The sequence below is a fragment of the Lampetra fluviatilis genome, chromosome 6 (assembly GCF_964198595.1).
Source record: "Lampetra fluviatilis chromosome 6, kcLamFluv1.1, whole genome shotgun sequence".
Taxonomy (NCBI): domain Eukaryota; kingdom Metazoa; phylum Chordata; class Hyperoartia; order Petromyzontiformes; family Petromyzontidae; genus Lampetra; species Lampetra fluviatilis.
This window is the reverse complement of record NC_136280.1, coordinates 14421314-14565492: the sequence shown is the minus strand read 5'-3', so window position 1 is coordinate 14565492 and position 144179 is coordinate 14421314. Positions and strand designations below refer to the sequence as shown.

The following is a 144179-nucleotide window of genomic DNA, read 5'->3' as shown; positions in this document are numbered from 1 at the left end:
GGGCTATAGGTACTCACCCATAGCAGCTGGGCTATAGGTACTCACCCATAGCAGCTGGGCTATAGGTACTCACCTATAACAGCTGGGCTATAGGTACTCACCCATAGCAGCTGGGCTATAGGTACTCACCCATAGCAGCTGAGCTATAGGTACTCACCTATAGCAGCTGGGCTATAGGTACTCACCTATAGCAGCTGGGCTATAGGTACTCACCCATAGCAGCTGGGCTATAGGTACTCACCCATAGCAGCTGAGCTATAGGCACTCACCTATAGCAGCTGGGCTATAGGTACTCACCCATAGCAGCTGGGCTATAGGTACTCACCCATAGCAGCTGAGCTATAGGTACTCACCCATAGCAGCTGAGCTATAGGCACTCACTTATAGCAGCAGAGCTATAGGTACTCACCCATAGCAGCTGAGCTATAGGTACTCACCTATAACAGCTGGGCTATAGGTACTCACCCATAGCAGCTGGGCTATAGGCACTCATCTTTAGCAGCTGGGCTATAGGTACTCACCTATAGCAGCTGGGCTATAGGTACTCACCCATAGCAGCTGGGCTATAGGCACTCACCTATAGCAGCTGGGCTATAGGCACTCACCTATAGCAGCTGGGCTATAGGCACTCACCTATAGCAGCTGGGCTATAGGCACTCATCTTTAGCAGCTGGGCTATAGGTACTCACCCATAGCAGCTGGGAAATAGGCACTCACCTATAGCAGCTGGGAAATAGGCACTCACCCAGGTCACCCGAGTTAGATTCCCGCTCATGGCCAACACCAGTGATGGTTATCCGAACTGGTCCTGGGCCTGCCCTAGGTCGACTTGGCCTCAAATGAGTATTTGGTGTGGTGTGTAAACATTCCCACTGGAGAAGTAAAGGCAGTCGGACGTGCTGCTGGCCACCCACCCCCTCGAATGCCGTGCCGGCCTTCATAGGTGCTCACTAACAGCACTTGCCCCAACAGTCTGTTAAGGCTATACTTTGTGTCTTTGTCTTTTGGGTCGGCCATAACCACATGTGTATGTGGCGGTTACGGCCATACCCGTGCGCGTATGGTCTGGCCATACCCCCGTGTGTGTAGGGGGGGGGGCGCCCCGGCCATGCCCGCGCGTGTGTGTGTCACACCCCCAGTACTAAGCAAGGCCTGACACGGGGGGCCCCGTGTGTGTGTGTGGGTGCGCAGGTTCACCTCTGCGAGGCTGTGGGGCTACAGGAGTTTGTGGGGGAGGACTTCACCTTCGACGTCCCCAAGGGCGCGCCCGTGCTCGTGGCCGTCAAGATGCTGCGTGCGGACGCCACTAAGAATGCGAGGTGCGGATGCAAGCGCACGTCCGCACGCCCACACGCAGACACGTGTGCGTGCGCAAGCACACACACGGACACGGAGGAATCGGCGAAACGCTTCATAGGCCAGACAGATCTGCGCACAGTGATGCACTTTATCTACGAATGTGTCAAAATTTACCTTCGAATGTGTCAAAATTTACTTTCGAATGTGTCAAAATGTACAAACACCCCCCCCACCTCCCGTGTAGTCTTTATAGACTTTTGGGCAAATGCTGTTCGTGAGCACCTATTAAGGCCGGCACGGTGCAAAGGGGAAGGTGTGTCCAGCACTATGACTGGTCGATTTTGTTTTTCTCCCCATTGCTGATATTTGTTACACTTTGGAGCTGGTACTAATCTCATGGCTGTGTCGATCTAGGTTCAGTTAAGATATTGCTCTCCGCTAATGTCAGCTATGGACTGGGAATCGAACTCAGGTGTCCAGGGTGGGCAGACCCCTGGCTCAGACAAACTAAGGGAGGAGGCATCTGTCTGGGCTGGCATCACCGATGTATCATGTGCAGGGGCAGTGGTGGCTACGCACATCGCCTGTGATCCAGTACTATGGAGGCAGCGAGGGTTGGTGAATTACCGCACAGATGTAGACGTTGAGGTTATATACCTTGGCTTGCCAGGATATTTCAGGACTGCAAAAATGCAAACTCCACCTGTTCCATTCTGTACGGGATAGAGTCCCCCCCCCCCCCCTCGCACGCGTGGGGTTCCCCCGGGCGCTCTGGTTTCCTCCCACAGGTAAGCCCTCATTAATTGGCTGATAACACCTTCACATGTAGAGGATGGCAGAGCTCGGGTAATTGTTGGTGCCAGCTCGCTGCGTGGCTGCCCTCCTGCTTGTCTGTGGTTCCTCCTCGCATCTCTGAGTTATTCTCTCCTTCGAGAGAGAGCGACGACTGTGGCGGCACGTTGCGAGTTTAAATCGTCATCAGGGCGCGCGCATCTCTTGACCGCGTGCGCGTGCTTCTCTCACTCTTTCTCTCCCTCGCTGCCGCCGCTCGCTCCTCCAGGAACGACTTTCTCAAGGAGATCAAGATCATGTCTCGGCTGAAGGACCCCAACATCGTGCGGCTGCTGGGCGTGTGCATGCGGGACGACCCCTTGTCCATGATCACCGAGTACATGGTCAACGGTGACCTCAACCAGTTCCTCTCGCGGCTTCCCTCGGCCATCGGGTGAGCTGCCCCCCCACCCACGGGCACACAGCTGGCGCGGGGCCACGGGGGACCCCAAGAAAAATTCCACGCGACCACAGGGATAGGGATGACACGCAAAATCCAAATATACAGGGGTTGGGATCGAACCCATGCCCTCCTGCACACCAGGCGAGGTAGTTAACATCTCGCCACCGTGGCACCCTAGGTGACGGCCGCAGTAGTTCCACGCGCAGTAGTTCCACGACGTCAACTTCTGGCACCGTTCTCTGACAACACGGTCTTGCACCAGCTCGCTGTGAGAGGTCCGAGTGGCAATTTCTACGTCTCGTGCCTTGACACAGAAGGGACAACTTGACTTTAATGATAGGGCTCACGGGACCTGACGCTCTCAAAACTAATCTACCAACTTGCGTTATTCAAACACGGCCGGTAAGGCGAAACCTCTCGAAGCCAGCCTTGATGATGGCAGAGCGGAAAGTTCGCCTCCAGCAGAGCGCGTAGTGGTAGTGGTGCAATCGGTGACCACGTACGGTTGAATTTATTCAGATACATAAAGTACAAAAAAACTAAACGGAAGAGCAGAAGTTCATCCTCTAGCAGAGCACGTGTTGGCCTGGCGGGCGCTTCACTCCACCGCCCGCTCTGCTAGTGGCAACCCAACCCTCTCTATCATTTTCAGGTCCGAATGCACAAACGTCAAAATAATTCTTCATGTGGTTCCAAATATTTAGATTACTTTTTTTTTTGCCCAGCAACAAAAACTCATTTCTGTCCCTCCAAAGGAATATTTTGACGCACAGCCAACGAAAACAGTTGGGTCATTGCAGAGTGCGCTCACTGCCGTGCCACCCATAATTGAGTATTATGCTCGTAACTGTCGTTTTTACGGTTGCTGAACAAATACGTTATAAGGTCGCGCCCATTACACACAAAGTGATTGCCACAAATGAACCACAATACCTTGCTGATCTCGTCAAGGAGCATAAACCGTCATGCAAGCTCCGGGCATCCTCGCAGCGGCTTTTGGATAAACATCGAATGGTCACCGCATCGCGCGATTTCAGATGCGCTTCTGCGGCCGTCTGGAATGCTCTTCCTTCCGATATTAGGAAGCCACTGGAGCTATGCACTTTTAAATCATCATCTAGATTGAAAACTAATTTCTTTAGAACTGCTTTTTGTGTTTGGTTTGTTGTCCTACCCCCCCCCCTCCCCCCGATTAGCACGGTTGGCTAAGTACGGTGCGAAAGAAGTTCAACATGCATGCATTGATAAGTGACCCCCTAGTGTTGCACAGCTTCGCTCAGTCGTGTTTTTATTCTCACCAAGAGCTCCCTTGCGCGCCTCTCCCGACCGCAATGTTCACGGGAGATGTGTGGGGGTCTCCGTCTCTCGCCCTGTCTCTCCCGCGTGCCAACGCCGCCACCGCCACCACCACACCAGGCTCGACAAGCTGGTGTACATGGCCAGCCAGATCGTGTCGGGCATGGCCTACCTGTCGTCCCTCAATTTTGTGCATCGGGACCTGGCCACTCGCAACTGCCTGGTAGGGGAGCACCACACGATCAAGATCGCCGACTTCGGCATGAGCCGAAACCTGTACAGTGGGGACTACTACCGCATCCAGGGCCGTGCCGTGCTGCCCATCCGCTGGATGGCCTGGGAGAGCATCCTGCTGGTACGTGTGCCCGGCCCACACCCTAAACGCAACCAAACTTATTTTTATATTTTACCAGGTAAGCTCCATTGTAGCTATTTTTCAGAAGCGACCTGGCTATCACAAATGATAGCCCACCGAAGTGGCTTGTCATGTGGACATTTATTAAGAGCAGCCAAATAGTCGTAACTCGTGATGTTGATTCTAAATGTGGAGGGAAAAACCGGAGGACCTGGAGAAAAATCCACGCGACCACGGGGAGAACATACACACTCCAAATATACAGCAGGCGTCAGGGTCGGGATCGAACCCACGATCTCCCATATACCAGGCGAGGTAGTTAACGTCTCGCCCACCCGCTTGAGCACTGCCGTACAGCATGAGGGTATGGCGGCCAGCCAGTGATCCGCACAGCAGAGCAGAGACCAGCGCTGCTAGGTATGAAATGTGTTCTGCCTTTCGGACTTTTAAGGACAATTTCATACACATTTTTTTGGGGGGGGGGGATTTTCCGATCACTTATATTTTGGAATAATTTAACACATCTTTGGTGGCGGCGCATGCCTGTAATCCAGCACTGTGGAGGAGGCAGTGAAGGTTGGTCTATCACACAAATGTTGTGAAACTTCCCTTCCTATGGACGTTGAGGAAGCTGTTACCCCGAGCTCGCCAGGAGACAGCGGTACAGCAGAAATATGGACTCCACCTGTTCTGTCTGTATGGGATCGAGCATTTCCCCCTCACATGCGTGGGTTTTCTGCAGGCGCTCTGGTTCCCCCCGCCCCCCCACATTGTAAATGCTCACAAATTGGCCCCTAACATCTTTATATGTCGAGGACCGCAGAGCTTGGGTAATCTTTTGGGTGCCTCGCTCACCGCGTGGCTGCTGCCTCCCCGCTTGTCTGTGGTTCCTCCTCGCGCCTCTCGAGCGGTTCTCTCTCTACGAGAGCGGGCGCAGGCCGTGGTGCGTTACAGGTTGAAATTGTTATTGTCCGTGCTTTCAAAAGCGGTGTCACGCGAACACCGCTCTCGGTGGGAAGAGCACGTACGTGGCGTTAGGGAAGAGATGTCACCTCCTGCGGTGTCATGTTTTCGGATTAGTCCGAGAAACAAGCTGAACATCGGATCTTCCGACATTTTGTTTTGGATCAATTTGAATATAGGGAACACATTCCATATGAGCGGCTTTATATTCCCCTGGTTTGTATGTATGTATGCACGCGTACAGCTCTTTAGTAAATCCACTGTTTCATGAAAGCCTCGATCCGCAACGTTGGTCGTGGTGGTTTTTCGACCAAACTTCACCATGTTGGTCACCGCGGCTCGGTGCAGGCAGGGAGCATAGACACGGGAGCGTCAAAGTACAGTACAACAACGGACCTTGCAGCACTGGCCTGCGTTGACCATCACGTAGTACTGAGAGCAGCCCGATAGCATCGTTGATTGCGCACGCTAGTTGCCCATCCTCCCATGCCGTGTGGGTCATGGGAGTTATCTGACCATACTTCGCCCCATAGGTCAATGCGGGTTTTGGTTGAAAGTGGGTGGAGCATAGTGCAGACATCTGCTGGCAATGTATCAGAATCGTGATCTTTATTTAGACTGGGGGAATCCGATGGGCTATGAAGTTCTTTTTCACAGATGTCTGGTAAATGTACTCGCGCAGCTGCCTCCTGCACAACACGTGTTTCGCGCGAGGTGGTCGCCCATCCAAGCACTGACCAGGCTCGACCCCTGCTTAGTTTCCGACATCTGTCGAGATCGGGTGCATTCTGGGAGACTTTGTTCATGGGCCATTGCACTGTTCTAAGGCGGTGTTGATGGTTATAATGGCAGAATTGCTGAAGAAAACTTTTCGATGCGTAATTTCGATACGATGAAATATGTTTTCTTTCAAGTGCAGTATTGCCTTGTTATTAGTCACGAGGGATACGTTCCGGAGATGCTTGTGAATAGCAAATTTGGTGGATAATGATATTGGCCTAAGAAAACGTATATCTTTTGAATTAATTACCTTAAATTAATACATGCATACAAGAAGCTATTAAACACACGAAAATGATCATAACACAAAAATAATCGCTTATAATGAACATAAAGTAAATAAAAAAAATACATTGAAGTATAAAAACATTGTTTACAAATGAACGTAACTGAAATTATGATTCTATGCGTCATCACTTTATCTCGTGATTTTATCTCATCACTTTCTCTCTCTCTCAGTGCAGTCGTGTAGAGTTCGAGGCGCAATTCGCGGATAGCCAAAATCACGGATAGCAAGTTATTAAAGAACGAGGGAATACTCTCATACATTCGGTGTTACTGGTCGTATCTCCGAAACCGAGCTTACATTTTAAAATACAAAATTACTATTGGACTAGAGGGCACGCCATTCATTTGTCAAATCGCGATTGAATCTGAACGGGCTCTCACCTGCGAAGTAATTAATAAAGTACTGTACAAAGTGCATGAGCAGGGGTGTACAAACATAAACAAATATATTAAATTTTGTTCATTAACACTGGCTTTGTTGTGAAAAGCTTAATTCACAGAAGCATGTGTAATATGCTCGCAATTTAAGCAGTGTGTAGTCCATGAACTGCTTCAGAGCCATTAGACTGGCACGCAAGAAATTACAGCGATGCCCCCAAGCGTTGGCTCACCGCGAGGCGGTGTTCACAACAAAGGTGATGCGTTTTTACTTGTACGTAAAGTGCAACCGGGAATCGTTTGCATTGAATTGTGATTTTTAGATCAGCTTCTTGCAACAAACAGGGCTTGTTATGACGCCGCGCTAGGACAGCCTGCAGGGCACCGCATTTAGAAATGCGGCGATCGATGACGTCTCCGTGCCTCGCGTGACTCTTCGACTTGTGCAAATATTTGCGGACGGTCAGCGATTGTCTACGCTTTATGAGAAAGGCGATATTCATGACATTCCTCCTGGCCCTAGGCCATGAAATGTGAACGCTGAGTTTTGGCACCGATCAAACATTTGCGCTGTGAGCCCAAGTGGCAAGGGGGGGGGGGGGGGTGGGGCACTGCGGTGGCCAGATGTTAACCACCTCGCCAAGTATACAGGAGGTCGTGGGTTCGATCCTGCTGTATATTTGGAGTTTGCGTGTTCTCCCCATGGTTGCGTGGATTTTTCTCCGGTTTATCCCTCCGCATTTAGAAACCTGCGTTTAGATTGTTTGGCTGCTATAAATTTCCACATGATAAGCCACCTTGTTGAGCTTTTATTTGTGGCCAGGTCGCTTCTGAAAAAGAGCTATATGGCTCAGTGGGCCTTACCTGGTCAAATATAAACAGAGCGATGAAGAGGAAACAGATCAGCGGTGGGATACAATAACTGTGGCAGTGATGGTAGCAGAATCAGAGAGACGAATAGGTGACGGATCGACGATGAGAGTGGCAGTAGCCAGATCCGCGACAGGCACCCTACAGAAGGCAGGTTTAAAGCATTGCGGTTGTGGTGATAGTGGTGGTGGTAAACTCTGTCTGTGTTCCGTCTCTGTCGGCCAACAGGGGAAGTTCACGCCGGCGTCCGACGTGTGGGCGTTTGGCGTGACGCTGTGGGAGATGCTCACGCTGTGCAGGGAGCAGCCGTACGGGGCGCTTACTGATGAGCAGGTCATCGAGAACACGGGCGAGTTCTTCAGGGACCAGGGCCGACAGGTAAGCGGCGGCACGAGCGTGCGGACTTGTGCGAGGCTCGTGAAGGACGCCGCTGGGCAGTTGGAGGCAGTCGCTCTCCAGCAACAACGGAGAGCTATGGGAGGAGCGATGCTCACAACAACCAAGAGCGGAGCGCCGGGGGGCTAAAATGCAGCGAGTTGGCACAGTAGGTAGTACATAGGCCAGTCGTTTCACTCAGTCAACCCGTGGCACCACCTGGGTCTGTCCCGTGACTCTCTGTGAGCGGGGGTTTGACACTTCACGTGGCCTTAAAGTGCACCTAGCCTGGCACAAACGCCATGGGGATGTCACCGCCACTTAGTGGTGAATGGCGGCTGTTGTTGTCACATAGTCACTGTAAGATGTTTTCTTGTTCATGTTTTAGTTTTTTGTTTGTTGCCGTTGCACCCGATTCAAGAGCCGAATGGCTCACAGGGCTATACCAAATAAATGAAACTGAAACTGATGCCATACCAGCCTTCACAGGTGCTCGCTAACAGCACTTTTCCCAACACCCTGTGTAGGCTATGCAGGGGATCTCTGCCCGCGCGATCCTCTCAATTGTCCCAATTCAGGAATCCAAATTCTGTTTGAGAATTGATTCGTTCATTTGTTTACATCACGTAAAAAACTAATTGACACGCGCGACGTGAAAACAACCGATTCAGATAAGCGCGATTCGACGCATCATCGCACGCGCGAACGGATGTCAAAACACGACGAATGGCCGCTTGCTCGCGCAAACCAGGGGTCATGCAAGCAGAGGGTCGAAGAAGCAAATTTGTCATCGTGAAAATTCAAGCGAGCTGCATAAACGTAAAATATGCCATACATCCCCCCCACCCCACCGTTCACTAATCTCCAGCATTAAGGATAAAAATGACACAAGCGTGGCAGTGACTCAACACGTATTGCCATGAACTCAAACATGAATGAAATGTAAAAACCTTCTGTACGAAAAAAAAAAGTTAAAAGTGAAGGGTCACTATTTGCTCAAATGAGCAAATGGTGAGCTCCCTGAGCCAGTGGCGGAAATTCCACATTAGCATGGTGGGTGCCAGTCTATCCGTAGGTAGTTTGACCACCAATACAGGGTGCTGAATTAGTATTGACCCCAGAGCAAAAAGGGGGATTTCAACGCGCGCGGCCTTACGATCGCGAGTGGATCTCTCGCCCACCACCACATTTAGACCCCGCGGTGTTTTCCGTGCAAGCATACTTTTACAACCTTTAAAGAAAACATATTTAGAACTTAAACGAGAAGCTTCGCAAAAATACAAACAAATATTCCACTCACAGCCACAGCAGCACCAGCAGAGGTAGCAGCAGGGGGGGGGGTGCCCCAGTCGAGAAGGGCCTGGAATTTCGTGAGGAGCCACCTCACTACAGCCGCATTCCTCCTCGGCGAGCTTCACGAAAATGAAAACACCTTTGCCATTGTCCCAGCTGAGTTGTTTGCTCAGACCTGTGTGACAGGCGCGCTCGGCAGGTGTCTGCTATGACCGCGTGAGAGGTGAGGGCCACTCCCTGCTGTCCTGCCCACCCCGGCTCGACAGCTCGAGCGAGTGCTACGGGAGGGCGTGACGGCTGCGTTGATATCGCGCGCGTGTCTGTGTGCGTGCATGTTTTTGTGTTTACGAGTGGGGAGTGGTAGCGCAGTGGTTAGCGCCACTGCGCGACGAACCTGGTGACCCAAGTTCGAATTGGCCAAAGCCAGTGATGATTATCCGAACCGATCGTGCGCCTCCCCTAGGTCGACTCGGCCGCAAATGAGCACCTGGTGCGGTGTGTAAACATTGCCACTCGGGAGACAAAGGCGGCCTTGGTGTGGTGTTGGCCACCCACCTCCTTGTGTGGCGTGCCGGCCTTCGTTATTGCTACTTGCTAACAGCACTTGCCCCAACAGTCTGTTAAGGCTACATGGGGGATCTTTGTCTTTGGTTGTGTTTACGAGTGATCAGCGAGACAGCGCCAGGGCCATCTTTGACTAATGGTCTCCGATGAAACACAAGAACTCGACCACACGTTTGTCAGTGACACTGTGGTGGCCTTGATAAGTATTTTATAGGCAACGTTTCAGGGCAATGCCCCCTTCTTCACAGCGCGTTGTCATTTGTGCTTGTGCACCACTGCCAAACGCAGCGTCACCAAATAATTTGTTTGATTCTGATGAAGCGGCATGCCCGTGTGTGATGAGCTTTGGTTTTCTCGTCAGAGGAAGCCAGTCTTGACCGACTACTGGATGAATGTTTTTCCCCACGCTGAAGCGGCATTTGTGCGTGCTCATGTGCTTGTGTTTGTATTTCCGTATGCGTAAATGTTGACTCAAAAGAGTACCTGGTGCGGTGTATAAACATCGCCACTGGGGAGACAAAGGCGGCCGGGCGTGGTGCTGACAACCAAACCACCTCGTGCGCCGTGCCAGCCTTCATAGGTGCTCGCTAACAGCACTCGCCCCACCATATTGTTAAGGCTATACGTGTTGTGCCTTTGTGTGCTCCCCCCCCGAACCCACCCCTCTCACCGCCCAGACGGTGCTGCCCAGACCGGCCTTGTGCCCTGAGCCGCTGTACGAGCTGATGTGCGCGTGCTGGAGACGGGACTCGCGCGCCCGGCCCTCCTTCCCGCAGCTGCACAACGTGCTACGCGCCCTCCAGCCGTAGGCACGCGCAAGCGCGCACGGTCACTCGCGCAGTCACAATCAACACAAAGACGGAACAAAGACGAAAGAAACAGCCTGGACAGACTGTCGGGGCGAGTGCTGTTGGCGAGCACCTATGAAGGACGGCACGGCGCACAAAGGGGGTGGGTGGCCAACACCGCGCCCGGCCGCCTTTGTCTCCCCAGTGCTCATTTGAGGCCGAGTCGACCTAGGGGAGGCCCAGGACCAGTTCAAATAATCGTCACTGGTGTTGGCCATGAACGGGAATCGAACTCGGACCGGGGGGGTTCGTAGCGCAGTGCGCTAACCGCTGCACTTCCGCTCCCCACTCACACAGTCACACTCACACACACTGTCACACTACAACGAAAGCAAAAATTGCCGTTCACCACTGAGTGGCGGTGACGTTACCACGGTGCTTGAGCACATTGAGGCCACGTGAAGTGTCAAAGGTTCGTTGGCAGGAGGTCATGGGACAGATACAGGTGCCTTGGGTTGATTGAAATGACTGGCAGATGCATCAGCTGTGCTCTCCACTGTGCCAAACTTGCTGCGTTTTAGCCGCCCGGCGCTCCACTCGTTGTGAGCGTCGCTCTTCCAGCCTCCGTTGTCGTTGGAGGGTGACTGCCTATAACTCCCCAGCAGCTTCCATCATGTGCCTCCTCCACAGAGGGCAATCTTGACACTGCTGGTACCAGTCATCGGCAAGTCCAATCAGCTCCACATCTTTCTGTACCACATCAGTCCATCTCTTCTCTATCTTCTCTAACCTGTGCCGTGCCCATTTAGTCCCATCTATTTGACCAAATATAATCTGCTTGTGCATAAGGTGGCTGGGCATTCGGGCTACATGACCCAGCCAACGCAGCCTCGCCTGTTGGAGTAGCTTACCGATGGGTCTGTGTTTAGATCTTTCAAGGATCTGTTTGCTCACACAATCCAGTCTGGTTAAACCCAGGATGGATCATAGGCAGGCCAGCCTGAATGTGTCAAACCAGCGCAGATGTTCCTTTGGAGGGTTCCACGTTACACACGCATGGAGAAGGGAGAGCATAACTGTAGCCTGAGAAGACCCGAAGCTTCGTGTGGAGCGACAGACCAGGGGGCTTCCGCACAGCATTACGCAGCTGATGAAAGATAATGCCACTAGACTGATTTTGAACGAGACCTCTGGTTCCAAACCAGTGCTGGTTATAAGCACACTGACCAGGTATAGAAACTTTTCCACTCTCTCCACAACTGCCCCAGCTCTTAGTGACTCGCTCTAGGTTCAGCAGAGTCTACAACTTCTCAGAGTGAGCAGCAATCACCAGTTCATACATAACATGGTTGACCAAATGGGAGCCATCTCTTGACCACACCCGGACATTGATGAGCATACTATTGTATATTACCAGATGGAACTTCCTCTGGTATAACGATGGAAAGCTTCTCAAACTACGTGGTTGCAAAAATATGTTAAATAATGTAAGAGCCAGAGGACATCCCTGTCGCACCCTAAAGTGGACCTGACTGCTGGTCACACAGCTTTACCCGGGCCTGTCCACCATCATGAAGGTCCTCAAAATAAGTTTTACATACATACATGAAGGATAACCCAGAACCATAGCATATAGATGGTATCATAGGCCTTGGCCAGGTCAAGAAAGCAGAGATGTAGGTCCCAGTAAAATCCTGTACATATCTGTTGTATCAATCAGACAGAGAATATGGAATATGTGCAGGACCGCCTGAACCTAAAACACATTGGGGCTCCGCAAGCATCTCCTCAGCGTGCCTGGCAAGACGATGTTGAATAATCCTTACCAGGAACCTTCCCAGCACACAGAGGAGACAGATTCCTCGGTAGTTGTTGCAATCAGTACGGTCCCCATTCTTAAAGAAGGGGACCACCAGGGCATCCTTAAAATCTTGCGGAACCTGCTGGAGTCCAGACAGTTTTGACTATGTCATTTAGGCCAGTCTGCAGATCAACGCCACCCTCCCTCAACAATTCGCTTGGGAGATAATCTCTGCCTGGCACTTTTCCTGGTCTCAGACTCTGGATTGCTCTTCACACTTCTCAACAAATGGTACCTCAGCCAGCCACTCACTGTGTGTGGCTACATCTTCCAGTATTTGAGGCACTGCAGCCCCAGCAGGGTCATCCCCACCTTACTCCATGCCGTTTTCTGGGCTGAAGGATTTCTCCTCCTCCAAGACCTCAGAAATGATCGGTAATCCTGCAGATCTCTTCCTGGTAGTTGGTGTTTGGATCGCCGTTCTTTCCCTTGAGGGTGGTAATAGGTGTGGCACTTCAAGTTACTTTTTTATGGAATTAAACAGTGATTTGTGATCACGAACTACTGAGCCATTTTCCATCTCCTCAACCCATGACCACCACGCACACTTGTAGCACCGCACAGCTCTCCAAACCTCCAAGCAAAGGCTTCATTCTTCAACGTGGGATGTTATAGACTGGGAGTGGGCCTGTTGCTTTATGTCAGCAAGCCAGAACAATGCCTCTGTTAGGCAGGATCTCTGGGGAGGTCTGGACTGCATACCCAATACTGCCATTGCATCTGCACGAGCCACAGTCCTGAACCTCACCCATTTCCCCTCGGATTCAGGAGGAAGGGGGGGGGACAATGCCAAACCCAGCTGCAAGCGATTAGCTAGCTGAGACCAAGCCACTGTGGGTTTAAATGGGGTCCTGGGTAGATACCCATTACCACAGTGGACGAATGGCAGGTGCATCTTACAGATGACAAGTTCAGGTGTTTAGGACATAAACCCGCACCCGCTGTTCCATCACTATATAATCCAGCAGGTGGTATTGCTTGGACCTGGCGTGCATCTATGATGTGTAGATGCGCCAATGCTGGAAAAGCCTGTTGGTGATTACAAGTCCATGGGCTGCTCAGATGACTAGCAGCCTCCTTCCGTTATTATTAAGCTGATGTGGCCCATGCCGTCCAATCAGTCCAGCCCAGGTGTTGGTGTCATGACCCACTTGGACATTAATGTCACCCAACAGGGTGACTCTAACCTGAGGGGCCACTTTAGCTAGCAGCTGTGACAGGAGGTGATAGAAGGCATCTTCACTCATCAGCCTTGCCTGCATCCCCCCAGCTGTTCGTTTTCGATGGGAGTATAAGCCATCACCACTATTTCTCGCCTCCTATTGATGGGGAGGTGAGTCCACAACACTCTGGGACTTGCAGCTCCCAGACCTCACTGCCCTGCTCCCAGACTCCATTATTTTGCTCATAAGCAGAGCCACTGCCTTTTAAGTGGCTATTTCCTGCCCCGAGTGCAGGACTGTCCACCCCTCGTGATGAACCAGAACTAGTCCACCAGCCCTCCTGTATTCCAGAGGTCCAGGCGATACCGGTCCCAGCTCCTGACAGAGAAACGGCAGCCTCTCCCTGACAGCAGGCATTCGTACATTCCATGTGGCTACTCGCAGTGGTGTTATGCTGTTTCTGGAGGAACCCCGACGGTGGGGGTTCAGTCTCCTGGCTCCACCATGAACGCCAGTTCTCCTCTGGGCCCTCCGGCATAAGCTTATTATGATCTTTTATTCGTGGTTTTTTGGTGATTGAGTTTAAAGGTTAAGGGGTTACCAGCTCCTCGCAGCCGCCGAAGAGATGGGGGGTTGTTTTTGCCAGTCAGCTGTTGAACGTGTGCGCATTTCTTTCCAACACACCAGTTGTGCCGAAGCAGTAATATATTGGCACGCATGTTCACGTGACAACCTCATTAATTGGTTGTGTTGGGCGGAGGAGGGTTTACGACAGACATTTCATTTTCGTGATCTGACCCAAACAAAAAAACAATTATGAATCATACGTGAAAGGTGTTTACATCACGCGAACAGAAGTCAGCAGAGCATGCTGATGATCTCACCACCTGATATATTGTTTTCTCTCCAAGAAGCAACAACTGGTCTTTGTGAAATTTCACAAAGGTAAAAATAACTGCGGAGTTTGTAGGCCGAATTCACCTGCATTCAGGGTCATTATAACCTTCCCTACGGGAGCGGTGAAACCAATTTCTTAAAAATGGGAAACGTCAAATGCTGGTGGCAACGTGCGGACCTCCTGCGAGTGGCCAGCTACTGCTGCTGCTGCTGCACCACGGAGAAGTCCCTTCAGACCCATCGGTTCGGATGCTCGTGGATTAACTTGGGTCGCCGCGATGTGACGCTTCTACGATATGCAGTAACGATGTAAGGCCCACGATAACCGCGTCGTCGGTTTTGTGTCAGAAACCAAAAAAACATCGTGATCATCATTTCTGTTTTTTAAACTCTTTTCTTAAATGTGTCACATCCTGACAAAGTATTTATGAAATTTACAATCTCAATAAATAAAGGTGTAAATAAATAGCTATTATCCGTTAAATTAGCGCCTTGCGAAATGTTTTTTTTAGTTTTCTTGGAGTAATTGGCGGGGTGGCGACATCGTTGTTTTCTTGGCTGCTTGAATCATTTGCGAGGGACTGATGACGTGTCGCGTTCGCGGTTGCAGAGCCGCAATGATTAAGTGCCAGGATTGTGGGCGGGCTTACGTTGACCGAACTGCAGTCGGAAGAACTTTTGAACTTAAATCGCATACGTACTGGTTTTACAGCAAAGCACAACGCTACGATGCAAATGTGAAAATGACATTACACAGTTACGGGAAACCCGATACGGTGCCCCGACAATCGATATTATAACGAATTGTATCGTAATGAATTATATCGCGGCGAGCCTAGTGTTCGTCATGGGTGTAGTGCACCAAACCACCTAGAGAGACACATCCTCCCTGTTTGGCATTGTCAACGATAGAGGCGGACGCTATGAGCGAGCTCCTCTTGAGGCCGGCACGGTGCACAGAAAGACAGGGGGAGAGTGTGTGGTGGCCATGGCCACTGTCTCCTCGACACTGATGTTCACACGCCACACCGGCTACTCGTTTTATGCCGAGTCGCACCTATGGGTCATTGAGACCAAAGGCCAAGGTTCGGTTACCAATTGCCACTGACGTGCATCAGCCCAGGAATCGAAAGCCAGATCACCGGAGTCGTGGTGCAGAGCGCACGAACCACTATGCCATCTCACACGCACGCGAAGACGGCACGCGCACACACGCGCGCACACGCGTGCACACCACCGTGGTGCCAATACAGTATTTATGCAATCGTCTAAAAAGAGAGGCGACGCTCAGTGAAATCTTAACTCGCAATACTTTACGGGCAAAAAAAACAACAACCTCCAGCGTTGTGTAGTCACGAGTCGATCGCATTCGAGACGCGCGCTGTCAAATTCTACTCCTGTGCTCGTTGAGTCCGCTAGCAGCGCAGCGACTGTGTGCCTAGGGGGTGGGGGACTACCCTAGAGTCCCCTGTGCATCATGTCCAGACAGGGGTGGGCACTTTATAGACACCCCACTTAAACAAAAAGAAGTAATGGGGAGTAACGATAGAGGAGACATTTTTATATCAAAGCCTCTATTCTACTCTTGCCTCCCACAAATCTCAGTGCACATGTTCAAGAGATTGACACTCGCCTGGAATGCTCTATTCAGCGTAGCCGCTGTGATTTGCACTCCATGTTCAATGATGCCTTGTAAGCTGAGGTCATTGATTATGTCGCGGTTTTGTTTAATACATAAAAAATATCCCCCCGTGTCGCCCTTAACTGACTGTTGGGGCAAATGCTGTTAGCGAGCACCTATTTATGTCGGTATGGCATACACGAGTTGGTGGTTAGCACCACGCCCGGCCGCCTTTGTCTTCCCGGTGCTGATGTTTAAACACTGCACCAAGTAATAATTTGAGGCTGATTCGCCCCTAGGGGAGGCCCAATTCCGGCTCAGATAATCGTCACTATTGGTCATGACCAGTAATCGAACTTGGGTCGCCGGGTTCGTAACGCAGTGCGCTAACCACTGCGCCACCGCTCTTCACTTTTGTCGCATACACACGGTCTTTGGTGCCATGGTGGCGAGATGTTAACTACCTCCCTGGTATACAGGAGGCCGTGGGTTCGATCCCGACGCTGACGCCTGATGTATATTTGGAGTTTGCGTGTCTCTCTCTCCCCGTGGTCGCGTGGATTTTTCTCCGGGTCCTCCTGTTTTTCCCTCCACATTTATAATCAACATCACCACGCGCTTGGAGTATCTGGCTGCTATAAATGTCGACACGACGATAAGCCACTTCGTCGAGCTATCGTTTGTGATGACCAAGTCGCTTCTGAAAAAAACAGTTACATAGCTCAGTGGGCCTTACCTGCTGGTAAAATAAAATTTGAAAAAAAAAATTGTGACCCCCCACGAGAAATCCAGTGTGGGGCGAATGTAAGGGAGGGGGGGGCACGTAATTGTTCCACATCCACCCGATCCAGCTCGCGTAAAAAAAAAATCACGCACTACGCTACAACCGAGCGTCCATTGGACGTCGGTGGGGCATCTAGAGATGGATCGCTCTGTCTAGGAAGAGATACATCGGTAGGAGGGAGGAGGGGCGGATGCGACGGCAATGCATCGGTTAACATCCGACTCTTGTGGCTCCATGATGCGCGCGTGGGAATCGATGTTGTTTGATTTGTGCAAACGAGGTGCACATATTACGGTGAGCACAAACGAGACGGTATAAAAAAAAAAGAGAGAGAGTGGGGTCTCGAATTAAAATACGACCGCCAAATCACGGCAATTAATCAAATTTCTGGGGATGGTGGAATTTGGGGGGGTGGGGGTGAATAAATGACACCCCTATTTTTTTAACAAGCGCAGCAAAGCCAGTCTGTTAAGCAAGCCTCCCGCATTCAGATGTCGCTGGGTGCGGCGACAATGCACACGAGCGCGCGCGCGTGTATTCCGTCAACTGGTAGGTTGAGGGTTTTGGTAGATCACACAGAGACGGAGTCGCTGCCCATCGGACGGGGGGGGGGGGCGGGGGGGTGCTTGTACATGAAGCAGCACGGCAAGTAGGTTCGGAGATGCTATTTGTAAAGCGGAGTGTTCTCCCTTCACGTTGCCGTGGATTTCCTCCGGCATGCCAAAAAGTAATTGTAACGGGCCAAATATCCCAAGCAGGACCCTCCTGAACATGAGTCTTGAGACTCGGTGAGGCTTTCCTGGGTTAAAAAAAAGAATTTATTGTTGTTATTATTTTATATATATAATGTATGTAAGGCTGTTACAAATACATTGGCACTGCACCTTGATGAGCGCTAATCAAACTGTAAGATGATAACCGAGAGCCTTGGCAATTGCTCCGTAGTAAGCCTTAATCGCAGTTTGTACATTTTTTTTAAGTAACGCATCTTGCAACGTACAGGGGTTTTGTTTATAGTCTTTTCTGCATTACGTTGCCATTACTTTTGTGTGGGATTACGTGGTTCGGTCCCTGACCGCGTTACATCGCAAAAAAAAAAATAACTCAATACGTTCGTCAAGAAGACAGTGACCCTCAAAGAAAAAAAATGCACAGTGGGTGACGTTTCGGGCGATGGCCCTTCTTCGTAGCGGTGGGCCATGGTCCCAAACGTCACCTTTTATCTTCTTAGGTTTTTTCGGTAAAGTCACGTAGGTAAAACATCAAAATGAATGAAAATAAAATATTTTATTTTCATTCATTTTGATGAATGAAAATAAATGAAAATAAAATATTTTATTTTCATTCATTTTGATGTTTTACCTACGTGACTTTACCGAAAAAACCTAAGAAGATGATTCCTTGCAGTCACGAAAGCTTCAAATCTAGAGTCACCTTTTATTTTATATTTTGACGAATGTGTCGAGTTCTTTTATTGGCTGCGTGTGTGCACCGTGCATTATTCGTCACATTTTGTTCCACGTCAACACAGACAGAACTCAGAACACATTATTGAACGACACGTGAAACCCGCTTCAGTGCCGTGTCCAGCTTGGTCCACTAAAGAGCAAATACACTGCCATCTGTTTTGTTTGTTTGTTATAACTTCAGAGTCGTGTCTTCGTGTTCAAACAAGCACTGGGGCGCGGTGCTCATCCTGTAAGTTGGCCCCTAAGCCAGTGGGTGGAAATTCCACGTTCATATGGCAGCGGCAAGTCTACCCGACAAACCGTATTTGTTGACTCCTGGAAAAGTCTTGCAACAAAAAAATCATACGATGCCGATTGCTTTCTTTCAAATGAACGTGCGTGCGACATTCATTTGACCTTGAAAAGTCACGTGCCGCGATGCGTACTCCCATCGGCTGTCGATGTCGCGTGAACCCAACCTTGCCGACACCATCGTTTCCCACTTTGGTTTCCGTAGAATCATTTTGAAATGCTTTTAAAAGGAAAATTAAAGTCATCGTGAAAACGTAACAAACCGGTACATGCCACGCAACGATAAATTACACACTGAAAATATAAAGGTGGCTGTATGAGATTACCATGCCTGCATTTTAGTAATCCGATTACATAACTTATTGTGAGTAATCCGATCACAGTAACCCGTCGGCTTCCCGGCACTGGCCACTAACGCACCAAACTGCACTTTGGGGCCAATTCACACGCTGCTGAAATGGCGGAAACGCACGTCATCATCATCAGCAGCATCATCGCCTACGCGGCGGCGGTTCGCATCATTGTTGTTGTTGTTGTTGACGGTTGAGAAACCTGCAAAATCTTCACCGCAATCGGACAAGACGTAAAACATTCGTCAACGCACGAATCGCGAGGCACCTTGGACCTTCAAGCACCGCCGAGGCCGAGTGCGCACAGTAACGGACGACACAGAAGCACATGGCGCCTGGGGTTGTGTGCACGCGGACGCTTCTGTCGAGTTTATTTGATCATTGCAGGCTCATCCGTTAATCAGAGGTCTATCCTGCTCATCGTCTGGGCTATATCGGTTTGTTACGTGCGTGCCACCGATTTCGTAAATCCTACGTTTGGTTTTCTATTTTGTAAAATGTTTTTCAAATACAAGTTTATGGAGTTGGAGAGTGTCGTCGGTGTGAGTCATTTTAATTGTTGTTTCCGATTACTTATTTTTACACTTCACAACGAAGATTGAGATCGCATTACCTCTCATAAATGATGATCGGGTATAAATTAAAGTTTAGTATGAAATCGTGATAATTGGTTCTTTACCCTTATATCTGGCAACAAAACTGACACCTTTTTACAAGGAGTCATGTTTGCATAGACCGCAATACCTGCAGTCATAATACAAACAAAAGAACATAACTCTGATAATGTGCACTGTCCTTAAAGTTGATTGATCCACACCCGAGACAGCTTTCCTTAGAGCCTAGTCTCATATGGGTTGGACCAGATGACGCCAAAAGGCGCACAACTCAAAGACAATGCACCATCAGAGTATGAGAGCTCGGGGCAAGCATCTACACTATGGGAACCTCATTTGCCAGTAAAAATATGATAATTGGTTCTTTACCCTTCTATCTGGCAACAAAACTGACACCTTTTTGTGTGGATCAATCAACTTTAAGGACAGTGCACATTATCAGAGTTATGTTCTTTTGTTTGTATTATGACTGAAGGTATTGCGGTCTATGCAAACATGACTCCTTGTAAAAAGGTGTCAGTTTTGTTGCCAGATAGAAGGGTAAAGAACCAATTATCATATTTTTACTGGCAAATGAGGTTCCCATAGTGTAGATGCTTGCCCCGAGCTCTCATACTCTGATGGTGCATTGTCTTTGAGTTGTGCGCCTTTTGGCGTCATCTGGTCCAACCCATATGAGACTAGGCTCTAAGGAAAGCTGTCTCGGGTGTGGATCAATCAACTTTAAGGACAGTGCACATTATCAGAGTTATGTTCTTTTGTTTGTATTATGACTGCAGGTATTGCGGTCTATGCAAACATGACTCCTTGTAAAAAGGTGTCAGTTTTGTTGCCAGATAGAAGGGTAAAGAACCAATTATCATATTTTTACTGGCAAATGAGGTTCCCATAGTGTAGATGCTTGCCCCGAGCTCTCATACTCTGATGGTGCATTGTCTTTGAGTTGTGCGCCTTTTGGCGTCATCTGGTCCAACCCATATGAGACTAGGCTCTAAGGAAAGCTGTCTCGGGTGTGGATCAATCAACTTTAAGGACAGTGCACATTATCAGAGTTATGTTCTTTTGTTTGTATTATGACTGCAGGTATTGCGGTCTATGCAAACATGACTCCTTGTAAAAAGGTGTCAGTTTTGTTGCCAGATAGAAGGGTAAAGAACCAATTATCATATTTTTACTGGCAAATGAGGTTCCCATAGTGTAGATGCTTGCCCCGAGCTCTCATACTCTGATGGTGCATTGTCTTTGAGTTGTGCGCCTTTTGGCGTCATCTGGTCCAACCCATATGAGACTAGGCTCTAAGGAAAGCTGTCTCGGGTGTGGATCAATCAACTTTAAGGACAGTGCACATTATCAGAGTTATGTTCTTTTGTTTGTATTATGACTGCAGGTATTGCGGTCTATGCAAACATGACTCCTTGTAAAAAGGTGTCAGTTTTGTTGCCAGATAGAAGGGTAAAGAACCAATTATCATATTTTTACTGGCAAATGAGGTTCCCATAGAGTAGTATGAAATCGTGTTTCTATATGATGATAGTCTGGAGCAGATGACGGAAACTCCACGCTCCTATGGGGCACCGTGGTGGCGAGGAGATGTTATCTCTCTTGCCCGGTATGCAGGAGGACGGAGGTTCGATCCCAACCCAGACAATACCTGTTGGATATTTGGAATATCTCCCGGTGGTCACGTGGATGTTCCTCTGGGTCCGGTTTTGCCCTCCAAATTTAGAAACAACATGCATTTAGATTATTTGGCTGATAATATAAATGTCCGCATGATGATGATATATGAGCTATCGTGCGTGGCCAGGTTGCCTCTGAAAATAGCTCAAAGCCACGTGGGCTTCACCTGATAAAATAAAAGTTACGTCTTGTAGTTAGCCCAGTTTCTCTACACAGATAACCTACAAATTGGTATCCATTTGATCAATACAGGAGGAAAAAATTATCAACTTGAATTTCGACAAATTATTTTTCAATATAATTTTTTCCGATCCATATGTCACAGCAGGGAGTTGTGTACTGATTAAAAAAAACATTCTTCATTCGGAACATTGTCACGATACTTTTTGATTGTCACGCGGGGCTCTTGTTTTCACTTCAACAATCCGTTAAGGAGCTAAAGACCAATGTCGAGATCTGTTAGCCACGACGAGAGGGCTTCAGGAGACAAAGTTCGTGTAAGTTTTGCTATGCGTCCTCATTTGAAGGCGCACGGACTCCATTTGTTTACTACGTGGTCCATGGCTTGAGTTGCATGGCCACAATCGCGCCACTGTGGCTTGTGTCTTTAACGTTCCGTTCATAAAGGAGACGCGCATTGGCCTGTTGATGTTCTGATGCGGTTGTTGGTTACACGAGCGTCTTCGAGGAGGAATGTCAAGGCCCGGAGAGGGTGTGATGTTTGGGTCTCGAATGAGTTTATTCAGGATGTCCGCATTATCCCACTGGTCGCCACCATCAGAATCTAAATATATATTTATACTGGATGAATCCGATGAGCTATAAAGCTATTTTTCACAAATATCCAGTCGAGGCGGGTAAGAAGGTTACAACAACAATTAATTAAAAAACACAGCAGTCGTTCAAAGTACAAGAAAGGGAAACAACATAGAAAATAAAAAAAACCATTCCCATGCTACGAGGCAGCCCAGTGATGTATTAACTTATTTTACAGCTCCACAAAGTGGCTTATCAAGTGGAAATTTATAGAAGTTTTTGGGTTAGATCACGTTAATATAAACGTGTCGTTAAACCGGCCACCACCCGACAGCCAATTATTAAGGTTTGTCACGTAAACAAAACGTGTCAATTCGTTACTAGTACAGCACACCGGTGTGTTGGAGAGTAAACCCACAACATTTACAATTCGTTTTGTCAATAAGTACAACTGATGCTAGTTGGGATGTTTTGTTTACGTGGCAAACCTTACTAATTGGCTGTATTGATCTAACCCAAAAACCTTTTATGGATCATATTAGACGCGAAAGCCTATAGGTTACACTGGAAATGTATCGTAGCAAAATAATCTAAATAATTTCAATGCATGTTTCTAAATGCGGAGGGATAAACCGGCGGACCCGGATATAAAAAAAAATCCACGCAACCACGGGGACAACGTGCCAGGGTTGAGGATCGAACCCACATTCTCCTGCTTACCGGTCAAGGTAGATAACATCACACCACTGTAGCGCCCCATTAAATAAATAAATACAAGTTCAAATTCTTTGGGTCTTTCGGTGAAAAATATGAATTCCTGCAGTCACGAAAGCTTTAAGTCAAGATTTAATACAAGTTCAAATTGCACGAACAATTCCTAACCTTGGGAACGGAATTTACTGTGATGCAAGAATCCATTCTTCCAGATTCCGGGTGAAATTCCAAATAAACAACAGGCGCCAGGGTTGAGGATCGAACCCACGTTCTCCTGCATATCGGTCAAGGTAGATAACATCACACCACTGTAGCGCCCCATTAAATAAATAAATACAAGTGCAAATTCTTTGGGTCTTTCGGTGAAGAATATGAATTCCTGCAGTCACGAAAGCTTTATGTCAAGATTTCGTACAAGTTCAAATTGCACGATCAATTCCTAACATTAGGAACGGAATTGACGGTGATGCAAGAATCCATCCTTCCAGATTCGGGGTGAAATTGCAGGAGGCTGATAGCAGCGCTATTCGTTGGCGAGGTACAACTGTCGACACACACACACGCGCGCACACGCCGATTTACGGGGTTCACGGCGAGTTATCGGTCGGCTGACGTCAATGACAACTCGGCGAGCGAATAGCCAGAAGCAAGCAAATGTGTACGGACGAGTGCGTGTGAAACGTGACGAGCGTCACAGAAATGCGGGAAACAATTTGCCTTATCCCTCCACACACACCCACCCACACACGCACCTCGAGCTGAGCTGACAGTGCCGATGTTCACGCGGGGCGGGCAAATGAAGCATTTTATATTCCACGCGATCTAAGCCCCCCCCCCCCAAAAAAAAAAAACCCCTCCGTTCTTCTTGGTTCTTTCAGTAAAGTCACGTCGAATGGAAGTAATAAAATAAAACAATAAAATAATATATTATTAGGTTCTTGGTTCTTTCGGTAAAGTCACGTCGAAGGGAAGTAATAAAATAATAAAAATAAGACATAATAAAAAAATATATAATATATATAAAATAATATATATTATTTTATTATGTTTTCTTTTTAAAATAATATATATTATTTTATTATGTTTTATTTTTATTATTTTATTACTTCCCTTCTACGTGACTTTACCGAAAGAACCAAGAAGATGAATCCCTGCAGTCACGAAAGCTTTAAATCGAAATAAACCCTCCGTTGTAAATAATATTGGTCGCGAAAAGCCTACGCGTTAAATGAAAGTTAAGAGATGATTTTGGAGAATGTTGTCCTTTTGAAGGCGTTTGTTCACACGGGGGGAGAAGGTGAGGGAGGTTTTTGGGAAGGTCTTAAATATGAGTGGCGGCTCCCATTTCACTTGTGACATCAACACAACTTCTGAATGCATGATGTTTGTTTCTAAATGTGTGTGGCACATTAGGAATGGATCACTCTTTTAATTATATCCTTGTGCAGCAAGGGAGTAAAGTGTGGTTCTGTGAAAGTCCTGATGTGCTGTGCAGTGCGTCAAAGCATGTGTGTACAGCAGCATGTGATGACTTAGTCGGGCCTGTAGGTGGCTGGCAGGGTTAATGAATAACCGCACGTGTAAACCAGCCACATGGTTAATGGCGACTCGGAATAATTGCTGTGTGACACGTGCTGTTGCATTTTACAGGTAAAGGATCCAAATGTTGTTTTTGATCGTTATATAAATGTTCTAGACTTCTTCTAGACTTGCTATAGATGTTAAGCTTGGCTTTGAATTATTCGTTTGTGATATATGCAATTAGATGCGTTTTAGCACTGTGCATTGTCAGGATGACGCACTGTAATTACCTACTGTCATTGTAATTCTCTAACTCTAATACTGTTTAGTTTATAACCATGCCCATGTACCCAGAGTATGACTACTTGCAATGCTATTCAGAATAGAACACATGTAAAGTAGTAAGCTGTACAATGGTGATATACAGTACGTATACTGTACACATACAGTACATATAATGGGTGTAAGATACCGATATAAGTGGATGGTATAGATAGACATACAGCTTAGGATTAAAGGAATATTCGAATAGTGATGTGCAAATGTGATTGTCAAAGACAAAGATGGGTTATCAGTAGTAGAATTGGGTTTAAGAGAAAACTGTTAATGAATAACCGCACGGATACACCAGCCACATGGTTAATGGCGACTCGGAATAATTGCTGTGTGTGACACGTGCTGGTCCATTTTACAGAGTGACGGTGCTGTTCTTCACAAGATTAATATTAACCACAATAAATGTGCTTGCCCTCGATTTGGAGCACCTGCCCACGTCCTTCATTTCGAGTGTGCAACATGTGGAGGGGAAAAACCGGAGGACCCGGAGAAAAATCCAGGCAACTATGGAGAGAGAGAGACGGGCAAAATCCGAAAATACAAAAGGCATCATCAGGGTCCGGGATCAAACCCACGACCTCCTGCGGACCAGGCGAGGGAGATAACATCTCGCCATCACGGCGCCCCATACAAACGTGGAATTTTCACCAAATTTATGTAATTTGAGAAGGCGAATCGGTTAAGGTCATGGTGGCGATGCATTTACTGCGTGTAATCATTTTTGGTGAAAACGGTGGTTGGTGTAGAATTGTTGGTAGACAATCATTGGTCAACAATGATTGGTCTACAGAGCACACACAACCTTGGGTCGTCGACACGTGCTCCGCCTGCGATGTGGTTGCATGTTGTCATTCCAAGCTATTTAAACGCTACGGGGTAGGAGCGATCGAATGCGTCCACATCTGACGCAACTGCATTTTAATTATTATGACATTTTTTTTACAATTGCAAATGGCACGGCGACCTGTTGCCAGTGACGATTTGCGTTCAAATTACCCCCGGCACATCGTGACCTTTTCTCAGGGTTCGGTATTCGCCCAGCAGGTGTGGGGGAAGTGCCTGGCGCGGATGCCCGAGGGATGCGGCAAGACCTAATTGCGATCGCTTCTTCAACAACGCAAGGGGAGCGAACTGACGCGAACGCACGTGTCGCGTTCACGTTAGTACGCCCCACGGAGGCATCGAATTCGCCTGCAGGCTTCACCGTTGTGGCGGATTACTCGCCTACCCTTGCAGTATGGTGGCAATTTGTGTAAGAGGCTAAATGGCAATGTTGAGATCTGTCTGCCACGACACTGGCACTGCCCCGTGCTCGTAGACACTTTGGGTAGAATTTGTATGCTGCTGCTGCTGCATTGGCGGTAGTGCACAAGCACATAGAACAACTCAACACATTCACTCTAGATTTGAAGCTTTCGTGACTGCAGGAATCCATACTCTTTGGTTCTTTCGGTAAAGTCACTTAGTTAAAAGTAAAATATTTAAATAAAAAGTCACGTAGTTGAAAATAAAATATTTAACTAATAATAAATATTTAAATAATAAATATTTACATTTTTTCTTTTATTTCTAACTACGTGACTTTACTCAACACATGCATCAATAACAGTGGCCTTTTAAAGAAATAACTATATATAAAAGGCAAAATTCCGGGTAATAAACCTTCAAAAAAAAGATCGAGAGAGCGATGTTTGCTCTCCATCTCTCTGGCCTCTATGTGCTGCTGCTGCGAAGAGCCGTTGCCCGAAACGTCGCCTATCATGTACTTTTCATATTAAGTTCCACACGGTGCACGATTGAGGAATGTGTTGAGTTTATTTTGTACTGTACATATAATTGGCGAATTTTTTGGTGATGTCTCTCTTGCTCATACCAAAGCCGGCATTGCTCATGGCGAAGGGGGTGAATTATTTACAGGCTCTGTTTCATACCTGTGTCCAAGTTCCAATAAAGAATGCAGTTTCCTCTGAAGGGATGCGATTTGCTGTGGGCCATGTATGCAGTCAGTTAAGTTTACGAACCCATTTGGCAATAATTATCTCAAAAAGTCCCCCCACAAAAGAAAGCGCCAAGTAGCGCTTAACCTCCTTTGGCTGCTCTGGGTTAGAGGTGGACATTCCACGCTATTATTGTGTTCGAAATGTCTGTCTGTCTGTCAACTACTACTGTACTTCATAAACCAATGCTTGGTTCATGTATACAGTATTAGGTTGCCAGGCCAGTGGTGGCTTTTACACGTGGCATGTAACGCAGCACTGTGGAGGGAGCGAGGGTTGGTGACTCACACACCAAAGTTGTAAAACTCCCTTGCTGTGAGCGTCGAGAAGGAGTCATACCCCGGTTTGCCAGTAGGTGGCACACGCAAATATGGACTCATCTGTTCCATCTGCGCGGGATAGAGTGTTTCCCCCTCGCACGTGTGTGCGTTTTCTCCGAGTGCTCCGGTTTCCTCCCACGTGTAAACATACATTAATTGGCAGATAACACCTGCATATGTAGAGGACCACAGAGCTTAGAGGGGGAGGCTCCTGCCTTCCCACTCGTCTGCGGCTCCTCGCGCCTCTGAGTCGTCCTCTCTCTGCCAGAGGGAGCAAATACTGAGAGCGGCGCTTTACGAGTTGAACTTATTACAATGTAGGAAATACGTATCTGCCATGGTGGCAAGACTTGTACCGAAGTTAATTAACCTGCAATCCAGCTCCATGAAGCAAACGGTATGCCTGGTGTTAACATAAGGTGACTTTATGACCTTAATCCATTTAGCATTATTTGTTTACAGCTCTTTGCCAAATCTGTTGGCCATGGGGCGTTGCTTGACCATACTTCACCCCAATGCGAGTTGAAAATGGTGGGGGGAGGGGGGAGTCTGGTTCAGATATCACTCAGAATCAGAATATGTCTACTGGAGGAATCCGATGAGCTACAAAGATATTTTTTCACAGATGTCCAATCGGATGTTAGCCGTGGCCAGGGATCGAATTTAGGTCACTTGCTGCATCCCTATGTGTTTGTCCCCTTTTACAATAAATCAATTCTGGTATCACCTGAACTGGGAATTTGAGAAATATGTATTTTACACTGTTGCAATACACTAACCAGGCTCATCACAATGTATATAATATTTATAATCGGTGACGTTTTGGGCAATGGCTCTTCTGCACAGCACACAACCTATTCAGCTGCATCCCCATCTGCATTAAGTGAACACATTAGAACATCAACCGAGGCCTCCGAGTTTAGATGGTTAAATAAAGATAAACTGTACACGTATTTTTTACGTTTACATTTAGGAAAGCCTGTATAAGTGACAAATACAGTATGCATGTTTAATTATCATTAATACTTAGTTTATTTTCGGGTTCGATTGTCGTGTGGGTATGAACGTCAATGCGCTGAACGATAGCCCTCCAACCGAGCGACAAAACCAATCAAATCAAGTTATCACGTCGTCGAAAAATGTGCCCATTGACTTGGTTTATCAGCGAAACCGGAGGAATGTTGAAAAACAAGGGCGATGTTGACAGTAGTTGTTTATTCTATGACGTTTTGGGGGGGGGGGCATTTATAAAGAAATTCGTTTTCAATCTAGATGATAGCTCCCTGTGGCTACCTAATATGGGAAGGAAGAACGTTCCAGACGGCCGCAGAAGGGCATCTGAAAGCGTCGCTTGACGCGGTGACCGTCTTTGTTCGATGGTTAGCCTAAAGCTACTGCGTGGATGACCAGAGGTTTTCATGACGAGATGAAAACCATCATCATCATTAGGATGATGGGTTTTATTAGGATGATGATGGTTTTCAATATTTCCATATTTCACCCACATTTTCTGAATTTAAAAAAAAATTCCACACGTACCACCAGAGAGCGTGTAAACCCCCCACAATGTCAGACATTGAGCACGCAAACTCCCCACAATGTCAGACATGGGGGCCGTCTTTCCCTCCCGCCACTTACGGGGGGCAGCCACTCCACTGCCATAGCATACGTGGACGCTCACGTGAAACGTGGCTCCATCTTGAGCGTGATCCACCAACCCCCACCGCCCGAGTGAGTGGGCAGCAGAGACCAGCCGTTCATTGGCCCCATTAATCGCGCACGGGACGTTAAAAAAATCAACCTTTGATCGCTCTCTTCACACAGCCACGACGTTTTTATTTGTTGTATCGTACAGCCTCAACCTCAGTTGTGAAATGTTACAGATAAGAGGTGGGGTGGGTTGGGAGGTGACCCTGGCTGACCACAGACGAACCGGCGCTCTATAAGAGGGACGGCTGGGGGGTTGTTGGGATCCAAGGACACGCGGAGTCAGTGTCGAGACGACTTGAGAGAGAGAGAGAGAAGGAGGAGGATGGACGCCCGCAAGTCGCTGCGTCTCAAGGTCCTCAGCTTGCTCCTCTTCCTTGCGGCGGCCGCCTGCCTCGGCGGAAGCCTCTACCTGATGCACAGCGCGCTGCGCTCCAACTCGGGTTATGGAGTGGAGAGCTGCAGCCACGAGGACGTGACGGAGGAGGGCGACGGAGGAGGAGGCCGTGGCGGCGCTCACCATAACGACAACTGTCGTGAACAACAACAACAAAAGCAGCAGCAGCAGCAGCATGAACGTCCTGGAGGAGACCCTGGAGGAGACCGTGGAGGATCTGTCCAAAGTCCGGCGGGGGCTAGGTCCCGGAACGACGACGACGACGACAATGAAGACGACGACGTCGATGAGGATGACTACTCCAAGGTGTTCCTTTCCAGGAATCAAGGGGCCATCGCCCTGCTGATGGTGTCCGCGGCCCTCTTGGTGGGGTCCATCGCCGCGCTCGTCCTCGGCTGCCGGGCACAGCGGCGCCCCCCAGCCGTGGGCCTCGCCGTGGATCTCGCCGTGGGCGGCAAGGAGAAGGAGGCCTCGGCCCCGAACGTCTACGTGGTGATGGAGGAGCCGGCCCTGGACGAGAAGCAGTGGGGTCTGCCGCCTCCACTGCCGCCGGCGGGGGCCGTCGGCGGACCGTGGGCCCAGCCCGTGGCGCTGCCCTCGTACAGCGAGGTGTGCGGCGTGCCCGAGGGCGCGGGGCAAGCGGCGCCTTGAGGGGCAGCAGCTAGGGGGGGGGGGGGGGGCAGCAGCAAGGAGGGCAGCACCGTACGTAGCCAACCATGCTTCATCGGAGGTGCGGGGAGGGAAGGACAACAAACTAAACGCACAAGCAGTTCCGAAGCAATGAGCTTTGTCAGTCCTCGATGATTTAAAAGTGCCATGGCTCCCGGGGGCTTCCGAAGGAAGAGCGTTCCAGACGGCCGCAGGAGCGCGCATCTGAAAGCGCGCGTGGTTCATTGTCGGATCATCATCGGTGGCGCATGGTCAGTCCACTGCTGGACGAAGACCCCGCGGCCCCCAATATTCCACCTCTCACCTCTCCGCCTGCGATGTCATTGACATTGTGTGGGCATCGCTGCTCTCGTTCCCGTTCGTCTTTTCTCGCAAGAGACCCCGCAAAGAAACAAGGGCGCGATGAGACATTCTCTGGACGTCTGGACGCGTCTCGTCGCCAGCCGATCTCAACGCATCTCGCCAATTGCGCGAACAAGTGGGGGTGGGTGAGGTGGATTTTCTTGCAGCGAGGAATGTGTGTGGCCAACCATCCATCCGCCTTTGCCACAATATTCAACCACTCGTCGTGAGATACACTATGGAGGGGGGACCCGACAGAAGTTGTGGCATTGCGACTCGTGAAATGGGGTTTTGTACAGAAATTATGGGGAGCGGTGGTGCAGCGGTTAGCGCTACGCTGCGGCCAACACCCAGTGACGATTATCTGAACCGGTCCTGGGCCTCCCCTAGGTCGACTCGGCCTCGAATGAGTACCTGGTGTGGTGTGTAACATCGCCACTGGAGAGACAAAGGCGGTCGGGCGTGGTGCTGGCCACCCACCCCTTCGTGTACCGTTCCAGCCTTCATAGATGCTCGCTAACAGCACTTGCCTCTTCAGTCTACTAAGGCTATACGGGAGATCTTTGTATTTCTTCACATGGCATCGCGGCTCTTGAAATGTTGGGTTTTGTATAGAATTCGAAAAAAAAAATTCTCTTCTCGTTATTTTGGTTTCCGACCCCTAATTTGGAGTAGAGCTCAGACATTGGGCAGTGAAAATTCAGGCAAATCGCATTTTTATTCACGCTTCGGGAATGCTGCAGTGAAAAGATGCCCCCCCCCCCCCACGTCTATTTTCGTGAATAGCTCAATGGTTTACTGGTGTGCAGTGTATTGCAAACCACTCTTGCTGCACGCAGGCCGACACACAGGGACAGATTAAGGCTTTCACGCCTGAGAGATTTGTACAACGTTGACTAAATGCCGGGCCATGGTGGCTACGAACCTCGCCTAAATTGCAAACTAGTTTGTTTAGAACTCCTTTTTGTGTTGAGTGTGTTGTCCCCAGCCCACCCCCGCACCTCCTATTAGCACGGTTGGCTACGTACGCTGCGTAAAAAGTTCAACATACAGACAGACGCCTGCAATCCAGCACTGGAGGCAGCCAGAGTTGGTGGGTCACACACAGACACAAATGTCGTGAAACTCTCTTCCCCGTGGGCGTCGAGGAGGTTGCTGTAGCCTGGCCCGCGGGGAGAAGGCGGTGGAGGAAATGCAGACGAATCGCCATCTATGCCATCTGTATGGGATAGAGTTTCGCCGCCTAAAACAACGTGCGTTTTCTCCGGGTGCTCCGGTTTCCTCTCGCATGTTTAAACACTCATTAATTGGCTGAAAACATCTTAATATGTAGGGAACCGCAGATCTTGGGCAATTGTTGTTAGCCGTGCGGCTCACCGTCTTGGCTGCTGCCTTCTCGTCTGGTTCCTCCCAGCACTTCTTGAGTCATTCTCTCGCCGTCGTCGAGAGTGAGCGAATGTTGTGCGGCGCGCTTTTAGCTAAAATGTATCGATATATGTTTATTCATGAACCAAAGATGATGAAACATTTGAAAAAATGGTCAGAATCGTGACTCAACTGATTTTTTTCCTTTGATTTTATATACACGAAAAAATGACACGGCATATAACCGGGTGAACATATTTTGAACGCTGTAGTCATACTGTACTTTCAAATCGTTGTTATTTTCCCGCATGTGTAAAAGGCGTGAGGGTGGGGAAAGAGTTTCTTGGATTGAAGAAAGAAGAACTCTTGAAGGTGGAAAATTAAGGACGCTCACCAAATCGGCCGGTCCTAAAAAAACGTGTCGATGTTATAACATTTGTTGTTTCCGGATCGGGGGGGGGGATATGAAATCAAAAGGAACCCATGTATATTGAGAAATCACTGAAAAACGATAATTGCTCAGTACACATTCAAAGGTTGGGCCAAATTTGGCATGCGGCTGGAACCGTTGATCCAACGGCGGCCCCAACGTTTGATGCTCGCTGGGTAGGCGGGGAGGCAAATACATTGGCAATACTGCCTATGCACAAAGTATCACCAATGTTTATACCAGTGCTAAAACGGTGATAGCAATTGCACTTCATCAGGATTTGTTGTTGTTGTTAACTGGCTGCAATTAGTTCGGGAAATTTGGGCAAAGTGTGTGACCGTGTCATGATTGAGAGAAACAAGAACGAGTATTTCGCGTTATTATTTTTCTCGCTGAATCTCATTCGTGTCGCCTGCCTCGTGCGTTGCGTCTCGTTGTTAACTCCCATAAGCAACACAATGATTTATCAACATTGAATTATTTAATACATGCACAGTCTGTACGTTTATTGATTGCAATCGATTAATCATTAAATACCTATTACAAGTCTCGCTCGGTCTCGACCAGTGTTCAGGAGGGTCCTACCTTACATGTTTCGCTCGCTTTTGAATATATAAATGTTTTGTGTTGCACCCTGGACAAAACCACACTCGCATACGAGGACAGCGGTCAACCCCCTTGCACATAAATGTCGGCAGCCTACTTGCTGTACTACCTTCTTGCGGAGACGTCAATACCCTGGATGTTCGTCTTTCAGACACGTAATTTGTGCGATTCACCTGCAATTTACTCAAATTGCACATACACATTTGTTCTTAAACGGAGTTTCATTCCTTAATTACATTTTTTTTGCGATGGGATGTTTCATTTTACGTGGTGGTGTTACCATGAGCGTTTACGCTTTTATGAGGTTGTTACTGTTTTATCGTTTAATTTTGTTTAATGCTTTTAGCTCTGTACAACACCGTATTGCCTCCGGGTGAATATTGCTGTTAACGTGTAAATTAAAATTACGGTATTAAAGCTCGGGGTGACGTGTGAACATGCTTAACATTCCTGGCTGAGTTGAAAGTGCAATCAATCCACAACACGTTCATTCTTTTCTGATCTTCCAGATATTTTGTATCAAGTACCAGTACGGATTCTCAAAATGATCAGATCATTCTGATGATTGGGAGCACTTCCCAAATAGCCACGGAGAAAACAGCACTTGATATAAAAAGGCGGTACACGACTCCCAATAATCTCAACGCGACGCTGATGTCATCTTTATCTCTCTCTGGGAGATATTGATCCATCACTGATTGCAGTGTTTAGCTGCTGAGAAGAGAGATAGGGGGCATTTGCTCACCTCTCTGTTTTCACTCGCGGTACAATCCGCAAACACATCGCAGAGCCATATGATGAGCACGGTTGGCTATGTACGGCGCGAAAGAAGTTCCACGAAGTGTGAGCCCTCCCTGTCCACGAGGGTTACATTCTTGAAAACGCTCGCGAATGCAGAAACCTTGTTCCAATGGGGGGGAAAAAATGGGGTTACGCTCCATAATATTTTTCTAGGTTCGCGGGGCGTTCTTACAAAACGACCGTTCTCTGAATCCAATACGGTATTTAATCTCGCCACATGACAGCAATGCAGAATGATAATTTCAACTTGGCACTTGCGCCGCACAGAGGAGCGAGGAGGGACCAAAGGATGAGCGGAAAAGAGAAGCCACGTGATGAGCCGACACCAATTTCCCCCTCCCAAGCTCTGTGGTCCTCTATATACGAAGGTGTTATCGGACAATTAATGAGCGTTTTCAAAAGTGGGAGGAAAAACCGGAGCACTCGGAGGTAACCCACGCGTGCGAGGGGGGCAACCTTCGGGCCAGCCCAGGGTATAGCGCTTCTTCGACACACACGGGAAGGGAGTTTACCAACATTTGCGTGGTGACCTACCAACCCTCGCTGCCTCCACAGTGCTGGATTGCAGACATGCACAGTCACCAGCTCCCGCCCGGCTGTGGTGATGCTGAGATGTTGTGACATTATACTGGTGGGAACTTCCTGGTTACACCAGCCCACATGGGATTATTGTGTCCGTCGTGCAGGGAGGGGCTGGGTGGGGAGGGTGGGGCTTGGGTGGGGTGGGGCTGGGTGGGGAGGGGCTGGGTGGGGAGGGTGGGGAGGGTGAGCTGGGTGGGGGGTGGGAGGGGTGGGGCTGGGTGGGGAGGGGCTGGTCACCCCGTGGTGCCCTTCTAAAACTCAACGTTTAACCTACTCACGCCGGCTTGTGCCCGCCCTCACAGTCGGCCATATTTGCGGAATACACCACGCCACCGTTGACCCTGGCCATTGACTGAGCAACCCGACGTTCCTACCAGCTCCCTCCGCAGGAATGTGTTATAGGAGTGCGTGGGCTATTATCATCGCATGCGAAATGTGGAATTGGCACCGCTGGCTCATGGCAGTTCGTGGGGATTATATTATCACCGACTCGCACACATTTGAACAAGGAAATGTTTTGGCTGCGAGTCAAAGGTATTTCAACAAAATATAGGCCACACACACGCCTCTTATTGCCACGACTGCACGGTGACTCAATGTCCTCTTAAAATATGATAAAAACGTACAGCCCTTTGCCAATCGACAGCTGGATGAAGACCTCCGCATGCCATGTCGGTTATGAGGGTTGTTTGACCATACTTCACCACGCTGGTCAGTTGAGGTTGGAGCCCCGGACCTGTTCGCATAACACTCGCTACTGATGTTAGCCGTGGCTGGGAATCGAACTCGGCAAAACCGGGTCTGGAGTGCTGCGTGCCAACCGCTCTGCCATTCATCTTTATTTGCATACCACCAGGACCGAGACGTGGCCATTATGAGCTCACCGAGGTTATCAACCCGCCGGATTTTATGATTTCCTTATCGCGAGAACGCTCGGTTACTTGAGACTTTTGCGAAATCATAAGCACCAGGAAATGGAACAGGCGTTGGACTTGGGGGGGGGGGCGGGGGGGTGAAAAAGGTGAATGTCTCCTACCACGAAGGGACGAACTGTGCCTCTGTGCCTTCCAATCGGTCATCGGTGCGATTGCAAAACGGTAGAACTCCTCTTACCACGGCGATGTTGGAGTCGACGATTGTGGATCCTGTTACAGCGCGAGTTTGCTCCGGTTGTCGGTGAAACAAAACAATTACAGCTAATCAGGCTTGGGAGTGGGGGGACTAACCAAATAATCGTGGATAATGGGAAAAAATAGAGGCACGAATAACAGGAAGTGTTGTGGACTCCACGGCTGCTGCTGCAGATGAGTCGCATGGAATAGGGTCGCGGAAAAGATTAATTTGACTATTTTATTCTGCGCATCCATTTTAAGTGGAGCCGCCTTGCATCGCCGACGAACAGAACGGCGTTTAAGGAAACCATTGTTACCTTTTTACAAATCGACGAGACTTGTGTTTTCAGATATTTTGACAACAATAAAAACACATTCCTTTTAGTCAGTAAACCTTCAAGTCTTTAAAAGGTTACCTTTCATTGAAGTTCTGGCATGGGATGTTCTTTGACTGTTTATGCTTTACAACGAAGCTTGAAAGCATTTACGAATCTCAGATTTCCAAAACCACCCCAACCTTCAAATAATTGACCAATGTATGTGTTGTGTTGTAAAGAACGGACTTCTAAACTTATTCATGGCACACACTGTTTATTATCTTAACACACAGTCTCCTGACCCTGCACAGCTCACACTCACTCTTCGCTCCTATTCTACGAAGGTACAGCCTTCGGACTAGCTGTCTATCTGATCTTCCCGCTAGCCTAGCGTCCTCCGGCTGGGACCTAGGGGTGGCACACCGACCCGCCGCTGGCCCGGCGGGTCCCCGACCTCTGGTCGCTCAGGACCTTCGCCCTCACAAGGGCGGGAAGGCTGGGAGCCAGGGTCCTATCCAGGACCCATCTCCCCTGACCACTGGTGACACTGAGCCCCAGCCCTCACAAGGGCGGGAAGGCGGGGAGCCAGGGTCCTATCCAGGACCTATCTCCCCTGACCACTGGTTACACTGAGCCCGAGCCCTGACAAGGGCTGGAAGGCTTGGTCCAGGGTCCTAGCTGTCTTCAGCCAACTTGGGTCTTCGTGTAGCAAAACCTCTCGGAGCTCTCAGCGCTCTGGCTTTTATACCTGTTCGTGGCCGGGTTGTCCAATCCCCGGCCACCTTGTGGGACCCTCCGATTGGTCCTTCCCAATCTGGCATTTGGATCCTACCTCACCCCCTTTGACCCTGACCGTTTTATTTTTTTACTTTTATTAATTTTAATTTAATTTTTTTACCTACGTGGCTTTACCGAAAAAAAACCTAAGAATACGGGAAAACCTTGTTTACGATCCGCCCTCTCAGTTTGTGAACAGCGAGTAGTTAACGCCACTACATATGCATACTCTGTTATGGTTCCGATTTGTGTCCACAATATGCGATCACATATCACCGTGAGGGTGGGGTAATGCATGTTTCATTAACTTAGCCCACTCACTCATTCAAACGCACAAAAGTGTAACACAATCCATGTGCATGCATGGGCATGCACATGGATTTATTTATTCGTTTGCCAATCACCTGGCACTGTGGTCGGCACACTCCGCTCACCATCGGGCTCAAATTCCGCCCGAGGGCCTGCTCGGATATTTTATCCATCAGTCCAGCCAGGGTTGATAAATTGAGTACCATTTTTGTGAGGCGTCGACAAGTGCTCGTCCTGTGGGAACTCAGATCCGCCAAAGGAATGTGGAATTGCCACCTACTGTCGTGGTTCAGGATCGTGAACAGCGATGAGCGCTGCCGAATGAGCAATCGAGCAGGGCGCCACTTTTGACCATTTTATCTGAAGATGTTCATTTAAAAGCAACGCAGGAAAAATGTGAATGTTAGTATTCGTAACTACCAAAGAGTTCTTACCGAGTTATTAATTACTATGATCAACTCATCGACCGTACAGATTTACAGACCCTATGTACTACTTTTATTTTACCAGGTAAAGCCCACTGAGCTGTGCAGCTCTTTTTCAGAAGCGGCCTAGCCACAAATGATAGCTCAACGAAGTGGCCTATCACGTGGCAAATGTATCGTAGCCCAATACTCTAAACGCATGTTTATAAATGTGAAAGGAAAAATTGGAAGATGCGGATAAAAATCCATGCGACGATGGAGAAAACACGCAAACTCCAAATATAGAGCAGGCAAGAGGGTCGGAATCGAACCCACGACTTCCTGAACACCAGGCGAGATCGTTAACATCTCGTCACCGTGGCAACCCTATGACCGTGTGTGCGTGTCATTTTATGTTCGTGACCTTGTTATTGCTCCACCACTCGGGCAATATAACTAAGGGCCCTCCTTGCGGCACGTTTTACATGACTCGCCACACACTCCCCATCGATCTCACAACCAGTGTCGCAGACGACCGACCTGCCCACGGACCCACACAATCTCACCGCACAGCCCGAGTCCACGCGACGAGTTATCAGCGGCGTCCAAATTCCATTGCCACGTGGGCTTTTGCGGACAAAGTGGTTGTCGAAACAGGGCGGTCGGCGCTACTCCCTTTAATTGCAGATTAAAACGTATTACCTTGTGCAATACCCCCCCCCCCCCCCCATGCAAACCACGTAGCCACAGGTTACCAGAATTGGGTACTGGTGATCATCGTCATCATCCAAGTCCAGTCATTAAACATGTCCGTTCTTTAACTGAGAATGATATCGCGTGCCCGCGAGCAGTCAACCGTGGCGCCGCTGACCCGGCCATTTGTCAATCCACTGACCGGATGAGGGCCACTTATGTGGTTTTGTGGGCCGCTTTTTGACCGCGCCCACTCTGGTCAGCATGGGGTGGTGAAGGGCAGGTGGCCCATGACCACCGGTTCGGACTCATAGATTTTGCTGTGGCCAGGGGAGTCAAGATCGTGGGGGCCATAGCGCAGTGTTATGGACCACCGGGCCACCGCTGCCCCACCCCAGCATTTTTTCGCTGCCGCAAGATGCGCGTGGAGGATGCCGGGGGCCTTCGTGGAAGGTAGTTAGGTGCAAGCGATATGGAAGTTCAGAAGAAGGGCGTTGTGTCGATGCAATCGGGGAGAGAGGAGGCTGAGAAGGGTGGAACCTGTGTATCAGGGGAGCGGTGCGACGCAGTGGTGAGCGCACTGCACCACGAACCAGGCCCCCCCCCTCCCGAGTTCGATTCCCGCTCACGACCAACACCTTTGACGGTTATCTGGAACGGTCCTGGGCCTCAACTCAGCCTCAGATGAGTACCTGGTGCGATGTGTAAACATCGCCATTGGGGAGACAAAGACGGCCGGGCGTGGTGTTGGCCACCCAACCCCCTCGTATGCCGTGCCGGCCTTCGTAGGTGCTACTCGCTAACAGCACTTGCCCCTACAGTTTAAGGCTACACGGAGGGGGGGGGGGTCTTTGTCTTTGTTTGAAGGGCAGGCCACAGAAATGAGATCAGAGGCTCTCCAACATCATCGGCAAATAAAATAAATATCAACATACAGCACCAATTGTATTCTGATCGTATTGCCCCTCCACCATCGCCCCCCCCCCCTGGATCCACCAGTGGGAGTGGCGCGGCACAACGGATGTCAACAGGACGGGAAGAGCTGTGACGTCAGTTGACAAATAACAATGTGAACGTCGGTCCAACGTTGGCACGCTGTTCACTGGGTGGCGAGATACTGAGAGAGCAGACCTTTAAGAACCTTGTAAACGCCTTATCGTTGCATAATCTTATTACAGACCAATTCAGACCTCGACTTAAAGCTGTCGTGACTGCAGGAATACATATTCTATGGGTCTTTCGGTAAAGCCACGTAGATAGAAAAATAATTTACAAAAATATCACGACGTTTCGATCGCAACACAAGCAATCGTCTTCAGGTGAGGGTGCTTGTGTTGCGATCGAAACGCCGCGATATTTTTTAATTATTATTTTTCGATCTACGTGGCTTTACCGAAAGACCCACAGAAAACAATTCACCCCGTGCCCCTTATACATCTCAACGTTCATCCTGCAAAGTCCCAACACAATGGAGAAGCACGAACGACCGCACCCATCCTGCGCACTGCCCTTGGGCACAGCTCGGGGGGGTAAGGGGCCGTCCATAAATGACGTCACGCGATTTTGGACGATTTTGGACGATTTTTGACCCCCCCCCCTTCGTCACAAAAAGTCAGACACCATCTCCCCCTCAAATATGACGTCACAAAGCTCTGCCCCCCCCCCCCCCCCAAAAAAAACATGCTTCAAATCGCTTTAAACTATTGTCATTATAGTGCGTATTTAATGTGGCGCTGCACTCTGATGTTGTAGGAGAAAACGTTTATTTAAAAGTCTATTTAATTAAGTAGAACGTGTTGTCTATATTTATTTAAAGTTGTGCATTTTGATGTGACGTCACATTTCTCAACACCCCCCCCCCCTCCCCTAGGTGCGTCACGTCATTTATGGATGGCCCCAAACGCTGCTGCCCATAGTCGCCGGTGCTGTGGCGTGGCTTGTGTGTTTGGGAAATCCTTAATTCCCGATCAAATGTGTCGGCTGCTGCGGGGATCGCCGCCACTCTCCAGAGTTAAAAAACGAAAATCTGTTCCACAACTCTTTTTTTATTTGGCCGTATAAATGTTTTGTTGTTGCTCTTAGGTTTTTTCGGTAAAGTCACGTAGGTAAAAAATAAAAATAAAAAATACCTACGTGACTTTACCGAAAAAAAAACTAAGAGTATGAATCCTTGCAGTCACGAAAGCTTCAAATCTAGAATTTTTTGTTGTTGCCCGCATTGAAACGGCTGTATGCCACACTCAATTGCCCTGTAAAAGGATGCGGGGTAAACCGCATGGGTTGACAGCTGTGGCAACGGCAATGTGTGTGGGGGGAGGGGAAACCCCTCCCGCGTTACTGCGCAAAACTTCACGAGAGATGACGTCGGTATTTGCATAGCAGCTGGACTCGGCGCTACTCGTCATCAGCGCGATGACGATGTGGCGGCTTCAGAACGCCGGGTGGATTTCGATTTCGCGATTCACGTTCGAACCACAACGAGCGTCTTTGAAGGAAGTTTTATTGGTCTCAGGGAGCGGGGGGGAAGAAGGCACTTGCAAGGAAGTGGTCGGCGAGTCCCACAATACAAATATTTGTTTTCTTCAAATTATATTACATCCGATGCTTATGACACGTTACAACGCAAGTCCTGGCCACTGAATCGTTTATTTGAAAAAAATGTGTCAATTTCAAACCGGGTGGAGGAGTGCCATTGCTTTTATATATACAAAGATAAAAGAACCCCTCCTCCTGTAAAGCCTTTACAGACTGTTGGGGCAAGTGCCGTTCGCGAGTAGCGCCTGCGAAGGCCGGCACTGTGGCACACGAGGGGGGGGGGGCAGCAACACGCCCCAGCCGCCTTTGCCTCCCCCAGTGGATATCTTTCGCACAGGGCACCAGGTACTCGTTTGAGGCTGAGTCGACCTAGAGGAGGCCCAGGATCGCACAAGAGCCGTGCTTCAAATCCGGTGGCTACAAACGATGCCGAGATCGTCCACCACCTTTGCATTGGCCAGCGTGGAACAAACCCCCGGAACGGAGTGAAAAGGCATTCAAAACGCTCTCCAGTCTCGTCCAGATGCAACGCAATTCATAGGGCAAGGGCCGTTTCAAACCAGCGATGTTGCTTAACTATCTAATGATGCGCGTGTGCGCTCTTCGATTATAAAGTAATCCCACCGACGATGAGATAAAGGGTCCTCATGTGGTGGATCGTTTCCTATAGTAGGGTTCCGTGCATCATCTCCTCTCGGGCATGGGCATTTTAAAAACCATATACATTTACAAACGCGTGACACCATAGGTTTTGGGATTCGTTTTAAAATGTGACGTAAAACTGATTTGTGATACGCACACAGTGGATTGGACGTCAGTTTGTGGGTCAGTGCCAAAAGTGGATTTAAAAAAAATCACGGTGCCTAGCAAAGGGGAAACACATTGGCCGATATCGCCTGTGCCCTGACCACGAGAACGATCACGGCCACGTTGACGCCAATAAAACTTTGCATGGGCAACTACAGTCCTCGAACACCTTGCCCAACATCCGGCATCGTGACGCAGCCAACGAACCGGATCATCGTGGCAGAGCAAACGTTGCGCCTGCCCATCTGTTTTGTAGACGAGACGGGTTGCCATCCGTCACCGGCAGCGCGTTATCTACGGAAGGTCAACTTCTTGCGCCACCGGTACGTGGCCAACCGTGCTGAGCGGGGCTACGGGGTTCTGGAGGTGCGAATTCCTAGCTGGCAAGTGCCGCAAAAGACACACAAAGACAAAGATGCCCCATATAGCCTTAACAGACTAGAGGGGCAAGTGTTTAGCCAGCACCTATGAAGGCCGGAACGGTACACGAGGGGGTGGGTGGCCAGCACCACGCCCGACCGCCTTTGTCTCCCCAGTGGCGATGTTTACACATCACACCAGGTACACATTTGAGGCCGAGTCGACCCAGGGGAGGCCGAGGACCGGTTCAGATAATCGTCACTGGTGTTGTCCGAGAGCGGGAATCGAACTCCGGTCGTCGGGTTCGTAGTGCAGCGCACTAACCGCTACACCACCGCTCCCCACGCACACGCGCTCGATCGATCCAGGTGAGAACTTCGCCAGATCGCCGTAGCAGGTGCAGCGGGGAAGGCCTCTCGTCGCACTGCGATGCCGAACATCATCAGCACTCGGCCGGACGAGCGGCAGGCCACCTCCGTAGGTCCGAAAACCGCTCCTCGGCAACTTCTCTCGGATTCCCTCCCGATCGTCTCGAGTTCGTGTAACGTCGCTCTCAATTCTCTGGGCTTTTGGTAGGCGGCGGCATCCGTGACAAAGGAAGATCTCGGACGGGTGCACCGTTTTGACGTGCTCTGCCGTGCAGAGTCTGACCACCCAACACCGCCAGTGCCGGCGTGCGAACAGCTCAGGTGCTGCGGTGGCTCAACAATGTTGTGGTTTGCCCCTGAGCTCCCCACCCCTCACCCCCAAACTTTCAACATCGTCTTGTCCACACGCAATCCCTCTAACCGTACCATGACAGGCCGATACCAGGACCCGACAAAGCAGTCTCGCTCCCACCAAGTGGGGAGAGACTCGCAGGCCAGAGAGGACGAAGAATGAGAATCCAACCCCCCACCTTCCTCGTCCAGGGACGTGACACGACAGTTACTCGGAATCATTGTTACTGCTCGGCTTTCCCTTCCGTGGTGCTTTTGATTTAATAAGATATCGTTACGCGCGCAACACACATTAATGACGTGATGATCTCAATGGGCTCTCATCCGATTTGATTAAGGTCAGCGATTGTGTAGTCAGGGGAAAGGGTTGAACCTCCCGACGTCAAGGTCGGGACATGGAAACTAAACTATTTAAACGAAAAACTATTTAGTATTTTACCAGGTATGGCCCACTGAGCTGTATAGCTCTTTTGTAAAGCGACCTGGCCACAAATGATAGCTCAACGAAGTTGGCTTTTCATGCGGAAATGTATTGCAGCCAAATACTCTAAACGCACGTTGATTCTAAATGTGGAGGGAAAAGCCAGAAGACCCCGAAGAAAAATGAACACGTGACCATGGGAAGAACATGCAAACAAATAAACTGGCGTTAGGGTCGGGATCGAGCCCACGACCTCCTGTATACCAGGCGAGGTAGTTAACATCTCGCCACTGCTGCGCTACGGCTCGTCTATAATATACTGTACACAACATGCAGTGGTATTCCCTCGTGTTTTAATCAACTGGTCACAGGAAGTGTATGCATAACCTGCCCCCTACTGGACATCATTCATAGCTCATCGGATTCCTCCAGTCTAAATACAGATTCTGATCCTAGGATGTAGTTCATGAGCCCAGATCAGATATTTCACTGGTCACTACGCACCTGAGGTGGGATCCAGTTTCTTCACGTGGCCAAAGACAGACTGAATTACGTGCTAACCACTTGAAATGACCGAGTTATCAAATAATTCACTCTTGTTGGCCGTACATATAATAAATCGGTGCTACGAAAGCTTCTCGAGCAAAGTTGGTACCAATTTATGCTCTGATCCATGGACGAATGTGGCCCACCAAAGCCAAGGCTAAAGACTGCAACAATTGGTCAACCGTGGAATTTTCTCAGACCGTGGCTCCTTCGACTCGTGGCCTCTCGAGTGGCCTGGGAGATACGGCTCGCCGAGACATCAAGAGGCACGGATCAGCGAGATGAGACAGAGAGGTGCACGAGAGACATAAATGAGTAGCGAGTAAAAGCGAGGTAAGGAGATCCGGGGTGCGGAGGCATGGAAAAGCGGTCACGTGCGCAGACTTCTAACGACGTCACAAAACCCACGTGACGTAAAGAGGCCGTGGCGATGTCACTTGGCCTGCCGGCATACGTGCCAAAAGGGTCGAGAAACCAACGAAAGTAACGGTAGCGGTGCGTGAGAATCCAGCGCTGCTGGTGAAGTTCACACCGCAAGTTTTGGGCCCTACGCTGTGAAACCCGGCGAATACGACCCAACTCTCGTGAGGGTTATCGTGCGACCAGTTCTGGTTAGAAATGCTCCTTGAGATTCCAGGGCAATGCCTCGGTAACAAAGCAGACGTCACCCCCCCCCCCCCCCCCCCGTTCCAGCACCACATAACACTCTCCCGGTCGTCAAAGATGCTCTCCTGGAGTTTACACGCTTGTGGATGCATATTCAGAGCGCTAGTGACAAAAATATTTACACTGTCAGGGCACATTCAAGGACCCACAATCAGAAGAGTGGCCTCTACTGTGACTTAACGGTGATTGGTACTACACTTTATCCACCCTGGAGGGATGATGGGCCGCTGAGTCGACCCCATGACTGGGATTTCGACTTGGCGAACGTTGGCATTGTGAGTCGAACATTCAGGACAACAGTGCCAGCTGTTCAGTTGGTGAATATATATTATATGTATTATTTATTATTTATTTGTGTACCTCACTACAATTGTATGGTCATGAGCTCAACTGGTGAAGGGGGGGGTCGCTTCAGCCCCCCGCCCCCCCATGGATCTCTCCGCGGTTTATGAAAATAAATTAGCACCAACCAATTCGTCAGAAGTCAACAACAGTGGCCGTCATACCGAGAGACTGGCCTCGGCCATAGGAACTTGGAAGTTTCACCGCCGGCTCAGGACCACCAATGGACACTCATGAGCACCGCCCCACCGCCCCCCCCCCCGCCCGATGCTCGCTCGGTGAGAACTTTGTTGTGGGCTGGCCACGCGCTCGTGGTGGCTCTCACAGCAGCAGGTAGGTGGTGGGCACGTAGCCCTGGGCCGGGCCCGTCTGCCTCTTCACCAGCGTCCAGCCCTGCCCCGTGTCGGCCTCCACCACCCACAGCACCTCGCCCTCCGCCACAGCTATGGTCCCGTCCGAATCGCCTGCACGCACACACCCACCACCACCCACGATACACCACCCACAATCACCACAAGAACAAAAACTGCCATTCGCCACCAAGTGGCAGTGACGTCACCACAGTGCTTGTGCCAGGCTATGTGCACGTTAAGGTCACGTGAAGTGTCGAACGCCCGTCGGCAGGAGGTCACGGGGCAGACCCAGGTGCTATGGGTCAACTGACTGAGATGACTGGGCGATGCACCACCTGTGCCCCCTATTGTGCCAACTTCACCACACACACCACAACACACCATCCACCACCATCCTCCCCCGAATCACCACCACCATACACAACCACCACACACCACCACCACCCACCCACCACCGCAATCCCACACAGGCATCCATCAGCATACACAGGGAGGGATAATCTCTCCATCGCTAGAATGTGTCCCGATAGTGTAAATATATTTCTCTAGCGCTCTGAATATGCATCCACAAGCGCGTAAACTCCAGGAGCAATACGGATAATGATGCCAATGCTGAGGATGCTGGCTGTTGCTGCTGATATTAATGATGATAACAGAATTGATGCAACAAGGTTAGCAATAGACATTTTGGGCCAACATTGGCCCAACGGGTTCCAACAAAGATGGCAACGTTGGCCCAACATTGGCATGTTTCCTGGGTTGTTGCGGCCGCTGATAATGATGCCGCTGATGCTGCTGCGAGTGCACGTCTGCGCGTTTACCAGGGAAGGCGTAGGCGGCTCGACACTGCTTGAACGGTTCCTTCTGGGGCTCCGCCTCGTAAATATCATCGTCGTCATCAAACTCGTCGTCAAACGATTCGGACGAGGTGGGCTGCGAGGGGCGGCACGTGGGCGTGGGGCTGCCGGGACAGAAAGACAGGAGACGGAATGGGACAGTGTGGGGAGGTCAGAGAGAGAGAGAGGGACTGTGAAAAAAAAAATAGCCGGCTTGATCCACAGACGACGAGGCCCTGATTCTCATCAATTCAACTCAGAAATCGCACTCAGCCTGGGGGCCTACAGCGGTCAGTGGACCGCGGCCAAAAGCACCACAGGGAGGGGGGGGGGGGACCCGTTTCGATCCCTACTGCAGCAGAGCTGGTGGTCACTTTCACCCAAATCATGTTGCGCGCTGTGGTCACAGTGCAAATCCCATTGTGATGTATGGAAGTGAATCTCTAAATGTATTAGTCTGCGTGTGGCTGCAGCTATCCCAATGAGAGGCAGGATGAGTAGCTAGTTAAGTCGAATGGCTGACTAAAAATTGTAATCGCCTACTTCCTTTATGATCGAGTATGAAGCTTCCTAGACAATGGCCGCCGGCCCGATATCCTGAAGGCAGGAAACCCCCACACAAGCCACGCCCAAACGTGATGCAGGCAATGTTGCCGATGACATTACCAAGCCCCGCCAATCGATTCTCATCCAACGGCACACGTTCGAGTAACCGAAATAACAATCGGGAGAGTGTTCGATGATTTAAATAATCCAAGGGAGCAGCTCTCATCTACACCACGCCGGGGAAAGGTCAGGGAGGCCAAGGTTACGAATCTCACGCGCTGGATTATTCGCTTATGGCACGAATGCACTCACCCACCCGAAAAGCAGCCTTAGAGCCAGGCTGCAATGTACGTGTTTATGTATGTATGTATTTTGAACTTCTTTCACACCGTACGTAGCCAACTGTGCTAATCAGAAGTGTGAGGGAAGGACAACATGTATATGCACGTGTGTGTGTGTGTGCATGCACGTGTTATGGGTAGCGGTGGCGTAGCGGTTAGCACATTGCGCTACAAGCCCGGTGACCCGAGCTCGATTCCCTTCAGAGCCAACACCAGTGACGATTATCTGAACCGCTCTTGGGCCTCCCTAAGGGTGACTCAGCCTCAAAAGAGTACCTGGTTCTACTGGTGAAACAAAGGCGGCCGGGCGTGGTGTTGGCCATCTATTCCCTCGTGTTGACATTGCTGGCCTTCAAAGGTGCTCACTAACCGCACTTGCCACAACAGTCTGTTAAGGCTGCATGGAGGATCTTTGTGTTTGTGTGCCCATCTGTGTGTGGCGAGTAGGGGGGGGGGGGGGTGTGGTAGTGTAGCGGTTAGCGCACCAAACTACAAACCCAGCGACCAGAGTTCAGTTCCCGCTCACGACCAATAACTTTTGTGAATATTTGAACCGTTCCTCTAGGTCGACTCAGCATTTAGTGAATACGTGGTGCGGTGTGTAAACATCAGCACTGGGGAAACAAAGGCGGTCGGGCATGGTGCTGGTCACCCACCCCATCGTGTGTCATGCCAACCTTCATAAGTGCTCGCTTATAGTACTTGCCCAAAAAGTCTGTGAAGGTTATACGGGGATCTTTGTCTTTGTGGAGAGTTTTGGTGATAACTGAACCCCATCCTGGGCCTCTCTATGTGTTGACCCAACCTGAATTAAGTGCAAACATCATTACTGGGCAAGGGAAATGTGGCCAAAGATGGCGCTGGTCACACGAGTGCCTTGTGGGGCACGTTCAGCCTCAACAGGTGTGGCCCATGCACAGCACGAGCCCCAACAGTCTATACACGCTGTACCAGAGGGCGGTGGTGGGGGGGCTCTTCATTGATCTGTGTGCGTATGGGAGTGTCATGTGCCTCGGGGTGCTGACTGTTGATAAGTGAATTCCATTCACACACGATGGCATCGCACCTCTCCGGCGGTCCCTGAGAGACTCGGTAGGAGCTCGTGCGAGAGGAGATGGAACGCGACAGGGGTTTTCCATCCACCTCCACCATCCAGATCTGCACGCGCGTGCACACACACACACACAAAGACAACGATCACCGATATAGCCTGTAGTAGACCGATGGAGCAAGTGCTGCGAGTGAGCACCTAAGAAGGCCAGCATGGCGCACGAGGTGGTGGGTGGCCAACAACACACCCGGCCGCCTTTGTCTCCCGAGTGCTGGTGTTCTACACACCGCACCAGGTACTCGACCTAGGGGAGGCTCAGGAGCGATTCAATTATTTGCCACCGTTATTGGTCTTGAGCGGGAATAAAACTCAGGTCACCTTGGTTATAGCGCAGTGTGCTAACGACAATACTGCCGCTCCCCACACCCCTGCACAGGCATGCAGTAAAATGCACACACATTGTGTACAGCCCTTTGTCAATCCGCTGCTGGATGAAGGCCTCCCAAAGCCACATCGGTCGTTGAGGTTGTGTTCTCATACTTCACCATGTTAGTCAGTGTCTCACAAACTGTCTCGCAGTGTCTCACCAACTGCCTCGTACTGTCTCACCAACTGCCTCGCACTGTCCCACCAACCGCCTCGCACTGTCCCACCACCTGCCTCGTACTGTCCCACCAACTGCCTCGTACTGTCCCACCAACCGCCTCGTACTGTCCCACAACTGATCAGATTATTTCCTCTCCCCTTCTGTTTTCCATTTTCAAAACCATCTCCGTCATATCTCCAGCTGATCCTTTTGGGATACAAGAAAATAAACATGCAGACAATACGTCGCCTTTACATATCCGTCTCTCCACATGAAATTTTAAGTATTTGTTATATAATCCATCGGCCGCAGAGCCCTCTTCCAGGAGGGCATCTTCTCAGGAGCATTAATTCAAATACCAGCACTGGTTTTTCGACATACCAGTGTCTCGTCAGCAGAGTCAGGCTCAATGCTAGAAAACTGCCGAGCTTACAGGCAAGGTACGCCTCTTCAAGATATTGGTAAACATTCGTTAGTTGGCCAATAACACCTTAATATAGAGTGGACTGCAGAGCTTGGACAACTGCAATGTTGGCGCAGCCTCGTCACGTGGTCGCTCGCACTTCGAAGTAGTTTTTTTATTTTGCATTCCTGAAGAACACCGCATAATGGAAAAATGGCATGAAAAAATCATAACATGCGGTGAAGCACAGTCCGCAATAACGGCGTGAGATGCGCACGCAGGATGAACAAAGACTGAGGCGCTTGGGTAGCATCTAGAAGCATCCAGCAGCATCCCGCTGGGTGTGATGATGCTACGCTGAGGCAGCCGTACAACCGCTTATTCCAACTTGCACGACATACTTCAATACATTCATCGCGTAATATCCAATTTGCTTCACGGAGAACAAACTTCGTCACGGGATATAGACGATCACCGTCACGGGATACAGCGCAGCGCTCCGACCGCGGCACTACCGCTCCATTACCTCGTACTTGTGCAGCTCCTGTTTGAGCTTATCGAGTCGCAGCTTGTTCTCTTGGATCTGCGGGTCGAGGATGGCCGTGTCCCCCAGCTGCGGGTTCTTAGTGTACACGTCGCGCATCTTTTGCAGCGCCACGCTGCGACCCAGGCAGGACACATGCACGCACACGGAGCACAAATGCCCAGAAACAAAGACAACGATCCCCCACGTAGCCTTAACAGACTGTAGGAGCAAGTGCTGTTAGCGAGCACCTATTAAAGGCAAGCAAGTGGGTAAAGACACACACAGCTTCCTCGTAGCCTTACACGCTCGCCAGGGGCAAGGGTTGTTAGCGAGCACGTATGAAGGCAAGCACGTCACTCGTAGGGGATATTTGGCCAGCACCATGCCCGGCCACCTTTGTGGCACTAATTTAAGGCAAAGTCTACCTATGGCAGGCCCAAAACCGGTTCAGATATTCGTCAAAGATGTTGGCCATGAGCGGTAATCGAACTCGGGTCGCCGGATTCGTTGCGCTGCCTCCTGGCGAGTGCTTGCGAACCAACAATGGCGGTGCAGCACAAAAGTATTGGGCAGGTAATGACTCATCCACTCAGACGTTCGATTAATCGCCGCGATTCGATGAAATAATCGATTCTTTCGTCTCAATCTTAATCATCTCATTTAATTTGGTTATGGTTGGTTTTTTTGGCCTCTTCATCCTGTTTTGTTTACACCATGAGCGTAAATGTCACATTTGCATATAAAAAAAAAACTTTTCATAATCCGATGAATGCATCTCGAAATTATCCCTTTCCCACTCATTGGAACAGAATAGGAAGTAATAAGCCACGCGGGAAGGCGTGTGGCGTAGTTTGGCACCAGCTATCATCGAGTATGATCATGTCGCTATGGTTCGCTGTGGTAAGTACAATGTCTTTAAAATAACGGCGCTAAGCTTCTCTCACTAAAATTAACGCCAAACACTTGCGCGTTCCGAGATTCCGTGGTGAACGGGACCCACCCTATAACTTGCAGACATCTCGGAACGGGAAAGCGTTAAAAATCCGTTTTTATTGATGGATCAATACTTGCTTACAAAGCTTTACTGGAATTTCCATGAATGGCTCATGGCCACCTACAGAGTAAAGTGCTGGCCCCATGCTCCGTTGAGTATGGGGGCATTCTTTAGCTTGATTCAGTACGCACTGTGGTGGCTTCTATAGAGTTCTAAATGCCAATGTTGAGTTCCTGCTAGTAGCCACGAGAGGGCTTCAGGAGAGAGAGTTCGTGTCGTTTAACTATTCCTCCTCCACTGTATGAGCATAGACTACAGTGGCTCACGACACGGTCCAAAGTTTGGGTTGCATGGCCGCAGTCGCACTGCTGTGGCTTATGGCTTTAATTTTCCCTTCATGAAGGAGATGTGTGTATTTGCCTTTTGATGGTTACAGGGGTGTCTTTGAGAAATATCCAAGTCAGGAGGTGCTTTTTTGGGTCTTGAAATTAGGTGTTTATTCCGCTGTTCGTCAGAGTTTTTCTGGAGCTGGGTGAGATTCTAGGATGGTGACTGCACGATCCCACAAGGGGGGAATCAGGACTTGAGCAGCAGCGAGATACATCGTTGAGGTCTTGGGTTGATGGGTACGGATGTTGTTGGCAAGAAAACGTGTAAATCGTGTGAAATAGCACGTGTGCGAACGAGACCGTACAATAGTTTCCATTCACCGCACATGGACACGCACCTCTGGTCCGACTCCTTGGCGATGTCACGGTTTAATTCATCCATCTTGTGCTGCAGCTTCTTGCGCCTTTGTTCGGGGGGCAGGTGGCTGAAGTCTTCGGCTGGGGGGCCCTAGACACGTGCACACACACACACTCAATATGGTTGGCGCAATATGGCAATTACATATTTAAAACCATTCAACTAAATGATGAAACTTTTTTTATTGTACCAGGTAAGGCCCACTGAGCTACGTAGCTCTTTTTCAGCAGAGACCTGGCCACAAATGACAGCTCAACAAAAACTGGCTTGTCACGTGGACATTTATAGCAGCCAAATACCCAAAATCACTTGGCTGAAAATCAAACTCAGGTGACTGGGTTCATAATGCCGTGCATGAATCACGACGCAAACAATGTTCCACACTGACCAACAGAGTGTTGAGGCAAGTGCTGTTAGCGAGCCGCACAGATGAAGGCCGGCACGGCACACGAGCGAGTGGGTGGCCAGCACCACGCTCGGCCCCCCTTTGTGGTACTCATGTAATGCCCGGCTCGTAGTGGTCAAAACGTGCCGATAGACACGGAGCTAAAATTTTAATAAAAAATGCGCAGTGTTATTGTGATTGGCAAAACACCAACAATGCTGAATAATAGCCTGCAGGTTCCTCATTTGGGCTTCCACACAGCGACAGTCCATTAAGCATGCCAACGTTGGGATGTGGATGGAACCATTGGCCCAACATTCCATGCTTATTGAGATGGCCTCCCAAGTAAGAAAACCTGGCAGGACATTCCTGAAAAAGTGTCTTGAGACTCCGTGAGACTTTCTTTCATCATAAAAAAAGCGACATGAAGCCAAACCGGAACTTCTCAGAACACAAATCCTTTCTATCAGCATGGTTCCTATTCCTATTCTACAATGTCTCCACAGAAGGGGAATGGCAGTGAAACGTGCGCTGCAGGACGGATAGGTTTCACACAGGCACCTCTCTGCACTTACACTAGGGATTTCCTGACAAAATATTCATAAAATAACCAACTCGTAAATTGAAAGTGTTACCAAATAGCAATTATCCATCAAATGAGTGCTTTGCAAATATTTTGCAGAGTAGTCGATGCCATGATGATGTTATGGCATCATGACCTTCGTAGTTATGCTAAGTAATTTAGTGTAACTGACACTTGTAAATACTATGCTGCCCACCATCAACAACCCACACAAACTGATTACTGTACACGTGTAGCGTTTCAACCTGGAGCGACAAGTTCTGCTAAGCAAGCGCCTATCAAAGACGGCAAGGATAAACGGTGGGTGCTGTGGTCAGCACCACACACACGCAACAGCAACAAGAACAGCCGCCATTCACCACCAAGTGGCAGGACGTTTAGGACAGAAGGCTCACTGACAGGATGGCATGGGATAGACCCAGGTGTGACACACACAGACAAAGATCCCCCGTAAAGCCTTCACAAACTGTCGGGGCAAGTGCTGTCAGCGAGCACCTATGAAGGCCGGCACGGCATACAAGGGGGGTGGGTGGCCAAGCACGACGCCTTTGTCTCCCGAGTGGCAATATTTACACACTGCACAAGGTACTCATTTGAGGCCGAGTCAACCTCGGAGAGGCCCACAACCAATTCAGATAATCGTCCCTGGTGTTCGCTGTGAGCGGGAATCGAATTCAGGTTGCCGGGTTTGTAGGGCAGCACACCAACCGCTACACTACCGCACATGCTCACACAAAGGAAAAGATCTCCTGTAAATTCTAGATTTGAAGTTTTCGTGACTGCAAGGATTCATACTCTTTGGTTTTTCGGTAAAGTCACGTAGGCAAACAAATTAATTTAATTCAGTTGTTTTTTCTTTTTAATTTTTACCTACGTGACTTTACCAAAAAAAACAAAGAGTATCTCCCATAAAGCGTTAAAAGACTTGTGCAGTTAGCAAGCACCTATGAAGGTTGGCACGGCACACGAATGCTAAAATTTTACACACTGCACAAGGTACTGATTCGAATCAACCTCGGGGAGGGCCAGGTCTGGTTGAGATAATCGTCACTGGTGTTGGTCACAAGCGGGAATTGAACTCGGGTGGCCAGGTTTGTACAACAGCACACGAACCACCAGTGGCGGCTCGTGAAATCGCCACTAGGTGGGGCTGTTGTGCGTGACCTCTGAAAAGATGGTGTTCTAATTAAGAAAAACCTCGTTATGTTATTGGCCTTCCCGTGAAAGTTATATAACTGTCTTATCTATCGACGGTAGGCATTTATAAACAATACGAAACAAAACAACAAAGCACTCAAATGCTGTCCCCATGGCCTTCAAGTCCACACTACACAACCCCTTTGACACTGCCAAAAGCCTAAAGAACAATTAAAGATCAGGAGCCAGTTGCTTGACATTCAACTTCTCCTGAAAAGTCATCCTTCAAATGTAATATTCGGAGTGGCTCCACAGTGTTCGTTGCTAATTCTTTCTTCGCTGCACCTGCTTGCCATCACCATTGCTGTTGTTTACTTCTAGAGCGTGTAGGCCGCGACCTCCTATATTTGCACACTGCAACTTAGTGTTGTGACATCGTCTCATTACAGCCATTAGCGCCTTTTTCACCACCCTGAATGGGTCTTAAAGGGCATGGTTAGAATGTGAAGCTAATCGCAATGAATGAAGGAATATCTCTCACTTGGACACCTTCACAGCCGCCGAGACCTCCGCGAGGCACAAATCAGACTGTGGTGCTGCAGGGGTTTCTACTATGAACAACTTAAAATGTGATATTTATTAGGCAATTCACGTTGAAAGAATAATTATATTTAAAAAAAAATTGAACAGCAAAATAATCGACACAAAAGTATTTTTATTAGAAAAATAATTTATCATCTCCAGCTGCTTGGTGGGGCAGTGCCCCAATGCCTCTAGTGGACGAACCATGCCTGCTAATCACAACTCTACCCCTCTCCATGTACACACACACACCTTGGTACGTTTCCAGGGCCAAAGAATAAGCTTCCCTTTGCCAGATGCTCCCAGGTCATGTGACCCCGCCTGGCTAAGATCTTCGAAGGAGACGTCGCCTGGAATCTGGAAGCCTGACTTGTAGGCCTCGATGACTCGCTGTGCATCCTGAGCAGGCAAATGCAAAAAAAAATACAACAGAGAAAGTCGGGCGAGTTTAACAATAATGCATTGCAGATCACGACACGACACTGATACCACAATCGGGATCAAATAAAAAACACAACAGAACAACGCCGCACCACTTGATGCGCTATGGTAGGAAGGAATCAACTCGCAGTCTAAAGGTTAGGGGTCAACTAAGCCCATCATCTCTCTTTAGTAAATACAATACCTTTTGTGGGAAGTCAACAGCATAGATTGTTGGGAGTTTCAAAAGTGGGGACCCTATGGCTACGGAGAGGCCGGTCCCCGCCATAACAATGTGGAATTTTCAACACAACTATGCATGCATGTATGTTGAACTTCTTTCGCACCGTACGTAGCCAACCAAGCTAATCGTAAGTGCGGGGGAAGGACAACAAACGAAACACAAAAAGCTGTTCTAAGGAAATGAGTTTTCAACCTAGATTTAAAATTGCACGTGTGTGCCATATGCATATGCGTAGCTGTACGCGTCTGCGCGCGGTCGCGCAATGTGCCGGTACGCACCGTGTCGGGCTGCACCGAGTCTGCCGCCTTCTTCATGCCCTCGACGCACTTGGACATAATGGGCAGCACCTCCTGCTCCCTGGAGGCGGTGATGGTGAGGGCGGCGCCCACCGCGCTCACCCTCTGCCCGTCGAGCTCCTGCAGGGACTGCACGCACACGCGGGGGGGGGGGGGGGGGAGGGGGAGCAAGCGTTCGGCACGAACGCGTTACTGACAATACCTCCCACCCAAACGCGCGCACGCGCGTGACGTGACGGACGCACGCGGCAGCGCGGGGGCCGGGCGCGCGGTCACCTTCAACACGCCGGGCATGATGGTGAAGTAGTGCTTCTTCTGCTCTTCGTTGAAGGTGGCGTGCAGCATCGCGTAGTCGGCCTTGCTCTCGTCGTGCGCACGCTGCCTCTGGGCGGCCTGCTGCTTGGCCTGCACACGCACACACGCGAGTCGCCATTGAGCAGCCCGGCTCAATATTTACGAAAATTATACAATGTACACTCGTTTAGCGGCATCTAAATGCAACCTCACCTCCGGACGCTTTCACCAGGTGGGTGGGGGAGGGAAATAAAACCTGACAATGAGCTGTCTGTTCGTGAAAACAAGCATGACCTTAAGTCTCAACTGCACAGAGTTCAAGAGGAAGAGAATTGCCGGCAGCAGGAGCAGAAGCTGAGAAGGAGCGACAAGCAATCAATCAATCATCGAACATCGGGCCGGTTAAACCACTGCTTTTGTCGGCGATCGCAATGAAGGCATCGAGGGGAAGCATTGGCGGGGAGAAGTGGGGGTGGAGTTTTGAAGCGTGCTGCAGAAGGAGACCGTCACGCATCGTGTGGGCGGCAAGAAGAACCCACACGGGTAGGGCCCGACGAGTAATCAGCGAGATAGAAGGACACAGAGATTAGGTGGGCCGGGAAAACCTGGGGCAGTGTTTTGGACTTTTGGTAAAGTGGAGGGAAAATGGAACGGAGGTGGACAAGAGTCTAGGATAGACAGACAGCGTTGTAAATGTAACCGTTTGGAAAGTACACCGATGTTAATGTGAATCTCAAAATCCGGGTGGAGTTGCTTCATCATCATCAAGGTCACAAAACGACTGAGAGGGGGAGAGGAGGAGGGAACCTTCATTAGATTTGCTTTAAAAAAAGTCAGAGCAGGGAGTGGCGCACATCCCCGCTGGTAACCCTAAGCCGTAGGAATATTCCACATTCCCATAACCCGGACCAATCCTAACGGGTGACCACTACCGACTTAGCATAGACTGGTACTGGCTTGGTCCAAACTGCATGGAGCATGGGCCGAATTATAAATGTGGACTTTGAAATGTGATATTATATCTGCGAGGTTAACCTCCAAGCCAATATTAATGGGTATTTTATTAAATCGTAAATGTTTAAGGTTACGAGTTAAAATTCCATTCGAGAATTAATTTCGCCCATCATTTCACCTTTCTTAGATCGAATCAAAACAGGTACCACTTTGTGGGAAGTCAATAAATGGTTCGATGTAGAAACCGGCCCCCTCTACCAGTGACTCAGCGTTGTGCTCCTTTTCTTGAGTGTTGCGGCTTTTAGAGTTTTTTTTATTTACCGTGCAAAGCATCACCGAGTTTCAGGACTAAAGCGGGTTTCCGCTAAGGACATATCCACGGATAAATGCCTTACCCTAACACCACACCTCTGAACCACGTTCGTTTTGGAAGATCATTCAGTTACTGCTTACACAGGCTCTCCCTTACCTTATCAATCTCAGTCTTGATGCCTTCCGATTCCGTTTTCTCCAGGAGCTGCTGCGCTTTCTCCCACTCCCGGAATTCCCGCTCGTACCGTTTCCTGGCCTGCATCGGAAGCACGTGACACGCACGACATTATATAGGCGCACGTAAATACATGCGCTTGAGAAAATATGCACGCTCTCAGGTTCAAGGAATTGATTTCAGTTGGGAAGGCCCCGTTGAGCTAAAGCCAATGGTTCTCTAGCTTTTTTGGCTACTGTACCCCTTGGTTGAATTTCGTTTCAACCGAGTATGCCCCCTTGTTCTGACCCAACATGGTTCTGAGAAAGAAAAAAAAAGTATGAATCATGAAACAATTGTTCATTTTGTGAGGTATATCCTAACTAGCTTGAAACTGCAAGTGAATAAAACGAAGTTAAACGGACGCTCTGCATGCGTGACGTAATTTGTTCGCGCTCGCTGATGACCCTTGGAAACCCCGTCGTTTGCAATCAATGAGCTAAGAAAGGCCTTTTATATCGTTATAGGTTATCATATGGGATTTACATTTTATCGTAGTTACTTTACATTGGCAGATTCATACGTGATTATTACACACATTTCTAAATCACCTCGCGTAACCCTGGGACATTGCCACGTACCCCCAGGGGTCTGCGTAGCCCCGGTTGAGAATCACTGCGCTAAGCGGCTCTTTTACAAGGACGGCCAGGGATATCCGAGGTCATCGCCAGTGATTGCAGTTACAGGACATCACAAGGGTGGACGGAATGTGCAAACTAACAAGAGAAAATAGCAACAAATTTAGACCAAAGGCAATAAATAGTATTTATATATACAAATAAAAAACAGTGCCAAAAATATCGTCATGTATGGATGTAAATAAACTGTACATACAGCCTCAGGTATAACAGAGCTTGGTTAAAGCATTCATGTGTGTTGAACTTCTTTCGCACCATATGTAGCCAACCGTGCTCATCGGAGGTGCGGGGGAAGGACACCAAACTAAGGACAAAAAGCAGTTCTAAAGAAATTAGTTTTCAATCTACATTTGACAACTAATTTCTTCAGCAGTTTTCAATTCACAGCAATAGTGGCAGAGGTTATCCTGCAGCATGGGCTTAACACACCTGGATAACAAGGGTGAATTTTTAAGATTAAGGTTGGTTACACGTGCGAACAATATTCAGGTAGGAACACCAGTTCCACACTGCCCACCAGGGATTATTTGTCTGTCTGTCGTGCATAGCCACGCCCTCGATTTGTATTTCATAGAGCGCTTCGGGCGGGCTCAGCACCACGTGACGCGCCGCCCCACGCAGCTTGCGCCGCGTGACACGGATCGCACGAATGCGCTGTCCAACCAAGTTCCTACCTGCCCACTCCGAAGGAACGTGTTAAGAAACACCGTTCAAGCCGGGTGGCGGTGGTGGCTATGCAGGTGGTTGCCTGTAATCCAGCACTGCGGAGGCAGCAGCGAGGATTGATGGATAACCGGACAAAATGTTGGGGAAACTCCCTTTTCCTTGGGCATCTCGGAGGGAGACGTACCCTGGCTCACCTGGAGAATTCGGTACAGAAAATGTGGACTGCCTGCTCCTGTTCCATCTCTATGGGATTCTTCTCCGTGTGCCGAGGCCTCCTCCCGAATGTAAACTCTTATGAACTGGATGAAAACATCTTGATATATGTAGAAGATCACAGAGCTTGGGCAATTGTCGGCACCAGATCACCGCCTCGCTGCTGCCTTTCGAGCGCGTCTGTGGTTCCTTCTCGTGCCTCCGATTCGTTCTCTCTCACCGAGAGCATATACAAGTTGAAATTAGTTTTGACTATCTATGGTGTACAAATTGTTAAAAAAATAATGCAAATTCCGGTCATTCCCTTAGCGGCTTTTGGCTAACCATCGAATATGGACGGTCACTACAGCGCTTTCAGATGCGCTTCTGCCGCCGTCTGGAACGCTTTTCCTTCCAATATTAGGAAGCCACTGGAGCTATGCACTTTTAAATCATCTAGATTGAAAACTATTTCTTGAGAACTGCTTTTTGTGTTTAGTTTGTTGTCCTTCCCCCGCGCCTCCAATTAGCACAGTTAGCTACGTTAGATGCGAAAGAAGTTTAAAATACATACACACGTTAAGTCATATGCAGCAGTGAGAAAATTAACCCACTCACACAGATGGGCAGCAGTTGCAGTATGTGAGTGTGACCAATGCTTGCTGGCCTTCTCTCCCGTGCGTAAGCATATGAAAGTATGTTTTTGACTGCTGTGGACGTGCTGCTGCTGTTGTTGCGAGTGTAAGCTTGTATCTCACCACTTCAAGCTGCTTTCCACAATTCTCCAGGTTTTGCTGATAGCGCTTTCCATCCATTAACATCTAAAATGCACGCCCAGAAACATGCACACAAACACGCACGCGTGCACACACCACAGTTAGAGACAGAGAAGTGCTTCAACGCACCTGCAAATCCATTCTCACGTACGCCGTCCGGCTCCACAGGTGAAGGTACGGGATGACACGAGGTGGGGCTCACAGATCGGAGATTTGAGATCGGAGCTGGCACCCACGGTGCTAATACTGGCTACTCGCTTAATTTGGGATATTCCATCTGGGAAAATGTTACATTTCGGTTTACTTGACATGTATGTGTGTGTAAGCATGTGTGAGCATATATTTTATATTGTGGGGAGCGGTAGTGTTGCGGTTAGCGCGCTGAGCTGCAAACCCAGAGATCCGACTTCGATTCCCGCTCGCAGCCAACACCAGTGATGATTATCTGAACCGGTCCTGGGCCTCCCCTAGGTCGACTCAGCCTCAAACGGGCACCTGGTGCAGCGTGTAAACATCACCACCGGGGAAATAAAGGTGACCGGGCGTGGCGTTGGCCACCCACCCCCGCGTGTGCCATGCCTGCTTTCATAGGTGCTGGTCGCTAACAGCACTTGCCCCAACAGTCTGTTAAGGCTATACGGGGGTCCTTTGCATGCATATCGTGTGTGAGTGTGCATGCCTCTCACCGTCTTGCGCTCGTGCTTGACCGTCGTGTGCACACGCAGCAGCTCCGTCGCGACCTTCCCCATGAGCGTCTCGGCCACGAGCTCCCTCTGGCCCGCGAAGTCTCCCACCTCGTTCGTCAGGTTCTCCATCGCGCACACGTACGTGTACCTGTGCCGGACACGCGCACGGGATGACGACGTTGAGGAAGAGGAGGTGGAGGAGATGGCGCCACTCACTATTAAACTGATTAAACTATTTTCTATTGTACCAGGTAAGGCCCACTCAGCTGCATGGCCTCTTTTTCAGAAGTGACCTGGCCATAAATGATAGTTCAACAAAGTGGCTTTTCACGTGGAAATTTAAAGCAGCCAAATAGTCTAAACAAGACGTGATGTTCATTCGAAATGTGAAGGGGGAAACCGGAGGACCTGGAGAAGAAGCTACACGACCACAAGGAGAGAGACACGCAAACTCCAAATAAACAGGTCGGGATCAAACCCACAACCTCCTGTATACCAGGCGAGGTAGTTAACACATTTCGCCAACGTGGTGAGAGACAGCACAAGGAAATCAAATACTTTATTCGTTAACGTCACCAAATCATATTTCACGGGTCCCGAGGGGGAATTGACCAGTGTCACGAGGCGGACACTAGATGGCGCTATATAAAGGTCACTGAATTTGCTGCCATGATTGTTAAGTGTTCTCTCCCACCACGTTAATGGGTCTTCTCCGGGTACTCTGCTTGTTCCTCTCAAATGCAAAATACTCAATGTGCAAATTATAAAGACGCAGATTGCAGATATCACCCTGCTGGGAAAAAGTATCGCGACGTGTTGAACGTTTCCTAGACGAGAAAATAATTACCTTATTCTTTAGTTATTTCGGTAAAGTCACGTGGGTATAAAATACAAATAAATTAAAAATAAATAAATTCAAATAAAAAATTAAATAAAAATAAATCATATCACGACGTTTTGGAAGCAACACAAGTCTCCGTCATCAGGTGGGACAGCCACAGCAAGAAATAATTTAATTTATTTTTATTTTATACCTACGTGACTTTACCGAAAGAACGAAATAGTATGAATCATTGCAGTCACGAAAGCTTAAGATCTCGATTAAATTACCGTAATATCATTATTGTCTTCCGAAGCAATATCATGGGGCCCGAAACCTTCTCTTCTCCATATTCTTGGGTTTTTTTCGGTAAAGTCACGAAGGTAAAAAATTAATAAAAATAAAATAAAAATGAAATAAAAATCACGACGTTTTATTTTATTTTACTTTTATTCATTTTAATTTTTTACCTACGTGACTTTACCGAAAATCCCAAAAATATGAATCCTTGCAGTCACGAAAGCTTCAAATCTAGAATTAATACCTTCTCTTCTCCCTTTATTCCCTCTCACATTGAACTGCAACCAGGCAATGAATCTAGGCAAGATTTTGTGGCCTACTTCTAAAGGCTCTGACCAAACATATTAAGGCATTTCAATGATACAATAAGTGCTGATCATATATGTATGTTGAACTTCTTTCACACCGTACGTAACCAACCGTGACAATCGGAGAAGGGGGGGGGGGTAGGACAACAAACCAAACACAAAAAGCAACTATCAAGAAATCAGTTTTCAATCTAGATTATTTAAAAGGGCATAGCTCCAGTGGCTTCCTAGTATCGGAAGGAAGAGCGTTCCAGACAGCCGCAGAAGCGCATTCGAAAGCGCGCGATGCGGCGACCGACTTTGTTCGATGGCTAGCCAAATGCCACTGCTGCGAGGATGACTGGAGGTCGCGTGACGGTTTATGCTCATTGACGAGATCCGCGAGGTATTATGGTTCATTTGTGGCAAGCACTCTGTGTATAATGAGTGAATTGAAGTACGTCTTTAAATATGTAAAGGTACAGCCCTGCAACTACGTGACCACTGCTGGTGGATGGGCCTCCAACAGAGGGAGCTCCATAAAACGCCTCTCTCGGGGGTGTATTTGGTCTACTCTTCCACACCGGTGGAACCCACACTTTACCCCCACCGCACACGACCTGCCGTACCGCGGCGTAACCCACTCATAGGTGGAGTTAAGCGGTCGTGAAGAAGGGGAGGGGGAGGATCTAAAAAAACTTGCACCGTTGTTTCAACCGCTGTGACGGGAGAACAACTTGGCAGCCTTTAGATCGCAAGTCCAAGGGCACGTCCCCAAACGTGCAACGTGACCGGGACGCAATCAGGAACCTCCTCCGATTACCACAACGGCGCCTTTTCCATTCACCGTAAATACCGGCAGTCCCTTGTTTTTGCCAGGAACAGGGGGCCTTTGCCAAATGTTGGCGCTATCGAATCCTTTCCAATCGTTTCACAGAAGCCTCGTACGTAACAAGCCTTTTCGTCGTCACGTTCTCGCCGCTTTTTCGACGACGCGTCAATTTTCGGACCACAAGCACAACTTTTTTTATTTCCGGCGGGAAGCAAAGCCGGCGCCTCCAGGTGCATAACCCAGGTCCCTCCATTGCGCAGGTCTTGCTGGGGCAAAGTCTAGGCTGCACAGACATTGACACCGATGCCCATAAGAATGAGTGACCTTAACAGCTCCTTAACGGCTCCACAGCCACCCAGCAAAATTCCAAGCCTCCCTCTCACAGCTCAAACGCGCGGGAGTGTTTATTGAGAGACGGCAAATGAATGAAATCTATTTTTTCATCTTTCCCTGACTCGTGATAATGATAATTTCAGTTTTAAACGGCATCATACATGTGATTGATTCTCACAACACTGTCCAGTAATTACATATATGTATAAAAAAAAGTCTGACTAAGGGCTAAAATCCTATTTATAGCAATTAAGAAAATGAAATGCTCAGAAAATATAAATGAATAAACAAATCAAGAAATGGCGGTTAAAAAAAAAAGTTATGAACAACAAAAGCAGTTATCACAACAGAGGTATTAAAAATAATGTGTGGAACAATTATGGACACAGCTCTTAGCTTCTCACACCAGCAAGAGGAATTAGTTCACAGAGTGGCTTAACGTACCGAATCTCATCGTCCTCCTTCGAACTTTTCTTGGGCTGGTATTTCTTGACAAGTGATCTACGCGAGCGCACACACACACACAGCAACAGTTATTAGAAGCAGAAATTGAAGAGGAATACACCGTGCGAGGTTGGCTGGCTCGGTGGTAGCATATCCGCAACTTATCAACGAGACGTGGAATGAAGGCGTCAGCTCATCATCAGGCATGCTCAATCCACTGCTGGAAGAAGGCCTCCCCCAGCGGCCACCGCCATCTCTCACGGTGCTGCGTCGCGAAGATCCATCCAGCACCTGCACATGAAGTGAGTTTGTTGCTCCATAGACAACCGTTCCTTGGCTGCCACTCGGTTATTAGTTTCGACCGTCGTCCACCATCCTATCTAGCCGTGACGCGTTCTGCCCAAGCCCCACTTGATTTTCTTAACCTGTTTCGATGACGTACGTGCACATCATAAAAACAAAACCGGAAGAAAAACTCAAATAAAACAACTTTATCGGTACCGAGGCTCCCACAAGGCCATGCGGGAGGGCGTGTGGCAGAGTTTGGCGCGAGCTATCGTAGAGTGTGGTTGTGTCACTACAGCCCTCTGCGGTGAGTACAATGTCTTTAAAAACAACGGCTCTATGCCTCTCTAAAATTAATGCTAACAGCTTGCGCGTTCCGACATTCAGAGGTGAACGGGACACTCACCCTGCAACTTGCAGAAGCCGGCGATGATGACGGTGCTTATTCTGGGATCTTTCGGTAAAGTCACGTAGAAAAGGAAAAATAAAATAAAAAAAATAAAAAATAATAAAATTCTCACGACGTTTCGGCCACAACACAAGCAGCCGTCCATTGGGTTGTGGCCGAAACGTCGTGAGAATTTTATTATGCTTTATTTTTATCATTTCATTATTTCCCTTCTGCGTGACTTTACCGAAAGATTCCAGAATATGAATCCCTGCAGTCACGAAAGCTTTAAATCGAAAGATGAGGGTGCGATCAGACTCATGTCATGAACACCGGAAATTTAAACTACTAACCCTAAACTTCCCACTTGAGTCGCTTCTAGAGACATCTCTTATCCAACACTTAAATGGCACAAAAAAACTAATATAATTTTTTTTGTATTTTACCAGGTAAGGCCCACCGAGCTATAAAACTATTTTTTTTATAAGCGACCTGACCACAAATGATAGCTCAACGAAGTGGCTTATCACGTGGAAATTTTCTGCGGCCTAATACTCTAAACGCACGTTTCTAAGTGTGGAGGCAAAAAGCGGAGGACCCGGAGAAAAGCTCACGCGACCACAGGGAGAGTGAACATGCGAACTCAACCTATCAAGGCATCGTCGGGGTTGGGATCGAACTCCCCACCTGCTGTACATCAGGCGAGGGAGTTAACATCTCGCCAACAGGGCACTTTTTCGTGCTGTATAATGTATTTCTTCGGTTCATAATCATTGGTGACTTATCCGAGACCATCACCCCTGCCACACCGTGTGGCTCCATCTCTGTATGTTGAATTTTTTTCAAACCGGATATAGCCAACCATGCTAATCAGAGGTGCGGGGGAAGGTCAACAAACTAAAGACAAAAAGCAGTTTTAAATATGTATGTATGTGGCCCACAAACTGCCACCTCCAAGTCACAGGATTACCAGCGTGCACCACCACTTTCCAGTGACGACGATGACGATGACGACAACAACGATGACAACGACGGTGACATGGTCAGGCAGACTTAAAATAAAATCCCGAGGTACAACGAGTTTGCCGAGCGGGTGGGAAAACTACAGAAACATCCTGGCAGACATGGAACCGACCTGGAGCCAATGTTGGACCAACGGTTCCCAACCGAATGCCAACGTTGGCCCAAAGCTGCGCGTCTACCGGGATTGCGATGTCATGCAATTGTCCCTCAAACTCGCACGCCTGCAAGTACGCTGGCGATGAATGTCAAGAGCCGCCACCGCTACCGCGGAGCCAGAGGGTACGAGCCACACCGCACACAAGCATTCCTCAAATTCCACCACTTCTGCACTGTACAGCTTTGACGTCGTGACTACGGCGACGCCAGGGATTCACTCAAGCCCATCCTTCCCTGAGTGGCCGATGAAAAAAACGACTGCGGACAACGAATAGTGGTCATTCCGGTTTTTAAGCGTCGTGCAAACGTGGAATTTCCACCGCTGGACCAATGGATAGAGATTACCGCCGCATGACCTTACGCGAGTATATGGGAGGACATTGAATGTTTTGGGAGGACATTGAATGTTTTACTTGAGATTATGTCATCCTGCCAACAATTGCATAACCGCCACATTCCCCATACTTGTGCGTGCCGGGCACCCGAGTGGATCGGTGCCTGGGGGAGCTGTGGCGACCCCCAGTTCGATTTCCACTCGCAACAAATAACAGCGGCGAAGATTTGAACCGGTCCTGGGCCTCCCCGAGGTCGACTTGGCCTTAAATGAGATTAAGGTGGCCGGGCATGGTGCTGACCACCCGTCCCCTTGTGTGCCATGCAGGCCTTCATAGGTGCTCACGAACAGCACTTGCCCCAACAGTCTGTTTAATGCAGTATGGGGAATCTTTGTTGTTTGTATAGATGTACCATCACTTGCCTCTGCAGTGCCAGGCTGAATTGTCCTTAATGTTTAAGTGAGAAGCATTGGTATAGTAGACCACGCACATCAATTGGCGAAGTGGTGTTTATACTTGGCTAAGGTCTCCCTTGAATTGACTCGGCCTAAACTCAGTGACATGATGGGAGTGTGTAAACATCAGGAGTGGGGAGATTAAAGCGTGCCTGTGTATGGACACAACGAACTTTCACGCACAATGCCAGCCTTAATGGACGCTCACTGACAGCAAATGTTCCTGTAATCTACAAGGCTGATACTAGGGACCCGGGTTCCAGTCGTCGGCAAGTAACCTGCTTGCTCCCTTGCATGATCAACCAAACCCCAGTTTTCAGGACAATGGATTACAGGTGTGTCACTGCTGATGTTATCAACACAACTCAATGAGTGTTGCTTGAGATGGAGCCGCGTTAGAGTGGAGTCAAATGTGTCGACGCGTGATCCAAGTGTCTCATTTCACGTTGATTTAGTTTAACCAGCTGAGGATTTGAGACCAGTGAGAGTATCGTTTGCAAGAGTGACTACCGGGTCACCGAACTGGCATGAAAGTAAAACAAAGTACAGCATTGAGGCAAATAGAAATCAGAACACGAACAACAACAAACACCCTCACCTGGGGGAAAGGTTCTGGTGTGTGGAGTCACACTACCGAGAACCTGAAGCCTGACAGCCAAGGGATTGTTTTATAATCCATTTTGTGTAAATGGGGGTTAAGGTCGGGTGTCAACTCCACATTGTAGATGTTGAATTTTAAAAGGGGAAAAATCAAAGGCAGAGCTTCCCCCCTTTGGTTAAACGAGCAGTGGGGATCGCAAAGCCCGTGACGACTCCAAATTAATGGTCATGGAAACACAAGGGAACGTTCACAATTCGCAACTGTTGTTTTTTGGCCATGTGTAGGCGTATCATTCCAACAGCTGTCCACCCATTGCTGTTACATTTGTTGGAAATTAAGTTCTCAATAAGAAAAGTAATGGGCTGAAACTCATCTCTGTTGGAAGCCCTGAGCCAGTTGTGAAACTCCACATTCCATGGCAGGCGCCAGTCTACCCATAGAAGAACCACTACCATGAAGTGGAACTCATTTTATTGGCTCATGCCTGTGTCTCCGTATCTCTTGTTTGTATCTCCGTGTGTCTCCGTCTCTCTGTGCATCTCCGTCTATCTATGTGCCTCCATGTCTTTGTGTCTCCATGCCTCTCTATGTGTATCTCCATGTCTCTAAGCATATCTCTGTGCCTCTGTCGGTGTCTGTCTCTCTCTTTGCGGGTCTCTCCGTGTCTATCTCTGATCTCTGCATTAACGGTGTGAAGCGTGTGTTCAAAGTTACACGGGATCTCATAAAAATTATCACAATGAATAAACGTGTATAAAAGCCAAACTCACCCGAAAATTAAACCAGTTAAAACCACTCTCTGGTTCTTTCGGTAAGTCATGTAGATAGAAAAAATAAGAAAAGAGAACACGACGTTTCGGTCGCAACACAAGCGTCCGTCTTCAGGTGAGAAAAATGATCTGTTGTTGTGGCTTTATATAGGCATGGGAGGGGGGGGGAAGTTGTGTCGAGTCGTGGCTGGAGGAGTTCACGGGGGAGAGGGGGGGTTGTGGCGTGCAGGGACGGGTGGGGCTGGAGAAGTTAGCAAGTAAAGGAGCTCGAATTAGTAATCGGACGATGACAACCGGGTGGGTGAGTGAAAATCACAGCAGTTAAAACTTAGTGCGGTTCATCACATCCTTCCAATGATTGCTCAATCTGAATCCATCCTCTCGATTAAAGTTTTGTCTGTGTTCGTATATCTGGATGGCTTCATGAACAAATCTCTGATGGTGGCCCGAGGGTTTGCAGAGCAACTTGGTCTCGGAGAAAACAATGTCACGTGTGCCCACAGCGTTGAAACAATGATCCGCCACCGCCGAGGTGTTGGTTCTGCCGTGTTTCAAATCCGCTTTGTGTTCGCGAACCCGGTCTGAGACACGTCGCTTCGTTTCACCAATGTAACTGCTGCTGCAGACACAACTCAGCTTTATAGACACCAGGACGTTGCATGTCCGGAATCGCAACCTTCACCGATGGGATCAAATCACGGATTTTGTGTACCGTATTGGACCGAACTTGGATCTTGTGTTTGTTCAAGATTTTGGCAATCCTTTTTGGTGACCCCTGCTATGTAGTTTTCTCACCTGAAGACGGACGCTTGTTCTCTTTTATTATTTTTTCTATCTACGTGACTTTACCGAAAGAACCAGATAGCATGGATTCCTGCTGTCACGAAAGCTTCAAATCAACAGTTTTATGCAATCAGTTAACCAGAACCGCAACCGTCTATTAGCCTATATTGGACCGATTGAGCTGTGTCCAGTTTAACACGCAAGATTGAGGCGTCTCTACCTCAAACAGTTTATAGTTAAGCCAACCAAACCAGACGAGCTATCTGGTTCCAATACGCCGATCATTCGGCAGCAAATTCAAATTCTGGTTGGGGGTCGGCTCTGCCCCCAATCCTTCTCCAGGCTTGATCAAACGAACGCAAATTTGTTTGGGGAAGCAAACAGCAGCCAAGATAAGCAGCCACTGCCCCCATCCTCTACGCTCCACTCTGCTCCCACCATAGGAATGTAGAATTTCCAGCAGTGGTTCAATGCCAGCCATCTGAAATAGCAACATCCTGCTTCGTGCTTGTGCAGGAAGTCACCTGGTCAAGAACTATTCCAGGCACCTTGACTATCCCCCCCTCTGCCCTGTCTTCGTTAAGCCCACAGGCGGCGTTCCACAGGCTCCAGTCGGCGTGACGACGAACTTGAGTGGTAATTTCACTGCTCTTCGGCTGAGCACTCAGCTGCCAGATTTAAGAACGAGATAACCATCGTGCGGGCCCACGTTCCAGTCGCTCTCTGCTCCCTGCACGCACTCTCCACTCCAGCAAGCAAGGGCTTCCACCTAAGCCGGCAATCAACTTTCGATCAGTACAAAAGAAATCGCCCTTTCATTTCTGCTGCCCCTGTAATCTGTAAACTCCGCACAGCGACCCTCTGGAGAAGTCCAGGGCTTAACGCCTTTCTCTTATCCTCTTCCTTTTTACTACTATTACTACTATTTTTATTTTACCAGGTAAGGCCCACTGAACTATGTAGAAGAGACCTGCCCACAAATGATAGCTCAACGAAGTGGCTTATCACGTGGAAATGTATAGCAGCCAAATGCTCTAAACGCACATTGATTCTAAATGTGCAGGAAAAAACCGGATAAATGTCACGCGACCACAGGGGAGAGAGATATGCAAACTTTAAATATAGAGGCATCAGGATCGGGATCGAACCCATGAGACCTCCTGTGTACCAGGTAATTAACATCTCGCGTGATTTTGCCTCGTTTCATCTCAACGTCCGCGTCCCAAAAGGGCTCCACACTGCGTCTTGATACGCATTTGTGTTGGGCGCCATCTTAATCCACGTGTTCTAACCCCTCCAGTATCCGTACGTCACGAAGCCACCGGGTCAACAAAGTAAGCGGCCAGTGCCATTCGCGTGCCAAATGCATGAGACGCGCACAAAACAAATATCCCCCGTATAGCCTTTAACAGACTGTTGGGGTAAGTGCTGTTCGTGAGCACCTATTAAGGCCGGCACGACACACAAGGGGATGGGTGGTCAGCACCACGCCCAGCCGCCTTCATGTCCTCAGTGCTGATGTTTACACACCGCACTAGGTTTCAGTTTCATTTGATTTATTAATTCATTTATTTGGTATAGCTCTGTGAGCCATTCGGCTCTTGAATCGGGTGCCCATTTGTAGCTGAGTCTACCTAGGGGAGGCTCAGGACCGGTTCAGATAATCGTCATTGGTGTTGGTCGTGAGTGGGACTCGAACTTACGTCGTCGGGTTCAAAGCACACGCGCATACGGTAACGCTCACAGGCTCAGATATTACCTTGTTGAATCTTCCTTGCTGTTAGCTGACATGCAAGTCCAATATGTGAGTGTGTTTGTGCATGGGGAGTGATGGTGCAGCGGTTAGCGCACTGTGCTACAGACACGACGACCTGGTCGGTGTTCGATTCCCGCTCACAAACCAACATCGGTGATGAATATCTGACCTGGCCCGGAGCCTCGCCTAGGTGCACTCAGCCTTAAATATATACTTTGTGGGATGCGTGTGTAAACATCTGTATTGAGGAGACAAAGGTGGCCGGGCGTGGTGCTGGCCTCACAACCCTCCCTGGTGCGCCGTGCCGGCCTCAAAAGGCGCTCGCTAATAGCACTCGCCCCAGACGGTCTGTTAGAGGCTACCTGGGGGATATTTGTCTTGGTGAGAGTCAAGCCTGCACAGTGGTGAGAAGTCAGAAGCCGTTGGACAGGTTAGAAGGGATTTTTTGAGCGAGCAGACAAACACGTGCCCGGTAAACGTGTTGAAACACACACGGTTACAACTATCCTGACACACGCACGCACACGCGCGCGCGTATATATCTATGGTAAACCCAGATACACACAACTTAGACAAAAATCCCCCCATTGAGCCGCATAGACGGGGAAAGTGGCTTTCGAAGAGCAATGTGGTTCAGGAGCTAAATTTCAGTGTCGATGTTCGCTGGCCACAACGAGAGGGCTTCAGGATATAGAGTTCGTGGAGTTTTGAATAGATAAATACACGCATACGTTCGGACAAAGACAAAGATCCCACAGTATAGCCTTAAAACACGGTTGGGGCAAGTGTTGTTAACGAGCACATATGAAGGCCGGCACGGCACACGAGGGGGTGGGTGGCCAACACCACACCCGGCCGCCTTTGTCTCCCCAGTGGTGGTGTATAAGCACCGCACCAGGTACTCATTTGAGGCCGAGTCGACCTAAGGGAGGCCAAGGACCGGTTCTGATAACCGCCACTGGTGTTGGCCGTGAGCGAGATTCGAACTCGGATCGTCAGGTTCGTAGTGCAGCACGATACCGCTACACTACCAACTCCTCACATACACATAGACACAAACATATGCACACATACTCTTTGGTTCTTTCGGTAAAGCCAGCCACGTAGGTATAAAATAAATCACACATACACTCAGAGACACGTGCTCACATTTACACAGAGAAACACATGGACACATGCACCTACAAGTACAACAACAAATATGCAGAGAGATACAAAGACAAAGCTCCACCCTATATAGCCTTTAACACGTATGAAGGCAGACACCGCACACGTGGAGGTGGGTGGCCAACACCACACCTCTCCAGTGCCCATGTCGACACACCACGTCAGGTATTCATTTCAGGTTGAGTCGACCTAGAGAAGGCACAGGACCAGTTCAAACATCCGCCACTATGATTGGTCATGAGCGGGTAATCGAACTCGAGTTGCTGGCTTTGCAGGGCAGTGCGCTAACCACTGCGCCACCGCTCCCCACTGGGGATACCGACACAGACACAATTACTCAATTTGGACTGCACACATTTCTCAGAGTAATTTTACGTGCTATGAAGAAGAGCCATTGCCCAAAAACATCGAGTAATATAGATTTATTTACATTTAATTTTAGGGAGCATTATTAACGAATGTGTTGAGTTTTTTTTTATATATTATTAAGAGTTAGGGAGCGCCTATTAATACCAGCAACAAGACGCAGCTCACGCGTGTTGGGCCGCAGCGCGGAGTTATAATTTAGTCAGACGTAACCCTTACAATGGACAGCAGCGATTAGAAGCCTGAAACACCAACAACAACAAGGATGACATCTGTTAATAACGGCACGCTAAAGACGGAACGGATGTTTGCAGCGCCCCTGACCCGGGTTCAGTCAAACTTGTGCGCCAGTGAGTGCAGCGAGGAAGGGGGGGAGGGGTGGGTACGGGGAGACAACTGGAGTTCAACAAATGGACATCCTCCCCTTGCCGAACCCCTACAGCTTCAAACGAGCGTGCGACGGCGCCGACGTTGACGACAACGTGGAACGCAGACATGTCCGCACACACAAAGAGACACGCACGCACGCACACACACACAGACAGACAGACGTATAACAAAAACAAAGAGACAGAGCCCCCGTATAGCCTTGGACAGATTGTGGGGCAAGTGAAGTTAGTGAGGATCTACGAAGGCCGGCAGGGCACACGACGGGATGGGTGGCCAACACGCCGCCTGGCCGCCTTTGTCTCCCCTGTAGCGATATTTACACACCACGCCAGGTACTTATGTGAGGCTGAGTCGACCTAGGGGAGGTTCAGGACCGGTTCAGATATTCGTCACTGATGTTGGCCATGAGCAGGAATCCAACTCGGGTCGCCGGGTTAGTAACGCACCGCAGCGCGCCAACCGCTACACTACCGCTCCCCAGACACATGCACGCACACAGACAGACATATAAAGTAAAACTAAAATAAAGACACAGGGACCTCATGTAGCCTTTAACAGATTGTGGGGAAAGTGAAGTTAGTGAGGACCTTTCAAGGACAGCATGGCACACAACGGAGTGGGTGGCCAACACCATGCCCGGACGCCTTTGTCTCCCCAGTGCCAAAGTTTACACACCACACCACGTCGTCATATGAGGCTGAATTGACCGAGGGGAGCTTCAGGACCGGTTCAAATGTTCATCGCCGTTATTGGTCGTGAGTGAGAATCGAACTCGGGTGGCCGGGTTCGTAGAGCAGCACGCTAACAACTGCGCCTCCGCTCCCCCAATAAAAAACACCCACAGACATATATACACACAGACATTAAACATGCAAAATGCAGACATTCCCCATATATCCTATGTGGGCTGTTGGGGGAAATTATTTTGGCGGGCACCTATTAATGGGGGCCATGGTCTACTTAAGGACCTTGTGGCCAGCATCAAACCAGGCCGCCTTTGTCTCCCCAATACTGATGTATGTATACGCATCGCAGCAGGTGTTCCTTTAAGACTACGGCTACCCAGGGAGGAACCAGAAACAGGTCCAGATAATCGCCCTCTGATGTTGGTTGTGGGATCCAAACTCAGGTCGCCGGGTTTGTATCACAGCACGCTAACTGCTACACTGACAGGCAGACACCAATTTACACATGGACACACACAGGTAAACAGCGATGCCAAGAGACACAGGCCCGCACTTGGAGACACAGGCACATGACAATAGATACAGACACAAAGTGCCTCGGTGGCGAGATGTTAACTACCTCGCCTGGTTCACAAGAGGTCGTAGGTACGATCCCAACCCTGACACTTGTATATTTGAAGTTGGCATGTTCTCTCTCTCCGTGTTGGCGTGGATTTTTCTGCAGTTCCTCCGGTTATTCCCTCCACATTCGGAATCAACATGCATTCAAAGTATTTGGGCTGCTGTACATTTCCACGTGATAAGCCACTTCGTTGAGCTATCATTTGTGATTGCCAGGTCGCTTCTATATTCAGGTGCACACACATTGCCTATGGGGAGGACACAACACACAGTGTTGGGGAGAAGTAACGCATTACTCTCCGATCAAATTAACAAACTAAACAAACCGTAAACACTATCACCCCTTTTCCCGCGTGTGTGTATTCAGATGACAATTGTTTAAAATGTTCCGGATGATGATTTGTATCTGCGATAAAAACAAACGAAACTTCTTCCACAATCAATTTAGAGGGAGAAATTATTGTCCATAATCGATCTGATTATACGCTTTTATTTAACTCACTCTGTCTGTTGTCGTATCCTCAAAAAAATCTTGAAACTCAATTTTTACCCACTTCCCAATGTGCTGTCGACCGCAAATTTGGTATACTTATGTCATACTGGTGACAAAACTATATTCTATCACTAAAAATAAAACAAATATATTTTTAAACAATCTTTTATATATGTTATGTTTCGGCTTGGCTCTAATTGTCCACGCTTAACTGACGTTGGCTGTAAACCACCACGGCCCCTTACGCTATGCCAAGCTTCGGGGCCACTTCCTGGAGTTCTGCCATTACTCGTACGGTTCATTTCATTAAAGCGTGTTTAGAAAAAAGAATTTATAAATATTACTTATTTTTCAGGTTAGATCACATAAACCCGCCGCCATCCCACAGTCAATTAGTAAGGTTTGTTACGTGAACACACCGGTGTGTTGAAGAGTACACCAACAGCGTTTACAAATAATTAAGCCAGCAGCTTGAGGAGAGAAATATTAAAAGTAATTGGATTGAATAGAAAAAAACACACACTACTGAAACCGTTACAGCTGGAGTGCATTCGGTTGCAATTTTCGACTGCATATTCGACAAATTAAGTTCCTTTCACTATTGAAGTCCCATTAAAAGAAAAAAGTTTTGTTCACTATGGCCTTCGAGTTGACCTTGGTTTGGGTGCGCTGTGTGGCTGGCGAGTGGCATTTTATTTTATATATTTCTGTTGTCTTGTACAGCGTTGCAAGATGCAGTTTTGCATGAACGACGCCACATATTAAAAAAAACTATCAGAATTACATGAATCCGAGGTTTGCACCATCCAATCATTTACGTATACAGTATATGCAGTCGCGTGTTTCACCGGGGTGTGATATTCGCCAAATGAACGCTTTCCGTTCAAGTTACGGCTCTTAATTATTCGTAGACGCATCGCAACATGTTCGCTATCAAGAGTAAGGCTACAGATACCCTGGGGACACCCCTTCGCAAATGAAACGTTCCGTCGTGAGGGATTGTTCAGGTGAAACATTTGAATATTAATCATCATTCTCTTCCATTCTTGAGCATGGCAGCAATACGTTCAGGGAGCTAAATGCCAACATCGAGGTCCTGCTGACCACGAGAGCGTATATTACGGTGGGTTTATGAGACGGTTCATCGTTTGGGTCACATGGTCAATCTCACTGCTGTGGCTTGTCTCGAACCCTTTCCCATTCCGATGACATAGGTGTACGTCACCAGCTTCTTCTTCTAATTCGGGATGAAAAACTAAAATAAAATAACTTTATTGGTACCGAGGCTCCCACAAGGCCATGCGGGGAGGGCATGTGGCACAGTTTGGCGCCAGCGGTCGTGTCGCTACGATTCTCTGCGGTGAGTAGCAATGGCTTTAAAAACAACGGCGCATTGCCTCTCTAAATAAAATTAACGCGGAGCCGCTTGCGAGATTCAGCGGTGAACGGCACCCACCCTGCAACTTGCAGATATCTCAACGTGAAAGGGTTAATATATCTCTATGTATCTATATGGGTCTCCATGTATCTCCGTATCTATGTCTCGATGTATGTCTACAAGTCTGTGTGTGTGTCTGGTTTTACGATATAGTGCATGGTTACAGTTGCATGGCCATAATCGCACTACTGTGGCTTGTATTTGATTTTCCATTCATGAAGGAGGTGGGCTACACATCGGCCTGTTGATGTTCTTGTGCGGTCGGCAGCTACACCAGTGTCTTCGAGGAATTTCAATGTACGTCGTCCGACATTGGGAAGCCATTGGAGCCACGCACTTTTAAATCTCGATCGAAAACTCATTTATTTAATAACTGCTTTTATGTTTAATTTGTTGTCCCCCCCAACCGCACTTCCGCTTAGCATGGTTGGCTACGTACGACGCGAAAGAAGTTCAACAACACAAAGGGACATACATGGAAGTCGTTACCATCAATGGACGTGAGCAACGACGACGGAATAAAAGTGACAATGGCGCGACACGATGACTTCGTGGCTGGTCGTGGCTCCTGCCCGGGGGACCTCACCGGAGCTGCTTGGCGTAGGCCAGCTCTATATCTGCCTTCTCCCGCGCAAACTTGGACAGCTTGTCGACAAACTCCAGCCCCCACGCCGTGTGCTTCTCCACATTGTCCAGCTGGTCCTGCACGCACGCAACAGACAAAGAAAAAAACATCCCCCGTGTGGCCTTTTAAAACGGACTGTCGGTCGGTGCAAGTGCTGGTAGCGAACACCTATCTCAGAATAAGAATATTTGTTTTTACTGAAGGAATCGAATGAGTTGTAAAGCTCTTTTTCACAGATGTCCAGTGGGGGGCGGGTCAGAACGTTAAAGGGCCACGCGGCACACGAGGGGGTGAGTAGCCGGCACCATTCCCCGGTCACCTTTGTTTCCCCAGTGAACACACACACAAAGAGAAAGATCTCCCGTAAAACAGACTGTTGTACGTATGTTGAACTTCTGTCGCAACGTACAAAGCTAACCGTGCTAATCGGACCACTGTTGAGGCGTGAAAAGGACCGCTGTTGAGGCACGTGCTGGTAGCTAACACCTATTTAAAGGCAGGACACGAAGGAACCAAGCCTCACAATATTTGTCTTCCCAGTGCACACACGAAGACAACAATCCCCCTTATAGCCTTAACAGACTTTTGGAGCAAGTGCTGTTCACGAGCACCTATGAAGGCCGGCAAGGTACACGAGGAGGTGGGTTTGCCAACACCACGCCCGGCCGCCTTTATCCCCTGAGTGGCAATGTTTACACATTCGACCAGGCTGATTCGACCTAAGGTAGGCCCAGGACTGGTTCAGATAATCGTCAGTGGCGTTCGCCGTCAGCGGGAATTGAGCTCAGGTCGCTGGGTTCACAGCGCAGCACGCCAACCACTAAAATACCGCACCCCACACACACAAACATTCTCTATTGCGCTGCACAGCCTCGATATCCAAAAATACGATGGCCTCTCTCAAAGTATCCACCTACACGCCTGCGGAAAGGTTTGGTCATCAAATGGCATCTGTCAGTCTCCATTGGCAACAATCCTGGCTTTAATATGATCCACCCTCGTACATGTACAGCGCTGTGTAAATGCACTGCCGGATGAGGCCCCCCCCCCCGCATCGCGTTCCAACACGACTCTGAATTTGTCTTCACGTGCGTCTGGATTTGGGGGTTATGTAATGGCTGACACAATGCTGTTGAAATTATGCACTCCCAGAAGGCCTTGAGGCTCATGGGTTGCATAAGAAACAATTTAATGATGGAGAGACGGAGATGTAAAGGGGACATTGTTAACCGATTTATTTGTTTATTATTCATCTATTTCCACAACGAAGAAAATTATTATTCTGAGCACAGCTGGAAGAGGGGCCTTCCCCATCCCGTACAGATAATGAGCCCTATTTGCTCATGCATCACCTCGCCGGTACGTGCAGGTTTGTGAAGGTGGGTTGGCACATGGGTGTAGGAAAATAGATGCACAGCATAACATTGGATTTTGCTGCACTGAACAAATTTTGTTTTATATTATTGTTCATACATGCAGGCAAATACGCATTTTTATCATCATATTATTTAAAATATTATTTTTTACCAGGTAAGGCCCACTGAGCTATGTAGCTCTATCATGTTGAAATTTTTAGCAACCAAATACCCTAAACAAAGGTTTATAAATATCGAGGGGAAAAACTGGAAGACCCGGAGAAAAATCAATGCGACCACGGGAAAAACATGCAAACAAAAAATATACAAGGTTCACGGTGGGGATCGAACCCATGACTTCGTGCATACCAGGCGTGGAAGTTAACATCTCGCCACCGTGCACAGCCCTCTGTTGCCCAGCCTGCAGCCCCACAGCCTGCAATGCTTGTAAGGCATGGAAATCCCTCATCCGAGCACTATCCAGCCTGATCATGGGTGAGCTTCCAAGATACGATGGGTTAAGATGCATTCTGGGTGAATTGCTCATACATGCAAACAAATACATATATATTCTTGGTTCTTTCGGTAAAGTCGCGTAGAAGGGAAACAATAAAATAAAAAAAGATATAAAACAAGAACATTTTCTTGCTGTGGATTTCACATCTGATGATGATTGCTTGTGTTGCAGTCGAAACGTCGTGAGAATTTTATTTTTTATATCTTTATTATTTAATTGTTTCCCTTCTACATGACTTTACCGAAAGAACCAAGAATATGAATCCCTGCAGTCACGAAAGCATTAAATCAAAATTCAAATACATACTGTATAATGAAGATATTGGCCAAACATCCCACGCAGCAGCCCATCCCGAAAGTAATAACAATGACCCTTACGTAAACAGGAAAGTCTCACTTAGTCTGAAGAGTGTTTTTTTAAGGAGGGTCCTTCATTGGGATGTTTGGCCAGGAAATTCTAGGTCCAATAAGCTGGGTAAGACAGTATATTAAGTACATAAGCAAGTTTAACAATTTGACACAACTGTTTAACACGTAGGCTTTCGCGACCATGTTTTGTTGGCACGTTTCCATGACAACCCTTAATAAATGGCTGTCGGGTGGTGGTGGGTTTAACGACACATGTATATTTACACGATCTAACCGAAAAAAAACTATTTTGGATGCAACTGAGGCATCAAATGGAAAGTTATTGAGCGAATATAACGGTGAGAGCTCAATGGAAGGAAGGTCGTGATTGCCGACGATGCCTTTGAGAGAAGACGCCACACGGAGACATTTAGGCTTATTTCACTTTAAGAAGTTTTTTCGTGTGTGGGAGGAAACACAAGCACCTGGAGAAAACCCATCGCACGGACGCACAGATGGGCATAGCACTCAACAATCGCATATGGATGGGTCATGAACCCATTTGCGGTACTGCAATATGCTGGTTGCCCTCGCGACCTAACAGCAACAACAGGCTTGGAGGAGACAAAGTTCCACCTGATCTGCTAACCCTCATCTCCAAAACAAACTAAGTAGGCGCCACCCCACTCGGATCAAACGGAACTCAGAGAGCATTAACACTCGTTATTAAGATGCGTTTACCAATCAAATTACAGATGTTCAATGCAAGACCCAAGTCCAAAGTGGATGCATACTCACACAAGCTATGGAAAGGGGGTGGGGGGGGGGAAATACTGTATTCTCAATTTGTGGCTCTTGATGCCAGTGGAGGAAATTCCACATTTCTGTGCCTGCCAGTCGTCTCTCCATAGGATTAACACCGTCGCCGATTAATCACCATACAGCGGGAAGTTTTGACCCTGGAGTAAGAGTCTAACTTATATGAGTCTCTGATTACGAGTTCAGCCTGGCCAGACGGGAGGTATGAAACTAAACTTCTAAACTTTTATTTATCTTACCAGGTAAGGCCCACTCGACTATATAGCTATACTCTTTGGTTCTTTCGGTAAAGTCACGTAGGTATAAAATAAAATAAATCACGACGTTTCGGGCGCAACACAATCGTCCATCATCAGGTGGGAAGCATGGTCTGCTGCTGAGACAGACTGTTTTAAAAGGTTTGAAATGGGTGTAGCTGCCTCAGCAGCAGACCACGCTTTCCCACCTGATGATGGACGCTTGTGTTGCGCCCGAAAGGTCGTGATTTATTTTATTTTCTACCTACGTGACTTTCCCGAAAGAACCAAATAGTATGGATTCCTGCAGTCACGAAAGCTTCAAATCAAAGCTATATAGCTATTTTTAAGAAGCGACCTGGCCACAAATGACATCCCAACGAAGTGGCTTATCACGTGGAAATGTATAGCAGCCAAATACACGAAAAGCGTGACGTTAATTCCAAATGTGGAGGGAAAAACCAGGGGACCTGGATTAAAAAATCGACACGGCCACAGGGAGAACATACCAATTCCAAATATACTGGCGTCAGGGTCGGAATCCAAACAACCACCTCCTGTATACCAGGCGAGAGAGTTAACATCTGACATTGTGCTCATGAACAATAGGGCGGCAACTCTCGGAGGAAGTGCCTCGACAAGTACAATCGAAGAATGCCTTTATAAAGAGCAGGAGAGCGAGCGCATCTCGCAATGCCACACAAAACCGGCGGGCACTTTTAATTAGTAAAGAGAAAGGGAGAGAACGCATCTTGAGCCTGGACTTGGACATGGGCAGGGAGCCAACAGCACGGATGGAAGGGTGGGGGGGGGGAAATTTCAGGTCATGGGGGCATTAAAAGAGAAAAAATATAATGCTACTGCAGAATAGAGCATGTTCCTCCGCTATTTCATGAGATACAGACATTTGTGAAACCACTGGACATCTGTGAAAAATTGATTTATAGCTCATCTGATTACTCCAGCATAAATAAAGATACCGATTCTGATATCTGGATCCCCGAGTCTGTGGATATTTTTAAAAGTCGTCTTAAAACATAACCATACACATTTCGGCCATGTAATTTGTAGCCAATTCCGCAAATGGCTTGTGTAGCATGAAATGTGATTATTTTTTCGTTTCTTAGTTTTTAGTTTCACGAGTTATTGCCATGTCGAGTGTCTTCTGCAGCCGTATCTTGTCGAGAGTTTTGAGATCCTTGATAAAAGGTGCGTTATAAATACAATCATCGTCATTATTAAACCACAGCGGGGCATGGAGGGACACGGGCAGAAACCATGTGCATAACTTAATACTCCAGTAAGCGTAACGGAGGCTCACTCACCCGTCAGACCGGTTTGACTATTGCTGCTGCTGCTGCTGACAGACCAACTGCCAGGCATGAACTATTCATGTCGTCTCATGATAGGTGAGACAGTTTATCCTTTCTTGTACGCTTCTTTCAAAGGCACACACACACGCGTAATGTATCCTAAGCGTACCACAGCATCGCCTCTCAACTGGTTGTGGACACGCTTGTCAGCTGTTCTTACCGCATGGACCTTTTTTTGTGACGACAAACGGACGAGTGCCGTCTACGTGATTTTCAAAAAAAAGAGTCGGGCAAGTTCGTTCTGGACACAAGTCAAGAAAAGTGGGACTTGCCTCCAACATCATCTTACAGGGCAGAGGACAACCCAAGGTCTCGTGCGCCAACACGGACTTAACAGCCGACAACACCTGGCAATAGCCAACGAAGGGCAGGCCAAACGTGGAGAGTTGGGCAGGGGAGGAGGCATCATTGGTGCCCACAGGACCATCGCGGTTACGGGATGGATGATGACAATGATGAGCGTTTACAGGCGGTGAGTTCGGTAGCTCCGACATGATAACCACGGCCGTCCGCAGGTGGTGACCTCAACACGACCCCGAGGCGTGACTCCCCTTGCTCAGGCACAGGAGCGTAAGGAGCGTGGGGGCAGTGATGGTCTTGCCCCCCCCTCTCCCCCGTGGATAAAGCTACGAGTTGGGGACCCCTTGGCAACCGCCACGAGAAATGTTTTCAACAACAGCGCCAAAGAACAAAAACACGCATTTAAAACGCGACTTCTATTTAGATATTTTTTAAATGCTCTCATTTGCGTTCCACGTTTTATTTTAACTTTAATCGGAGCAGAAAATCGTCTGGCGACCGTGCGAGACAAATCACAGTATTCTCCCCCACGCCAACCTGGCCGTTTGCCGCACCCCCTCAGCTGATAATGTCGTCACTTACGACACTGCTCAGACGCTAAGCACCGAGATGATGATGATCAGCACCAGAGATGATGAGCAGCACCGAGCAGCGTCGGCTTACGCGGCGAATGTTCGGGTGGCCCAGCGGGAGCGCGTTCGCCACCGCTCACTGCGGAGGTTCGGAGGTTCACGATTCGAATCCAGCGTCGTCTGCTTTGACCGTCGCTGTTAAAGAGATCCCCCCCCCCGCCGGCATCGTTCACAATAAATAAACCCTTTGGTGGCACTGCCGTCTGGGTCCAACGCGGCCGGCGAAATGACTCGGTTGGAACTGCACAGAAGCAGTCATCGCCCCCAGATGAGACTACCGCCCTCGTCTCTCGAGTTATCACCCCTGGTTAAACGATAAAGTTGCTCATTGCGAGCAGTATTGCTGTCCAGGAAGTGGAATTACACCAAACTTAGAACTCTGCTCGATTCATCTATATATAGCATGGCTGTGTACTTACAACTCATATGAAGAGTATTCCAAAGGGAAAACAATCCCACAGAATGCACCCCAACCTCATCATATTTCGAGAAGCTAAGCAGTGTTGACCCTGGCCAGTGCCTGGATGGGCGACGACCACACGTGAAACACGTGTTGTGTAGAAGGCTACTGCAGGACTACACTGTACTATACTGAAACACCTATGTTCCCCACTATCACCAAACAGCACTGACCTACGTGGGGAAGTATGGTCAAATGACCCCCATAACCCGCACGGCATGGGGAGGCCCTCATCCAGCAGTGGATTAACAATAGGTGCTGCACATGTTCATGCAAAATCTAACCAAATAAATGTATTAGTGTAACGTCAGACTTGGCATGAGCAGATGGCAAATCATGACAGACTTCTCCAGATAACCAACCATTTCCCCCACCTCTACCTACCTACCTGCTTGCTCTACTGCAATTACTTGCTGCTGACCCAAATTCAATTCCCGCTCATGACCAAAATCAGTGATGAATATTTGGAGCGGTCCTGGGTCTCCCCAGGATCGATTCAGCCTCAAATGAGTACCTGGTGTGATGTGTTAACATCACCATTGGGGAGACAAAGGCGGCTGGACATTGTGCTGGCCACCCTCCCCTCGTGTGCGCTCGCTAACAGAACTTGCCCCAACAGTTTGCTAAAGGCTATATGGGGGATCTTTGTCTTTGTTGTGCACCGGGAAGACAAAGACGGCCAAGGCTTGGTGCCGGCCACCCATCCCCTTCTCGTGACGTGTTGGCCTTTAAAAATGTGTTCGCTACCAGCACTTCCTACAAAAGTCTGCTAAAGTCTCCACCGTGGATCCTTGTCTTTTGTGACCAGCCCAGGTGATGATAAATGTCACGTGGGAGAACATCATAAATCATCCTCCCAGCTCCTGCACACGCCATCCAAGTAGACGACCAGTGCCGGAACACATTCCTGCGGAGGGAGCTGGTAGGAACGTTGGGTTGCTCGGTCAATGGCCAGGGTCAACGGCGGCGTGGTGTATTCCGCAAATATGGCCGACTGTGAGGGCGGGCACAAGCCGGCGTGAGTAGGTTAAACGTTTTATAAGGGCACCACGGGGTGACCAGCCCCACCTCTCCCACCCCCCACCCAGCCCCACCCTCCCCACCCAGCCACTCCCCTCCCGACCCAGCCCCTCCTCACCCTCCCCTCTCCACCCAGCCCCACCCCTCCTATTTTTGGATGCACGACGGACAGACACAATAATCCACTGTGGGCTGGTGGAACCAGGTGGTTCCTACCAGTATTATCCTAGTAGCAAAAGTAGCTTCACAAATGCTACGGGCCCGCACTTTCAAGGGCTCCGCGCTAAATGCTTTTAAGCTATAAATTCCGGTTCAGTGATCCTGCACTTGCTCTATTACAATAGTACTATACTGCCTTCAACTTTTATGAACGACTGGGCCGTTTAAGGTTAGCGATTTGTCGTATTATATGGCTGTATATATCAAATAAGAAAGACAATTACTTTACTATGCAAGTAAATAATGTGTGTTTTAATGTTTAGTTATTTAGGGCCCCGTCATAACATATGCTACAGGCCTCGCACTAGCTTAATCCGGCACTGCAGACGACAGTGCACGTTTTATTTACATGCCCACTGATGAGGCATTCGCAAAGATCACGCGCGTCTTGAGACGGAGATCTATTTGTGCCGGAGCTGTCGCTACACTCTCTTTAATCGTGCGTTAAACTGGCCCCCCGGGGGTTGGGGGGGGCAGCCTAATGTAGAAGCCCTCCCCCGTCCGTCTCCGATAGGCTGGAGCGGAACCACAAAAGCCTCCCCCCCCCCCCATTTGTGTTGTTACAGGACACCCAGAGAACTGGTTTCACACCGCGAGTGACTCACGATAGGTATACAGTATTGAAGAGCGGACACGTAAGAGCGAAAATCTATATTTTTCAATCCACTGCCAGACAAAGGCTTCCCCCTCCCCCCATGCCACACGCCGTGATGGGAGAGTTGTTTGACCATACTTCACCAACGTTGGTCAGCGAGGCCTGGTGATTGGTGGGCAACATAGAAGTGCAGACAGAGGCGTCCTTAGGGTTACACCTGCGGCGAATCCGAGGCGACCGCCCCGGGCCCCGCGCTTTGGGGGGGGGGGGGGTGGCACGCTTCGACGTCACGCTGTCAGATGTCATACTTCCGACCCTGAGTGCAGTACAGCAAAGCACCCGGCCACCCTTATATCCCATGATAACCTGTTTCCACACGATGGTGGCCCATCCAAGCCGCACACTATCCAGGCTCAGTGTTGCTTCGTCTTCCGAGATCTGACGATGTCAGGGCGAAATTATTCCGGGGCATTAAAAAAAAAACTAAAAATGTCAACGGTTCAGTTTGTGCGATTTTAGCACGTAGCAAACACCACCACCATAGCACTGGTCAACAAAAAAAACATGTTTTTTCTGGCCTGGACTTTTGCAGCTGTTTAAGACTAATTTCAGGGTGCTGATTCCAAATCTGATCTCAGATTTGCTCTATCACATCATTTTCATGCTATCGGCATACCCCATTTTCATTGATTTTATCCGAAATTAACTGTCACTTATGATTGCAAGTTGTTGCTTTAGTGTTAAAATATGGTGCTGTATTTTTAGGATAGTGTGTTTATAATATCATTTTATGTAGATATCCACATTTATTTAATCTTTTTCTTCTGCAGTTTTTATTGAAAATGCAATATTTGATATCTCAAAAACCTGATGTGATAGACAAAAACTTATGCCAGATTTGGAATCAGCACCCCAAAATTACCTTAAAACCGTTGGAATACCTTATTCCAGAAAAAGTGTGTTTACCATAATCATCCCCGTTTGGCGGTTTGCGAGGCTCGCTAAATGCGTCGTGTTCGTGGTGGTGCTGTGGCCTGTTCTGATTACTTAGTTTTTTTTAGGAATGTGGGGAGGTCGTTGACTTTAGAGCTCTCTTTAATTAAAGCTTGGGCTTTTGCCTGTTAAACAAATGGAATGCGGATGATACATTACCACATTAAAAAAGACGTGATAAGAAAAATAAACAATCCGATCAACGTGTAGATAAAAAAACGAGAGACTTAAACATTGCGTTAAGAGCCACTAATTAATGTGTCAAAGTGAGGCGTTAATGTAATTAAAGTCGTTTTGGAGAATTGTGAATGACAAAATAAATAAGACAATATGGCTCTTTCGCATATATCTCTCTCTTGTCATCATCATCTTCTAGGTATATAAAAGGGAAATTTGTGAATATGTGTGTCTGTTCGAAATGTTTAGCATACTTCCCAACATGCAACAAACTTGAAATTTGGCATGTGGGTCGCTTCCAGACTGTACACCATGCAAAAAGTGTAAAACTAGACTTTTGTATTTGGGGGGGGGGGGGGGGCGCAATCATGGATTTATTTTGCATGGTAAGTGAGCGGTGACGTCACATCTGTGATGTGACATCTGTGATGTCACCCGCATGCGGGTGCGTCACGCAGTGCCTGTTGACGTCACGCATCCCCCCCACCCCCACCCTCCGCGAAGGCCGTGTATTAATCAAAGACAAGAATCCAAGTCTCGGGCGAAGCCGGATAGTAACGCTAGTCAAATATAAAAGTATTTCCTACACAACGAATCAACTGCATGACATTCTGGGAGTGCGTAAATTCAGCAGCATTGATTCAAATACAACCAAAAAACTGGGCCGGTTTTGATACACAGCATCTCATCAGCAGGGTCAGGCTTGAGAGTTAAGGATAATACAATTTTGCGTCGCACTAAAGGACCCATATCGTAAAGAGACGTGGGCCTTGCTTGTGAGATCAGCAGGTCACCGGCACCGATTCAAGCTGTATTCATGCTAAGTCACCAAACACTGGTCAGTGCTGTTCTGTGTGTATGCGCGTTTTCCGTTTCAGCATCTGAGTAAAGCTCTTGGGGCTTTCTCTATCGTCCGTGGCTTTTCACCCAAGTCAAGATGCCCGCGATTCAGACCAGGTGAAAAGAAAGTGGAGGGCTGTAAGAGATTACACATGGGTAATGCGTTTCAACAGCAATGCTGCAGCCACTTTTGAAGTCTTTACAGAAGGAAAGCCTCTGCCAACATGTGAAAAGATTGTAAAATATTAATCGGTGTATGCCCACCCATGCATACAGTGCACATAAACGAACAAGAAAAGCCTAAGTGAATGCGGGCATTGGCAACCCTGAGCCAGTGCTAGAAATTCCACATTTCCAATCACTATTGACGGCCTATGACCCCCAGAGTTGACTACCAACCAGCATTTGATGATCCCTGTGCGTTGTGGAATCTGCCTCCATGCCACCCACCTAGATGAAAAAAAACCTCATAGCTCTGACTCAGCATTACAGACTCTTGGGGCAAGTTATGTTAGCGACCACCTATTAAGGTCGGGCAGTGCCAGAGATAGATTATGGTGTGGTCAGTACCACAGACTCCTGACCACCTTTGTCTCCATCGTGGTGATGTATAATACGATGACCAAACGACTGTACTGCGTACTTATCTTAGGATGAGCCAACCTAAGAGAGGGCCCAGAACAGGCTCCAATACAAATTTCCACAACTCACGTGAGACAATAACAGGGAAATAACCCCACGTAGCTTAAGGTGCAAACTACTACACAGGCAATAGCTACGTTTACATACAAGTAAATACGAAACCACACCACACACACAACATTCGCTGCCAGGGGTGGTAACGATGCATATCGAATCTCAAGCTCATGCACCAATTTGCACGTGAAAAAGAAGCAAGCAAGAAGTGCCCTTTGGAGCTGCACCGAGAGACAATATACGCACGTGGATTGGAGAACACATGCAAGCCAGAAGCATCGTATTAGCCGTTTCAGAAAAGTAAGTGTGGCTTGGACAAGAAGGAAACTTTTTTTTAAAGGGATGATGGCCAGCCGTCGAAACTAATGATGGGGTGGCAGCTAATGGAAGGAACGTTGTCCGAGAAGATGTCCACGGCAGAGACGGAGCACTGAAATCATCTTGCGTGCAGGAGCTATGTGGATTGCTGCAAGGCCACGAGAGATGGCGATGGCTTCTAGGGGAGGCATTCATTGAGCAGTGGACAGATCATGGCTGATCTTCTTGTCGTATGGCTGCTGATGTAGATGCACAGCAATAACTACAATGTTACATTCAGGTGGTGAAGCCAGGTAACTGCATCAGGAGCAGCGAAGTGTATCACTGCGACGTCTCCTTCGTATTATTATTATTACAACATACATTATTTATATGTTGTACGGTCTGTTCTGGATGACCAGTGGTACACACTGCAGAGTTTTCAATTATCAATTTGTGGATCAGGTATGATGATATGACATATGTAGTTATCGGCGAAATATTGAAAAAAAAATGATTAATTCTTGACTCGAGTGGCGATCCTTAATCGGGGGACAGCTCACAATCCCCAGGAAGGGTTGGGGAGGTGGTGAAACACATTCCTGCGGAGGGAACTGGTAGGAACGTTGGGTTGCTCGGTCAATGGCCAGGGTCAACGGCGGCGTGGTGTATTCCGCAAATATGCCCGACTGTGAGGGCGGGCACAAGCCAGCGTGAGTAGGTTGAGTTTTATAAGGGCACCACGGGGTGACCAGCCCCTCCCCATCCAGCCCCACCCCTCCCACCCCCCATCCAGCCCCACCCTCCCCACCCAGCCCCTCCCCACCCTCTGCACCCAGCCCCTCCCCACCCCACCCAGCCCCTCCCCACCCCACCCAGCCCCTCCCCACCCCACCCAGCCCCTCCCTCCCCACCCAGCTCCTCCCTGCACGACGGACGAAAGGACACAATCTCCTGTGGGCTGGTGTAACCAGGAGGTTCCTACCAGTATTATCTCCAACCCCTATTGACCACACTCACTGTGCGATTGTGAACATGCAACCCAATCTATGGACCACATCGTAAACCACTGCGGTCCGCGCGCTCCTTCAACGGAGCAAAAGTACACGAACGAACTCTCTTCTCTCTCCTCAAGCCCTCTCCCGTCGTGGTCAGCAGACCTCGACATTGGCATTCAGCTCCTGGGCGTATCGCTGCGATGCACAAAAATAGTAGAATGGAGCGGAGCGCGTGGGCACCGCACGTTGAACATTAACCTCCTGACACATTCACAAAACTGTACAAGGCCACTTCAGATAGATCATGAGGTGCCCTTTGCACTTCTGGCAGCTGCTGTCACCTGCCCCACAGATAAGCTGGGCACACATGTCCGAGCGGAGCACAGATTGTGTGTCAGCAGCAATCAGTGTACACACACACACATAGACAAGACATGAGGGCCCGCATTATGGCTTACGGACAAGTCAGCCGTGCTGGCTTATAAAGACTTAACGAGGCTGCTTGTCGGTACGACTCAACGAGGGTTATTGCCAATGAGACAAGGAGCGGTCGGGTAGTGGTTAGCGCACAGCACGAAAAAACACGGCGGCCGAAGTTCGATTTCCGCTCATGGCCAACACCAGTGGCGATTACTTGAATTGGTGCTGGGCCTCCCCTCGGTTGACTCTGCCTCAAATGAGTACCTGGTGCAGTGTATAAACATCGCCACTGGGGAGACAAAGGCCACCAGGCGCGGTGCTGGCTGCCCACCCCTCGTGAAAGCCGGCTCGGCACACTGGTGCTCGCGAGCAGCACTTGCCCCAACAGTCTGTTAAGGCTATACGGGGGATCTTTGTCTTTATTTTGGTAAGGACAGGGCAAGTCATTGCTGCTTGTCTGATAGAGCTGATAGAGAGATCGGCCTTAGCCATATGAATATCACATTTCCACCACGAGCTCAGGGCCACCCAATGGATGAGGAGCACTAAACTGCGCCCATTTGGGCTCTCCGACACATACGCCCACTATTGAGTCATGGCATAGCCAACACGGTGGCATGTAGAATAGTATCAACAAGGCTCGATTATTGCAACTCACTCCTGTACGGGACGTCTGGCAAAAACATTCCCAAGCCGCAGCGTGTACAACATTCTTTGGCACATGTCGTGATAGGTACTGCAAGATCTGATCGTGTCCGTCCAGTGCTCGCCGAGCTGCATTGGCTTCCGGTTGCTGAACGAATGCATGATATGGTCGCACTCATTACGCACAAAGAGCTTGCCACAAATGAGCCACGATACCTTGCTGATCTCATCAAGGAGCATATAAACAAATCATGCAAAGTCTGGTCACCTTCGGAGCGGCTTTTGGTTAACCATCGAACAAAGACGGTCACCGCATCGTCGCGCTTTCAGATGCGCTTCTGCGGTCGTCTGGAACACTCTTCCGATATTAGGAAGCCACTGGAGCTATGCACTTTCAAATCTGGATTGAAAACTAATTTCTTCAGAACTGCTTGGTGTTCAGTTTTTTGTCCTTTCCCCCACACCTCCGATAAGCACGGATGGCTACGAATGGTGCAAAAGACGTTCAACAAAAATGCATTTGAACGACGGTGTGGGGTGGGGGCACACACTTTGAATGACATCGAGGGTGGCGGGAACCTACAGCCCATGGCCGCACAAGACTTCCACGCACACGGGAACGATCCCGCAAGCGATGTTTATCCGTCACCGCGAGCAGCTTTGCCGCACCAATCGGCTTTACGATGGCTGCCTCTATAAGTTCCGGCAAGGCACACAGTCTTCTGTCAGAGCAAGAGCCTCTTGCAGTGACAGCAGTTTGAGGTATCTGGTTTTCTAATCGAAGGTCCTAAGCCAGAGATAGAAATGCGCACGTTCCTATGGCAGAGTTCATTCATATAAATTGAGAACCATGTTAAGGATCATGAGTGCATTGTGTAGTTACTTAACCATCAAGCCTGCTTTACGTGTGTGATGTGCGCACCAAAGTTATATATGACAAACACTAATTAGGAAAGGGGCCAAGCCCTTGCCGTTAAAGTGACTTGCGGCATTCCTGAATAAAACAACAGACCTGCTATTCTTCCTTTTGGCAGTAACCGGTCTCTCTTTACAAATAAGTCGCCACAGTCACCACTAAGTGAAAGTCAGCACATCAATCGCGCCAGTCTTTGAGACCGCATGAAGTGTGGAAGGCTCGTGTACACTTATACAAAAGCAAAGATCCCTTCGTATACATTTTAACACACTGTAGGGGCAAGTGCTGTCAGCGAGCACCTATAAAGGTTGACATACACAAAACAAAGATCCCCGTATAGCCTTTAATAGACTGTAGGGGTAAGTGCTGTTCGCGGGCACCTATGAACGTGGGGACGGTACACGAGGTGGTGCGTGGCCAGAAACATGCCCCGACCACACCTTCGTTTCCCCAGTACCGAAGGGAGGGCCCAAGACAGGTTCAGACATTCGTCACTGTTGTTGGTGGCGAGCGAGAATAGATCGCCGGTTTCGCAGCGCGCTAACCACTGCGCCACATGTGCACACACACACGTGTGCACGCTAACTGAACATTTAATTGATCTTGAAACAACTACAGTCCACGCTCGCGTCTAATTAATTAACACTGCACACACTGCGCACACTGTGGCCTGGGCGGCACATTGCTGTGACAACGGCAGCAACATAATGGTCACATTGTGTGGCTGCTGGTTACTTTGGCTGAGACTGCTGCCACATTTTTCTCAATAGTCCCTCTCTTCAGCCTTTGAGCCATGGGACCACTTTAATGTCCCCTCTCCAAAGGTGATGGGCCACGGTGGCGCTGCATTATGAACCAGGCGACGGGGTTCAATAATGCAGAGCTGTATTTTCGATTCCCACTCCCAGCCAACATTGGTGACGAATATCTGAACCGGTCGGTGGGCCTCCTCTAGGTTGACTCGGCCTTAAATGGGTACCCGGTGTAGTGTGTAAAGATCAGCGCTGAGAAGACAGAGGCGGCCGGGCGTTGTGCTGGTCACCCATCCCCTTATAGGTGCTCGAGAAGAGCACTTGCCTCTCAAAGTCTGTTCAAGCTTTTAGAAATGTGACGTCACGTAAAAATGCGCAACTTTAAATTAATATAGACAACACGTTCTACTTAATTAAATAGACTTTTTAATAAATGTTTTCTCCTACAACATCAGTGCAGCGCCACATTAAATACGCACTACAATGACAATAGTTTAAAGCGATTTGAAGCATGGTTCATTTTGGGGGGGGGCAGAGCTTTGTGACGTCATATTTGAGGGGGGGGTCTGACTTTTTGTGACAATGGGGGGGGGGGGTCAAACATCGTCCAAAATCGCGTGACGTCATTTATGGACGGCCCCTAATACTCTGGATCTTTGGATGGCTGGCAGAGCGATAACAGCTCAGTGGCTCGCGCACTGCACGACAAATCCGATCCCCCGAGTTTCAATCTCTCCCACGGCTAACCGATCATTTGGCGAACGATATATGAACAGGTCCTGGGGCCACCTCTGCGATACAACGAAAGCGGACGTGTCCATGGGACTAAGACTACGTCACAACACCTGAAGAGGGTGGGAGGGGAAGGGCGGGGGAGGGGAAAACTTGCACGTGCATCATCTTCTAATGGTGGAGTGCGATTATGCAACTGCCAAACAAAGAAAAAAAACCGGAACTTTGAACGTCAGCAGCTATCTCAGAGATGTCGGCGGCAAAACCTGCGGCACGGGGAGTCAGTCGCACGCGGTTCTGTTTCGGGACTGGTCTTTGTGACGTCATGTATTAAGGACACGACGTTTCGTAGCCACATTTGCATTGCGAGCACCTACGAACGTGGGGACGGAACACGAGGGGGGGGGGGTGGCGTGGCCAGAACCGACATTTGCATTGCCGCAATGCGAATGTGGGGAGACACCCTTGTTGTTATTTTGGTTTCCGATCCCTGGAGCGATCTCGACAACAAAGACGATCCTGGAGAGAAACTAGGAGCTAGTGGCAACCCCACCTGGGCCTCCCGGCATGCGGTTGGAGACCATTGGACGAACGTTGACGCAATGTTGCGCGTCTTCTATTGGCGTGCCTGGCGTGGTGTGTAAACATGAACACTGGAGAGAGAGACACACAACACCCACACCACCACTCCCGCTCGTGCGCCGTGACGCGGCCTGAACAGGTGCTTGCCAATGGCACGTGTCGTGAAAAGGCCCGCATGGCGACATCTCTGTGTTTGTTCTGATGGAGGCGTTTGGCACCGTCTACACCGTGTGTGCGAGTGCGCGTGTAGATGATTTGTGGAATGGGCTGTAGAGACCTGTATAGTTGCAGGTGTACGCTTTATTGCGCTTTGGTTAACCACGTGAGAACCTGGCTCACCAAAATGACAAACGCGACAACATGTACGTTGACCTTCTTTCGCACCGTACGTAGCCAACCGCGCTATGGATCACATGTATAGTATTATGTAGAACTTCTTTCGCACCGTACGTGGCCAACCGCGCTAATCCGAGGTGCGAGGGAAGGACAACAAACGGAACACAAAAAGCTGACCTCAAGAGATGGGTTTTCGATGTGGATGAAGGCAACGTACAACATTGAAGCGACTGAAACTCACGGAATGTACCAATATACGCGCGTGCGTGAATGACGGTGAGATTGATTTGTATGTTCAGCATTCTGTACAATAAGCGTGCGCGTACGCAGGCGATTTGTGTATTTTGCTGTGCAATATGAACCAGGATAAAGGTGAACAGCGGTGGTGACGTCTATTGCAGTGGGTCGGGGTCAACCAACAGGTCATGTGTGTTGTACGTACGTACGTACGTTGAACGTCTTTCGCACCGTACGTAGCCAACCGCGCTAATCGAAAGTGCGGGGGAAAGGCTAATAAATGATGCTGATTGTGTGCCTTTACTGCCTGGTCCAATATTCTGGTCCAAGCTAAGTGTGGTTGATTGTGTAGTGGACTGCTGGTGCGTGCTTTGTTTCACGTGTGGGGAGCGGTGGCGCGGTGATCGGCGTTACTTCGCTACGAACGCGGGCCCCGCCACCTACGTTCGATTCCCAGTCCACGGCTATCCATCATTGGCGAGTGATATCTGAACCGAAACTGGGCCTCTCCCCTCCACCCACCCCCCTAAGATCGACGCAGCCTCAAGAGGAGCACCTGGCGCGCTGCGTAAACATCAGCACTGGTGAAGACAAAAGGTGGCCGGGGGTGTGGTGCTGGCCACCCACCCCCCACCTCGTGTGCCGTGCCGACACCCTCCATGGGTGCAACTCGCTAACAGCACCGGCCCCAAAAGTCTGTTGAAGGCTATACGGGGGAGGGGGGGGGGGATCTTTGTATTTGAATTGGGGATTGTGTTGTTTTGCCGTGCACTCGATTACGTGGACAGTTGGACACGTGGTAGTAGGCTTTCGCGACCAATAATAGTACAATGTTTTGGGTTAGATTGCGTGAATATAAATGTGTCGTTAACACACCGCCACCCGACACAGCCAATGAGTAAGGGTTGTCACGAAAACAAAACCTGCCAACCGACAATTCACTCTCAGAGTACCATCATCTATTGTAATGTATGTCTACGTTTATCCCCCCTGTGGTATTTGCACCGGGTAGGCTCACAGTGATGATGACATAACCTTTACTCTATTTAAGACCGAAACAGGAATACTTCTTCACAAGTCTGGCCTGATGAAGCTGGTTATAATCACCAGTGAAACGTCGTGCTCGATTCGTAAATGTTTGTGGGTTAACTATACCAGTGTGTTGAAGTAATAACTAATTTGCACGTTTTGTTTACGTGCAAAACCCTTACTCATTGGCTGTGTCGGGTGGTGGTTTAACGCCATGTATGTTTACGCGATCTAAAAAACCTTTATTATAAATCGGCCACAGTGTTTAGATGTCAGCACGGCTGTCCATAGGGGGTTGGAGGGCCCGGGGCAAGTCACGCTGTGTGACACCCCCCCCCCCCGACGCCTTCAAACTAAAACGTAAGAATTACATCTGACACTGCGTGCCATCGAAGCGCGGGGCCCGGGACGGTCGCCCCAATTCGCTGTACCCTAGAGACAGCTCTGGATGTCAGTGTGTGTGTGTGTGATTGGGGATTGGTGTATATTATTATTATTTTCCACGTCCACACCGGGATTGTACACGCGTGTGTTGATGTGTATCACTTATTGAGGCACACCATGTGTGGGTGGTGGGGTGAACGTGTCCTTCCAGTCCCTTGTGCAGTTCGTGCAGGAATTTGTTTTACTGACCTGGCACGCATCTCTAAGTTATACACAACCCTATATTACACACAAGCGTACATTACACACATCCCTACATTACACACAACCATACCCATACACACATCCCTACATTACACACAACCATCCCTTACACACATCCCTACCGTACACACAACTCTACGTTACACACAACCATACCTTACACACAACCATACCTTACACACATCCTTACATTAGACACATCCCTACCTTACACATATCCCTATATTACATACAACCCTACACTACACACATCCCTACATTACACACAAGCATACCTTACACACATCCATACATTACATACAACCCTACGTTAAACAATTCCTACTTTACATACAACCCTACATTACACAAAGCCTACCTTACACACATCCCTACGTTACACGGATCTATCCCTGCGTAACACACATCCCTACATTAAGCACATTCCTACATTACACACATCCCTACCTTACTTACATCCCTACCTTACACATTCCTACGTAACATACAACCTTACATTACATACTGATAAAACGTCGGTTGTTGTAAACCACCTCTTGAAATTCCACATTCGCGCGACGAGAGCCAGATTTACCACTGGACAACCACTTTTTAAATTCCTGTGAATTGGTACTCGGCTTATCCATCCCAAAACTATGACGTTGACAATGATGATCACGGTGGTGGTGGTGATGTGATGATGATACAGTTTGTGAGAAAGCAGCCGGTGCAAAGCCGGTCCAGTTACATATGCACACATAGACCCCAAGTCAAATCAAGCTGATTTGTTCAACCACGTGAGAATTTAAAGAGACCAGTATAGTCTCATTGTGACAGTGACCAGGGTATAACGATGTTGATGACGGTGATGCTTGTGATGCTGATAGTGCTGATGGTTACGGGGCTGATGAAGCTGGTGATGATGTGCAAGAGTTTGATGATGATGAGGAAGATGAAGGCGAGGTTGATGAAAGTGGTGATGAGATTGATGACGGTGGTGATGATTACGATGATGATGATGTTGGCTATGATGAAGTTGATGACGGTGATGACGATGGCGAGGTTCATGAAGTTGGTGATAATGATGAGGCGGATTACAGTTGTGAGTGAAGAGGTTGATGACGACGATGATGACTATGATGATGTTGAAGTTGGTGAGGAGGTTGATGATGACGGTGATCAAGTTTGTGGCGATGATGTAATTGACGATTAGCCTGGGCGGGATGACGAGTCACGCTGGCATCGTCACCCATCCGGGTCTAAGACCTCACTTTTTCTCCAGGCGCGAGGCTGAGATTGGAACCCACACACCTGTGTGTGTTAGGCGCACGCTATCATACAGCGCACCCACACACGCTCACGCCTGTGAACGTGTACCTCGCCGCGCTCTGTCCCCGCAACTCACCCACAGCTCCATGCCCCAGCTCATGGTGGCGGTGGCGGAGGCCGCGGCACGGCGGCTGAGAACGAGCGCGGAGGATAAGAAGGAGAATAAAATCAAATAAACACGAGCACAGGATGAGGAGGATGAGGAAGCGCAGAATGTGGCTCACGCTCGCTCTCTCGCTGGGACACGACGCTCCGCCCCCTACTAAGCCCCCCCCACTCCACGACCAGGGGGAGGGGCTTCCAATGCAGGTGTGGGGGACATGAGGCTCCACCCCCTACTAAGCCCCCCCCCTTCCGCGACCAGGGGGAGGGGCTTCCAATGCAGGTGTTGGGGACACGACGAAGCACCCTCCTCCGAGAACAGGAAGAGGAGCTTCCAAATGCAGGTGTGGGGGACATGAGGCTCCACCCCCTACTAAGCCCCTCCCCTTCCGCGACCAGGGGGAGGAGCTTCCAATGCAGGTGTGGGGGACATGAGGCTCCACCCCCTACTAACCCCCCCCCCTTCCGCGACCAGGGGGAGGAGCTTCCAATGCAGGTGTGGGGGACATGAGGCTCCACCCCCTACTAACCCCCCCCCCTTCCGCGACCAGGGGGAGGGGCTGCTAATGCAGGTGTGGGGGACATGAGGCTCCACCCCCTACTAAGCCCCCCCCCCTTCCGCAACCAGGGGGAGGAGCTTCCAATGCAGGTGTGGGGGACATGAGGCTCCACCCCCTACTAACCCCCCCCCTTCCGCGACCAGGGGGAGGGGCTTCCAATGCAGGTGTGGGGGACATGAGGCTCCGCCCCCTACTAAGCCCCCCCCCTTCCGCAACCAGGGGGAGGGGCTTCCAATCCAGGTGTGGGGGACATGAGACTCCACCCCCTATTAAGGAACCCCCCTTCCGCGACCAGGGGGAGGGGCTTCCAATCCAGGTGTCGGGGACAAGGCTCCGCCCCCTACTAAGCCCCCCCCCCTTCCGCGACCAGGGGGAGGGGCTTCCAATGCAGGTGTCGGGGACGAGGCTCCACCCCCTACTAAAATATATTTTTGTGATCCTGTACTTCGTTGGATGTGGTGCAAATGCAGAGATTTTTAAAAAAATCTACGCGTTCGTCAATAACACCGCCTTAACAGATATATAAAATAGCGGCTTTTTGGGCAATGACCAGGGGGCGGGGTGTGAAATACAGGCGTATGGGAAACGAGGCTCCGCCCTCATACGAATATGGTGGAAATTACACATTCGTATGGCAGGACCAAGTACTCCATGGGACAATTGTTGACTTTCCACAAATCGGTACTCCTTTTATGAAACCCGGACGGCTTATTGTGTTAAGCTGAAACCCTTATGTTGAGTACTTTGCACTAATCGAGGTGGGGTAGATTATTAATAGGTACCGTGAGATGGGAGTATATATTAACAAGCCTAAATAAAGTCTTAGAATTTGGATGGATGTTGCGATCAGCCAGCGTACAGGATCCCACTGCTGTGCTCTTGCAAAGTTTAACCCTTACCCTGAGCTTACACAAGAGAAACCTAACCAGTAACCACATTTAAACTAAACTTTTTATTTTACCAGGTAAGGCCCACTGAGCTATATAGCCATTTTTCACACGCCACTGGCCACAAATTATAGCTCAACGAAGTGGCTTATCATGTGGAAATGTATAGCAGTCACATAATCTAAACGCACGTTTCTAAATGTGGAGGGAAAAACCGGAAGACCCGGAGAAAAATCCACGCGACCAAGGGGAGAACATGCAATCACCTCACGCATCCGCCTGTGACTTAACCAAGGTGACTCATGCAAATTAGGCCTGGTCTATTGAGTTCTCATCCGGTTAAATAGATAATCTAAGCCTCTATTTAAGGAACGAAACAGGAGTACTTGTCCACAAATCTGGCTGTACTCAGATTGTAAATGTTGTGGCTTTGCTCTCCAACACACCCGTGTGCTGTACGAGTAACGCATTGGCACGTTCTGTTTAAGTGACAAACCTTAGTAATTGGCTGTGTCGGGTGGTGGCGGGTTTAACTACACATTCATATACTTATACATGATCTAACCCAAACAAACCTGTATTATGGATAGATTAACTTGACTTAACTTTCGATTTAAATTTCGATTTAAAGCTTTCGTGACTGCAGGGATTCATATTCTTGGATCTTTCGGTAAAGTCACGTAGAAGGGAAATAATACAATAATAAAAAATAAAACATAATACAATTCTCACGACGTTTCGGCCACAACGCAAGCAGCCGTCCTCAGGTGAAGAACAAAGCTGTCGGAAAGACAGTTGGGTGGGAGGAGCAGAGCGCCTTGACAAAGGAGTTTACATATCAACAGAGGAATTTAGCATATTGACGCTAAAGAACTTAACTTATGAGCATATCTGTATTAGTATTGTGTGTGGTGCCAAAATCACATCTCTCTGTACGATGGGTGACCAGGCCTTTCCTCGTGTGGCCCCCAAGCTGTGGAATTCACTTCCACTGGACGCTCGCTCTATTGACTCCCTCGCATTACTCAAATCGCGCCTTGAGACACAACTCATGTTTAAGGGCTTTTAATCGATTTCTTGACTCCTTTATTTTTTGGGGTTGGATTTGATTGATGTGAGCCTGCCCTGTGCGTGTCTGTGCGTGTCTGTTTTGTAGTGTCTTATAACCTCCCGGTGAAAACGCCCATACGCCTCAGTAATTTTGCTGGAGCAGTCGACACCTGATGCCGGTTGCTTGTGTTGCTTCCGAAACGACGTGATTTAATTTATTTGTTTTCATTTTAATTAATTTTATATATTTTTACCTACGTGACTTTACCGAAAGAACCAAAGAGTATAGTGTAAATTATAGATTATTTATAGCATCAATGCAGTTTAGCCACGTTACACTGTATAAATAGGGATATCCTATTAAGGGATTACTTTTCTGATTATAATCGGTTCGATTACTTGACTAAATAGATAACATGACATAATTGGGGAGGGGGATGTCACCTATGTTCCCACGTGTACCAACTGGACGGGCTGCGATGAGCCGGGCTTTGCATCGACATCATCAGCCGCATGACACTGGGCATGGCGTGTAGGGGTTTCTCGCCTTCAGGAGGCAATGGGGAGGCGGGCGCCATTTTGTGTGTGAGTAATCAACCATAAATAAGTTATATGATTACAATTTCAGTCGATTCATCGACTTAAGTGCCTAATCGTCTTAGTTCTATGTGGAACAGTTTTGTTGTTAATATGATAATACGTGTGGTGCGGCCCTGCTGTGTGCTTGCAAAATACAATAGTACAGTAATACCCCGGTTTAGGTCGGGAATACGTTCCTGAAAGGTGCGACGACGAATATCAAGGCGATGTAAATCAAAGCAATTTACAGAGTAGGTGGAAGCGAAGGCTGAGGCGACGGATACCAGAAATTACGGATGCTCTCAGCGACATAAGTGTGGGTTGAGGCGACGCAAATCAAGTAGTGGGTATTAATAAAGTGACGTAAATCGGGATATTACTGTAATTTATCATTTTTAAAATACCCTATATCCAAGAAATCATTGAGTGTCAAGACTTTTTCAGGGCCCTTGCATTGGGATGTTTGGCCAATTGCTTTAAAGTATGTTTTGTTAACCTACAGGGAAATTATTTGGCAAGAAAACACTACAATGATGATTACGAATCCTCGTTGCAGTATCCCAGTAAACATGTAACGTTGGACATTCTTAGTACAACGTCAACCAACGTTGGCCCAACATTGCATGTTACCGGGATGTCTTTGATACGCTGCAGGACAAGCATTAATACCAGGCAGGCAACGATTAAATTTCATAAAATAAATTTGCACTCCTGATTGATGGATTATAATTATGTTAAGATGCCCCGTCAGCGCTCTAAGTGACACCCCAGAAAACATGGAACGTTGAACCAATGTTGCATGCACGTTGTCCCAACGTTGGCCCAAAGTTGCACTTTACTGGGACACTGCCATTGATGCATACCAGAGGTGTGGACTCGAGTCATGTGACTTGGACTCGAGTCAGACTCGAGTCATGAATTTGATGACTTGCGACTCGACTTGGACTTGCATAACAATGACTTTGTCCCACCTATGAGATGTGGACTCGAGTCATGTGACTTGGACTCGAGTCAGACTCGAGTCATGAATTTGATGACTTGCGACTCGACTTGGACTTGCATAACAATGACTTTGTCCCACCTCTGATGCATACAAATCTTGGAAAAGACACCAGAGTGACGGCAAATAAGTGGCATGATGGTGCACTTGACCGGAGCTTTAGAGTTTATTTTATCATTCACGAGGCATCCAAATCCTGTCCAATAGCCCAGGATCTCAAAGTAAATACGCCAACGTTGTAATATAGTTGTGTAGGAACCGTTCGACCCACGTTGAGCCAATGTTCCATGCACTTGAAATGTAATCGTTGCCTGCCTGGTATTTTATTAATTTAATTGAATTGAATTTTTTACCTACGTGACTTTACCGAAAAAACCTAAAAGTATGAGTATAAATGTTCTATGTTTACTGGCGACACCCAGCCTCTACACTTATGCATTACACGTGTTGCTTCGTTTCGCTACACATGCTTTAAAATCAAACGTGAGAAAATGTTCGTCGTAAAAACATAAATTGTATGTAATGATACCGAGCTGATGTCGTTGGAAACCAAACAAAACTCAAACATGGCAATAATTATAAAATCCACAAAGGTAAGCATCAGATTTGGCCTGCAGTAAAGTATCACCTTACACATTGGGGCCTGCACAATGTTAATTATCAAAGTCCCGAAAAATATTTCAACCCGACACATCACATCCAATATACCACTCTCTCTATAGCTGTGGCTACTGGAGACAAGTGCCTACTCCAGTCTATAAACGACAGTATTCTGTGAGATATTAAACGCTTGCTTGTAAGATATGCAAGACAAGGAACACAAACCTCTTTACATGACCATCCCGCACCTCCGATTAGCACGGTTGGCTACGTACGGTGCAAAAGAAGTTCAACATCCATACATATTAGCAATGGCATCCCAATGAACATAGAATATTGGGCCAACATTCCTCCAACGTTTACCAACCAACATAAAAATATATAATGCGTATTCTATCATAGGATCCCAATGCGCAATGCATGAAAAGCAGGAAACAAAAACAGAACCAAGGCAACCGACCAAACTAAAGAGGGAAGGGCAGTTTAAAGAGATGGGTTGTCAAAGTAGATTTAAATATATCTGTCGACTCTGATTGCCTGATTTCAAGTGGCAAGGCGTTCCACAGCTTTGGTGCCACGCTAACAAAAGCCAGATCACCAAAAGAGTGCAGCCTAGGCCACGGAATGCTGAACAGTTGGAGATTAATATTTCTTAAGGACCTTGATGAAATATATAAATGTATTAGTTCCTGCAAGTAATGTGGGGTAAGCCCTTTTAAAGCCTTATCGGTTAATAGCAGTAACTTAAAATCTACTCGGAATTTTACCGGTAGCCAATGAAGAGATACGAGGACTGGTGCAATGTGCGCATGTAATCGTGTACGTGTAAGCACTCGAGCAGCTGCATTCTGAACAAGCTGAAGTCGGCCCAGTGCTTTGCTCGGTATCCCAACCAGTGAGGTGTTGCAGTAGCCGAGTCGGGATGACACAAAAGCATGGACCAGTCTCTCCAACAGTGGCGGCTCCTGCAAAATCTCTCAGGGGGGGCAAATGTCTGGATGATTGATAAGGCCCACCCATGTAATGAATAAATTAACAGCTTAAGCATGTAAAGGCAACTTCACTTCTTTAATATTAATGAAAAATAAAGTGACTCTTACAATACATCTTGTTTGTATATATACTCACTATTAAAACAAACCACTCAAGTTTATTTATTAAAGATTCCACTAGGTGGCGATAAATTATATTGTTGGATGAAACGTGCTTACGTATGATGACGTTAGCACGTATGATGACGTAAGCACGTTAGTGCATGCCCTCCCGGAAGCCATAGAGAATGCATTGCAGCGCCCCCGTTCGAAAAAAAACATCTTTGAATGTAAGTCTATGGGGCCACTCGGGGCGATTCTCAGCCGTAGTGAAATCGCCCAAAAAGAGGCGGTACTCCACAGAACGTGACATGACGCTGATTGGACTATATCCAGAGGCTGACAGTGACGGCTAGCGTGACTCTGTGGTTGAATGACATTGGTGGTGCGTCGCCCAATCGCCCTAATGAAGAAACCGCCCCTGCTCTCCAAGTCAGCAGGTGACAGGAAGCGATGCATTCTGGCAATATTTCTTAGGTGGAAAAATGCATTTTAACGACCTTAGAGAAATGTGCCTCAAAGGATAATGGCCGGTCAAACTGAACACCAAGGTGTCTGACCTCCCGTGTGGGACTGACATCGTGACCATCAATCAACAAACGAGGCGAATCAATTTTTGAAAGATGCCGAGGGGAGCCGATGAATATGGCTTCAGTCTTATCGGCATGTAGTAGCAAAACGTTTCGGCGCAACCATGAATTCACTACTGTTAGTGATGCAGATAGCGCAGAAGATATTGTTGCATAGTCTGAGATTCCATTGCGAACCCAGTAAACATGGGCAAACAACGTTGTCCCATGTTTACTGAGGATGGTACCTAAATGTAAATCCCCATCAGTCCATTACCCAATGCCGGCCCTCACGTTGTCATTCCAAAAATATATATTAAGCGATTTGTTTACCTTCATCCAGAAAATGTTTGCCTGGTAGGATGGGGATGGTTTCGTTTAATTTATATGTTTTTAGAGAGATGGGTTTGCCTTTCCTGTACGTTGCACTCCTATCGTGTTTTCCCCATTGTTTGTTGCTGTAACGTTCTGACCCCGTGCCCCTCCCGGACATGTGTTGAATAAAAAAAAGATTCATAGCTCTATACCTGTCAACCCCTCATCAGTGCCTTAGCTTATTACAGGCCAATTCAGACCGTATTGGTCACCCCGTGCCCTAATAAATCTCAACGTTCATCCGACAAAGACCCATCACAAGGAGAGAAACACAAATAGACACCTTTTTTCGTGTGTGCCCGTATTGAAACGACCTGCAAACTCAATTTCCCTGGACAAGAATGTGGGGTTATACTGTGCGGGTTGACAGCTATTGTAGCTCATCGGATTCCACCTACAAACAACATATTCAGATTCTAGTACCACGCGGCAGCGCTCGGCTATTCCTACTCTTTGGTTCTTTCGGTAAAGTCACGTAGGTATCAAATAAAATTAATTAAATCACGACGGTTTCGATTGCAACACAAGCAATCGTCATCAGGTGGGAAACCCACAGCAAAAACATTTTTTGCTGATGATGCTTGTGTTGTAATCGAAACGTCGTGATTTAATTTGTTTTTATTTTATACCTACGTGACTTTACCGAAAAAACCAAAGAGAATGGATCCCTGCAGGCACGAAAACTTCAAATCTCGATTCGCTTGGCTATTGCTAGAATTCCGAGAACGGGGGGCACGACGCCGTGACGTCTTCGCCTGCGTGATGACGTCGTGACGTCTTCGCCTGCGTGATGACGTCGTGACGTCTTCGCCTGCGTGATGACGTCGTGACGTCTTCGCCTGCGTCATGACGTCGTGACGTCGTCGCCTGCGTGATGACGTCCTGACGTCTTCGCCTGCGTGATGACGTTTTGACGTCTTCGCCTGCGTCATGACGTCGTGACGTTTTCGCCTGCGTCATGACGTAACCAAATCGTGGCTTGTCAAGTTTTGTTGTGGGAACTGCAACATTTTTTGTTTACGCATTCAAGCACTCGCACACGAAACAAACACCGGGCAGAGTTCCCAAACTCTCATTCTCCCGGGAATTTCTCGGCGCCCTGGGCTTTTCTCAAGGCGCGGAAACCAAATGACACCGGCCGTTCCGCCAGCCGCGGCCCCGCGTTCGGCAGCCGGCTCCCTCCTAGGCCTTTAGCCGAGGCCTTGCCCGCCGCCTCGCTCTCGCCTGGATTCCCTGCGGGGATTGGGTGACCCCGGCTCGGTCGAGACCCTCGGGTCCGCAAGGTGCGGGATAGGCATGGCGTGAGGCGGCGGTGAAGGTGGCAAAGGCGGGCGAAGCGAGGCGATGGCTTCTGCTACTGCCTCCTCTTCTGCTGCTGCTGTGTCTGCAGCAGAGGCGGAGCGAGGAGCCGCGGATGGTCTGGACCCCAGGATCAAGGTGCTCGATTTGGGAAAGGGTGGTTCTCACACACACGCACGTGTTTGTGTGTTTGTATAACATCGCTTGCTCCTACAGTTTAAGTGTATTATAGGGGTGGATCTTTGCGTGTGAGTTTCTGGCATATGTCTATATTCCGATGTGTTGAGATGTAATAGATACGACAGTGTTCTTCACTAATTGTCAGATGGGGGCCACTTTCATTGATAAGACATCAGTGAGGTCAAATGTGAAACCGTTGGGGTTTGGCAGCATGATAGGGATTTTTCACTTTTGTATTTTGTCGGGGGTGGCACTTCAGGGGCCCGAACTAAAAGGCCACCAGGGGTCGCCGGTGGCCAGCGGGCCTTGCAATGAAGAACGCAGAGATCCAACGATTTACGTGACAAGCACCGATCAAATGTCGACAAAACAGTCGTATGAAGAATATACTGGGTGTGCGCCAAGTGTAATGCCGCTTCGTCTTTAATTATCAACTTTTTATCGACCTACATTTTTTAAAAGTCTTAATTTGCGAATGCCATTCTTTCCAGGAGCGTAGTTTACAATAATAATTCAATTTATATAGCGCTTTTCATCAAGGATCTCAAAGCGCTGTACAGGACACAGCAGCAGCAGACACTTAGCATAAAAATAATACTGGTAGGAACCACCTGGGTGGGGAGGGGTTGGTCACCCCGTGGTGCCCTTATAAAACTCAACGTTTAACCTACTCACACCGGCTTGTGCGCGCCCTCACAGTCGGCCATATTTACGGAATACACCACGCTGCCGTTGACCCTGGCCATTGACCGAGCAACCCAACGTTTCTACCAGCTCCCTCCGCAGGAATGTGTTGTTGCTGAGATGTGTCATCCGTCATGGGGCGAAATATATGAAAATCTGAGGTTAGCCAGGACTGGGCTGTACGTTGGATGGAGGCAGAATAGTACCCCCGAACGGGTCCTGTGGTCTCTGATGTCCTCAGGCTTGCGTAAGGCTTGGCGTTATCTTGTTGTAGAATGACTTCTGCCAATCTGCAAGTCTGGACGCGTTCACCAATTACGGATTGAAAAAAATCGTCTTCAGCGTTACAATTTTTTGCAATTTCTATATTGTGTAAGAAATAAAGTGTTTGAAAGAAATGAGGCATTCATTTGAGGTATCCCTGGTGGTAACGCGTTCACCGCATGTTGAAGAGGTTCATGGTTCGAGTTCAGCGGCCACCCTGGTTCATACTTGTGGGTGTCTTAACTATAAAATAAAAAATATTTGTAAAAAACTTTTTTTTAAACACGCTTTTATGAAATGTACCGTACTAGTAATGGCAGAACTCCACGACTCCAGGAAGTGGCCGCAAAGCTTGCCATAACGTAAGGGGCTGTGGTGATTTACAGCCAACGTCAGTTGAGCGTGGACAATTAGACCCAAGCCGAAACATAACATATAAAAAAGAATGTTAAAAAAATATTAATATATTTATGATAGAATGTAGTATTGTCATCAGTATGACATAAGTATCCCAAGTTTGCAGTCGATACCACATTGGGAAGTGGGTTAAAATTGAGTTGCAAGATTTGAGGATACAACGACGACAACAACAACAGTTAATAATAAAATATTTAAAAATACTTTTTTTTAAACACGCTTTAATGAAATGTACTGTCCGAGCTCCCCCTCCCCCTGCCCTCTTCGCCCCTCCCCTCCCACATCCCGCGCCCCTGGGCATGGCTCCCCGAGGCTTGCCGTGACTTAAGGGACCACGTGGTGATTTACAGGCAACAGTTGAGCGTGGACAATTCGAGCCGTAAAAAGATTGTTTAAAATAATTTTTTTTAATGATAGAATATAGTATTGTCATCAGTATGACATAGCTATACGAAGTTTGCAGTCGATACGACTTTGGGAATACGGTTGAAATTGAGTTACAAGATTTATTTTTTGAGGATACAACAGACGAAGTGAGTTAAATAAAAGCGTGTAATAATAAAAAGCGTGTAAATACTTCAAGCTGTCCGCTTTACAGTGGAGGCTTAAGGTCCCGCGTCATCTTTTGCAAGAGCAGGCCTTCATATGCCAGCGTCAGTGTCCAGATTAAAACGACTACCAACAAATTACTCAATTGGAATATCATTTTGCGACTGCGAAAAACTTTGCATGATCCTCCTGAAAAGGAGTCTTGAGAATCGGTGAGGCTTTCCTGGATAAACAAACATAATCGTAATTAATAACAAACTATACAGTACACGTTATTTTAAGTGTACGTTTAAAAAGGCTAAATCCCATTCAGACTGGACATTTATTTGGCTAGAGAGGCCTGCAAATACAGGTTTGATAGTCTGTAAGAGAGGGGAGTCCAGTGAGGCAATGTCTTTTTCATTGGAGACCTGGGAAAGACATGGCTTGATCAGGTATGGAAGATAATACTAATAAAGTAATGCGTGGTAGTATGCTTCGTGCAATTTATGCATTAGGTACCAATAATTTTCAAAGTATGTACAGTATATTCTTGGTTCTTTCGGTAAAGTCACGTAGAAATAATAAAATAATAAATATACAACAACAAAAATTCTCACGACGTTTCGATTGCAACACAAGCAATCATCATCAGGTGTGAAAAAGTTTGATGATTGGTTGTGGTTGCAATCGAAACGTCGTGATAATTTTATTGGTTTATTTTTTATTATTTTATTGTTGTATTTTTATTATTTTATTATTTCCCTTCTACGTGACTTTACCGAAAGAACCAAGAATATGAATCCCTGCAGTCACGAAAGCTTTAAATCGAAATATGTACAGTATATTAAATAAATAACTTCAGTTAAAAGATTAAATCTATTGAGAGACATTCAGCAGCTTAGAGGCTAATCCCTATGTCTGAGCACTGAACCAGCACAGCTGAAAGACCCTGAGTTCAAATCCGGACAGCTTCTTGCGTATAATAACACCCCTGTTCTCGATTGGAGTGAGTTGATGGGCTCATACTCTTTGGTTCTTTAGGTAAAGTCACGTAGGTGAAAAAAGAATAAAATAAAAATAGAAAATAAGAATAAAATAATAGAAATAACTAAATTAAATAACGACGTTTCGATTGCAACACAAGCAATCATCATCAGGTGTGGAAATAACAGCTTGTGTTGCAATAGAAACGTCGTGATTTAATTTAGTTATTTCTATTTTTTTTTATTCACCTACGTGACTTTACCGAAAGAACCAAAGAGTATGGATCCTTGCAGTCACGAAAACTTCAAATCTTGATGGGCTCAGCCTGGTCAGTAGTAGCTAAAGAAACAAAAACACATTTTTACATTTGGTTTTGTACCTGGATATTTAAGGGAATGAGCTTTGAGAAATTATTCTTGAACAGATTGTCATTGGGTGAACCACTCTTCCATACAACTAAAGTATCATGTCTTAACGGTTGAGATAGACCCCTGAATCATATCACATAAGACCTACAACGATTTATTTTCCCACACTCAAGCATGGGGCAATGGTCATCTGAATGTTGGCAGTCCTCAACCAGCAGTTAAAATTGTGTACATTGTTATGGTGTGGACATGTCTCTGCATAGGACATCTGTGTCACTTGAGGATGATTATCCACTGTGATGAGTGAGTATTAAAGGAGTTTTAGATACGAATGTAACAGTAAAATCTTTGATTGCGAGCATAATTCGTTCCAGAAACGTGTTTGTAATCCAAAGCACTCGTATATCAGTTGTGATCACGTGACGCTCGGCAGACAAAGAGTATACACGTACTACTCGTATTGCAAGACCTCGCTCGTTTATCAAATATTTATTTTAAAAATTTGCTCGCCTTGCAAAACACTCGCAGACCAAGTTACTCGCAATCCAAGGTTTTACTGTATAACCTCTTGTTGCAACAGCCCTTTCTTGTTCAGCAGTTCTACTGCTGTGTCTTTCTACCTGATGACGATTGCTTGTGTTGCGATCGAAACGTCGTGATTTATTATTTATTTTTTCGACCTACGTGACTTTGCCGAAATAACCAAGGAGTATGGATTCCTGCAGCCACGAAAACTTCAAATCAATATAGTGCAGTTGGAACACTGGTAGGGAAATAAAATAAACTTGAAATATGTCAAATGTTTAATTGCACGGCCTCGTCACACTGCATTCTATGCTGAAATGCACAGTGTACAGTCCTGGTCAGTCGTTGACAACGACCCTGAAAGACTGAACCACTTCCCTCGTGTGCGTGTGCAAACAAGGGACAGGATGTGAACCAAAGGGAGGAGAGACAATGGTTAGAAAACAAACGCAGTGGGAGGCTGAGGAAGAACAGCAAGATGATTGTGTGTACTTGTGCTATGGCTGCATATGGTTACTCATAGCTTGTACAACTACATGCGCAGTCCATTGCACGGACAGTATTAGCAATTATGGATATATTACTCTCTTTTTCGAATCCCACTCAGGGGTCAACTCGGTCCATGCTTCCTCTGAGGTCGATAAAATAACTAACATTTTCTGGGCAGTCAGTAATGTTTTTCACCGGGAGAGACTGGTCCCTACCACGGGAATTGAAAACTCATTTCTTTAGAACTCCTTTTTATGCTAAGTTTGTTCTCCCCTCCCCCCACACCTCCGATGAGCACTGTTAGCTACATATGGTGCGAAAGAAGTTCAACATACATGCACACGTTATAACTGGCATGGGGCTGCTAATAGAGATGAGCACCATCTGAGCACCATCCCATTTCTTGTTTGAGCCAGGGAAACAGACTTTGGTTTGATACAAAACTGGGCTCAAGGAACAGAACAGAAAGACTGTTGATTATAAAGACTGCGGGGGCGGGGACTGTGCCCTCACTTTCATTCATGCCGCTTCCCCATCCCACAACACAGTTTCCACTCAAACGTGTGTCTTTTAACCCTCGCTCAGAAAGCCAAGGAGGATATCAATTGGGGGCCCAGTGGCAGACAAGTGCCCATAGGGCAAATACTTTTACAGATTTGCACAATGGGGGACCCAAAAGCCACACTGTTAATCGCTGCCCTTCTCCCTCTCTTTCTCACGCACCTTTTCCAGGAGGAACTGGAGAAATTAAACCAAGCAAGTGAAGAAATCAATGAGCTGGAAGTAAAACTCACAGTAAGTCAACGTCGTCTGAGTTCAATTCTCAGTCGTACCCAACAGTGATGGTTGAAATCTGAACCGGTCCTGGTCGCAACCGTTCACAAATGTGTACTAACCTATGTGGTGTGAGCCCTGGGGAGCCCTTCATCTAGAAAATGATTGACAACAGGTAGCAAATTATTATATTATTTTAGATGCATGCTTGCAGCATGTCTCCCCACAGACGTGTAGAGGCAAGCACAATGCTCACTTGGTCCAAGAGTTGAACCGGTTTAACCGTTTTCAGTATTCTGATTACCGAGTTGTCTTGTTTTGCATTCGGGACTTGTATTTGTACCACACCGTTTATGAGCTGAGAAACCTTTACGATTGAAAGCGTGTGTTTGCTCAAACGAGCATGCCGCAGTGCCAATTTTATTTGGCGGCCGTGAGCCAGTGGGGGAAATTGCACATAACCATGGTAGGGACCAGGCTGTCCACATGACAAGCGCTGTTGGCTGTGTACAAAGTGGTACTCATTTAATTAATTATAGGGGGTGATGGGCTATGTTGAACTCACGCGGGGTTGTGAATTCACAAAGTTCCCAAGGTGAGATGATCGTTTAGGCATAACGCCACCTGGTCAATAAAATTACCATTGCAGTTACAGTGAGCAGTGGTAGTTGGTCGTAAATGCAGCAGTTACTGAACCCAATTAAAATGATTCAGCCAAGTTACAGCAGTGAGATGAGCAATATTGGGCAAGCAAAGACTTAATTATCTGGACCCCTTGGCACTTGGCGGACACCCTAATGATGCTGTTATATTCCGTAATTTTCAGCATCATGTGTGTACGTTTGCTTGTGTGTATCTCTACATGTGTGTGTGTCTATAGAGTGAGTTCCACTGCACGTGTGTGTGTATTCATTTACATGTGATTGGGTAACTATATGCTTGGGTATATATATACGTGCGAGAATGTGTACTCACCCATGTGTATATGCGTGTCTGTTTAAATATTGACTTAAAGCTTTCGTAACTGCAGGAATTCATATTCTTGGGTCACGTAGATAGGTTAAAGGAAAATAACAAAAAAGAACCAAAAACTAGGACGTTTCGATTATAAAACAAAGCTGTCGTCTGCAGGAAAAGGAAGACGACCGCTTGTGTTGCGATCGAAACGACGTAGTTTTTTTTTGTTATTTTCTTTGTACCTATCTACGTGATTCTATGGGTCTTTTGGTAAAGCCACGTAGATAGAAAAATAATAAAAATATCACGACGTTTCGATCACAACACAAGCAATCGTCCTCAAGTGCAGACGATTGCTTGTGTTGTGATCGAAACGTGATATTTTTATTATTATTTTTCTATCTACGTGGCTTTACCATAAGACCCATAGAACATGTATTCCTGCAGTCACGAAAGCTTTAAGTCAACATCTATCTAGTGACTTTACCGAAAGACCCAAGATAATACGTGTCTGTTTACTTGGGTGTTTGTCTGTGGGTAGGGGGAGGAGATGCGTGTGTCCAGACCTGCATGCGTGTGTTGACGTGTGTGCTCGGTGCACCTTTGTATTCACAGCTCGGCATGCCAGTGTGTGTACGTTTCAACGTGTGCCCGTGTTCGCCCCCAGGCTACCAGAGCTGAGTACTGCAGGGTTCTGTCTGAATCGGCCAAGAAGCTAAATGTGTGCGCAACGAAGTTGGGCAGCTGTGTGGAGCGTGCACGGCCTTATTATGAAGCCAGACGGCAAGCCAAAGAGGTCAGTATTTTGTCTGCAGGTGTGTATGTAAAGGCGTCTGTGTTTATTTAAACTGGTCCTCCCCTAAGTCGACTGAGCCTCAAAAGAGTTCCTGGTACGGTTTGTAAACATTGGCACTCGGGAGACAAATGCGGACGGGCGTGGTGTTGGCCACCTAGTGTGCCTTGCCAATTTTCACAGGTGCTCGCTAACAGCACTTGCGTCAACGGTCTATTAAGGCTTTACGAGGGATTTTTGTCTTTGTTCATTAAGCCCTCAAAGTGCCCTTGGCACAGGTGCCGTGGTGACGTCACCGTCACTTAGTGGCGAATGGCGGGTATTGGTATTGTTAAAGCTCCGAGACGTGCCTGGCAGAGGTCGCAATCGGGTACCCGATATCCGTACCCTACCCGATACCCGGCTACCCGTACCCAGCCGGGTATCGGGTACCCGTTTGCGACCCTGGTACGGCTGGGTACGGGTACGGGTAGGCCGTGAGTCACTGGTGAGTCACCGTTTGTCACTCGTTTCCCAACGTCTTGTCTCTTCTCACAATTCAAATTCCTAGAATCAACCCACCCGCGCCTGCAACATGGCTTCATCCCAGAGGTCGCAATCGGGTACCCGATACACGGGTATCGGGTACCCGTTTGCGACCCTGGTGCGGCCGGGTACGGGTAAGGAATCAAACCCCGTTTGCGACCTCTGGTGCCTGGTTTGGCTGAGACAGTCCCGGTTTCAGAAAAAGTTGTACCTGCGTCTGAAAGCATTTGCCAAAAATTGCGACATTGTCCCACTTTCTGATTGTCTGGCCTCATGCTCGACTCATGATGCTGGCAAAGATTTAAAGCTACCTGAGTAGTGGGTGGGGTTGGCAAAGGAGTGAGCTTAGCAATGTAAAAGTGGGTGGGGCTGAAGGAAAGGGGCTGCCATCTCGCCATGTGTCCTCCACTACAATCACGCTGACTGGACTTGGATTTCTGGATATTCTTGGCCTCTCCTCGATACATTCAGCCTTAAATGTGTCGTGGGTTGAATAACTAGAAGAGAGCTTCTCTGAGGCAACACAGTTTTTATTTAACAACACAGAGAGGTAACGGCCCCTCACACCCGATAAACTATGGAGGTTACTCTCCAGACTAATAGGCCTCTTATTGGCTAATCTACAAGTCCTCCCTGAGTGAAGCTTGAATCTTCACTGGTATATAAGCTGGAGCCGACCCTTGCCAGGGGTACGGCTCTGCCCTTGAGGCTCTTCAGTCTTCAGGAGGCTTCTTGCTTTCAGCTGGACAACGACTGCGGGACCGTTCAGAGGTCCGGCTTTTATAGAGAGCCGTGGCTCGCTCTGCCCTGGCCACGCCTTCCTTCTCGAACCTTCGAGAGGATCCGGGGATGATGTCATCCCCCAGCCCCCCCCCCCTCCTGGGGTCTGGGGTCTGCCCCTTTTACATACTGTTACATAGGGTAACCGTTGGGCGCTCTGGCCCAGAGACTCTCAGCTTTGGGGTTCAGCCCCTCTTGCCCTCTATTGGCCTGTGGCCGGCATTGCCGGCAACTCCATGGGAACGGCACATCTTGGCCCAATAACAGCGTTACAAATGCATAGGAGATATGGTGTGTCAACGTCAGTGCTGTGAAGCTAAAGGTTTTCGGGTATAGAGTCGTGCTTACCTTAAAAGGCATTAGGTCCTTTAAGGCTAAACTGGAGATCGCAGTTTGTATCCAGACATTGCCGCCACATAGTGCCGATTGGCAGCTTTCTTTGTTGTCTATGGATGTGTGTTTTGGTGTATTTGGGTCAATAGAGTTGACCGCGTGGATTAGATAACCTACACAAGTTATAGATATCATATTGACCATTAATCGATCCAACCTGGCAGCTGCACTACGAACCTGGCGACCCGGGTTCGATTCCCGCTCACGGCAAACACCAGTGACGATTATTTGAACCGGTCCTGGGCCTCCCCTAGGTCGACTCAGCCTCAAATGAGTACCTGGTGCGGTGTGTAAACATCGCCACTAGGGAGACAAAGGCGGTCGGGCGTGGCGCTGGCCACCCACCCCCTCGTGTACCGTTCCGGCCTTCATAGGTGCTACTCGCTAACGGCACTTGCCCCAACAGTCTGTTAAGGCTATACGGTGGATCTTTGTGTACGAATATACCTGTGTGTTTGCACGTGTGTGTGTGCGCGCATGTACGTGTGTGTGCACGTGCGTATGTGTGTGTGCGTATGTGTGAGCGTGTTTCAGGCCCAGGCGGAGGCACAGCGCGCTGCACTGCGGTACGAGCGTGCCGTCAGCATGCACGCCGCCGCCAGGGAGATGGTGTGCGTGGCCGAGCAGGGCCTGGCCTGCAGGGGCGGCACCCTCGATCCAGCCTGGCAAGAGATGCTCAATCATGCCACCATAAAGGTATTGTAATATACGTGTGTGTGTGTGTGGAGGGAGCGGTATCGTAGCGGTTAACACACTGCGCCACGAACCTGGCGACCCGAGTTCGATGGCCAATGCTAGTGAAGATTATCTGAACCGGTCCTGGGCCTCGCCTTGGTTGACTGAACCTCAAATGAGTACCTGGTGTGTGATGTGTAAAGATCAATACTCGGGAGACAATTACAGCATGTGTGTATACACACACACACAAACCCTCATCTCTAAGACTGTCCTTGTAATGGGAGATGGGCGATTTCATGAGCAGGGTTTGTCCCGAAGCTAGGGTAGTGGTACTGCTAATTTAGTACAACTAACCAAGGGATATGAAGCTTTAAATAGGCCTGTTGCAGAGACAAACAATAGTACAGGAGTGTCCTGCCAGCCATCAACCACCACAATTGCAAGCTGCGCGATCTAGCAGAGGGGAAAAAAGTGCAGTGCACAGTGGCATTAACCACATTGGTTTGTGATGACAACTTTTCGATGTTGACCTTGCACAGTACCTGCCCCTGTGGTCTATATGCTACATATCTCTAAACACAGAAGCTTCGTCTTTGATCATTGTCGCCCCCGCACGTGCGCTGCAGGTGAATGATGCAGAGGCCGACCGCCTGCACAGTGAGAGGGAACACCAAAGCCGGGCGCTCCGCTCCCAGAATGCCGAGCGGCACCTGCAGCAGCTGGCATCGTCGCTGCGCCGCGTGGTGATGAAGTCGCGACCGTACTTCACTCTCAAGGCCACGCTGGGAACTCAGCTCGAGGTCTTGAGTGCACTAAATGCCCTCTTCCTCGTCATCCTCGTGTGTTCACTGTCACGGTAGAGGATAGAAGATAGCGGCTTGAACGTTTTGAAATAGGACATGGGAGGAAAGCGTCGATTGTGATGGGTGGGATGCTTTAGAAAAGCAACGAGTAAATAAGCCTGTGGCCTTTTAAGGACACGTGCATTCACAGGATGCTAGGAACCTTAATGAAAGGATATGGTAAGCAACTTGATACTTGAGAATAGAACATTGGCCATGAAGTTTTGTGGGTGTAATCAAGGAGAGGAGGTTGAGATGGAGGAGGCACCAGTGCAGTGTAAAGGAAGGACATGTAACCAAGACATGCACAGGAGTGGCAGCCGGAGGTCGGCAACCATGCACAATACCTAAAGCCAGGTAGTGATGATGATGATGATGAGACGGTAAGAGTGATCTTGGATGTTGGGTGTTGATTGAAACATTAGCATATCTGGCCAAAGTTAAGGAAGCGATAGCAAGGAGCGGTGGCATCAACAATTAATTTCTTGTCGGGGTTGGATTCAACTTGTTATAATCCTCGTGTCAGTTCACTTACGTGAGTAACATTTTATGGGATGCAATAGAGGTTGACCCATAGAAAGACTTGGCCCCACCATAGGAATGTGGACTTTCCATTGCCACTGGACAAGATCACTCTCCTTCACATTCAGTATCGAGGCAAAAAACAAGTTTTAAATAAAATTGAATACACAGTATAGGATGATTTGTGTGTGGTCAATGGGCACAGATCATAAGATCACTCCACTTGAAACCCAGCCAAGGCGCAGGTGGCTGCCCAGAGACAAGCTCAGCGTCTCAGTTGTGCCGGCTCAGGGTTCTGTCACTGCCAATGTGAATTTGACGAGAGGGATGTAGTCCCAGTCCTTGAATTCTTTATCTCAGAGGTGCTGCCTCATGCCTCTCACGGGGCCATGAGTAGCCCTTTTCGGTACAAGATCTCTGCAATAAGTCTTCCGAAACAGTCATCCTGAGCCTACTGAACCACCCATCCACATGGTGTACAATGCAGTTCGCATTTGTGTTAAACGATCCACCCTTTTGTACATTGCAGGAGAACAAATCCAACGTGACGTCGCTGGAAAAGAAGGCCCGCGATGCCAAAGCTCGCTATGCAGCCGCCCTGCGGAGCCTTGAGAAGATCAGTGAGGAGATGCACAAAGAACGGCAGCTTCGGCCCCAGCAGCAGCAGAAGCAGCCGTCCCCGCAGCCCGGCCAGCTGCTGACCAAGCAACAGGAACCTGATCAAGAGAACCAGCAAATCAAACAACAACACAGGCATCAAGAGCTGCCAAATGACCTTCAGCGAGACTGGGGGCAAAGCGCCAAACAGAACAACGGCCGACAGCAGGGAAACGGTCAAAGCCAACAGGAGTCAATCGATAATCGGCAGCAGACATCCGTGCAAAAGAAAATTCACAGAGGAGAGTGTGCACCACAAACACAGAGCCGGCAGCAAACCCAGTCATGGCAATCCAGCAATAAGGAAGCAGGAAGTCCTGGCGATGGAACTGCATCCCCGGAGTGGGATTCCCATGATCCCCTGGGTGTTGCTCCGCTCTCCGCCGTTCCCACCATCAAGCTGAGCCGCGCGGAGACCGGCGCCACCTCGGAGTCCGGTTCGGATGAGGATTTCATCGAGGCGGTGCAAGTGAACGTGCCGACACTCACCTGCGTTCCAGAGCTCGATGCCGTGGGCGAATTTTACCTGCCGGAAGACGAGGTGGAGGAGGAGGAGGAGAAGAACGTTGTGCAGTGGGATGGTCTGCCACCACGGCAGGGCAGGAAGCAGCCAGAGCGAAGTGTACGCGATGTCTTGGGGGCGGAGGGCCAGGCCATGCCCCCGCTATTCCGGGACGGATCGGAAGGTGGCACGACCCACTCCCTAGCGGCGCTCAACGCCCTCCGCTCCGACGCTGACCTGGAATTCGCGCTGAGCTTCCATGCCGCGGAATCGGAGCTGGCGCTGCCACCGGACACGTGGCCCGAGCCGGACGGCGACTCGCTGTCGCTGGGAAGCCTGCGCAGCTTCGCATCCGACCTGCAGAAGTGCGACTCGGTGGATCACCTGGCCGGGCTGGCCGACACCCTGAGTCTGTGTGGGAGCGACGGAGGAGCCGGGCCGAGGGCAGGCGGTGAGGGGCGAAGAGGGACAGCGACGGCGCTGTCGACAGAGGCGCAGGCGGCCGCGGCCGCAGGGGGCTCGGCACTCTGGGTGCGAGGGAGCAGTAAGCAGCACCAGCGCAGCATCAGCATGTGACTGCGGTGGTCGGTGTTTCGAGCAGTACAGGCAATTGACCCTGGAGGGTGAGCGTGTGAGTAAGTAAGGGGGGGTTACATATTAAGACAACAAGTGTCTCCGTGTTCAAATGAGTGTGGCGTGGCACTCCTTCTCCATTGGCTCTTCATTGCTGATTGTGGAAATGCTGCATTCCTTTGTCAGCCCAGTCTCTGCTGATGACTTCCCACACACAAGTGCTCAGCTAATTGACCCAGGAGCCATGGTAAAGGGCAGTGTGCTCCGTTGGCCCTGGGCAGCTAGGATTTGAACTTTACAACATTTTAATTGATAAATTGAATGCTCTGGAACAAGCACAACCAGGCTGGATATGTAGAGATTATTATTGAATTAAAATACCAAATTAATGAGCAATACGGCAGTGCTTATCTCCTTCGTTGGCGCCCCCTGAGTCAGGGGTGGAAACTTTCCTTTTTTGCCGCAGGATTTAATCTCGGGCTGTCCACAAAGCGCCCACCCACCTCAATCAACCCTGATAGGATGAAGGACTTTCTAAAAGAGAAAAGTCTCCAGCCCTTGAACTGGCTGCCTGCCTGCCCCTCTTGAAATTTAAGCTCGAGTGGAAGAAGGGGAGAAGGAAGGTAGAGGTCAGAGTCAGCAGTGGAGATGACTTGGGGAGGGGCGGGAGGGCGTTCCAGACAATGCGGACAACAGAAGAGTCACTTTCTGTGCAGCACTAATCATCTGCCCGCTCGTTTGAGCACTGAGATACGTGTATTGAACGCATGTGGGACGACGGCCTGATTTGCAAAATCACAATGTGTGTGTGTCTACGTGGAAACGAGCCCTTTTTGAGTTGTCCTCTGCTTTCGTTAACGCTGACCCCCTATATCACGTGCACTCCAATAACACTACTGATACGCATTTAATGCTCTGTGCGCAACCAACATTGTAACGCTATTCGTATCGCCTGCTTGACGGCTAGGGACGAATAGCAAATCGTACTATTTAAATAACGGGTCACTGCTGTCATCCATCAAGTATCGGATGTCTGAAAGAGTTATTATTTGGATTTTGCTGGTGTGCAATGCCACTTCTAGGTGTCTGGGAGTATGTGGGGTAAATGTCTGTGTCCGCGTATGCATGAAAACATATTGTACAGCACTGGAATTTGATATGCAGCAAGCTTGGCAGCTTGAATGTTAAATATAACTTATTTTTTGTAAGCTATTTTTTTATATTATATCAAACGCATAGCGAACAAAATAATTTAGGCTTAATTTAATATCCTACTAAGTGGCGTTTAGTTGTGCATTTTACATATTCAACTTAGCACCTGTGAATATATTCGAAAATCTTATCGAGTTGACTAAGATGGCGCAGAATACTCGGTGGTTGTCATACAGCAACTGAGGTGGCACTTCTGGAATCCAGAGTTTGAGAGTCTCACCTGTGATTGAAATGGGCATTCTTAGTTCTAGAGAGGTGATGAGGCTCAATCTGACCAACAAATACTGCATAAAAATAAAACTCAATAAGTGCGGTCTATGGTCAATTCTTCAGCCGAGCTCCGATTAAAATCTGTGAAGGTATGGGACTGACTGATACGTGGCGAAGCACTCTTTGTAAAACGTGTAAAGGAGGAGAAATCTCGCTTTGAGTGGCAGAGGCTGATTGAAGTAGTTCAGTTCTATCTCTCCGAGGGCTGTTCTGGGACGTGATCTTCTACCGGCTATTTGAATTTCAGAAGAATGCTTATTTTGTCTCGTGTCATTACCGTACTGTGATACGTCGTCATAAAAAAGACATTGTTTTGTAAGTGGAGCGAGTTGTACATAGAACATGATCAGTCTTAACTGAAGGTCCACTCTACTATGCGTTTCACATGACAGCCATCGCCACCCGTGTTGAGAGTGAACTTTGCCTGGATACATTGCCTTAACCAGAGTGTATGGCGCTGTGTGTGTACATTGGTCGGTCTCTCGTGTGGGTATGAACAACACCAGCGTTGCTAGAGCCAACTGATATTGAGTAGCAGAAAATGTATCGCATAACTTTCACTGATGCTGCCCCCCCTCCCTATGACTAGCACACTGGACTTGCAATCCAGAGGTTACCTATTCGATCTCACACAGCTGTTAAACAGAGGGCAGGTTTCTTAAACCGCCGCCCCCCACCTCAGGCTCTGTCCACGCAGCAGTATAAATGGGCACACCACAGTTGATCGGCAGGTCATGTGTGGTGGGTAAAGCGTGGGTATCCCCCCACCTCTTCCAAGACGTGTGGTCAGTGTGGAAGAGTAGGATACAATACCATACAAGGGGACTAATAGAGCTGCTCCCCTTAGAGGAGTCGCTTCTACCGACAGTGGTGTGAGCACGATATTGCAACAACAACAAAAATGTAATTGAATGCTCGAAATCAAATAGGTTTTTAAAGGTCAAAGTGTCTCTAGCTGAAATTAACGTGACGTGACACTCGTCTCTATCGTATGTATGTATGTATGTTGAACTTATTTTGCATCGTATGTAGCCAAGCGTGCTGTTGGTGACCCTCAGACAGCAATGGAAATCCGACATTGTTAGCCTGCCACAAATTGGTACACACAGACAGACGATGGGCTGAGTTGAACTGCTCTCTGACCATACTCTTTGGTTTTTTCGGTAAAGTCACGTAGGTAAAAAATAAAATAAATGTAAAATGAAAACAACTAAATTAAATCACGACGTTTTGGGCGCAACACAAGCTTCCGTTTTCAGGTGGGGACAAAACAGCGAAAAAAGAATAGCTTAAGTATGCCGTGTTGCGCCCGAAACTTCGTATTTAATTTAGTTGTTTTCATTTTTCATTTATCTTATTTTTTACCTACGTGACTTTACCGAAAAAACAAAGAGTATGGATCCTTGCAGTCACGAAAACTTCAAATCTAGATCTGCTCCCTGACCGTTTGTTGAAATGAAAACCTTCCAACAGATCTAGACACGGTGGTTCCTGGGTTTGTTACAAAAAAAATAGCTGCGATTTAACACAAGGGTGGTTTAAATATATATTTTTTTTTGCTTGTGTTGAATGTAGTGTATTGTGAGTTCAAGTAGCTGTGTGCACTTTTACATGATAGGTAATACGTGGTTTGTGCTTTATGTTCTGGACAGAAAAATGTAGAAAGTTTAACTTAAATATAATTGTATTTTTTATGTGGCTGTCAAAACCTGGCATGACCGAACTACTGATTCATTAATCTTACGCCTTACGCACTGTGCACTCTTGGGTAATCATGCATTGCTGTAATCAGACTCGTTTTGCTCAGCGTGAACTGCTTACTTATGAGGATGACTCTCAATTACAAATAATTGAAAGGTAGTTAAAACTAATTGACATGGGGAAATGATTGTGTCAGCAGCTTGGGTTAATAAAATCCATAAATGACGATAAAGCCCCACCATCGTAACAGGGCTAAGCTGTAAAACTACGAGTTTCAAATAACACACGCACAGACACGTGTACTCGGCACACGAGTGCGTTAAGCAAAAACCAGTCGGCATTTCCTGCAGTAGTGCATTGTGGTCCTCTTGTCCTAGGTCACTGTCAAAATAAATGTGAGTACACGTGACCGGACTGACTTAATTTATTCATTATTATTTTTGTTACGCGCACAAAATGAGCCTGAAAGTATGTATAATGTATGTTGAACTTCGTTTGCATCGTACTTAGAGCCAACCGTGCTTAATCGGAGGTGCGAAAATACACTCCGTGGTCTCATCTAACCGTAGAAGTGGAGACGTACATGGGTTTCCGCAGGCAGACTTCGAAGCAGAGAGCATTTGTGACGACTGTACCGATGAGTCCGAAAATGATAAAACCGGTCCACAGTTTGTCTATCGCTGCGTCGGTGCTGCCTGTCATTCGGTCACATTTGCTCAAATGTATTCGGTTGGTGACCTCTTAAGACAAGAGCCACAGTGCAGTTCTGCAGGAACTGTCGGTGGCTTTCTTGCATACGCTCAGAGGCATGGCGCTGTTTGCAGGTGGTGCCGTGATCTTTTAAACATGAGCTGACGCAAAGACGGCAGTGGTCGGGTGAAGACGGAATCCACCACAGGCTGAAATCTAATTAGAGTGCTGTTGGGTTGACATTAACGACAACATATTAGAATTTAACAAGTTAATTATTATTATGTTTATTTGAAAATGCTAAATATGAGATTATTGTTACATTGCTTCTAAAACATGGAGCAATCAGTCGACAGACTGATTATATTACATCAGCCCCAATTCTGACCAATATACATCCGGTTAATATATATACTGCGGAAATCAAAACACATTGTTCAACGTGAATCAATCACTGTCGCTGCACTAATAATATAAAATGTGTGTGTGGGGGCTACGGTGGCAAATAAATACTAACGGACTACGTAATCAGCGTGACGCTTATGCACTGTGTCAGCAAAGGTATCACCTTCTCAAGTGACAGCATTAAACATTTATATAGACTGCATTGACGCGGCAGTCAAAAGCGATGCCGTGTATGACCCATAGTGCTCAACGCTAGCGCACACTTTTTAAAGGCCCTCGCACACCATACAGGTGTTCTATAGGCGTAGCCACTGCCAGTGACTTCGTGTATGCCCCGTAGCACACGTGGTACCGTATAGCCGGTGATCTTTTAAAGCAGATAAAAATTGAACCGTTACATTTGTTGTGAACATCAACTCATTTGACGTCGATATTTTGCTGCTCTTAGCAATTGTTGGATGGTGGTTTTCTCATGGAAATCCTACATTGCCATGAAATGTGGCCGGTCCCTGCATTGATATGATCACTCTTGATTTATGCTATTGTTGTAGGTACACGTACAGTCATTTGTCAGTCCACTGCTGGATGAAGGCCTCCCCACACTGCAAGCTATGAGGGGGGGGACATTATATTTCACGTTACGTCTACTACCACCACGCTGGTCCATGTATGTTGACGGAAATGGTGAGCATAGACGAGGGAACATAGACGTGCAGTACAACATTGCTTTCTGTTGCGCCACGGTCTACTGACCACCATGTAGCACAGCTCCGCATCCGCCAATGACAGCCTGGCAAGCGTGGGTGGTTGTCTATCCGAGTTATCTTGGATCAAACCCTGCTTAGCTTCTGAGATGTGACAAAATTGGGCGCATTTTCGTCACATGCTTTTCGGGTCGATGGACTTGCCGGCATTGCACCACGTTGAATGGGCAGGCAGTCAGCCACACTAACGACTGTGAGCCTGTGCAGCGCTAGGTTGAAAGTTTGTTTCGAGTCGTGCTAAGCCTGGAACTTTAAATGTGTAAATTGTTCACATTTATTTGTACCAATGTTGGACGAGTGTCCACAAACACTTAATGTTTAAAATAAGACTACTGAAGCTGGTGTCTGCTACTGGGCTACGGCGATAAAGTGTGATTGCACGTGCGCTTGATGTACAATGACATGCGTGTACGTGTGTATGATCATACGTAAAGTGAATGTATGCAAACGTGTTGTGTGTCTACGTGTAGTGAGTTTACCCGAAATATATGGCAAAGTACATCATGCGTATGCACAATAGAACAATAAAGAATGTTGTTGCATTTTTTATTCCTGCATTTTGTTCCATTCATTTCAATGCACAGCGTCATGCAATTTGCAGTATACTTCTTATTGATGAGAGGATCAGCCCAGCGGTAAATCATCCCTTGTTCAACTGCAGGCAACCGCAAAGGTATCTAGAGTTATTTGCACAGATGAGATTCCGCCAATTGCGTTCCCCATATCAACCCACCTGGGTAAGTAGAATTTCACTATACCCACTACATGCAGTGCATCTATTTTAAGTCTTATGTACTTGACGGGGTGGAGCTGTAGCCCAGTGGTTAGCGCCGCTGGCTTTTGAACCGAGCAGCCAGAGTGTTTTATGCCCGGCTATGGGTATCAGAATCAGAATCTGTATTTATACTGGAGGAATCCGATGAGCGACAAAGATGTCCAGTATCATCGACCTGGATAACCCCCTTTGCCGACCTGCACTGACCAATCCGGTGAAGTATGGTTAAACAGCCCCACGAATATTACGGTTTGGAGAAGCCTTCGTCCTGCAGTGGATCTACACAGAACTGTTAATCATTTGTTTTACGAATACATTCTTGGTGCTCGTTTCCTTTGGCACTAAGCCGGTGATAATTCCATATTTCTGTGTCGGGAGTCCAGCCAATACGATTTGACAACCATGGTAACATTCAAAGGTGGCACTTCTTATCTTTCTTGTCACCCTGGATAAAATGTGACAAGAAGACACCGCTCATTTTATTGGCGTGGCACCCAGAGGTCAGCATTCAAGGGGATTATGACTAACTCGCCTGGTATAAAGGAGGTCGTGGGTTCGATTCCGACCCTGGCGCCTGCTGTATATTTGGAGTTTGCATGTTCGCTCTCCCTGTGGCCGTGTGGACTTTTCTCCGGGTCGTCCGGTTTTTCCCTCCATTTAGAATCAACATCAGGCGTTTTCGTATTTGGCCACTGCTATAAATGTCCACGTGATAGGCCACTTCGTTGAGCTATCATTTGTGGCCAGGTCGCTTCTGAAAAAAAGCCACTTAGCTCGGTAGGCCTTACCTGGTAAACATCAAATATAGTTTAGTTTAGAGTCGCCCTTGTCGCTGGGGGACCAATGACCAGGATGACTTCTCAACGCGAGATCCTTTTCCCTCCCTGAAGGGTGGCAGGAATTGTGGCGCAACATCGCCGCACACGAGGAGCTCGTTACCGACTTTGTATGTAGTGACATAGAATCGGTCACGTCGCAGCATAGTGCTGGCTGCTGGCGGGGAAGGGGATCTGCAGCTACAGCAGCCTTCACTGACAGCAGGCCAGGTAATAGACCAGGGAGGGATCTACGGGAAGGGGCACACCGAGAACCCGCTAGTAGGTTCCAGAAGGGGGCGTGGCTGGGGGCGGAGCCAGGCCACGCTGACAGTAAAAGAAGGGCCCCGGGAGGGGACCTCGAGGCTGTCGTGTGGAGTGGGATCCCCGTCGTGCTGCTGGAGTCTTCGCCGCTGTCTCCGTCTTCACCATCTCGGTGTCGCCAGTCAGGCAGTCTACGCAGCTGCCCTGACTGGGAACCGTAGTTCAAATAGTGACGATTTATAAAGTGTTAACTGTCAGGCCGTGTTAATAAACAGAGTGCCTCCTACTCCTAGTGTCTCCAAGTCAGTCACTACACATACAAAAACTCTCGGGGGTTCAACTCCTATTTAAGACACCGTGGTCAGCCCTAAATCATTGCAGAACAGCGCACGGCAGATGCGGTCACCTCCATCGATGATGGAAAATGAAGAAGAGTCCGCAATGTGACTGCTGCGATCCAAAGAGCCAGAACATGGATGAGGTGATCCAGCGCTGCCCCCCGCACCGCCGATTCACAGAGCTTTCTCACGTGATCACACACTGCCCCCCCCCCCACACCGATTCGCAGAGCATGGAACACGAGATCGATCACTGCCGCCTGCATCGCCGAATTGGCGGCAATTTCACCGACACCCACCAAGCTTCCACAGAGGCAACCGGATGGCTAAATCACCTCCATATCCACAACAGATAACCTTTGTCGTGGATATGGAAGAAGAGGACACGGTTTCGTCTTCGCTCAATCCTCCGTGACCTTCAGCCATCCCGAGTCACTCCCGCCAGCCCCCGCAGCGAGAGCGGCCGGTGCGTCGTCATGTTTTGTTGTCGGCGGGCGGTGGCAAAATACAACGCCACTGAATAACGAATGCGTCGGTGAAATATTCACGAGCTCCGAGTCGGAATTCAACACTCGGCAGCGGGCAGCGTGACGCGAGTGGCGCATATCCACTTTCGTTGCAGGCGACGGTCAGGCTCCTTTTGTGCGAGGCTGGTTGCGACGCTGCGCTTCCATTTGGGAGATGTGACCTGGGAGACAGGAACATGTTTGGCCGCAGCTGTGCCAAAGTTGCGACGTTTTGGTGGAGACCTGGGGCCGCTCTACCAGCAGGTATGTGGACACGCGGTGGCGGTGGCCGGGGCTGCGATTGTGTTCGGCGAACGGTGGCAATAGAGAGGGCTCGTGTGCCGTGTCGCAATAAGCGGTGACCGTGCCACGTGGAAGTGGTTCTCAACCCTCGTTTTGGCGACTGTTACCCCTTGGTTGAATTTAGTTTCAACCGAGTACGCCCACTTGTTCTGAGCCAAACATGGTTCTGAGAAAGAAAGAAAGAAATGTATGAATTAATGAACATCCATATTTTTACCGATTCGTCCATTTTGTGTAGGTATATCCGAACTCGCTCGTAACTGCAAGCGAATAAAAGCGAATAAATAGACACTCTGCTTGCATGATGTAATTTGTTCGCGCTCGCTGCTTACTCTTGGAAGCCCCGTTGTTTACGATCAATGAGTTTAGAAAGGTCTTTTTTTTATCGTTTAAGGTTACCATATGGGATTTAAATGTTATTGTCGTTATTTTTTCTTGGCAGATTCATACGTGATTTTTCACCAATGACTCTCACGTATCATGTAATTTCACGCAATTTATCAATCACCTCGCGTACCCCGTTGGGACATTGCCACGTGTCCCCAGGGGTCCGCGTACCCCCCCCCCCCCGGTTGAGAACCACGTATGGGACTGCACCAGCCTGCCGACCGAGTCGCCCTTTGAAGACGAGTAGTGAACTCGTGAGACACCGAGAAGTACAAACAAGACCAGGTGGTTTCCTTATTCAAATATGTTCCGCTGGGAAACATTGCTCGGAGGGCACGTTGGTTGTGAGCCTCAAAGGTTGCCTTATATTGTGTTTGGTGATTGCAGCCTGCCATTTACGGTTTGTTTGTTAAATTGAAAAGTCACTCGCACTGGTGTGTAAAATGTTGTGTTGCGTAACAAAGCGTGTTTTTGTTAGGATATGCGGAATTCAAATAATTACTGCATTGTATATATTTGTTGCGTGGAAGTGGTGGAATGTGCTATCCAAGCCATTACAAATAATGGCGGGGTGGGGGGGGGGTTGAATGAGACGAGGATTGTGCATCGGATGAGGCACGGGTTCTGCATTGGACGAGTACGGGAATCATTGCCGACTCAAGTTTGAGTCCCGGCCAGATGTTGGAGGGAATGTAAGTTCCTGCAGGGCTGTATTGTGGGCAACAGCTTCCTGTGCAACAAAACCAATTGTTGCATTAGACTCGCCACGGTGACTAGGAGATGTTATCTTTATCGCCTGGTATGCAGGAGGCTGTGGCTTCGATCCCGAATCTGACGCCTGCTGCTGTATATTTGGAGTTTGCGGCGTCTCACTCCGTGGTCGCGTGGATGTTTTTTTCCGGGTCCTCTGGTTTTCCCCTCCACATTTAGAAACGCGCGTTCAGAGTATTTGGCTGCTATAAATTTCCACGCGATAAGCCACTTCGTTGGAGCTATAAGTTGTGGCCAGGTCACTTTCGAAAAAGAGCCATATAGCTCAGAGAGCCTCACCTAGTACAATAAAATAGCTGTAGTTTTAGTTTACTCCTGCACGTGTCCCCACATCTATGCTGCCAGCTTTTACCGACCCGTACTGACCAGCGTGGTGAAGTATGGCAAAATAGCATCCACGACATGCACAGCGGGGTGAGGAGACCCTCATCCAGCAGTGGATTGACAAAAGGGGCTGTAGGTGTCCATTTGCAATGACACTTGCCCCTCCGGCATGCAAAGCTAACGCAGGTGATTTTGTGTTTGTGGTAATGTTTACAGCCAGGAGCAGAGGGCACGCGCTGCTATTAATGAAGACATGAGGCCGCATGGAGCCACTGCCCAGTTCGGCCTCCACAGCCACGCCACTCACAAGGCAGAGGTGACGAAGGGAGACAGAGATGGGGTCTCAGGCACCCTGCCACACTCTGTCTGGAAGGTGTCGATTCGAAAGTTGACACCAAACATTTCTTCAACTAAGTCCAATAAAAATCGGTTCTCCCTCGCGATGATGCACTTTGGGGCCGTCCATAAATGACGTCACGCACCTAGGGGGGGGGTCAGACATTTGTGACTATGTGTGACGAGGGGGGGGGGGGTGAGAAATGTGACGTCACGTCAAAATGCACAACTTTAAATAAATATAGGCAACACTTTCTACTTAATTAAATAGACGTTTTAATAAATGTTTTCTCCTACAACATCAGAGTGCAGAGCCACATTAAATATGCACTACAATGACAATAGTTTAAAGCGATTTGAAGCATGTTTTATTTTTTGGGGGGTAGGGGCAGAGCTTTGTGACGTCATATTTGAGGGCGTGTCTGACTTTTTGTGACGCCGTGTGACGAAGGGGGGGGGTCAAAAATCGTCCAAAATCGCGTGACGTCATTTATGGACGGCCCCTTACACAGACGTATAACTCTCACACATACTCATGGGACTCACTCACACGGATGCCCACATACTCTTACAGATACTGACGGACTTACATGCATAGCACATGACCAGTGTCACGTGATCTATATTTGCTGATGAGCATGGTGATAGTGATGACGGCTGTGATTCAGATATTCACGTGGCGTCGAAGGAGCGTAGGCGAGTAGTAACATTGTGGGTGTGTGAGTGTCTGTGCGTGTACGTCTATGGGTCTCCATCTGTGTGAGTCTGTGGGTCTCTATAGAGTCGATTGGTGTCCATGGGTGTGCGTCTGTGGTCTCCAATGAGTCTATAGGTCTCCGTGTGTGTGAGTCTATGGTATCTGTAATCGGCCTCAGTGGAGGAGGCTCGTGAAGGACGCTACTGGGCAGTTGGAGGCAGTCGCCCTCCAACAACAACGGAGGGCGGAGGAGCGACGCTCACAACAACGAGCGGAGCGCCGGGTGGCTAAAGCACAGCAAGTTGGTACAGTAGGGGGCACAGGTGGTGCATCAGCCAGTCATCTCGGTCATCTCGGTCAGTCGACCCGTGGCACCTGGGTATGCCCCGTGACCTCCTGCCAGCGGGCGTTCGACACTTCACGTGGCCTCAAGGTGCACATGGCCTGGCACAAGCGTCGTGGTGATGTCACCGCCACTTAGTGGCGAATGGCGGTTGTTGTTGTATCTGTAAGAGTCTATAGGTCTCCGTGTGTGTGAGTCTCTGAGTGTCTGTACAAGTCTGTTGGTCTCCATGTGTGTGAGTCTCTGGGTCTCTGTAGGAGTCTGTTGGTCTCCGTGTGTGTGAGTCTCTGGGTCTCTGTACAAGTCTGTTGGTCTCCGTGTGTGTGAGTCTCTGGGTCTCTGTAAGAGTCTGTTGGTCTACGTGTGTGTGAGTCTCTGGGTCTCTATCAGAGTATGTTGGTCTCCGTGTGACTGAGTCTATGGGTCTCTGTAAGAGTCTGTTGGACTCCGTGTGTGTGAGTCTCTGGGTCTCTGTAAGAGTCTGTTGGTCTCTGTGTGAGTCTATGGGTCTCTGTAAGAGTCTGTTGGACTCCGTGTGTGTGAGTCTCTGGGTCTCTGTAAGAGTCTGTTGGTCTCTGTGTGAGTCTATGGGTCTCTGTAAGAGTCTCTTGGTCTCCTTGTGTGTGAGTCTCTGGGTCTCTGTAATAGTCTGTTGGTCTCCGTGTGTGTGAGTCTCTGGGTCTCTGTAAGAGTCTGTTGGTCTCCGTGTGAGTGAGTCGTGTGGGTATCTGCCTGAGTTTCCTGTCTGTCTCTTCGCCGCTCTGTTGCCTCCCTTTGCCGCTTCTAACGTCGTTTTTCTGATCAGTCTGAAGTCTCATTATTTTGCCGGTCTCTTTTTTGTCAACCAACGCAACTAACGCGGGTGTAAGAATGTATTTATAGATGCGTATCGACGTGCTACATATGTGTGTTCTCTCCATATACGTTGGCGTAACATTGCATGTGTACTGGGTAGCAATGACACCCACGTTAACATGGAATGTTGGCATGTGGTTGGAACTGTTGGACCAACGTTACCACAACGTTGGCCCAACGTTCCGTGTTAATTGTGTTGCCTCTCCCCTGTCGTCTATTATTAACGAAGAACAATTAACGGTCCAGGTGAGGGCCGTGTTCCTGGGCTCCGGGCTGCCCCCGCTAACCGTGCGACACAGGCCCACGATGGGGCTCGGCTCCGCTGTGGGGCTCGGCTCCGCGATGGGGCTCGGCTCCGCTGTGGGGCCCAGCTCCGCGATGGGGCCGTCTGCACTGGCACGGGGCTCACAGGTGCAGGACGTGCGCGTTCACCAGCAGCCGTGGGGCGGCAGCGTGGTGTGCGCCTACCGGGGAATGCTCCGAGCTGGGGGTGAGTGGAGTGTTACTTAGGGGGTCGTTGGGCCATTAGGTCAACGTGGCGATGTTGCAGGTGGCGTTTGAAAGAATCTCGTAGGCGAGGGTTTGAGAGGTGAAAATGGAGCAGGCTGTGAGGCACAGAACCCCTTTGAGGCAGTGGGGAGTCCGAGGTGAATATTTACAAACAGGATTCAGGGTGGGAGTCCATCATCCAGCAGTGGAATGATATTATGTAACAATTTCAGCTTCTCGCGCACACAGTAGTCGCTCACTATCATAGAGAGAGGCATGCGGAACCACAGAAAAGCAGGAAGGCAGTTTAACACGTAGGCTTTCACGACCAATATTATTCATAACATAGGTTTTTGGGTTAGATCGTCTAAAGGAAGGCAGCCACGCAGTAAACCGGCACCAAGAATTGCCCAAGCTCTGCGATCCTCTTTATATTGAGGTGTTATCGGCCAATTAATGAGTGTCGACACAAGTGGGAGGAAACCAGAGAACCCAGATTAAACCCACGCGCGCGAGGGGGAAACACTGTATCCCAATCAGACGGGGTAGTTGGGAGTCCACATTGTTGCTGTACAGGCGTGTCTCGCTCAACGAGTGTTCTTTCTACGAGAATTCGCCACAACGAGCAATTTTAATTGAGACGAAATTTGTTTCGCAAAAACGAGCTAACTGTTCGTTTAGTGAGCGGAGACCGACCAATCAAATTCGTCCTGCGGCCCGCAGCTGTTCACCAGCTTTCCTGTGTGGCCACGTGTGGGAGAGGGGGGCCTCATGGTGGCACGATAATGGGTGAGGGGGGGGGCTAATTAATTGCAGACACTGAGAACAGGCACCTTGCATGTATGTTGTTGAACTTCTTTCGCACCATACGTAGCCAGCCGTGCTTATGGGAGGTGCGGGGGAAGGACAACAAACTAAACACAAAAAGCAGTTCTAAAGAAATACGTTTTCAATTAATATTCAAAAGTGGATAGCGACAGTGGCTTCCTAATATCGGAAGGAAGAGCGAGCATCGTGGTTCTTCATGTGTGGTGGAATATTTGATGTTTTATTGCTTTATTTTAAAATCATAATTTGCAGTTCTCACGGTAAAAAAAAGTTATTCAAGAGTGCAACATTTTGTGGCTGAAATGTCGCTCAGCTTTTAACAATCGGAGTCGATGGGGAAACGATGATCCTCTAACACGTTATCCCGGAACGTAATTCACTCGTTAAGCGAGACACGCCTGTATTGGCTTCTCGCGATCCAGGGTTACGGCAACTCCTCGACGCCCATTGGAAGGGAAATTTCACAACATTTGTGTGAACCGCCCAATCTTCACTGCCTCCACAGTGCTGAATTCGATTGTCGTCCACGTGCACAGCCATCACCGCCCCGCTAATTGATAAAGGTCTGTACATGTATTATTATTGTTGTTTTTGTACGGTTCAACCTAATTGAAGGGTCCACTTGCATTCTGGTCAACGGTCAACAGACTTGCATGCGAATTGGAATGTCCCCAGGGGCAAGGCAGGAGCTGTGACAGGTGTACGCGCATTTGAGTGCAGTACCCAAGTGGTGTGTGTGCATCTGAAGGATAACCGGACAGATTGGAGGGTAGCACGAGAAGGCTCATCAGGTCAGATCGATAGGTGTCGAGTCTAAGTGAGAGGTCAAGTCAAGCATGCGACAGTGCCATGGTACAAACAAAATTAAGAGGTAAAGCTGCAGCCCTACAATCACTTGTTCACTCCACTTCGTTGTCAACCCCTTATCAGTGCCTACCTTATTGCAGACCAATTCAAACTTTATTGGTCACCGCGTGCCCTTATAAATCTCAATGTTCATCCTACAAAGTTCCATCGTAAGGGAGAAACACACAAACAAATAGACAAAAAAAATCGTGTCCATATTGAAACGGCTATACGCCGTATGGACCTCCAAATAAAATGTCCCTGTACAAGAATGTGGAGTAAACCGCATGGGTTGCCAGCTTTGAGGTTGAAATACAATTCAAAAATTCAACCGGGGGGGGGAGGGGGAAGGGTTAACAGTCGCAAAACCAACTTTGAGAAACCACTGCCATGGAGAATGAACTCTCTTGGCCAACGGCGGTTAGAAAAAGCTCCGAGTCTGATGCTCTCATCGCGTTGCCCCCCCCCCCTATTCCCTTCCCCAGACTCATTTGCGTTCTGCTCCCGCCGCCGCTGCCACCGGCCCCTGAGTCTGAGCTTCCACATTGGGGGGCTCCCCGCGGGCCGCGTCTCCTGCTGCTGCGAGTTGCCCCTGCGCGGTGGGGCCGCCGTGCCCGGGGGGCGCTTCCACATCGCCGGCGTCGAGGGAGGAACTCCGTGCGCTCGGTGCGCGCCCACTGCCGGGCCACCCCCTCGCTGTTTCCGTGTGTGCGTGGTGGGTGGGGGGGGTTGCACTCTGTGTGTCTGTCTGTCTGTGCGCGTGTGGTGTTGGAGCTGTGGTGTGGTGGTTAGCGTTATGCTGCGCTACGAACCTGGCGACCCGAGTTCGATTCCCGCTCACCAACACCCAGTGACGATATTCTGAACCGGTTCCTGGGCTTCACCTAGGTCGACTCAGCCTCAAATGGCTGAGTCGACCTGGTGCGGTGCGTATATACATCGCCGCTGAGGATAAAAAGGCGGCCGGGCGAGGTGGTGGCCACCCACCCCCTCGTGTGCCGTTCTGGTCTTCATAGGTGCTCGCTAACAGCGCTTGCCCCAATAGTTTGTAAAGGCTGCACGGGGTATCCTTGCCTGTGGTCTGTCGACTCGGCCTCAAATGCGGTGTAGTAATCATCGCCACTAGGGAGACAAAGGCGGCCCGGGCGTGGGGTTGGCCACCCTCCCCCCACCACCTCGTGTGCCGTGCCAGCCTGCATAGGTGCTCGCGAAAAGCACTTGCCCCAACAATGTATTGAAGAGATCTTTGTCAGTGTTGGTGTTTAAAGATAACAGTGGTTCATCTTCTTGGTTCTTTCGGTAAAGTTACGTAGAAGGGAAATAATAAAATAATAATAAATAAAACATAATAAAATACAATTGTATTTTATTATGTTCTTTCGGTAAAGTCACATAGAAGGGAAATAATAAAATAATAATAAATTAAACATAATAAAATACAATTGTATTTTATTATGTTCTTTCGGTAAAGGCACGTAGAAGGGAAATAATTAAATAATAATAAATTTAACATTATAAAATACAATTATATTTTATTATGTTTTATTTTTATTATTTTATTATTTCCCTTCTACGTGACTGTACCGAAAGAACCAAGAAGATAAATCCCTGCAGTCACGAAAGCTTTAAATCGAAATATAACAGTGGTTGTTTTCTCCTGGTTAGACAAATCCTCGTTCTTGCAAAACAATTCCACCTGCTCAGAACCAGTGCCCATCGTCAGTTCATGAGGAACACTCGTTCTCTGTTTTGACTTTGATCCTTATTTGTCAACAGCGATTGCCTTCTGGGAATACAGGTCCCTGTCGTACGGGATGGGAGAATCTGGGATTAGTTTATCTTTCTTTGCGAAACAGGTGCAGTGCAGTACTGGGTCTGGGCAAACCGAGCTGCACCTTCCAGACGAACTCCGTGGCCTCGTGCCCCCTCCCTCATCACCTCCCCCCGGCGCTCACCAGGGACGGGTCCCCCTACCTCCACGGGGTCCGGCCCTTCCTCAGGCGCGCCGCCTCCAGGAGGCCAGACGGCCTCGCCAAAGCGTCCACCGCCGACAGCAGAAGCCGCTTCGAGCTAGCCTCGTGGACCGACCGATACTCGCTGGGTCGCGACGACAGGCGTTGCTTGTACACGGGCAGGACCGTGACGGACACTGGGCGCACGGCGGTGGGGCGCGTGAGGCCCCGCGGAAGCTTCGAGGAGGACAGGAGCGTCGAGGAGGTGCCCGTGTCACCCAGGGGCGTGGAGTCGAGTCGCAGGGAGCGCGCGAGACCCGGAGGCAGGAGCGGCGTTGACTTGGACGCCGGCTTTGAACCGAAATGCAGGAGACGCGAGAAGATGGCGAGGAGCGCTCGTGGCCACGTCGATGACTCGAGCGGCAAAGTTCACGGCAGAAGGTGGAGGAGGGCTGCGGGTGGTGCTGCTGCTGCCACTGCTGCTGATTTCAGCGATAATGATGCCACTGATGGTGGTGGCAGTGAAGATGCCAGTGATGTGAGTAGAGACGGCAAGTTTAGTGGACGGTGTGGAGAGGTCAAGGGAGGCGTGGGGTTTTTCGATGGGGACAGTGAGGACTTTAAAAACGGCGATGATGCGGATCGAGACGCAGCTGGTCGTGGCCGTGACCGTGGTTACAGTGGCGATGGTGATGTGGTGAGAATGGGCAAAGATGGAGATGGTGGCGATGGGACTGTGCAATCCGTCTCTGCACGTGATCATCAACTTCACTCGGAGTGCAGGTTTCCTGCGCAAGGTGAGTAATTCATAATGTTACACGAAAATTCCACCGTGTATAACTCATAAACGCACAATTTAATTCACGTTCGGTGTTTTATTTCTTTGGAGACTTTTCAATAGATTTTTGGATGTTTAGTCGATTGGATTTTTAAAAAACATTACTTTTGACAATTATACGAATAATGTTTAATTATGTCAATTAAAATAATTCCAAAAAATCATTTATTTACTCAAAAGAACCTCAACTGAGTCTCGACTCATTTACAGAGGATGCAATTCTTTACTAAGTATACTGCGTGGCCGAGCCACCATTGAAACATTGAGCTGACAAGCTCAATGGGCCTTACCTGAAATAATCTGACCGACTGTTTTGCGCAATTCTGTGACGATTATCTGAATCGGTCCTGGGCCTTCCCAAGGTCGACTCAGCCTCAAATGAGTACCTTGTGTGGTGTGTAAACCTCGCCACTGGGGAGACAAAGGCGGCCGGGCGCGGTTCTGGCCACCCACCCCCTCGTGCGCTGTGCCGGCCCTCATAGTAGCTACTCGCTAACAGCACTTGCCCCCATTGTCTGTCACCGCTATTACCAGGGAACTTTGTCATTTTTCGATTTAAAGCTTTCGTGACTGCAGGGATTCATATTCTTGGTTCTTTCGGTAAAGTCACATAGAAGGGAAATAATAAAATAATATAAATAAAACATAATATAATAAAATTCTCACGACGTTTTGGCCACAACGCAAGCAGCCGTTGTGGCCGAAACGTCGTGAGAATTGTATTATATGATGTTTTATTTTTTATTATTTTATTATTTCCCTTCTATGTGACTTTACCGAAAGAACCAAGAATATAACTTTGTCATTGTCTTGCTATGCGTTCACTAACCCCCTCCATCAATCGCATTTATCCCTCAACATCTCCACTAAACCCTCCGCGCAGTGCACGCGTTGTCTCCGGCACGCGCCCTCCTGTCTGGCCTCTCGGGGATTTCGCGAACCGTGTGCTCCCCCTCCCCGGACCCGGAGCCGAGCGACTCGAGTTCTGAAGACGACGGGACGCGTGCCAGGCACGCGAGATATCTGCACAAAAGTAAAAGCACCGGGAAAAGTACGACGTCTGATTTCACTGGAAATTATCTAATGGACGATTCACTGCCGCTGAAAATGTGTCAAGTTATAGTTACGAGATGGTTGACCACATGTTTGGCTATTTTAGTCCACTAAGACTGGGAGAATGACAAAAAATACACAGATTTACACTTGACAAAAATTCCACATTTTCTCGTCGACCAACAAAGTCTATTACTACAAGAGACAATGCTGGCTGAGTTAACGCTGGAGATGGCCATAAGCAGGGAGACATGGACTTGTTGCCATTGTGGTAATGTCTCCTCATCAGGTCAGCTGGTGCTGTGGTCATAACACAGCACTTAGTTCATGATTTAAAATTCCAAACGAGGCTCAGCTCAGCCTATACCTCTCTGGATTTAATTGAAAATCAGTACCACTTTGTGGGCAGTCAGCAGTGGTTGTCCCGTGGCTCGACTTATCTCACCTCTACTGGACATATGTGAAAAAGAGCTTGAAGTCTCATTTGATTCCCCCCCAGTATATTCTAATTCTGTTTGGATGGGGAAACTCTGTCCTGCTTTCGAAAGGCTATGCTGGCACGACTGTCATCAACGAGTAATTTCTTATACCCATATGTTAACCCATACTGATGTGGTGTAATGGTTGCAATCCACAGCTCGCCAGTTCAATCTCCCAGCGTGGCAGTTGAAACAGTGTGTATTTGTCTGAAATCATTCTGCCTCTGTTCACCCAACAGTATGAATGGATACATCATAGTTAGTCGATGGGCCGGTTGTGTGTGGTTGAGTTAAGTTTGGCTACGTTCCAGCTCTTTCAAAATATATGTCCAGCGCTTCTTCTAGTAGAGACCCTTCCGCTAGAAGTGGTGTGGCCAAGCCTTGACAGAGGTCAGAGGCCAAGGTGCAGCCCTGCAATGGATGAAGGCCTCCCGAAAAAAGTTCAGGTCGTGGGGGTCATTTGACCATACGTCACCACGCCGGTCAGTGCAGCTTGGTGAAGATGGGGAGCGTAGACGTGGGACCACAGGAGCATCGGACGACAACTGATTTTACTGCACTGCTGTTGCCGCACACAATTAAGTTCCGCAATAGACCACAATCCATGTTTTATGCACAGTGCTTGGTGGTCAAATCACTATCCAGGCTCAACCCTGGTCCACCTGCAAGATCTGATAAAACCAGGAGCATGCCAGGTGATTTGGTTATAGTCGTTTGCTACACGTGTTCGTGTTTTAATTCCTTCTGTAGGAACTTGGCCATCTGCCCGATCACAAGAGTTTGGGCCGGGGTTCGGTTTTAAAGCCGGCGCCGCCGTGGGGGTCTCACGATTCCCACCGGCTTCCCCTGAAGTACCGGAGTTCCCATCTACGAGCAGGGGCCACGTCCCAGACGTGGCACGAGCAGCGCTCGCACTCGCGGACACCACCTCGGGGCGAGCAGAGGCTCCGTTCGGCGACGTCAATGGTGGAGCAGCCCCGACGTCGGTCGAGAACCACGGGGCTCCATCGACGGAGCAGTCATTTACTGGAATGTCGAGCTACGGCAGAGGTAGGAGGGGTGCTCGGAGACGACACGATGTGGGCCCAGTGGCAAGCGCTTCCGAAGACTCCATCCTGACGTTGGTTGGACTTCAAGGTGGGTTCGTTTATCTCACAACTGAATAAGAAAGCGCACAAAACGTAAATGGCAGCCAGGTGAGATGCAGGAGATAGTGCCACGGTTGGGTGAAGGTCAGGGGTCGGCGCTCATATTAGTGAGGGCTATGGGTAAAGTTAAACACATTCCTGCGGAGGGAGCTGGTAGGAACGTTGGGTTGCTCGGTAAATGGCCAGGGTCAACGGCGGCGTGGTGTATTCCGCAAATATGGCCGACTGTGGCACAAGCCGGCGTGAGTAGGTTAAACGTTGAGTTTTATAAGGGCACCACGGGGTGACCAGCCCCTCACCACCCTCCCCACCCAGCCCCTCCCCACCCTCCCCACCCAGCCCCACACTCCCCACCCAGCCCCTCCCCACCCTCCCCTCCCCACCCAGCCCCTCCCCACCCTCCCCACCCAGCCCCTCCCCACCCTCCCTTCTCCACCCAGCCCCACCTCTCCCATTTTTGGATGCACGACGGACGGACGGACACAATAATCCCCTGTGAGTTTAGTCACCTCGTGAAGCCCATTGAGCTATGCATCTCTTTTCCCAGGGCAATTTGGCCAGCAGACAACAGTTATGAGCAAGGCTACGGTTTGGTTAGCTAACTTGTCAGGGTTAGGGTTAAGGGGCTAGAGTTACGGATAGAGTAGTGAGGTAAGTAGGCATCAGGGTCACAGAGATTCGATTGAAGATGATTCTACTTAATGTTTCTGTCTACGTCACCTTGCCCATTTGCAATGTTCCATATTGGTCTGTACATTAACATATAATTATATAAATGGCATAACTGCTTTTTGTCTTTAGTTTGTTTTCCTTCCTCGCACCTCCGGTGTAAAAAAAATGCAACATACATAACATGTACATATGAGCTTTATAGCTCATCGAATTCCTCGAGTATAAATAAATATTGTGATTCTGATTCAGATATAAATAGTATAATTAAATCTGATTGATTCCTTGGGGAGAAATTTGATGCGTGAATCATTTGCTGCAAGAGTTGATTTTCGTGGATGCATCAACGCGTCGCTCTGGTCCTAGTTGACATGCATCAGGTCATCTGACCCTCCTCACTCCTCAAATTCACAGATTTATCAGTTTTTGTGGTCACGATTAAAGAATCTCTTCCAGCTGCCTTGTTTGTTCCGCCTGTGTTTCCCACACCGCCGATTAGCACAGTTGGCTAAGTACAGTGCGAACTAAGTGCAACATACATACACAAGATTAGCACGGTTGGCTTACGTATGGTGTGAAAGAAGTTCAACATACATACACAGTTATTCTGTCAGACCATCAGTTTACCAGGCAAAATTGCGCATATTTCCCATACACGTCGAATAATAAATTGTGTACAGTTCGATATAACATATACGGTACGTGAGAAACAAACTGACGAATAGATACATTACACTGGTCAACACACTTTTTCTGGCATAAGGTATTCCAATGGTTTTAAGGTAATTTCGGGGTGCTGATTCCAAATCTGGCATCAGTTTTTGTCTATCACATCAGGTTTTTGAGAAATCAAATATTGCATTTTCAATAAAAACTGCAGAAGAAAAAAATATAAATAAATGTGGACATCTACAAGAAAATTATATTATAAACACACTATCCTAAAAATACAGCACCATATTTTAACACTAAAGCAGTCACTGAATCGCAACAACTTGCAATCATAAGTGACAGTTAATGTCGGGTAGAATCAATGAAAATAGGGTATGCCGATAGCATAAAAATTAGAAGTGATAGAGCAAATCTGAGATCATATTTGGAATCAGCACCCTGAAATTAGTCTGCAAAAATCCAGGCCAGAAAAAAAGTTTTTTTTTTGTTGACCAGTGTTATTCCATGCCTTACAACTAGGAGTAGAGCTGGCGTTAGTATTTGGTTGGCTGGGATTGTTTCGCCCCCTAACGGTTGTGCCCTTCCTTCCCCCCCTGCCAACCGTGGCCTCTTGGCTCCCTCTTCCCTCCGACCGTGTTGCGCCGCTGCTTCACAGGGCCCTCACCGGCGCGGTCCGACTCTCGTGACCCGGCCACCGCGAGCAACGGGTTCCAGGTGCAAACCGTGAGTGGCGAGAACGGCGGAGCCGGGTCCACAAGGGACCGCTTGAGGAGACAGGTACGTGAGGAGACTGGGGGGTGAGGAGACTGGGGGGTGAGGAGACTGGGGAGTGAGGTGCGTGCAAAACGGCTACCACCGAACCCACGGTTATCCGTGCGTGGATCTCCCAGGGATTGAGTATTGACCGTGCTCACGTGTGGCTTCTGCGGGTGATCTGGTCCGATCGTTGGCCGCTCCTCACCCGTAGGTGGGTCACCGACTCGGCAGCGCACACGCTTGCAGTCGCGTCGGCAAGCGAATCGGTTTGCACTCAGAAACAATGACGATAGACGTCATATTCTACGTAGTTGAACGTAATAATAAAAAAAACAAGATAGGACTAAACGAGGGAAAGCCTCCACTGAGTTTCTGGACTTTCCTCAGGGTGCTTGGACAATTTGTCATTGAGTGTTTCGGGGAATCTAATCAACACAATAGGCAGTGCACCCTTGTACAGTTTGATCTATAGTTTGTCCTACAACAAACCAAATATTTTATGTCAGAGCTGACATCTGCCAAGCCAAAAAACGAATTTATATGTTGACGTTTTGTGTATGTGCAGGTTGAGACCATTGACTCACTCGCCTTGAGAACCTGAATGAGCCTTGGGTGGCTTGAATCCAGACTCGCACTCAGCAGTGAGACCGCCATTATTATGTATGTGCGTATGTCGACATTCTTTCGCACCGTACGTAGCCCACCGTGCTAATTGGGTAATAGAGAGACCCCCGGCCATGGAACGCGAGTTAAAGATCTCATTGGTGCTGGCCCAATGGCACCAGAACAGCCTAAATGAGACCCTCGTGGGCCTCATGAAAAGAGAAACGCACAGCCACAGGGCTTGTACCTTGGGATTCAGCAGTGCCACCTCAAGTGCCCTGAATGTGGCCCATTACTAACAGCTTGGACCCTGAACCTCAGCAAGTTAAGACGTGTCTTGAATTGATCAAGGTTATACGAACTCGGGGAAAGAGACGATGGGCAGGAATTCCAAAGCGGAGCATCGAGGGAGAAAAGGACCCCAGAAAGAGAGAGTGCTGTGACCTGCAGTGTGTTGGATGAACACGGTACGGATGATACGAACAGTCAGATATACGACTAGTGCCCCAACTTCGGCCCAATTCGTGGTTTGCACAGCAGCAGTAGTAAGTGAGACTAGGTTTCCCCCTTTTTTTGGCAACAAACACTATCAGAGTAATGAGAGCTCGGGCTGAGCAGCTACATCATGGGACCTCCTTTGCCAGTGCCGTTTTGAGACTAGGCTCAAAAGAAAGCTGTCTCTGGTGTGGACCAATACGTTTCAAAGACAATGCATATATTATCAGATTATGCTTTGTTTGCATTCTGACCACAAGTATCGTGGTTAATGCAGACATGATTCCTTGTAAAAGGTTTCAGTTTGGTGTTGTAACATCTTAACACCTGTTTTGTTGCCAGAAAAAAGAGGGACAACCTATTCTCATATTTTGGTACCGGTAAAGGAGGTCCCATGAAGCAGTAGTAAGTGTTCGGAGTTAAAGACGAAGGATTTTGCACGCAAAGGAAAAGCAAGCTCCTCCAATGCCTCCTTTACCAGATTGGCGATACAGCCTTTCCACGACAGCGCTGATGAGACTGTGGTACCAAGCAGATTCATAGTTTTATTATCGATAAGTATATCATTGTTAAATCATGGGAGGAATTGTGGAATGCAAGTTTTTATTATGGAAAAGGACTATATAGTATTGATTGTTAAATGTTGTGGAATTGACAGTATTACGTGACGTAGTGTGTGTGACATGGCCATTATTTGCCTAGAGAGGGATGCAACCCACCATCTCTATCTCCTTCCTGACCCCCTCGTTGGCCAGCTGTCATCTCCCTCGCCTGGTATGCAGGAGGTTGTGGATTCGATCCAGACCTTGACACCTGCTGTATATTTGGAGTTTGTACAATTTCTCCGTGGTCGCATGGATTTTTCTCCGGGTCCTCTGGTTTTTTTCCCTCCACATTTAGTATCACACATCACGCGTTTATATTTGGCTGCCATACATTTCCACGTGATAAGACACTTCGTTGTGCTATCATTTGTGAGAGCCTGGTCGCTTCTGAAACAATACCGACATAGCCTTACCTGGTAAATAAAAAAAAACACAGTAAACTCTCTCTCTGTCCACGAGGGTGACGTTCTAGAAAACGCTTGCGAATGCAGAATTCGCGAATGCAGCAGGGAACCTTGTTCCAGAACGCAGCGGGCAGCCGAGAGGTCGTGCCAAATATTCGTCAGACAGCTTCGAATGTCGGTGGTCTGGCACGTACACTCGCGAGTCCGGCGAGTCGCGAGTCGGGAATTAGTGTGAATTGAGTAGCTCGCGAACATGCGAAACTCGTGAATCTAGAACTTGCGCATAGCGAGGGTTTTACTGCAGTTACACGTGTTCTATATTTACCTGTCTGGCACACCAGGTGCAGCATCTGTGCGCGTTCCTGGAGGTGTCGGGGCAGGCGGAGGAGCTGGTGCTGAGGAGGAGTGGTCTGGACGGAGAGCTCTTCTCCCCGCTGTCGGTGGCCATCGCGCGCACGCCCTCGTTCCTCTCCACCCTCAACCTGAACCTCAACGTCCTGAGGGCAAACGGCGCCCGGCTGCTCGCCACGGCGCTCCCCACGCAGAGCCGCCTGAAGACCTTGCTGTGCGTGGCGGAGTCGTGCGCGTCGACGAATATCTGAACCGGTCCCGGGCCTCCCCTAGGTGGACTCAGCCTCATATGAGTACCTGGTGTGCGGCTTGTAAATATCGCCACTAGGGAGACAAAGGCGGTCGGGCGTGGTGTTGGCCACCCACCCCCCTCGTGTGCCGTGCCGGCCTTCATAGGTGCTCGCGAACAGCACTTGCCCCTACAGCCTGTTGAAGGCTACACGGGGAATCTTTGTCTTTGTTTGTTTGTGACCGTACCGTGACCACACCGGCCAGTATGACTTGGTGAAGTAGGGACGGCGGTGCCTGAACCGGTTGAGGTATCACTAGCCACTGATGTTAGTTGTGGCCACGCCCAACCGCCTTTGTCTCCCCAGTGGCGATGTTTACACACCGCACCAGGTACTCATTTTAGGCTGAGCCGACCTACGGGAGGCCCAGGACCGGTTCAGATAATCGTCATGAGCGGGAATCGAACTCGGGTCGCCGCGTTCGTAGCGCTAACCGCTAATCTACCGCTCCCCAACCTACGGTCACACAACTCCCAGGACTCAACGTGCGGTGTGGGGAGGCCTCCATGCAGCAAGTGGATTGGTAAAGGGCTCTGTGCATTAAATTGCTATTGCGTAACACCTGGTGGTCGTGATCATGATGATGACGACGTTTTTGTTCTGCAGGTTGTTTGGGAACCAGATGTGCGATGACGGCGTCTGTGCTGTGCTGAAATCTCTGACATCGGCGATCGCGTTGGTGAGCGGATGCCTGGTTACATCTCACCTGTCTGGCAGAAAGCGTTGGCCTGCTAAGGCTCCTTGCCGCTTACCTGCTGTGTCTAGGACACAACAGCGACATTAATGCCAACAAGACGAATGGTAGATTCAATTAATTTAACTTTCAACTGAGAAATGTTGTTGTGATGTCGTCCAAATACTCTCTGCCGCATCACGCTGACCCATCCGATGCAGAAGCCCTGGTTTATCCAATACAGCTCTCTTGTCTAATCCAATGCAGCAGAACCCTGGTCTCATGTGAACCAGAGCCCTCGGCAGACTTCAGGTGGTCTGACAAGGCCATCATGAGCCCCCAGAAAGAAAAACACCCAGTCCCGGGACTCTAACCCAGAATACGAGTGGTGCCATGTCGTCGCTCCGACACGGCCTTCGTCTGTGAATCACCGCGTCGCCGTTACGCGCCGCGCATCATTGCGGCGGGGCTGTGTTTCCGCACGTCAGGGCGGCCGCCTGCTGGAGCTCGACGTGGGAGGGAACTGCCTGACGGGCGTCGCGCTGAGGGACGTCGCCTCGTACCTCCGCGCCAACACCGCCCTCACCGAGCTGGGCCTGTCCAGAAACCCAGACGTGGGTGACGCGCACGCACCATGCCGCCAGGTCCACGGTGGCTAGGGGATGTTAGCTGCCTCGCCTGGTATACAGGAGGTCGTAGCTTCGATCCAGACCCTGAAGCCCGACCCTGAAGTTTGCATGTCTCTTTCCCTGTGGATTTTTCCCCGGGTCCCTCGGTTTTTACCTGCATATTTAGTCAAGTTTTTAGTTGAGGTACTAGGGGGGGGGGAAATCTCTAGCAGGGTCAAGGGGTCAACATGGGATATGCCGCCGATGTCGTCAGAATGCGCCGTTGCTTCCTTCTCTCTGCTACATTTTGGGGGAGTAGACCGGAAGTAGAGAACCTTCCTTACAGAGAACAAGGTACCCCAGGTAACCCCTCTTTGTCAGCATTGTGTAAACTAAAGGCATTGGACTTTCAAATACCTTTGGAGAGGCAACACAGTAGGGCACATCTTAGCGTTATCAAATAGCGAAAGACAATTAATTAAAGCTCACACTTTACAGGTGACAGGATGCTAGAATAAAAAATGTAGTGTTGCCCCAGTAAAAATGATTCGCCTCTTGAATGCGATTAGTGGAGCCAAGATGCTCACAGTGTCGGACAAACATGATTCGTGGGCCGTTGCGAAGTGTTATAGGCCTCATGTGCTCATCAGTCATTGCACAGGGAGGACACGGCGGTCACTGCGTCATCTATGCGCGTCTCGACTCGCTCATCGCTGAGCATGGCTCGGCTTGTGGTGGAAAAACAACCTCGTGCCACGTGAACCGCGCCGGGCAAGCAGTCTCGGCATGGCCCAGGCGTGGCTCGGTTCTACCATGGACGAACTGAAGGAGTGGTCAATGTAGTTGTTGCTACTGCTGCCGCCACTGTCGCTAAAGGCTCTTCCAGAGGACTGGGCTCCGCTCTTCGAGGTGCTGGCGTTGCCGGGTTGCGGGCTGGCGCGCCTGGCACTGGAGGAGAACCGGCTCGGCGAGCGGGGCGCGTCACTGGCCGCCCGCGCCCTCGCGTCGAACCGCAGCCTGCGGGCGTTGGAGGCCGAGGAGAGCGGCCTCGGCAGCCTGGCCGCCCTAACCGAGGTGCTGTCGGCTCTGCAGGCCAACACGGGCAGCCGGCTCGGGTATGTACATTGAACTTTTTTCGCACCGTACGTAGCCAACTGTGCTAATCGGAGGTGAGGGGGAAAGACAACAAACTTAAACACAAAAAGATATTTTGATGAAATGAGTTTTCTATCTAGATTTAAAAGTGCACAGCTTCAGTGGCGTGTTGTGACATTAGCCGCATAGCCCATGTTGATCCCTTGACCCTGCTCTAGAGGTTATTTCCCCCCCCTTAGGACCGAAATTAAAAACTAAACTATTTTTACTTTACCAGGCAAGGCCCATTGAGCGACCTGGCCACAAATGATAGCTCAACAAAGTGGCTTATGATATGGAAATTTATAGCAACCAAATCATCTAAAGCAGCGTTCTTCAATAATCTTCAGAGGGGGGCCACTTTTGCTGATAATAAATCAGTGTGAAGGCCGCCCCACCGCCTGCAAGGGGTGTTTTCACATTTGTGTATTGTCGGGGGCTGCATGTTAAGGGGCCTCACTAAAGGCCACCAGGGGCCGCCAGTGGCCTGCTAGCCTTGCACTGAAGAACACCGCTCTAAATGTATGTTTCTAAATGCGGAGCAAAAACCTGGCGAAAAGTCCACGCGGCCACGGGGAGAACATGCAAACTCCAAATATACAGCAGGGATCAGGGTCGGGATCGAACCCACGACCTCCTGTATACTCGGCGAGGTAGTTAACATGACGCCACCATGGCCAGTGAGGGCCCTGAAAGGCCACTTATTTCCAGGGCTTGAACCCCGGCATCTATCTCCTCAACGTTCTGCTCAGCGTCTGTACATCAGAACATTGTAAAACCCCTGTGAGAAACACCCAGCCCCAGGGGCTTCGTGCCACCCTCCCATCCTGGCTCTGTTGTTGCCCTAACAGCTACCTGTCCCTGGACGACTCTGTGGAACGGAGTGATGATGCTCGCCGCATTTACCGGCAGCTCCAGCGCCTCACCGCTTCACGGGGAAGCCAGGTGGGGCCCGACCCCCCACCCACGGCCAGACACGTGGCCGCAGGCAACAACGCGGCCGAAGGGGGGCCGTGAGGTGTGTGTGTGTGTGTGCCGGTGCGGAGAAGCGTGCACAGGTTACGATCTGCCTGCTGGGGGCATTGCCAATACCGACAGCGGCAGCAATGAGTTGTATTCATTTTAACCCTTTCCTGTTCTGAGACATCTGTAAGTTGCAGGGTGGGGACCTTTCACCTCTGAATCTCGGAACGTGCAAGCGGTTAAGTGTTAATTTTATTTAGAGAGGCATAGCGCCGTTGTTTTAAAGACATTGTTATTCGCTGCAGAGAACCATCGCGACATGACCGTACTCAAATAATAGCTCGTAGGAGCCTCGATACCGATAAAGTTATTTCATTTTTTCTTCCGGTTTAGTTTTGATGTACACGTACGTCATCGGAATGGGAAAGGGTTTTGCAGACCAATATAATCCAGCATCATTTAAGGAATTTAATTCCACAGCGGTTTTGTAATTTTTGGTTTGATCAGTTCAGTCTGGCTTTTTAAGCAAATGCTGCTGGGTTATTATATCTTATTGGCCAGAGTACTCCATCTATCAAGGGTGGGGAACGTCCGGCCCGCGGGCCGTATAAGGCCCGCGAAATCATTTAGTCTGGCCCTGCCAAGGCAACCGCACAACTCGAAATTCAATAAATCTAGGCGCTTTTTTCATAGCAACATATATTTAATTTTGTATTGCCCACGAATTATGTTATTTAATATCCACATGGCCCTTGTTAGAAAAAAGGTTCCCCACCCCTGATTCTAAACGATGGGGTACTGTCCCAATGCTGAAAGCAATATTGTATAAAAACTGATTTTGCGTTGTTGCAGAACATTATGGCTAACAGCAAATGTAAATAGATCCGAGTTTGTGTTCATATTACACGTGCAACAATGCATCCATATCAAAATTCTCATGCTCATGATGTATGCATTCTCTCTCGTGTCCTAGAATTATGCATAAGTCACGCCATGTGTATACAAATGATGTACTCATATAACATTGAAGCATATGTAGCATACAAAACTGTACACATGTAACGTAAAAATGAGAAACAATATGAATAAAATGTTGAAAACAAGACAAAAAAATGACATACCGAATCAAATGATACGTGAATCTTACAGGCCCAATCCACATTCAGTAGTGAGAGCTGATCTAAAACACTCAACATTAGTGGCCTCGAGCAAGTGGTGGATATTCCACATTCCCCTGGTGGGGCTGTCGCACTGTAAACATGGGGAGGAAATATGGGCACCATGGTGGCGAGATAATAGCTACCTCACCTGGTGTACAGGAGGTTGTAGGTCCGATCCCAACCCCGACTCCTGAATATTTGGAGTTTCCATCTTCTCCCGTGGTCGCGCGGATTTTTCTCCGGGTCCTCCAGTTTTCGCTCCACATTTTGAGTATTTGGCCACTATACATTACCACGTGATGATGAAGCCACTTCGTTGAGCTATCATTTGCTGTCAGCTCGATTCTGAAAAAGAGCTAGATAGCTCAGTGGGCCTTACCCGGTCAAAAAAAAACAGATACAAAAAAGTACTGTCCATTATATATTAAGTCTAGACCGATGGTGCTGTGTGGGCAGTGCGTTGACACAGCACGTGGATTATTTACTGCGGGCGTATATATATATGCGACTGCATCTCCGCACGGCATATCGTGTTTATGTTACAGAGACAAAGAGGCAGGCAGAGGAAAACTGCAAGGCCTTGAGCCCTTGACTTAACCAAAGCGACAGAGTCTATAGCACAGATGGCTGGGGGAAGGAAGTTCCAGACATCGGGGGGCAGCAAAAGTTAAATAAGCGACCCCTCCCACCGCGCGAATAGGAAGGTCATAAGCCCAAAAGTCCAGTCGGGGTTTCATGTAGCTCTTTTGTCACTTTGCGATCGAAGAAATTTATACCGATTTGTCGGAGGTCAATATAGGTCGTCCTGAAGGTAGACCCGCCCCTGTCATAGGAATATGGAACTTCCAGGACTAGCTCAAAACTGTATCCAGCAGACGGGCGCCCATCCCAATGCTCACGAGCGCAAAAATGCAGCACAAACATTCACACGGCAAGAAAGCAACCCTCACCGTCACACAAGTTCATTTTCCGCCAGGCACCTTTATTTCTAATATAATTTCTGCCTACTTACAATATAATATAATGATCACGCGGAAGATTAATAAATTATAAGTGGCATGCGTTCCATTGACAAAAAGTGTGCATGAGGGAGGTTTCGTACAAGTCGCTCGCGTGCGTGAAATTTGCCGACGCGGTGCGCGGGAACGGCCGTCGAGAGCCAAGTGGAACGAGAGGCTGCCTTCGTTACGCCTAGCTGGCGTCAAGGCGTAAACCAGGGGGTGTCAAACACGAATTGGATTCAAGCGCACCTCCCGCGGGCCACACAGTTGGGCCTATGAAAATTAATAGCATAATCATACGGTATTTATTTACCGATTCAAAATACGAAAGCGTGGGAAAAGGGGAGTTGATGTATGTTTTTGGCAGCAGGGCCACGCCAAATCCCCCCGTTTCAATGTCTGGTTTGAATTCGGGTTGAATTTAGGTTGAATGATTAAAAATATATGTATATATGGATAAGTCATACAAATTTTAACACGTGGCAGGCTGGAGGAAA

The 144179-nt window shown here is 48.6% G+C and overlaps 3 protein-coding genes across 3 annotated transcripts in view; 2 read left to right on the top strand and 1 right to left on the bottom strand.

The window, feature by feature from the left end:
- The window catches only part of DDR2 (discoidin domain receptor tyrosine kinase 2), a 76421-nt gene extending 59003 nt beyond the window's left edge, over nt 1-17418 (top strand). Inside the window, exons 16-20 of the mRNA XM_078857819.1 lie at nt 1192-1319; nt 2360-2524; nt 3950-4184; nt 7692-7841; nt 10373-17418. Of these exons, the coding sequence (XP_078713945.1) occupies nt 1192-1319; nt 2360-2524; nt 3950-4184; nt 7692-7841; nt 10373-10504 (810 nt within the window). The 3' untranslated portion in view covers nt 10505-17418. The remainder of the gene's footprint in view (nt 1-1191; nt 1320-2359; nt 2525-3949; nt 4185-7691; nt 7842-10372) is intronic.
- Nucleotides 17419-39606: 22188 nt separating this feature from the next.
- On the bottom strand, nt 39607-93604 carry LOC144933190 (formin-binding protein 1-like). The gene is made up of 14 exons (XM_078857818.1): nt 93436-93604; nt 73842-73957; nt 61543-61599; nt 58527-58674; nt 57823-57885; nt 55512-55610; nt 54071-54199; nt 53777-53923; nt 53087-53233; nt 50128-50237; nt 48407-48539; nt 46907-46998; nt 44939-45078; nt 39607-44228 (listed from the first exon to the last, which is right to left on the bottom strand). The coding sequence occupies exons 1-14, from the start codon at nt 93457-93459 to the stop codon at nt 44086-44088; spliced, it is 1548 nt and encodes a 515-aa protein (XP_078713944.1). The 5' UTR covers nt 93460-93604; the 3' UTR covers nt 39607-44085.
- A 7542-nt stretch (nt 93605-101146) lies between these two features.
- SH3BP5L (SH3 binding domain protein 5 like) lies at nt 101147-119489 on the top strand. Its single transcript, XM_078857817.1, has 6 exons — nt 101147-101609; nt 106646-106708; nt 108312-108440; nt 110670-110831; nt 111440-111613; nt 112707-119489. Exons 1-6 carry the CDS (start codon nt 101517-101519, stop codon nt 113910-113912), a joined length of 1827 nt encoding a protein of 608 aa, XP_078713943.1. The 5' UTR covers nt 101147-101516; the 3' UTR covers nt 113913-119489.
- The last annotated feature ends 24690 nt before the right edge of the window (nt 119490-144179 follow it).

Bases quoted from the DNA above. Each gene is read 5' to 3' on its own strand.
- SH3BP5L (XM_078857817.1), top strand. From the start codon at position 101,517: ATGGCTTCTGCTACTGCCTCCTCTTCTGCTGCTGCTGTGTCTGCAGCA. The intron at 108,441-110,669 runs GTCAGTATTTTG...AGCGTGTTTCAG, and splicing joins CCAGACGGCAAGCCAAAGAG to GCCCAGGCGGAGGCACAGCG. The intron at 111,614-112,706 runs GTCTTGAGTGCA...TGTACATTGCAG, and splicing joins CGCTGGGAACTCAGCTCGAG to GAGAACAAATCCAACGTGAC.
- LOC144933190 (XM_078857818.1), bottom strand. From the start codon at position 93,459: ATGAGCTGGGGCATGGAGCTGTGG. The intron at 61,600-73,841 runs GTGAGGTCCCCC...GCGCTCGCGTAG, and splicing joins GCCTACGCCAAGCAGCTCCG to ATCACTTGTCAAGAAATACC. The intron at 53,234-53,776 runs GTGCGTACCGGC...TTGCCTGCTCAG, and splicing joins ACTCGGTGCAGCCCGACACG to GATGCACAGCGAGTCATCGA.